This window comes from Xyrauchen texanus, chromosome 10, assembly GCF_025860055.1.
Source record: "Xyrauchen texanus isolate HMW12.3.18 chromosome 10, RBS_HiC_50CHRs, whole genome shotgun sequence".
Taxonomy (NCBI): Eukaryota; Metazoa; Chordata; class Actinopteri; order Cypriniformes; family Catostomidae; genus Xyrauchen; species Xyrauchen texanus.
In genome coordinates this window covers 32,221,469-32,365,647 of record NC_068285.1, presented here as the reverse complement: position 1 = coordinate 32,365,647, position 144,179 = coordinate 32,221,469, and the positions used below count along the sequence as shown (strand labels likewise).

At 41.2% G+C, this 144,179-nt stretch overlaps 1 protein-coding gene and 1 long non-coding RNA gene across 2 annotated transcripts; one reads left to right on the top strand and one right to left on the bottom strand.

The window, feature by feature from the left end:
- Positions 1–44,082: 44,082 nt before the first annotated feature.
- On the bottom strand, positions 44,083–73,943 carry LOC127651052 (uncharacterized). The gene is made up of 3 exons (XR_007971498.1): positions 73,850–73,943; positions 73,691–73,761; positions 44,083–44,267 (listed from the first exon to the last, which is right to left on the bottom strand). It is a non-coding gene; the product is annotated as an uncharacterized LOC127651052 (long non-coding RNA).
- Positions 73,944–82,001: 8,058 nt separating this feature from the next.
- Positions 82,002–126,303, top strand: triqk (triple QxxK/R motif containing). Its single transcript, XM_052136755.1, is given in 3 exon segments — positions 82,002–82,062; positions 94,103–94,188; positions 126,202–126,303. Coding segments are annotated over 3 exon segments (249 nt in total).
- Positions 126,304–144,179: the final 17,876 nt, after the last annotated feature.

The window sequence follows — 144,179 nt, the reverse complement described above, 5'->3', positions numbered from 1 at the left end:
CTGTTAATTAGATCCATTCAGTGAAATTTAAAAGGCATGGTATAATTTGGATAAAGAATGCATTTCATCAACAGCAGCCTATCTATTTATTTCTCTGTTTTATATGATTGTTTTTTGCATGAATCAGTTAACAGTGATTTCTTCCAAATGGTTTGAAAAAGATGTTTTCCAGTTTATATTTAATAACCATTTTTAGGGAGTAAATAACTAATAGTGACGATAACACAACGAAATTGTTCAGTCTCTCATTTGTAGAGATGGAAAGTCTGATTCACTCTAGTAAATCAGTTTGTTCAGACAGTGGAAATGAATAAAATAAAAAAAAATCTGGATTCGAGTCGATTTAGTCAGTATGCCATTATTAAGTTTAAAGCTGCCACCTAATTGAAATCTTTATTAATTGTTAAATCCCTCATTGTTTTTTGACAGAAAATGGAGCAATTCAATTATAGCTCTGGTAAAATTATCTGATTAGTTATACATTTTAAAAGATATTGCACCACTACTACTTTAACTACTTCACATTATGAGTAACTTGTATCTTGGCTAGAGTTTCAAAGTACTATAGCTTCCCCAAGGAAGCAGCCGGATATTCCCTCTCTCGCCCTCTCGCTTCCTATGTAAATTTCCCTCTGACACTATATGTGAGGTGCACTATATATTTAATGCTTTGCCTGTCAGCTTTTGATTTAAATGTGTTTTGTTCCATATCCTCTGTATCTTCCTTTTTTCATTATACATTTCACGGCTGGATTGCAGCATTCAGCAGGAGGGAGAGAGGTTAATAAGTGCAGTCACCCCTGATTTATTCAATTTGTAGAGTCTAGCCAAACAATGCGACAGGAGCTTTATTTGACCATCAGCTCAGTGTGGGTCTATTCATAGGTTCACCCATAACAAAATGATGGAGTTCACCAGCACAAAACCAACATGCTTGTTCTCTGGGGCTTTCAAAAAATCAGTCCTGCTTTGCTGCACATTGTGGAAGTGTATGAATTATGGGACCATTAGGCTTATAGCATGTCTGGACCTTTTTCAACTGGAATGCCAATGTGCCCTGTGTTATATAAATGAATGGGGTGCCAGCTATGATAATCAGATATGGTTGTTTGGTTGGCTATGAGTTATGCCATCTTATAGGCCCCTTGAAATGACATGACGAGCACACTGTACTTTGTTGGCGTATTTCCTATTGAAACAGGAAGTTTGGGTGGGACAAATCAAGGGACTTGCGAAGACTGACAAAGAAACGAGGGGAAACAAGGGCTTAAACACACAAGAGAATGAGGAACACCTAGGCGTTGAGCAGATCAGGCAGACAGCCAGGATATCAAGGAGACAAGAGCAGATCAGGCAGACAGCCAGGAGTCCACAGAGACAGAGTAGATCAGGTGGGCGTGCAGGAGACCAGAACAGATCAGGCTGACGCCCAGGAGACCAAGGAGACCAGAGCAGATCATGCGGACAGCCAGGAGACGAAGGAGACCACCTCTGGGTAGCGACTGGGTCAGGAGTCCTGGTAGGCGACCAGAGCACTGAGACAGGGTTAGGATGTCATAGAGGCAGCTGCAGGGCCGAGACAGGGTAAGGAGGCCTGGGTGGTGGCTGCAGGGCCAAAACAGGGTTAGGAGGACTTGGAGGCAGCCACAGGGCCAGGACTGGACCAGGAGGTGGCCACAGGGAAGGGACTGGGCCAGGCGGTGGAGGAGGAGTCCCTGGGGGTGAGGTAGGAGCCAATGGAGGAGGAGTCTCTGGGGGAGGTTGAGGAGCCGCTGGAGGAGGAGTCTCTAGGGGAGCTTGCGGAGCCGCTGGAGTCTCCGGGGGAGCGGGCGGAGCCATGGAAGACTCTGTGGGTGGAGCCGAGAGAGGCTCGACAAAGGCAGGCAGAGCCGGGACAGGCTTGCGGGGCGGAACCATGGAAGGCGGAGCAATGGGAGGCTCGAGGGGCAAAGCCATGTAAAATGGAGCAGTGGGAGACTCGAGGGGGGCGAAGCCATGGAAGGCGGAGCAATGGGAGGCTCGAGGGGTGAAGCCATGGATGGCTCGAGGGGCGAAGCCATGGAAGGCAAAGCCATGGGAGGCTTGGGGTTAAGAGTCCTGGATGACTGGGAAACGACCTCCATGATCGTGAGCACAGGCAGAGACTTGGGAACATCCTCTGTGGTAATGAACACTGGCAGAGACTTGGGAACGACCTCCATGGTTGTAAACATTGGCAGAGACTCGGGAACAACCTCTGTGGTCGTGAGCACGGGCAGAGACTGGGAAACAACCTCCATGGTCGTGAGCATGGGCATGGGCAGAGTGCTGACTTGTTTGCCGTTGCAAGTGTGGGCTCTGAGAATTTGTGAGGTAGGTTCTTCATTGCCCTTTCAACTTGGAAATTAAACTACAAAGAACTACAAAACTAACACAGGAAACAGGAATGGGGAACTAAACAAGAATTTCAACATAAAAGTGTAGAAAAAAAGACTGAATACATGACAGGTACATCACAGCCATTACCCATAATGTCCTTGCTGGTCAGTTGCAGGGGGAGGGACATTTGGATTCTAGAGAGCATTTGTTTGGAAAAAATCTGTGCATCATGAGTCATCATTAATTTTGGTTTGTTCCCCCCAACCTGAATTAAATATTTGAATGTATAATGGTATCTGCTAAAAGTTAGTTTAATGGGACACGATACCTAAAATCTAACAAAAGTATGCACAGAGGACCATCCTGCTGCCATATAAATGTCTTCCAAGGATGCACCTCTATCCAATGCCCATGACGATGCCATGCTCCTCATTGAATGGGCTTGAACACCCAGAGGCAAACCACGTGCCTCGTAAGCACTCGAGATTCCATCCACAATCCAATGAGACAGTCTCTGCTTGGACACCGAAACACCCCTGTTGCAGCCACCAAAGCACACAAACAACTGCTCTGACTTACGTCATTGGCTAGTACAGTCAACAAAACCTGCAGAGCCCATACTGGCCTTAGCGTATGTAGCCTTTTATGCTCCTCAGACTCAAATGGTTGATGACAAAAGGACAGAAAATTAATAATCTGCAAGCGAAAGGACCTAGAGATGACTTTAGGCAAATAGCCCAAACAAGGTCTCAGAACGACCTTAGATAACCCCGGCACAAAATCCATGCACAAGGGTTTGATCAATGTATAATGGTATCTGCTAAAAGTTAGTTTAGTCAAATTTTAGGAATATACTTACATATTCTGTAAATTGCCTCAGATAAAGTAGACATGGACTAAAAGCCACAAAAATTATAATTTCATTGGGTCTTTATGAGCAGTCACATCAAAACAAAGACAGTGACGATAAAATTCTTGTTTTGACAGTGCTGTCATTATTCTTTTGACCTTGTTGTTACTTCACACATGTAGGCTAAAGCAGAGGGTGTGTGTGAGTGAGTGTGAGGATGAAGTAAACAGGAGGACAAAGACAAACAGTGGGTGAGCGTAATATCTCAGGCTGTTGATTGGCAGCTCTGAAGGAGTTCCTGAGCACATGCTGCATCACCAACAGAGAATGTCTTTCCCCTGGCAGCACACAGCAAAGGGAGAGGAGGAGGAAGACATGGCATTGTTGTGTTCCCAAGTCCCGGGTTGTTAAATATAAAAAATTACCTAAGTCAATGAAAGTACAGCTGAGCTTTTGTCCACACACAATCTTTATGCTGAAATGCTGATGAATGATCTGCCTGTGTGTCAGCCATTTCACAAGCAGCAGCTTGAATTCTGTATAATGTTAAAGAACAAAAAGTGTCTGAGAAAGGAAATACACTTTTCTATTTGTCATATAAGTTGTCATTGTTCTGATTAAGGGCATTATTCATAAGTCTGTGATACAGAGACCAAATAAGTACATTGTTTTTAAAAGGTCCCTTTGGAAAATCTTGGGAATTTGCTTAAACACTGGTAACTAATGACTTGATGACTTTGCTGTTTTCTGATCCTTGGCAAAGCTCCGCAATTAACCAACATTCAACTCCTGCCAACAAGAACGATTTGGCTTAATCGGTCGAGCGTGTTACTGAGTCTGTGTCAAAATAACTTATAGTCCATCTGTGAGAAATATTTAAGTGATTATAATCAATTTATACAAACTTAGATGGATAGACATACAGATATAAAGACAGACAGACAGACAGAGAGGCAGATAAGAAACAGTGACGGACGGACGGACGGACAGACATATAGATAGATAGATAGATAGATGGATGGATGGATAGATGTCCCAATAGAACACCCACCCCCTTTTCATGATAATGCCAGTTCAAAACAGAACACAAAGAGTAAAACATCTCTGTCCCAACTCCCCTACATCTAGCCTCTGATTAAAAGTGTGCCTTACTCATTGTGATTCTTCATGTTTTAATTAGCTTAGGAATGCTTTTGCATATTGTATTTATTTAATTGCTTCATGTGCGAGAGGCAATCAAAGCACAATTTGGAAAATGAAAGGGCCAGCTTTTGCCAGCGTGTACACAAATGTTTTTGGGAATCACTGAGAATCAACTGGAATTCTAGCGAGCAAACATAATAATTCTGATGAGACAACAGCATCTCAGCATGCTCAGTCATGCCGCACACTGAGCTTTCTTTTAATCAGGATTGAATACCTGATGAGAGTCATTAACATAACAAAATATCACAATTAGATTATACAAGATATATGAAAATTATTGCTTTACTGAGTTTTAAACAGGCATTAAAGAGGTGTGAGAAGTCATAGAGAGGATCACCACTCACTTCTCTCAGTTACAAACATAATCTTGGTTCCCTGAGAGGGAACTAGACATTGCGTTATGACACAACTGGGACTACGTCAGTGGTCTCACATGGTCTGAAGCCTCTACACAATCATGCCAACTTATTGGCTGATGGCGCTTGAGCAATACCCTAAGGGAGCCACGTCACAGGCTCCATATAGGAGAGCGCTTGACTCCATCTCACCAGATTTTCTGTAAAAGGCACAAGCCTATGCAGCAACTAGAGTGTATAGCCAGCTACGCAATGTCTCATTCCCACTCAGGGAATGTTCGTAAGCAAGACGTTCCCATTCAAGTAAACATTGACGTTGCATATTGACGCAAATGGGACACAATACCATCACGCCACGCAAACAGTAGATGCCAACTCTCTAAGCCCATATGGCAAGCTTACAGCGGCGCATAAGCGAGCTAAAATAGAAACCTCTAAAAGTATATTCCTGATCCAACAGAGAGAATTCAGGAAGCAGGAGACAAACTCTCGTCCAAATTATAAAATCTAACAAAAGTATGCACAGAGGACCATCCTGCTGCCATATAAATGTCTTCCAAGGATGCACCTCTATCCAATGCCCATGACGATGCCATGCTCCTCATTGAATGGGCTTGAACACCCAGAGGCAAACCACGTGCCTCGTAAGCACTCTAGATTGCACAATCCAATGAGACAGTCTCTGCTTGGACACCGAAACACCCCTGTTGCAGCCACCAAAGCACACAAACAACTGCTCTGACTTATGCCATTGGCTAGTACAGTCAACATAACCCTGCAGAGCCCATACTGGCCTTAGTGTATGTAGCCTTTTATGCTCCTCAGACTCAAATGGTTGATGAGAAAAGGACAGAAAATGTATAATCTGCGAGCGAATGGACATAGAGATGACTTTAGGCAAATAGCCCAAACAATGTTTTAGAACGACCTTAGATAACCCTGGCACAAAATCCATGCACAAGGGTTTGATAGACAGGACATGCAAATAACCAAACCTCTTAAATTATGCCTATGCTAATAACAGGGCCATTTTTAAAGTCAGATACTGATGTTAAAGGCTCGAACAGAACAGCCGAGTGTGACACTAGCACCATAAATAAATCCCATAAAGAGATGTGGACGGGACAAAAAGGGCTTAGCCTATGTGCTCTGTGCATAATATGAGAAACAAGATATTTGATTATTTGAAGATCTTCAAATAGAAACTCCATTCACCAGCACATGCTCAGCCACTATAGCAGCCACATAAATTTTAAGCATTGCTGGGGCAAACTGGCCCCAAAATGCTCTAAATAAAATACTGAACCGACAGGGAAGTCGACTTGATCCACGCTGTGCACAAAGAGGCGAAAATACGTAATTGAAACATATATAACCTTCACAATGACGGAGTTCTAGCATTTAAGATAGAATCAAACACAGTGGGGGATAAACCATCATTGAAAAGAGGGCCCCGTTGTGAAGCTAAACCTACAAAATATATATACAGTATGTAGTATTATACATGCAGAAGAATTGCAGCCAAATGATTTTAATCTAGAATATACCCAATCTTAATCCTGGAATTCCACAACGTCATCAATTTAAAGACTTCGGTACCAGTGAGTCTCACATCTGGCCAATAAAACTACCAAAGAGACTTGTCTAGATCCCATATGACTTGAAAAATTCTCTGCAAAGAGGCCCTAAGTTCAAAGGTCAAAGCAATAAAAGACAGAACACACACTCTTGGAGTTCCCGAGAGACTCGAGACACACAAGATTCTGTCCTCTGATATAAACCAGTTTGCTACAATTACACTTACAGATCACGTGACATTGTGGTCATTGTTCAGCAAACAGCAACTTAAAAAGGACATTCCTTAATCCAGAAACATCTCACACAATGTCACAGTACTTTGCTGATTCAATCCTATAAAATATACAAGACCGCATGGACCCACATACAATACCTAGACTTGCTAGGTAATTCTGACAATTGCTTTGAACTGTGTTAAATTTTATAACTGACAAATTAATGATTATAGCCTGATATACATCTTTAAAATGTGTGTAATGTTTTATCCATGTTGTATAACCAAGGAATTAACCAGTATGATGTGTAAGCAGGGATTTTCATATTGGTACCTACATGTATAATATCCATGAAAGAATGTCATGTTTATTATGTAAACGTTCGCTGGCGTATGCAGAGAAACCTGATGATAACGAATGTCATGCTTCTTGTACTATTTGCAAGATATAAAGTTAATGATTAAACATGTACTATTTTGAGAGGGAATTTTGCAAAATCAACTGTCAGAAAACAGCCCAGTTGACCATGTGACTCTGAAAAGTAAATTCTGATTGCCGCAGGACACCTTCGGGGATGCGGACAATTTCAGTTCAAATGTTTCCAAACAGGAAGAACAGTCTCTTGTCGTCTTCCCTCTCTGCTTGTCTCTCCTGCTCTTCTGACTGCTCAGACTTCGCTCTGACTCTTCCCTCCTGGTCTTCTCTGGACCTCGTCGGAACCAGATCCATGCCATGTGAGGTCCAAGGAAGCTCGGGACTCGAAGTCCCGAGGAAGCTCGTCACTCTCTACGGTTCACACACCCATGAGAAAGCCTCGCTTCAAAGCCAACCTCATCATTCATACAGACAATAACTATCCGATCTTACAGAGGTCCAAAACATCGACAGAACAAAATTTCGACCAAGAGCAAAAAAACAAGGAACACAAAGAATGCAAGGAAACACCAAAGACACACAAGTACCTCCCCAATATTTTGCACAAAGTTCTGGTGTATTAATTAAATAATGTGGGTAATCCGATAGCAAATCGATGTAGACTCAAAGAAGGGTAAATGGTTCTTCAGGCATTGTCAACAGACACCATAAAAGTTCATTTTCACTGTATTGATCATTTATTTCACATTTTGTCACTCTTTTCAGCAACCTGTCTCATATATATATGTGTTAGATTAGATTTATGTTTAGAATATGAATAAAGTTTGTTTGTATCCAAAGATGATTTGAACTGTTGAATATTTTGATAAATAATCTCATCTGTGTTTCTAAAAGATTTCACTTCAAAGCTGTACCTAAATACGTGTGAAAATTATTTTCAATAAGCCATGAGAATAATATTACTCTAATAAGAGAATGAATCATAATTCACTTATTAAAGCTAATTCCTTACAGTAGAAATTGTGAGTGGATACAACGAGATGTTGTATTACGATTTCAATGGTGGAGAATAATCTAGTTATTTGTCATTAATCTAATTATAATGGTTGTAGAACATGACTGATTCCATTATACATTTCATTACCTAATAATGTGCAATAAGGACAGTTTAATTTAGTTCATAGCTCACATATTTCAAGACCCTAAATTCCCTTACATATATTGGTGTTAGAAGATTGGCACTTTAACGGTTCCCTTCTAAAAACATCAGTACCAAATATCTTATATATATATATATATATATATATATATATATATATATATATATATATATATATACACATATATACACATATATATGGCATATGTGTCGCATAGGGAGACAGTGTTCATGATTACATGATAAAGTTTAGTATTCAACTTAGTAGTTCACAATAGTGTGGAACATTAGTCTTTTTTTCCCCATCGGGCCAAACGGTTCTGAGCATGGTGAGAAATGGTTACAGTAGCTTTTCCAACTGGGCACGATTCAGCATGGCACGATTAGACATTTTTCTCAGCCCAGAATTCTCGGCATAGTTAGACAACCATGCTCAACTGTGCTGGTGGAATGCCAGTAGTGACATCGCGTCTCACGATTGGTCACTTTCAGTTGCCAAGGTCATTCTTTTTTTTTTTGTGTAACTGGCCAAGTGCACTATATGGGCAAAATAAACACACTTCTCACGCTGTCCTTAAACTTTTGTTTTACTAAGGTAACAATTGACGTATTTCTTGTGTACACTCGATGTCTGTTTTCAGCACCACAGAGGGAAAAAAATCTGTAACCGTGCCAGCTGGCCCAGGTCAACACAGAATAGAACGGTTTCGCAACAAGAATAGTTCGGCCGATGGTGGAAAAGAGACTTTTATTGAATGGGTTCCTTCTACGTCATTCTCCTGTGTTACGGTTTATTTGGGGCTGAGTTCTGAATAAACTTACTACATAATGTTGGCATTATTTTACAGATGAAAATAACTGGCATAATTAGCTTGAATGGCAGATTTATACAAAACCAAAACAAAAACTTGCAGATGCAGGAGACTTGATCTGGTTAAAAAAAAATAGGTCAGCACAAATTCACACAGCATTATCAGTTTGAGCTGTTAAGCGATGCTAATAGTAGTGAGTATCTTTATGTCCAAATGAGGTTCCTTTATTCAGTGTGAAATGGTCCACATTATCAAGCAATGTTAACAGAATGATTTCTTTGTGCCACAGAGCCATAGTGTTACACATTTCGGCAGATAGGAGAAATTTAAAATCAAAAAACGAATCTCTGTGAATAATCAAATTGGAGTAGAAAAACATGTAAAGAGAAAGAGAGAGAAAGTGAGAAAGTGATGTGTTCAGGTTAACAGAGACTGATGACACTCTCTGTAGAGCGTCAAATCATGAGCTTTGTCATGCAGCCGCATGAGTTTGCAAGGAACAGATGTCAAAAGGGACAAACATGGCTTATTTAATCTGCTTGTGTTTGCAAGGAAGTAATTGTGTTTTAACCTGGGGAGAAACAGAGTATTACAGCCTGGCATACAAATTACACTCACTTCACTAGTCTGCAGATGACTCCATTTGTCCAATCCACTGGTCTGAGTAAGCTTCATGTGAAAATAAAAAAAGGAAATGAAAGGAAAGAAAGAAAAGAAAAACCGGGATGTCGGTGTGTTTGTTAGTGTGTTTGTATTGCTGCTTTTGGTGATTTTTCTCATATTTTCTTTTGAATAAAATGCTGGATGTTTTTGGTAATACACAATGGTGGCTCTAACACCAAGTCCTTTGATTGTGTTTCTTGATGTTGAATGCATTTTACCCCAAAGAAATTGGTGTTGATTCTGCCTTTGCCCAGTCAAGTGAGAAAGCAAATCACAATGAGTTCTTCCTTTCTCCTAGACAATAGCACTCAATCTGACAAACAGAAGCATTCAATGGCACAAACACCATTATACACTAATGCATTTTCACTTCTCCATTGTGTTATATACTTTCACATGTGTCCTACTGCAAAATGCATCCGTAAACATTCTATAACATACAGGAGTGTCATGCACACCCAGTTTTTTATTTATTTGTTTATTTTTCAAAGGGCGCCAGTGGCAGTACTGGCTCATGTGGTGCCCACAGTGAAATAAGCAAAGTACTAATTCTAAAACTCGACCTTGAGGTTTAGAAATGTGCTCATATATATATATATATATATATATATATATATATATATATATATATATATGCTGTATATTTTTAATAAATGATATTCTGTATATTATAAATTATTATTTGGTGTTTATTTTTTATAATTATTATAACTATATATAATAAATGTACTCTTTATATAATAATGCTCCTCTTGATTTATAAAAACAAAAGAAAAAATATTTGTAACTGAAATTGACTGAGCAATGCATTTGCACTGTATGGAAAAGTTTGGCTTTTTGCATTTTGATAATAATGTATTTTGTTTTTGAACAAGAAATAGACAAAGAAGTTTCAAATAAAATGAGAGTTGGTAGATTAGTAGAGTATTTTCAATGTAAAGTAAATTATCTGTGAATGATGCTTAGACTTGTTTGGATTAACCAAAACCTAAAACCTGATTTGACCTGAAAATATCTTCCCTTAACATTTAGGATTGACACCTACAATAATTTACCAATACAATAATCATGCAATTTAATTATCAAAGATACAAAGTTTATATATATATATATATATATATATATATATATAAGGTATGGAATTTTAATTTTAAATCAACATCACAAGTATAAAATAATATATATAAAAAATGCATCATAACAAGAGTTTATAGCAAGTTTTATCTCGACTCCCCTCCTGACCTCTTTGAGTTACACAGCACAGAAGTCGAAGGGTCACAGTAAGAAGCACCCATCAATGGAAGGCAACAAACTGACAGAAAGGTATCTTCAGTGACAAATCTCTTTGTCATGCTGTACTGACTATCAGTTTAACTTTTGATTAGATTCAGAGTTGATGTCTGCTACAGACGACAGTTATGGAAATCAGCCTTGATCATTATTCCTCTTTTTCCATCTCTCGGGTGTCTGATTATCCTCAGTGTGTTGTGAAGTTAATTCGGTTCTACTCCGAGCTCTTCACGGATGACAGAGCTCCTCACCCTATCTCTAAGGGAGAAGCCCGCCACCCTTCTGAGGAAGCCCATTTCGGCCACTTGTACTCGTGACCTAGTTCTTTCGGTCATGACCCAGCCTTCATGACCATAGGTGAGGGTAGGAACAAAAATTGACCGGTAGATCGAGAGCTTTGCCTTCCGGCTCAGCTCTCTTTTCGTGACAACTGTGCGATATAGCGAGTGCAATACCGCCCCCGCTGCCCTGATTCTCCGGCCAACCTCCCGCTCCATTGTCCCCTTCACTCGTGAACAAGACCCCGAGGTACTTGAACTCCTTCACTTGGGGCAATACCTCCTTCCCTACCAGGAGTACGCACTCCATTGGTTTCCTGCTGAGAACCATGGCCTCAGATTTAGAGGTGCTAATCCTCATCCCAGCCGCTTCACACTCGACTGCCAAGCGATCCAGTGAGAGCTGAAGTTCACGGACCAATGATGACATGAAGACAACATCATCTGCAAAAAGCAGCGATGAGATCCCCAGCCCACCGAACCGCACACCTTCCCCACCCCGACTACGCCTCGATATCCTGTCCATGAATATCACAAACAGGATTGGTGACAAAGCGCAGCCTTGGCGGAGACCAACCCCCACATGGAATGAACTCGACTTCGTGCCAAGGACCCGGACACAGCTCTCGCTTTGGACGTACAGGGATTGGATCGCCCTAAGAAGGGACCCCCCCACCCCGTATTCCCGCAGCACCTCCCACAGTCTCTCCTGGGGAATCCGGTCATACGCCTTCTCCAGATCCACAAAACACATGTAGACCGGATGGGCATACTCCCAGGCCCCCTCCAGGACGGTTTTCCAGAAGCACTTTGGCTTCTCCAAACTTTTCCCACACCCACTGCTTTGCCTCCCTCACGGCCGAGGCCGCAGCCCTTCTGGCCTGTCGGTACCTTGCAACTGCCTCCGGAGACCTCCAGGACAACAAATCCCGGAAGGCCTCTTTCTTCAGTCGGACGGCTTCCCGTGACCACCAGTGTCCACCATGGTGTTCGAGGGTTGCCACCCCTTGCGGCACCTAAAACCTTGAGGCCGCAGCTCTCCACCGCGGCTTCGGCAATTGAAGCTTTGGACATTGCCCACTCCGGTTCAATGTCTCCAACCTCCGCAGGTATGCCTGAAAAGCTCCGCCGGAGGTGTGAGTTGAAAATCTCGCGGACAGGGACCTCCTCCAAACGTTCCCAGTTCACCCGCACTACTCACTTGGGCTTCCCAGGTCTGTCCAGAGTCTGTCCCCACCCCCTGACCCAACTCACCACCAGATGGTGATCGGTTGACAGCTCTGCCCCTCTCTTCACCCGAGTGTCCAAAACACATGGCCTCAGATCCGACGACACGATAACAAAATCGATCATCGACCTTTGGCCTAGGGTGCTCTGGTACCACGTACACTTATGAGCATCCTTATGTTCAAATATGGTGTTTGCTATAGATAATCCATGACTAGCACAGAAGTCTAATAACAAACATCCACTTGAGTTCAGATCGGGGAGGCCATTCCTCCCAATCATGCCTTTCCAGGTGTCCCTGTCAGTTCCCATGTGTGCGTTGAAGTCACCCAGCATCACTATGGAGTCCCCTACTGGGGCCCTATTCAGGACTCAATTCAGGGTCTCCAAGAAGGCCGAATACGCTGAACTGCTGTTCGGTGCATATGCAGAGACAACAGTCAGAGTTTTCCCCCCCAAAACCCATAGGCGTAGGGAGGTAACCCTCTCGTCCACCGGGGTAAACTCCAAAGTAGTGGTGCTCAGACGGGGGCTCGTGAAAATCCCCACACCCGCCCATCGCCTCACACCCTGGGAAACTCCAGAGAAGAATAGAGTCCATCCCCTATCCAGGAGTATGGATCCAGAGCCAAAACTGTGCGTCAATGTAAGCCCCACCAGATCGAACTGGTAACGCTCCATCTCCCTCACCAGTTCTGGCTCCTTCCCCCCCAGTGAGGTGACATTCCACGTCCCCAGAGCTAGCCTTTGCTGCCCGGGTCTGGTCCGTCGAGACCCACGGCCTTCACTGCCACCCATATGTTTAGAATGCATTGAGGACAAATATGATAGCACTGCTGTTGCTGTTTGTTTGGTTGTAGCTTGGAAGAAATGTAACCAACAGAAACAAACTCACAAATGCAAGACCTTCAAGCACTTCTCTCAGCATGGGAGCTCTGCATACATACCTGATCCTGTCTTTCAGACGTGCGGCGTATGTGCGTCAGATGTCTAAACGAAAAATAAAGGGCCTCAAGATAACGTAAATCTGCTTTCAGACAATTTGCAGAGCATTGAAGTTCTCCTCCCTTTAGGAATGAACATGCATTTTGGCAGTATGTATTTTCATAATATGCAACTGTAGCTTTGTAGAGGTTCTCTTATTTATTAGATGACAGCTTCAGTCTTTTTACAGATCCAATGTGGTACCAAAGGAGGTCTATAATAACTAGTAAAAGCTATATGTTAGGATTCCCATTCAACTCAATGGCAGTTGTTCATCTGGCACGTGACCTTCTGGAAATATTCAAACTGGGAAATTTCAGGGCACTGAACTTTCTGAAACAATCACCTGAGCAAAAAATCCATGTGATTAATCAGTCTTGATCTTCAAGAAAATGACATCATAAGAATGCTGATTTGTTGATGGCACCAGACACCTTCAGAAATCAGTCACTGACAAAAATCTACCATAAAATAATGAAACATTTGCAATTAACATATACATATAAACATATACTGTACATAGTTATGGCATCAGCAGGAGCTGACCGGACTATGGTTTCCATCTGTCCTGTATTTGCAGAGACAATACATCCTGCAAGGATGGGGGCACCCATACCATATTGAAGCACTCAAAATGCTCTAGAACCTCGTATGCCTGTACAGAAAAACCCCTGTAATTGCCAAGCATCCCATATTTGTGTGGTAAAAAGTTGCCAAACCTAAACTGGACCATGCTAACCAGCCACATTTAGAAACCCAAAGAAAAGGATGATATAGATTTGTTTACACTGATCTTGTGATTCATATAGTTCTTTGCTAACCACACAGTTTAAAGCCAACTACTAAATTTTCAACACCTTCTTTAATGCACAGTAAAGTGTAAATGGAAAATCAAATATGTTCATCCATATCTGTTCTTTCTCAGTGGTTCAGTCACATGTGACTCTGATAGAAGAAAGTGCAGCCACATCCTCAAAAAGACATGCTGTGATGGTCTAGTGGTTTTGATAATCTAAGGCAGAGAAAACTTTCATGCTGAAATGCATTTGTAGCCGTGTGTGAGTGTGTATGAGAAGATGTGAGGGTGTGTGTAGAAGTGAGAGTAAGTATAACTGTGATTGAGTGTAAGAGTCCATCTACCTCTTCCCAGCTGTAATGGTGCACAACAGTCAGCCTTCGGCACCTGGAGCGGTGACCCTACTGTCCATTCACCTTCCTGTCCCCCTCTCTAGGCTCTCTTTCACACTGCCCAGCCATCCGCAAACTGACACTTCAATGAGAGATGAAACCCATCCAATGGATGATGAATCACTAAAAAAGAGAGTACCTGTCAGGCAGCAGGAGGGAGAGGAGTGCTGAAAAGAGGAGTGGATTTGGAGAGCTTGGGAAACTGAAGATCATGATTGGCCCAGAGTTATTATATTTTTTAATTTTATAAAGTTTTTATTTTATTTTATTTCACAGGTATATCCTTTCACTTATTTGTTTTTATTTAAAATAACTATTCAGTGTCAAATGAGATAAAATGTTCCAAAATGTAAATTTAGATGCATGGTGGATTTGGTTTTCAGAGCGTCAAGTGCCCCCTGTAGGAATAAAACTTTGTGTCACAGTCAGTGGCTGACAACAATTTTGGTCCGTAGGTCTGTTCCCCACACAAACCTATCGTATGAATTTAGAAAATATGAAATGTCACATGAGTCATTTGTGGTGTCAGTGGAGATGTTATAATAAAGGAATCAATGGAAATGATCAGTATTTGTATTCTGGGTAAGGAAAGCAGACAGGCATGGTGTTTCAGATGAGCAGGTAAGAACTGTAATTTTCTGAAAGGGTTAATATTTCTGAATAAAAACTTTTTTTTTCTGAATGTTTGATATGATAAACTATGTATAAATATTTAGGAGTATGCTATGAAATTGATATTCTATTTATCAATGCATTACTGTAATTTTAGTTATTGTGCACTGTGTTATGTGTTGTAATGAATAATTTTTTGTAATAATCTTTTGATCATAAATGCTTGGGTACTCGTATGTAGTAAAAGTATGTACTGATGAATGACAGGTTATTGGCCTATTCTGTAGATGTTAATGATAAATAGCACAAGGATATGCATTATTTCCCATTGTTAGTACTAAATCAGACAGACAGACAGACAGACAGACAGACAAACAGACAAACAAGCAGGGGAAAATTTAGCAGTGGCATTTTAGATGTTACAAAAAAATAAAACATTCACATGGAAGCATGCCCAGGTAAGAACCGATCCACACAACCCATGTTCAAATCAAATGTACGCCACTGATGCAGCATCTATCAAACATAAAAGTTTTCAGTGACCAACGCCACTGTATAAATTAACTATTGACAGCCAAACTTAATGTAATCCATGAGTGAATGTGTCCAATAACTGGGCAGGGACTGAGATTAAAAGAGTAGAATTCCCCATGAGAGGACCCTCTCCATGAATATTTAAACAGAATTTATTAGGTCACTGATATGACTGGAGTTTTCATGTTATGTGAGTGGTCATGATTTTATACATATTTTCAAAATTACTATTCATTTCTTTGGTCCTAAAACTTTTTTAATGAGGATGAAATAAATACAAGTGCTTAAAGAGGCCCTATTTTGCTTTTTGGGGATTTTACATTTACTTTAATGTGTAATATAGCTGTTTGTGCATGTAAAGCTCTGCCAAAGTGATTTACTTTCTCCCACAGAAAACAATGGCCCCTAAACTGCCTTAAACACCTGTTTTCCAGTCCAGCCATTACTTCTTTGACATAGCTATGTCACTATGCAACACAATTTGCATAATGCCCGACTCAGAAATGCACTACTCAGGAAGCCTAGGGAGCTGAAACTCAGTTATGGTAAGGGGTGTTACATTTCCGACACGCGCTCTAAGTGGTTGACCAGTCACAACAGACTGGGCCAACTGACTAATTAGAGCAGACTGGGCTTTTCGGAAAGGAGGGCTTTAAAAAGACAAGAGCTACAACAGAGCATTTCTAACAGAGGGTGAAAATTGGTGCTGCAGTGTACAGTATGAGAAAAAGAATGTGCTTTTTGAACATTAAAGCATGTAAACCTACTCCAGTAGAACTCTAAAATAAATCTATTAACCTGTAAATGATAATAATATAGGCTCTTTAAAGTAAATGTTTTCATTTAATTTTCATTTTGGTCTTTGTTAATTATAATCACATTAATGAATTCATGGATTGGCCCTGTCTCTGCTTGACAACTGAGGTGTGAATGTGTTTGGTGGACTGCAGCCATCGAGGGTCCTCCTCAACGGGCCTTGAGGAGAGAGCAAAGGACATTTGTCAGACTGTCAGGAAGAAAGAAATACATGCCAGTGATTGCTGGATATCGCCAGAAAGAGGAAAGAATGGGGAAAGAAATTTAAAAAAAAGAAAAATGGAACAAGCGACAGAATTATAGAAATGAGAGGCACATAACATGGTGTAATGTGCTCTGAAATTGCAGTGCAGTGTATAGCAATTATTTGTCTCATGCTGAGCAAAGATAGAGAGGAGGGTAAGGGGGACAAAGGGGCGGAGGTTTTGGGTAGGTGGTCAGTGGCCACTCTAATTGCCATATAAGTCTGAGCTTTGCTCTACTGCCATTTTAGGATGTTAAGTGTCATCTTATAGCACTCCTAGCAAGAGTTATTCCTTCAGCTATGCACAAATATGTAAGTGTTACAGATGTATGTAAGAAATTTCCAAGAAGATGAACAAGAATTTATGTGACTGCTATCGCTTAATGTCTTAAGTCATAGGGTTAATCTCTCTGAAAATTCACAAAACCACTTTTGCGATCAGAAATACCAATTTCTGAAACAACCTGACACAAGTCAGGTTAAATACTATAAATACCTAAAATACTAGGCAGAATGTTATCTACTGACATTAGCCATTAGCCTCAGTCACGATTCAACAATGTTTTTGAATTTGTATTCCATTTAAATCAAAGGTGACTGAGGTTGTCATTCTGTCTAAGACCTCTTTTTTGTGTTCAAGTGAAGAAAGACATGTGGGTATAGAAAAACATCAGGGTGAGTATATGATGATAGAATTTTCATTTTTGTTTGAATAATTCCTTTAATAAACTAGCATGAATTTATATGCCCTGAATGGTGTACTGTGCTGGAAATATTCTTCATTAAAGTAAACAAGATTGTAGTGCTATTCTCCTACAAGGCTTCTCGTAACCAAATTAAAGCATCATTTGCATAACTCAGATTGATGAGTTAGAAAGAGAAAAAAATCAACCTATCAAAATAGGTGCTCTTGTGCTCTCCGTGGTGCAATTCCTAGATGAGACGTCGCACTCCATTAGAATGGCAATACTTCATAATTTTTTTCCATTGCACTTTGTGATAATAGCTTAGAGTCTTTTTTTCTCCCACATATAAATACATTTTCATTGCTTTTAAATTGTAAATATGATGGAAATGTTGTGGAGCACAGAATTTAACTGCCATCTTTTCCATATGCATTATTCTCTCTGTGAAGCGTAACAGAATAATACAATCTGTGAATATTGGTCTCCAAGGAGTAAAAATAATAAAGTATGAAAGATTGTCTTTTATTTATTTGGTGGCATCTTATATGTTTGATCAACAGCAATGTTTTGCCAAGAGCATAATGACTTGTAACTTGTTTTTGACTTTTTTCAATGACCTTACAAACTATTTATATACCACTTACCTACTCCCGTGAACAAAAATAGGATATTATGAATACCTTGAGAGCACTTGATATTCTGTCTCATTATTCACATGCAATTCTAGGAAATACTTGAAAAAGGAAAGTAAATAAATAAATAAACCACCTCCTCATTCCCTGATTCAGTAAACACTTTAAGTGCAGATCAATTATTGTGTGTGTGTGTGTGTGTGTGTGTGTGTGTGTGTGTGTGTGTGTGTCAGTCTGATGAAGCTCAGAGATCAGGAGATTGTGTGTTGTTCTGGATGGTGAAATTGCAGTCAAGACTGGCAACAGATTGTCTTTGCTGGGAGATTGAACTGAGGGTGGTTCTTCTCTTTCTGTCTGTTTAGCTGCCTGTGGAGGCCCATGCATTCACTTCCCTCCATTGTGCTTCACTAGTGCTTGATATGAAAAATCTATGGTCTCTATGCTTCTCTCAGAGATACAACAGAAAGACACAGAGGTGTGAAAGCACGCAGGCAAACACACACAGGCATTATATTAAGTATTGTTGAGTCACAACCCTTCCCACACAGCCTAAAGGCTTACTGTATAGGGTGAATTGGATTTACATTTTGACATTGATAGGCTGTCAAACTGTGGCCCAATTTACCTGAATTCACCCTATATATGTACACATACTGAGTCTTGAGATTTGAAAAAATAAAAATTAATAAAGAGCGTTTTGGGATTTTGAAACATTTAATAAGAAGTTAATACATTTAAGATTTTAACTTATGAATCAAATCGACATTCTTAACTACTTTGTACATAAGGTCCAATTTCTTTCAGTACACAAGATGCTTTTTGGAACATTCTTGGGATGACGTGGAGCATCACATTTTGCTTGTGGACAAACTTGTCCATTCCAGCTTAAGTGCATGCTGTCATTAAAGTGAAATGGGGACATACCAAATACTGAATCATTTTAAAATTCACGTTAATTTTTCATTGCACTCAAATTGTTAGGCTGATACTGTAATTTGTAATAAAAATTCAAAAATAGAAGTATTAGGAAATCACATACCAGTACATTCACAGTGTATTTACAGTATATATCAACATAAACCTTCATCATCCATGTTGTGCATGTGAGAGCTAACATTTGTGACAGTGATGCACATTTGTACAATATGTGATTATAATAATTTTTAGCACATTAAGACCATTCTTTTGTCGAATGCTTAAACAAAACTTGCATTTCTTCCAGTTAGTATCGCTCTGAAAAATGTCAGAACTAGAGTGATGCATACTGATTCTGATTTATGACTGATTTGATAACTGAATGTAATTAAAGCTACACTATGTAATTTTTTCTGTAAAAAAATTACATATTATTAATGAGAGAGTGCAACAAAAATCCATCTTCCAAACCATGTCTTAACTTTACCCAAATACACTTTGATAAACCAATTATTATGATTTATATTTTAGAGCTGTCGGGATGGATTTCACTGGAAATAGCGAAATACAATAATTATACTGTACTCGATGCAGAACTTTTCACTTGCTAGCACACATGTGTATTTTTCTTTATAACGTTAATAATTTATATAAATAAATCCTTTAATCCTAGCCTTGCCAAGGACATGTGAGTCTTGAAATGATGTTGACCACTGGTTGGTAACAATGACAATCTATAAATTAATAAAACTATGTGGACTGTTTGGACAGAATATCCTGCAGTTATAAAACCCTTATAACGTTTGACCTTATTAGACTAGTAATCGCTATGCCTAATGTTAACAAACGTTGCCTAACTTTTGTAACGTAATTTCTTTCAAAACATCAAGGTTTCCAATAAGTCAAAACCACAGCGTAAGATAAGGAATTTAGATGACATGTTTTCAGATATCCATCTTTGCCTTTCTTTCGTTATTTATTTGTCCATTCACTCTGATAAGATGTCCTGTATTCATGTGCACACTGGTGCCTCAAACCACATTCATCCACGCAAAGGAGAAGAGCCAAAGCACAACTTGCATTATTACCAAAACAACATTCTTCTGCAAGACGCATGCAGTTTTATTTTTTAACCACTAGAGGGCCAAAAGTTACATAGTGTAGCTTTAAATGTTGGCCGGACAAGCTTCAGTGCTTTGTTGACTGACAGATTTTATCAGGTTTGTTTTATTTTCTCAGAATCACAGGCAATGTTACTACATTACAGTGGCAGTCCCTGTATTGCACAGAATTACAGCATCTACATCTACATGCTGAGCAGCATCTACATTCACTCTTAGAGGTGTCATATGCATTTATTAAATATTTTTCCATGAGGTCCACTTACAATGTTAGTTAAGATCATAATTTAGTTCCACCATGTCTCTCATCCAGAGTTCAAATTGAGTCTGAGCCATGGCTGATACACCATGGAGTTACATTGTGTATTAAAAAGAGCTAAGATGTAGCTCATCTAAGTACAATACCAAATGTCTCACTGAATTGTTCTTATCTGTTATCACTACTGTTTATCAGCATGGATTGCTTATTTAAAGAGATGAGGGAGGGCTGCTCATCACGGGTACAGTGTAAGATATTTCTTCACAGAGAATAGATGTGATCAGTTTCTAACTGTTTGATCATGAGCTAACATGTAGTATTAGAAAAATACCGGCACAACATTCACATAATGTAGGTGTACCAAAAATAATATATCAAAGAAATATATTTTACCATTATTGATTGGTGAAAATGATGATTCACTCCACAAATTGTATTCAGAAAACAGTGCACTGAACACTCGTCTAGAATATTCTGAGCTCAAAAAATCTAATTTGGATTATTTATGAAAACTGGGAAAGAAAATGAACAATATTGCGTGGTCACCGCAAACATTAAAAAAAGCTAGATTTATGTTTGTAGTATTCTAATTTTGATGAAACAACAGGAGTAAACTCACTGTAAAAGTTTAAGGACAAGTTATTTTCTTTTAAATCAAAGAAGATCAAGGGAAATTTCTCATGATACGACATATTTAAATATATGGATATGCTGACGAGTGTGAAGTTTGCAGACAGAGTGCAGCAATGGACTGTGTGTGATACTTTCATTCTGAGTCATTGTCTTCCATGTGAAGATGTTACTTGAGAGAGGGAAATGTCAGACAGGAAAACTACAGATCTCCCTGGAGCCTCACCAGGCACTCCGCAGTCTTAAGGGAAAGCAGATGTGACCTAGGGCATGCAGGGAGATGACAGGTGTATCACTCTCTCACTGCGGCTGATGATGGAAATGAGTAAACATCTCGGCGTGAACATGCATGACCCAGCAGGAAGCACAGTTTTAGATTGTTGTTGAATTGGCACTAGTTCAACCTGAGAATGAGAGCATTTGGAATCTGGCAGCATCTCAAAATGCTGCTATAGATTTCTATAGAGAGTGGATCACATGGCAAAGCTTGAATGAAGATGAGTGATCTCAATGAGAGAAAACCCATCTCATGTATGGGTGGAATTCCATTCAATGATTTTATAAACTGGTTTGCACAAAGCTCATTTATGGTCTGGGTTGGGAGGATTACTTTTGAAATGTATTCCACTATAGATTACTTAATACATGCTGTAAAATGTAATTTGTAATACATTTCGTTAGATTACTCAAGGTTGGTAATGTATTCTTAATACTTTGGATTACTTCTTCAGCACTGGTAGATTTTTTTCACTTGTTTTGACTATTAAAACTCTGCTAGTACATTAAGACAAAATACACATGTTAAAAACAAATTCTCTGAAAAACCTAAATATCTTATGCAGTGTTGTTTTTAAATCAAGATAAATCAAACCGACTTAAAATATTAAGTATTTAAAATATTTAAAATATTTTTACAGGAATACAATACAAAAATGATCAAGAATATGATTTTTGCCCTAATATCAAATATTTTACTGGAAAAAGAAATTATGATCTAATGTGAATTTTCTTTATAAAAAATATGTGATTGTTTCTGGTAACATGTGCATGTAAAATGGCTAGAAATAGCATGTTTATTTCTATTTCTTCTGCTCCAAACTTACTTCAAACTTCTCTGTCTGCTCGTATGAACATCATAAGAAAGTGTTTCACCGCTGTTCAAATGCATTCTGAATCGCATCATTTATATGTATAAATGTTTTCCATCTGAAAAGACTAAATATTAAATTAAACAAATGACAATAAAATGCAAAGTAATCTCTTCAGTAATCAAAATACTTTTTGAATGTAACTGTATTCTAATTACCAATTATTTAAATTGTAACTGTCGTGGAATACAGTTACTTAAATTTTGTATTTTAAATATGTAATCCCGTTATATGTATTCCGTTACTCCCCAACCATGTTTATGGTTCTTGTCATACACTGTAAATTGCTTTGATAAAAGCATTTGCTAAACAACTACCTACATACTTACTACTTTTTTAAATTGTCAATACTCATCACATCAATTTACCAAACCATATTTTATGTAACAGATTAAGCAATATTACATAACCAAATCTATTTCACTCATTGGTCAACAACACAGGAAGTGTATATTATATTGTATTTTTAAGAAGCAATCAATGTTTTGTCAGACTCACTACACTTGGGTTAAAAATGAAGTTCAGAAGAGCACAGAATGAAGAGAGTGTATGATTAAGTGCTGAAAGGCTGTAGCTAAGCTCCCATTATAAAGAGAGAGAGAGAGTGAGAGATGAAGAGGAAAGAAATAAAGAGTAAGAATGAGAGGCCAAGAGAGGCCCTTATCAGAGTGCATGCAGGGCCTTACAGCTCATTTTGAACTCTTCAGGTCAATTCTGTGAGCAAGGAGGGCACAGGGATGAAACACAAACAAGCAGCCAGCAATAAAAGAAGAGGAGGTCAGAGGTGCCATTGCACAGAGTAAGACAGGCTTAAGTGCTCTCTCATTCGCTCTCTCTCTCTTTCGTTCATTGTCCTCATGTTGGCACAGTAGGTTACACTTCTATTCAAGCTGCAAGGACACCAGATTATTTTTCAGTTCCTCGACAGTCCCCACACTCTGGTTTCTTTCCTTATTGATCAGATTCACTAAGTCAATATCTTGTTTACTAACTTTCCTCAATAGAATGTTTTGGTCCATAAGTGCAATTTATAAGTGAAAACAGACAGTTGTTACCTTTATATGTAATTTAAACACTTTGGTTATATTAATGGTAAAGTGTGTAATTTCTGTGGCCACTATTATGACCAAATGGAATGGCATAAAGAATGTTCTCAAACTCTCACTTTGATTAAATGGACAAAAAGATAGCCCCGCCTCAAACTCACAGCATTGGTTGAGCCAATGTTGCTAATTTAGTTAATGGTAACACTTTTCTGATGAAAATTGCACTTTCTGTCAGAAGGATGAGACCAAAGATCCAAGTGCGGAGGAAAGGAACATATTTGATTTATAATTAAACACAGCAGAGCATGCGAAGCATGAGGGTAACCCAGCACCGACTGCAGCGTGGAGATGGAGTGTGTGTTCACAGGCTTGTGTGCATTGTGGTAGTGTAGAACGCAGATCCGTGAGGAATCCTCTGGAGGATAGTGTGTTCGTATGGTCTGTGTGCATCATGGTTGTGTGAAGAGCAGGCCCGTAAGGAATCCTCTGAAAGATATTGAGCTCATAGGTCTGTGTGTGTTGCATGAAGAGCTGATCCACCCCCAGTCGATCCAGCTGATTTGGGAATGGTTCGGCAAGGCACAGGTAGACCTGTTCGCCTCTTGAGAGACCTTCCACTGCCCGCTCTGGTACTCCTGAATGGAGGCTCCCCTTGGGACAGACGCGCTGGCACATAGCTGTTCTAGGGGGCTGCGCAAGTATGCATTTCCTCCAGTGAGCCTTCTTGCACAGGTGCTATGCAAGGTCAGGGAGGACGAGGAACAAGTCATTCTGGTGGCCCCTGCTGGCCCTCCCGGACTTGGTTCTCAGATCTCCTGCTCCTCGTGACAGCCCCTCCCTGGCGAGTTCCCCTGAGGAAGGTCCTTCTTTCTCAGGGACGGGGCACCCTCTGGCATCCGCGCCCAGACATCTGGAACTTCCACATCTGGCCCCAGGATGGGATGCAGAAGATCTAAGTGGCCTACCACCTACCACACGATCAACCAAGCCAGAGCTCCCTCTACCAGGCAACTTTACGCCCTGAAGTGGCGCTTGTTCGTGAATTGGTGTTTTCCCGGTCTGAAGACCAACAGAGGTGTGCAGTCGGGTCAGTGCTCTCATTCCTGCAGGAGAGGTTGGAGGTGAGGCTGTCGCCCTCCACCTTGAATGTGCATGTTGCCGCTATTACGGCCCACCACGACGCAGTAGACGGCAAGTCTTTGTGTAAGCACGACATCATCAGGTTCCTTAGAGGCGCCCGGAGGTTGAACCATCCCTGGCCAAGCCTGTTCCCCTCCTGGGATCTCTCAGTGGTCCTCTCGGACCTTCAGAGATTCCCCTTCGAGCCACTAGAATCAGTTGAGCTCAAGGCCCTCTCCCTGAAGACAGTCCTCCTGATCGTGCTCACTTCTATCAAGAGGGTCGGGGACCTGCAAGCGTTCTCTGTCAGCGACACTTGCCTGGAGTTTGGTGCGGCAGACACTCAAGACATCCTAAGACCGTGACTGGGCTACGTGCCCAAGGTTCCTACGACTCCCTTCAGGGACCAGGTAGTGAACCTGCAAGCGCTGCCCCGGGAAGAGGCAGACCCAGCCCTTTCGTTTCTGTGTCCAGTATGCTCCCTGTGCAATTATGTGGAACGCACGCAGAGCTTTAGACATTCTGAGCAGCTCTTTGTCTGCTTTGGTGGACAGCGGAAAGGGAACGCTGTCTCCAAACAGAGGCTTTCCCACTGGGTAATTGACACCATAGCATTGGCCTATCACACCCAGGCCGTGCCTGCCCGTTGGGGAAAGGGTATACGCAGTCTGACACGGCCTGTCGCTTTGGTACGCAACTGCCTGCCCACACCTGCATCAGCAGTGCACATACACGGTTCAGCGCATGGCATGATTAAAAATGGACCCATAGTGTCGCTTTTTCGACACAACGTCGAAGTGAGCGACAGACAGGGAACATCTAGGTTAGTATTGTCCTCCTGGCCACATTGCTGAACCAAGCCACTCTTATGGCCAAACCTCATTCTCGGCTCCTCAGGGCAAAATCCTGAATGGACAGACGCATTTCCCTCCCTTTATACCCGTATGTCCGGGGGCGGGACATGCAAATTCTGTCTGTCTATTTCTCGTTGGCCTTTTCTCAAGTTCAGAGATGCACGAGGCTCTCAAGAGAGACCCCTAGTGTCGCTTCTTCGACACAAAGTCTTGTTCCCTCCATCAGGGAACGGAGGTTACAATAGTAACCTAGACGATTTATATTGTTAAGCCGGTTCTCGCCTCCTCCTTTCCCTTATACCCCTTACAAGCAATTATGTAGTTAATAAATATAATTACCTTATTAGCATCGTACAGATGTTATGTCAGCTGATATATTGTTGATTAAGTCCCACAATCTCAAAGTCTTATCAGAAACTTTCATGTAATGCAGGAAAAAGTTTACACTAGTTATTTTTTTATATTTTTACTGCATTGCTGTCTCAATGCACTGATGGTTTTGAAAAAGAAAACAGTTAATAATAATAATAAAAAAATTTAGAGGATGCATTGCACAAAAAATATTTTTTCTGCTGCATGGATCTATGTAGAGCCACATTCAAATGTCCAGATAGACCCATGAAAGTGGACAGAATTCTTTGAATTGTCTGTTCGTTTGGCAGTCAGACATTTTGTCACTGTCTACCTCAATCCCTTTCATCTCACATACTTTTGTCACATCATCTATTGAGAGCCCAATTTAACATTTCTAAAAAAGACCTACATATACCTAGCTAATATCTCATTTTTTCTTCACAAGTGAATTGGCTATTCTCTCTCTTACTCTCTCATTTTTTCCATATCTCTATGTCCGTCACATTCTTACTGAGAAGTGATTTATAGTTTTCTGTTCCACAGAGCCAATTCTTCTTATGAAATGGTTCTGATTTAGTTTTTAGTTTGATGGTTTATCTAATCAGTGGCTTTTAAAATAGGTCAGGTTTTGATGAAGTCAGAGAAGTCAAAGGAGATCCATCAGTTCACATCAAATATTTTATTCAAAATAAACATAATGCATTTAAAAGAATAGTTCAAGAACTGTTCATAAATACTGTAATTTTGTATGGGAATAAATATGCAAATGGAAGTGAATGATGACTGAGGCGGTCAGTCCCTAACATTCTGACTAATATCTCATTTGGGTTCATATTAGTTTGCAGCATCGTGGAAGTGAATAAATAGACAGTACAAAACTAGGGTTGTTGATTTAACATGTTAATTCAGTGAAATCAATTATTTAAAAAATAACACCTTAAAAAATTTTACGAAATTAATCATGCTGCTTCACTTATACCTAAATTCCATAAAAAATTAAATAAAATGTCCTACCATCACAGAAATGTAAGCTTGAAGTGCAGGTAACATTGTGCTTTTCCTAGCCGTGTCAGTAGGGGATCGCTAGAGAGCCTCGACAATTCAAACAAGCAGCGCAGCTACAGACAGATCAAGAACCAGTCAAGCAGGATGCGTCGTTCTTGGATGAATCACTACAGAACGCAGAAATTGTGATGCATGATTTTCAAAGTTTCAACTACTTTTAACTTGATGCCGAATACTAGAGAGATGCTTTAAAAGCATCTGTCTGATGCATATGTAAATAAAACAACAATTAAAAATACCTCAGATAGAACACAACAATGCATCATGAGGGAACACAAATCAGGACAGATTGACCAACTCAATTGCAAAAGTGATTGCTGTCGACTATAGATGTTCAATGAAATGGGAATACAACAATATCTTGACCTCAAAAACCACTTTTTTATATAGCCTAGACAATGCTTTACAAATTTCCACAATAATGCAATCTATTTAATCTAAATTATAAATTATATAGGCCTATTATATTTTTTATTATTTTAATAATTTATTTTGAGGTATCTTTATTTGGTGGACTTTCTTAGCAAATATTCATATGTTATTAATATGCATTTAATCGATTAATTATATGGCATGTCATGTAATTAATTTTAATAAACATTTGAATCGATTGATAGCCCTATATACAGAACATTTTTTAAATGTTTTTGAAAATGAATGGTATAAGGAACCTCACCACCAAAAAAATCTTTTTTTTTTTCACTCACTCAGTTATTGAACTCCTCTTTCTCATACATTAGATATGTACTGCAAGATCAAATATAATACACATGCTGTTTATTCACTGTGTGCAAACAACCTGTAAAGAAAATAACCATGCCTCTCCTCCACTCAAACCTGTGATCTCAAAGAAATGTTTATTTTCTCATGCTGAGCAGGCCCTGGCTGATGCTTCAGTAAAATTGCTCTCGTTCTCGTGTTAAGTAATGGCTCAGAGACAGCTCTCCACACAGCTCATCTTCGCCTTTGAAAATGTAGCCCCCCAACCCGGACAGACTTCGCCACTGCCAAACCCTTTCATTCCTTTCATTGTTTGTACTGACTTTAATATTTCATGAAGCAGGTTTCTATATTTATGTACTTCCCATTTGAGCATGCCCCGCTCACTTGTATCATGCATTATAATGCGTTGAGTGATCTCACCCCCCCCTCTAGAGCAGGGGTTTTCTTCCCTCCCCTCTGCATACTCCCTTATTAACATCAGCCAAACACATCTCGCTCAACTTGTCTCTTCACACCACCTCCACATGAGATCTGAAGATCTTTAAAGGTATGAATAACATATCAGCAGTGTTCTTCGTGAAATGTTGCCTACACCTGACATACCCTCATTTTCCTTTTTATCATCAAAGATCTCTGTCATCATGCAACAAAAAAGTGTTTTTCTGAATGTTTCCAAACTGAAAAAGTTGAGGAAAATGAAAAACTTTCCAGAAAGGATGCATAACGGCTAGGGGTGTAACGATCCATCGATCTGGATCATTGCATCGATCCAATGACCAACGATCCAATGTTATCGATACAACGAGCAAATATCAATATAGACATGTTTTAAGATGTACTTTAAAGGTGCTAAATGTAATATCTTTACTGTACTAAATCATAAAATGACCATAATATGTCATTAGATAATTAGGAAACATACTAAGCTGAAATACTGGCTTTTCCGATAACAATGCTACAGCCAGTATATTCTACCTTTAAGTTTCCATTCTGGGCCGGAATTTCTGTTTATGTTTTGACCTGTGTGATCCCGCCCACAGCCCACTCACCAATAGTATTTCGACTCCGCCGGGTTGCGGAGATAACAGATTCCATCCATCTAAAAACCATCATGACCAGAGTCATAGTAAAACAAGGATAAATATTGGAGATGCCTTTGGAAGATGGAGACAGCTTAAAGCCCAGAAATGCTGATTTGCGTGTCAACATTCTGGCAACACGTATGAACTCCGAGTTTGGGGTGGGGCAGACAACTCCAATATTTTGACCCAGTTCAAATGCTTGTTGTCAATCTTATATTGCACCTTTAATACTCTCATGTCAGCCACTTCCGTACGCATGCGATGTCAGGCAATGAAGCAACATTATTACGTTAATTTCATTTTATGAGCACTAAATATGCTTTTCATGTGGGAGTCGGATATGCGGAGGTTTTTGAAGCAAAATTGAGCTCTGCTATCCTTGAGGCGTGTGTGGTCGTCAACCGGGCTTCCCGCGAAATGCGAGCTCCATTGACAGGATCAGTGCGAGCATGTCAACCGGGCACTCCAAAAAATGTGAGCTCTCGTGACAAAAACAGAGCGGCACACGTATCTTTGCGCATGGACTTATTTGAATTTTACATGAGACTTTGCTCAACGCTGACATTCTGAACAGCAGTAATGAGGGAAATAGAAACACCTGCTCAGCTCCAGCATCAGTAATAAGACTTTAAACATCTACACATTAACACTCTTACTAACATTTATCCCAGTTTACTGTAACAGAATTGTTTCATTACAACTGTTGAATTTGTAGCCAAGAAAACCATGGATAGCACAGATAGTTGGAAACAAGTCATGGGTATGTAAGTATTTTGAATTGGACTAAACTGAAAAATTAGCTGTCATCAAACGAGTGATGATCACTTACTCTGACAATATTTTTTTATATTATTTATCTGTATAATGTTTTTCAACATCTGAAGTTCCTTATTTTGTTGTGGATGTCCCAGTGTGGATACAGAGTATCCAAATAATACAGAGAAAAAATAGAATTATATTTTGGTTACATTTGAGGCAAATGTTTTTTAATTGATTATGTGAAATAGGCACATAATATCGGAATATTGATTGCAGGCCATTGAATTGAATCGTATCACGGCAGACTTTGAAGTATCTGCAAATATCGGATCGCAGGCCAAGAGATTCGATACAAGATCGTATCGTCCGATTTACACCTCTTATAACAGCTAAACTTTTTAAGAGCTTGGCCCAGTGAGTGGAAATAACAGTTTTTTAGTGATGTTTACAAGCATCATTATTACTACTCATATTTATGGTAAGGGGTTTTAAACTTTGGTGCGTAACTTGTCAAAAATATTTGTGCTATGGGCATAAATGATACAACAAATCATGGCAGCTTGTTGAGGTGAGGAGTGCTATTACTTTACTAATGATCAGATTTTGAGCAATAAAACAGGCAACATTATCCCATAGACTTACTGTACACTGAAGGAGGAACCTGAGCCATATTTTGGGGCCCAAAATATCATAGATATTTGGGGATGGGCTCTTTTGACTTGGGCCAGAAAGTAGCATCCTAGCAACCACTCAGGACACCCTAGCTTGAATGAATACTGTAGTTCAAGAAAATGAAATGTAGTTAAAAATTAAAATCCTGTCACAGTTTACTCAATCTCATGTGGTTCCAAACTCGCATGACTTTCTTTCTTATGTGGAACACAAATTTTTTTTTTTTATTTTTTTTTTAAATATCACGCTTCATCATGATGGCAGTACTTTGTGGCACTCGTTAAAGCCTTAAAACTGTGTCATGAAAATAGTTTGTGACTTGTATCATATTCCAAGACGTCTGAAGCCATAGGACAGGTTTTGAAGAGATAACCCACAGTATTTATTAAAATACCTCCTTTTGTGTGCCACCTAAGAAATTAAAATGGGTTTTGAAGAAAGTGAGGGTAAAATTATGACAGAAGTTTCATTATTGAACTGTGATTTAGTATGTTTTAAGATAAAAATGCATTACCAGTAAATCAACAGTGAAATAAAATTCATAATATTAAAAAATGTTAGAATTGAAAAGCTGAATCACATACAACCTGTTGTACTTATACTGCTATTTTTTACTCTTATTGCATTATTCTGGTGGCTCATAGATATGTGTAGGAAAAGAAAAAGTAAAATTCATGGTTTTATTTCCATGTCTTAATGAAACTGAAAATGTTATTTTAATGTCTTACAAGCAATACCTTTTGGCAATTTAGAAATTTATGGTTGTCACTTGAACTTTGAAAAGTTTCACATAAGAAACCCCTGGATTAATTCCATTCAAGCCTTGTATATGTTAATGATAGTCATAAAGTTAAGAATTAATCCTTTTATCTTGGCACACCAATGGCATATTTCATGATGAAACTTGCAACTTGTGCTGATGTTTGACAGGAACTTAATATGAAAGTGAAACGGTCAATGGGTCTAATTGTACATTTGCCCGGTCCCCCACTGCTGGAATCAAAGAGCTTTAGTACCTCTTGCCTCACACTTCCTAACTCTCTGCTAAATTGCCTTGAGCCATTTGTGAGAGCAGCGTATTATGACCTTGCCAACACTTTGAAATGGCTCTGTTAGGGGTAAAATGACATTGGAATATCTGATATGTGACCATGTGTCTGACCCTCTGAAACTACGGTCTTCTCTCTTCTGCTTTCTCTGTTTTGGAAATGACAGAGCCAAATGAGCAATGGGAGGGAGTTGTTGAGTAAAATTAGCCACAAGGTTTGGTCTCATGGATGCACTGAAAAATATAAAAGTCAAATTTTTGGCATTTAATTTGCATTACAAATAGAATTCAGCAGTCGTTAAATTTACATATTATGAATTAAGCCTTTAAAATAAATAATAAAAAAACTAGAGATCAATCACTGTTTCAGTTTATACCATTTGTGCTTACATTTCTAAACATTTAATACAGTTTATGTGGTAACATACAATAAGGTTGTATTTGATAACATTATTTGTTAACATTTTAAAAATACTAATACATGTTTAAAATGAAAGGTTATATATGTTAACATGAGATAATGCATTATGAACTAACAATTGTTTTTTCATAAATTATAATGAATGCTGTTATAAAGTATTGTTCATTGTTAGTTCATGATACCTAATGCATTAATGTTTACAAACAGAACCCTGTTCTGTTTCCATTTTTTTTTTTGGAAATTTTGTCTTTCATCTAGTATTTAAAAGTCAAAGAGGAGGTAGGGCCTATGTTATTAAAGTAAATATGATATACTTCATTAAACTGAAAGAGATGTATGAACTTTGAAAACTTGTAAACTTTAAGCATACTGTATGTTTTATGCAATTAATTTAAGCTATTGCCAGAAATTATTGTTTGAGTGTGCGTTGGGTAGCTCTTAGCCAATGCTTAAAAGAAGTTATTGTTTCAGATTCAGACTCTGGCTCAATTACAAGAGTACTGAACCTCTGCCAGAGATGAAGATCTATGATTTGCCCACCACTGGGACAGCAGAAGAGAGCAGAGAGAGAGAGAGAGAGAGAGAGAGAGAGAGAGAGAGAGAGAGAGAGAGAGAGAGAGAGAGACGGCATCAGAGTATTCCCATTCCCCCCTAATTCCCACCGAGTCAGTAATTAAGAACAGTTCAAACAGCACATGACTGATGGCCAAGACCTGGGACCCGGCTGCAAATCTGAACATTAATATTTCAATTTTTCCCATTAATTTAATCACATTTCATATGCTGATTTGAATTGGCCACGCTCTTCCACTCTGAGTTGACTTTAATCCCAATCTAATTACTAATTATACGGTTCGAGGTTGATTGAACCAATCCTTCCAGTGCAGGGCCAATTTGCTCTCTCTGATGTTGAGCACCTTTTATGTTTGTTCTCTCCCAGGTTTTGTGGACAAGGGGATTCAATCAAAGTGTCTCCGCTTTCAATGACAAACACACTAGGTCTGGACCTGATGCACAGTATATATCACATGCTATTGTGAAATACCAAAAACAGGAACTCCTGTCTTGAGGCAAAACTAGTATAAAAAAAAAAGATAAAAAATTGAAATGGCTTATCTTAGGCCATGATCAGACACCAAACAGAAGCTGAACCTCAGAAAGACAGTTTGGATTTAGATTTAACCACTTTAAGATAAGAAAATATACATTTTAACAGTTATTTAAGGTTGCAACTGAAAGTAAAATTCATTTTTATAATTGTATAAATCTGACAGAGTGTGAAAAAGAGGGAGACAGAGATGGTTGAAGATTTAGCAAGAGTTTGTATAAATATGTGAACCCTCGGATTTACCTGGATTTCAATTCTATAAATGTAACAAGCAAAAAAAATAAAAATAAAAAATTGCACAAATAATCACTGTTTACAAACAGACTCCAAAAAACGTTCCTCTGGCTTCCATTGGTTAAACAATCAGATGACCCCTCCCCAAACTCACACCAATGTTGCTCTGACGCTCGAACAAACAGAGGAATGATTTAATAGTGCCACATGGCCCTAGTCAGTAGCGGTTTTAACCAACAATTGGTTTGAGTGTAGGAAAGCTCCGCATAAAATGCATGAGGGTGACATGTTGTTCTGGGTACATGTGCGAATACACTGTTGTCAGCCCTCTTAGAGCGGTTCATATTAGAAGGTGCTAGGGGTGAGACAGGTGAGTTTTGTAGGGTTCTGGTTTGTAATTTATGAAAAATCTACATGCCATCTGAACTTGTTTCGCACACGTGCTCTCACTCACAGATACGTGAATGGATGAGTTAGGGGATGTTCACACCGAACATGTTTTTCCGGCATCTGCTCTTTTTTGCCATTGTTTGCCTGTGTAAACACGCTGGACAAATGTCCATACCTGTTGCACCGCATCTCGCTATTTCTTCAGTGTCTCACAGAGGACTGGCACATTTTTAGACACTGTGTCAAGTTAATAGGATCTTCAGGTTTCAAAAATGCATGCCGAGACACCTGCGTTTTGTATCAGTCTTTGAACTGTGTCTAGATTGTTGAATTGTTGAAACAAGTTCAGGTTGCAAAGAGGGGACTATTACAATGTTTAAACATTTTCCAGATTGTTCTGCAACAAGCAAAGTTTCAGCGCTTGATAAACGGCAATGTTTTTTTCCTTCTGCTCTAGTGTTCAGAGGGGCCGCCATGCTATGTACGTTAATTGTTTGTTACGAATGTTGCCTACGATGCTAACAAAAAATACAGTCTCAGCATCAGAATATAAGCTCCAGGTGAAAGTAAAGTAAATAAGACAGGAATATATTTTTTATGGTGTCTTTTTGTATCCTTCTGGTTAAGGATTTATTTTAGATCTGATTACAGTAACAGACTTAAGGTATCAATCATTACAGGCAAAATATCTTTAACCACATCTTTCATGGGCTATAAAGCCATAATGACAAAAACAAATAGAGCGATCCAGACTTTTCCATTCTGAATAGTACATCAGTCCATAGGTATTTAGGACTAGCTCAGACTTCAGTGGCAGAAAGAGACCTGATTTGATCATCATGTAGATGGATGATGGAGCTGCGGATGGCTGTCATGTTTTTTTGTCACTCTTCCCTGATCAGTTTCAGTAGGGATGAAATGCTGAATATTCTACAGAGCATACCTGATAATTTTTTTGCCGTTGTTTGATTATTTGGACGTTTTATTAGACATCTTATTTGCAGGTGCAGCAGTGTTCTACAAGTGCTTCAAGAGATGCAAGCGAGGGAACGTGGCTTTAGGACTCCGCTGCCAAATATTAATTTGGCAAATGTCTGATCCCTAGCCAACAAAACAGACGAACTGCTTCTGCTTACTCAAATAAGGAGATTTCGAATTTGCTGCTCTGTGTTTCAAGGAAACCTGTTCCATGTTGTGGAATCATCTTGGAATACGAGAGGTGGTGGAATATGCTTTTGCATCAACAAATGTTGGTGTAGAGATGTAACAGCAGTGGCGGCTTGTGTATTTTAATTCTAGGTCTTCAGTGCAATTCATGCAATTAAGAAAACTTAAGAAAACACTGTTTCACAATAAATAAGACACCCTATGGACATCATACATTACATCACATATAACTAATGACACCAACTGACATTAAAAAAAAAAAACGCCCACGCATGAAAGCCAAAACTTTAAATGTAACTGAATGCTTAAGTAAGCCTAATTTTAACTGCAGCATGATTATCTTGTGAATTGATCGTCTCCTGAACTGACATTCAAAAATCCTAATTTTTCATATGAATCCACCAAGATGGTCTATGATAGCTAAGATAAGCTATCTAATAATACTTGTGATTTAAGTGCCGCTTGCAGTACATTTTGCTTCATCAGGGTACATGTTTACTTTAAAAAAATTGAAATTAAACTGAATGCTCAAGCCAGCCTACTTTAAAGAGATGGGCCAATGAAGCAGAGCTGGAACTACAAGCCTGCTTTGACTTCACTGATTGGAGTGTTTTTGAAGCTGCAGCCACAGTCCTGGAAGAGCTCACAGATACTGTGATATCATCACTGTGATATCAGTTTCTGTGAGAATATGTGCATCCCTACTAGGACATTTTTATAATTCAATAATGATAAACCATGGTTTACAGGAAAACTCAGACAGCTTTGTCATGCCAAAGAGTATGCTTATAGAGGTGGGGATAAAGTATTGTACAACCAGGCCAGAAACACACTGACTAAGGAAATCAGAGTGGCTAAAAGAAGCTACTCTGAAAAACTGAAAAACTGTTTTCAGCCAACGATCCTGCATTTTTGTGGAAAGGCTTGAAAAGCATCACCAAATATAATACACCACCCTCTCGCTCTGTAGATAATCAACAAATGGCTGATGACCTGAACGTGTTTTACTGCAGGTTTGAAAAGTCCAATCTCATACCCCTCCCCCCACTTTGAACCTCAATTCACACACACCAACACCCCCTGGAACCCCCCTCCTCCCCCCTCCTGCTACTCAACCTGCAGTAATGGTCTGTGAGGAGAATGTGTGCCGGGTCTTTCGGAAACAAAAGACTCCAAAACTTCAGGCCCAGATGGTGTTTCACCTGCCTGTCTGAAAGCCTGCGCTGACCAACAGGCCCCCATCTTCACAGATCTTCAATAGATCACTGGAGCAGAGTGAAGTTTTCCAACAACATATGACACATGATAGAGTGAATGCTGGGGGTTTTTGTCTGCCACTGATCGCAGATTTTTTTACATAATTTTTGTTGGTTCATTGTTGATTTTATTATTATGATATTTATTTATTATTATTATTTTAACAATTTAAAACACTGCCATACTCACCGCTCACATCGGTGAGTTCCGGTGTTGGCTGATGAAGAATATGCTCTGCCTTCTATTATCCATATTGGCCAGCTGGAGTTTTGTTGTTATTCCTTGCCAGCTTCAACAGAGTGCATCCTGTGTATTTACGGGTTTATACTGTTACTCCGACGTGGTTCTACTCTATCTACCCTCAGATCTATGGCATTTGAAATTTTCAGTCCGTCTGTCAGCGGAAGTTTACAATCATTGTGCCACTCTGGGGATTGCACGCCCCCGGTATGTGCATCAAGGATCTCGACAAATTAGATCTCCGGCTGGCTCCCTAGACAACAACCATATTCAGATTTTTTGGTCTTCACGCCTCTGCCTCCTGATGTGCGCAAAAAAGGACAAGCGGACTATCAATCCCAACAATTTCAGTTTCTTGAGACATGAATCTATTTCCACAAACAAAACGGATATCTCGACTATTGGCTCTTACAAACGCTCGATCGATATCCAACAAGTCCTTCATTTTAAATGAGTTTATCATTTCGCAATCACTGGACTTCCTATTTATTACAGAGACCTGGTTAAACTCCAGCAAACTAATGGCACTGGGAGATTTAACACCGCCTGGCTGTGACATTTTAAATTCTCCACGGACTTCAGGACGAAGAGGAGGTGGAGTAGCTACTGTTTTTAGAGAATCTTTTTAATGTAGGACACTACCTGTGGACACATACTCTAGCTTCTAGATTCAGTTATTGTAGGTTGATGTCTTGAGTCTCATTTTCTGTGCTATTTCAACAAGGACTTCGTTCAACAATTTTCAGACTTTCTCTCTGGACTAGTGTCTCGTGGTGACATATTTCTGATTCTTGGGGACTTTAACATACATATATGCTGTCCATCAAAGCCCATGTTATGCAAACATTGAATCATAAAATTTTGTACAACAAATTACTGGTCCGACCCACATTAAAGGTCAAACATTAGATCTGGTTTTATTTCATGGCATTACTGTGTCTAACGTTGAGGTTGTGGTCACTGGTGTTTCTGACCATTATTCTATAGTGTTTGGTACTATATAGGATGGGGATAATGGCAGCTGCCTGCTGAGACTCGGCGCAACACTCTCCCAAAATGCTCAAATAAACCCTGGTGCGTGTGACAAGATTGTTATGTAAAGAAGGACAATTCCAGCTTAAACCTATATCTTGTCAATGCGAGAAACAAGACAGTCGTTTGCAGCCAAACAACACATGATGACTTAAGTAAATAAGCAGCTGGGTGAAAACAATGCGGCCCTGACTCAGGCCATTGATGATTTAATGGCCAAATATTTTAAAGAGGCTGACATGAAAGCCGCATCACGCATCAACAGGCTTGAGAAACGCATTGATAGTATGCATTCAACTTTATCCAAGCATATGGAGGAAATACGGATAATACGCTCAGATACAACCCAGTTAAAAGAGCGCGTGAGTGAGGCTGAACAAACTGTCTCACAGTGTGTGGAAACAATGCACAATTATCAAGCAAAACTCACAGAAATGGAGGATCGCGCACGGAGAGACAATCTGCTTATATTCAATCTAAAAGAAGGAGTTGAAGGTGCAAATGCTCTGGATTACCTGCGAGAACACCTTCCCAAGTGGTTCCCTGTTTTCGCTGACACCTGTCCAGAACTGATGCGATGTCACCGGCTTGGACGTCTGCCCGAGCCAGGCACCAGGAGTAAGCCGCGGAGACCACGGCCGCTGATCGTCAGATGTCTCCGGGACACCGACAGGGATCATATTCTCAAAGAATCCAGGAAAAATCTCCCAGAAGTGGCTAATATTCAACTTCAGTTTGCCGCGGATTACAGCGAGGCCACTTTAAAGCGTCGTAAATCATGCTACAAGGTGATGCATGAAGCCCGTACAAAGGGGTTTCAGGCTTTCCTTTTGTACCCCGCGACAATAAAGTTTACCAAGGGGATTGACAAGCATTTATTTCAAGATGCAAGTAAGGCTGAGCTTTTCATTTCAACTATAGAGGACTAAAGTAACTCCAGCGCAGTGATTTGGTGAGGCTGCTATGAGGCATTATTATTATTTTTTTGCAATTATAAACTTTTGATGATTTTTTTTCTTAGTTCGTTACAATGACTGTCACTTTGATTAAAATTCCCGGGAGAGTGGAACTATTATGAGCGCTGATTTATTTTATGAATGGGAGGTGGAATGGGTGGGAAGGGAATGTTCAATCACCAATATTTTGCTTTCTAACTGTCTTTTGAATACATCTGTGGATATATGGAGATTTTTAGTTATTATTATTTAAAACTAGATGTATAACACTGACAAGAGTTGATATTAGAGAGCAAAGCATGCATGATTTTGATAAGGACCTGGACCCTGATAGCCATGGGTTGAATGAAAAATGTGACACCTCTAAATATTATACTGATTATGAGTTTAATTTAAATGTTAATTCAAGGGACAGTCTGTCAGCTTGTTCATTTCAACATCAGAAGTCTTTATGCAAATTTCAATAAAATGAAGGATTATATTACTACATTTACAAGTCGTTTTAAAATAATATCACTCTCTGAAACATGGATTAGCAATGAAAAGGGTGTAGACTTTGAAATAGAAGGATACAAGCTATACTACATCAACAGACCAGAAAAAAGAGGAGGAGGTGTGGCGTTGTATGTTGATAGTCATCTGAAATGCAAACTTGTTGAAAAAATGTCTATTGCAATCGAGGGAATTTTTGAATGTGTACCTGTTGAAATCGACATGGGGAAAAACAGGAATGTGATTGCTGCTTGCATTTACAGAGCTCAAGGATCCAAAATAGATGTTTTTCAGGACAAATTTGAACAACTACTTGATAAGCAGAATAACTACAAAACATTTTTAATAAGTGGTGATTTCAATATTGATTTTCTCAATCAATCTAAATGTAAGTTTACTTCAGATTTCTTAGATGCACTGTATACAAGATCTCTTTTTCCTTTAATCACACAGCCTAGCAGAATCACTAGCTCGTGTGCCACATTAATTGACAATATTGTCACAAATGATGTCCAAAAAATTGTTCAAAGTGGATTACTGATAAATGACTTAAGCGATCACTTGCCTGTTTTTACCATATATGATATGCAACCTGAAATATATAAGAGTTCACATCAGCCTACATGCACATACTTTAGAGTGAGAACTGAGAAAACAATAAATGACTTTAGGAGTGAGCTTTTACAACAGAACTGGTCAGGTGTCTGTGTGACTGATGTGAATGCAGCATATGAAACCTTTTTAAACATTTATATATCTAGCTATGATAAATGCTGCCCACTAAAGTTGTCAAGGAAACCCCCTAAAAGTGTTAAACCTTGGATGACGTCAGGATTAATTAAAGCATGCAAAAAGAAAAATAGATTGTATAAAGACTTTGTAAAAAATAGGACACCCAATTGTGAGGCCAAATACAAAGCATACAAAAATAAATTGATGACAATTTTAAGAGAAACTAAATGGGATTATTATAATAAACAATTGAAAGATAATAAAGGAAATATGAAAACTACATGGAAAATATTAAATAATATAATTAAACCAAACTCACAACATATAAGGTTACCTGAATATTTTGTGTATAATGAAACTGTTATGAACAATAGTACAGATGTGGCCAATGAATTTAATTAATTTTTTATTAATATTGGGGAAAATATTGCCAAATCAATTGATAAATTTAACCATAGTCAAAATGCCACCTGTAGAATAATGCAGTCCATGTTCCTGGGTGAGGTTCAGGAAAAGGAAGTTTTGTCCATTGTTAGCAAATGTGAAAATAAAACATCTACTGATAGTGATGGACTTGACATGACCATTGTAAAAGGACTATTGACTGTATTATTAAACCAATGACTTTCATTTGTAATTTGTCTATACAGTCGGGTGTCTTTCCTGAGAAGATGAAGGTTGCTAAAGTCGTTCCACTTTTTAAAAATGGAGATGTACACCACTTTAACAATTATAGACCTGTGTCATTGCTTTCTCAGTTTTCTAAAATCCTTGAAAAATGGTTTGCTCAAAAATTAAATACTTTTAAAAAAAAATATAAATTAATTACTGAAAAACAATATGGATTTAGAGAAAAAAGATCAACAGCCTTGGCATTAATTGAACTCATAGAAAAAATTACATCTGCAACTGAGAATAAGCAATACACAGTGGGGGTCTTCATCGACATAAGCAAAGCATTCGATACCATAAATCATAGTTTGCTATTGTCAAAATCATTCAATTGTGGCATTAGGGGTCCAGCTCATCAATGGCTCAAAAGTTATCTTAGTAATCGACAGCAGTTTGTTCAAATTAATGGTCAAAAATCTGAGTTAAAAGACATAATATGTGGAGTTCCACAAGGGTCCGTTTTAGGTCCATTACTTTTTATTTTGTTTATTAATGACCTCTGTGAAGTGTCTAAGGTATTACAGTTTTTGATGTTTGCCGATGATACTAATATTTTTTTCTCTGGAAATAATCTGTCAGAAATTACAGAAAATCTACGTTCAGAAATGGTAAAAATTAAGGAATGGTTTGACAAATCAAATTATGTTTAAATGGGGAGAAAACAAAATACATGATCTTTGGTAATCGTAAAAAGAATGAAAATGTAAGAATAGTAATTGAAGGAACTGATATTGAAAGTGTTAATGAGATAAAATTCTTAGGTGTTATTTTGGATGATAAATTGAATTGGAAAGCTCACATAGTTTATATTAAGAGTAAAGTTTGTAAAAGTATTTGGGTCTTGTATAAAGTTAAGGAGGTTTTAGACTATTCTTCCTTGCATATGCTGTACAATTCCCTAATACTTCCATACTTTGGTTACTGCACAGAGGTCTGGGGTAATACACACCCTAGTAACACAAAACCTCTGTTTTTGTTACAGAAAAAAGCATTAAGGATAATCAACAAGACAGGCTACAGAGAACACACAAACAGTTTATTTGTAAATTCTGGACTTCGAAAATTCAAAGATTTGGTTGATTTGAAGATTTTGATTTGTATGTGGAAAGCAAAGCAGAGAGTTCTGCCTAGGGATTTACAAAATTTATTCGCTCTCGTATCAGAGGAAGATAGCCATAGAAGGCAATATCATTTTAAAACTCCTTTTGCACGTACTACACAAAAACAGATGTGTTTGTCTATTTACGGAGTTAAACTGTGGAACACCTTGGACTATGAACTGAAGTGTTGCAAAAGTGTGTGTAAATTTAAGAATTTGTACAAGAAAAAAATACAGGAATGTTACAAGGAAAATGATGATAATTAAGTGTATAGATAGGTATTACTGAAAACGTTTGGTGATTGAGGTGAGGATTGGGGTTGATCCATTCATAAAGTAGCTTTTATTTTTTTTTTCTTTCTGTTTCTTTTACTGTGCACAAATAGGGACAGGTATTACAAGATTTTTTCTTCCTCCTGTTCCTTTTTTTTTCGTTCATGGAAATAAAACAATATGTTGTAAAATGGCATGAACTAATAAATAAATAAATAAATACTGCCTGTCCCTGCCCTCTTCATATTCTCTCTCAGCCCTAACGCTGTTCAAGGTCCATACATTTGTCCACTGCCAATCTTTTCTCTGAATTTTAACACCAAAATTGTATAGATGAAGCTCCAGCTGAGGGCGACACTGAGTCTCTAGTGGATGTTTTCAATGAATCCTGCACTTTCACCCCTTATATTGTCGCTCCGCTCAAGTTAAAGAAAGTTAAGTGTGTCGCTCAGCCATGGTTAAATTATGTCACCCGAGCTCTTAGACAGGATTGTAGGAAAGCGAAGCGAAAGTGGAAAGGAGATAAACTGCAACTTTCATTTTACACTTTAAGGGAGCGCTTAATGTGTTATCAAAGTACAGTAAAGGAAGCGAAAGCTAAAATAATTTCTGAAAATGCAAATCGACAAAAAGTTCTGTTTAAGACAATTGATTCTGTTTTAAATCCATCAAGGATTGCTTTTCAGAATGCCACACAAGATACCTGTGAGAATTTGTTTTTACAATTCTTTATTCACAAACTGGAGCATATTAAAGGTGCAATTACACCTTCACATGTTCATCATCCACAAATATTTAGGCTGTCCAGTCCATTGAATCACTTGGAACCAGTCTCAACTATGCAGGTACCTGATATAGGTCTGAAGATGTAGTGTTCCAGTTGCAAGCTGGATGTTTTCCCCACGTCTTTTTAAAGATGTTTTTACAACAATTGGTTCCAGAGTTACAGCAATAATAAACAATTCATTAGCAAGTGGTGTTGTTACAAGCAGTCTTAAACATGCTATTGTACATCCTCTAGTAAAAAAAGCCTTTATTCCTACATAAATAAGTTCAACATCTCAGATAAATTTCAATCAGGCTTCAAATATCTACACAGTACCGAATCTGCAATGTTGAAGTAACTAATGATATTTTCCTTTCCTTGGATTCAGGCTCACATGTGGTTTTAGTTTTATTGGATCTCATTGCCGCGTTTGACACTATTGATCATGATATTCTTTTAGATCGTCTGCAGTGTATGGTCGGCATTCAGGGCATGGCCCTTCAGTGGTTTGCCTCTTATTTGAAAGGAAGAATGTTTTCTATTAACTTAGAAATATTCTCCTCTACATCAGCTACTATATTATGTGGGGTCCCTCAAGGTTTGATTCTAGGACCCTCACTATTCTCCGTGTACATGCGCTCACTGGCCTAAATTTTTCAGAGATATGGCTTGTCTTATCATTGCTATGCTGACGACACTCAATTTTATTTTCCAGCATGCTTGGACAAAAAAATCATCAATAGAGAATGCCCTAAATTGCTTTGCTGATATTAAGTGCTGGCTGGCAGACAATTTCTTACAGTTAAATGAGAGCAAAACTGAAGTCCTGATTCTCAGCCCCTCCAAGTCCTCTTTACCTGGACTGGTCAATCAGCTAGGTCCGCTGTCGTTATATATGCAAGATCAACTCCTTACAGGGTCTAGAAAGTTTTACCACATTTTACCACGATACTAGTATTAGCATCTACACTGACTCGAGGATAGATAAAAAAATTCTGCTCTATGTATATAAAGCTCTATCTGGTCTAGCACCTCAATATCACTGTGACCTTCTTGTCCCTTATTCTCCTACTAGAGCACTTAGGTCAGCTGACCAACTTCTGTTGAAAGTTCCTCGGTGTCGCTACAAGTTGAAGGGCAATTACTGCATTTGAAATTGTAGGCCCCAAACTCTGGAACAAGCTTCCGCTTCATACCAGGACAGCTCCAACGCTCTGCCTTTTCAAATCTGCTTTAACCTGTTGATACACACACCCTTTTTGAGCACAAAACATGAAAATGACATACCTGAACTTAAATGGTTGTATTTACTGGACCCTTTTATGCATATTATGTTGTGACTGAAATGTGTATTGTAAAGCACTTTGGATCAACTCCTGTTGTTATAAATGTGCTCTATAAATAAAGGTTAAGTTGAAGTTCCCTGCTGCTTCAAATGCTCCACCATCATTCTAGTCCCCAAAAATCACAGGACTTGATGAATACAAGTCAATTCAATTCAAGTCATTTGTATTTGTATAGTGCCTTTCACAACACACATTGTTTCAAAGCAGCTTTACAGAAAATTATGCATTAATATAAAATGAAACTGTAATATCTTTAATGTCTTAAAAGTCATCATTATGTAGTTTGATAAAATACAATTATGAATTGTGCTTAAAAATAAGTAATTTAATAATAATTGTATTTAGAACACAAAACTCCATAAAATGTTGGTTAATGGAGAAACATAACCTTGGGAGAAATCAGGCTTACTGTGGGGACCAGTTCCCTTCTGGCTAATATCATGAATATAATGCCAATATTACTTGTGTATAGTGCAGGTCATGGTTTAAAATGATTAAACTAAGTAAGTGTTAAGGGTCAGTTTTTAAACAAAGATTTAAGATTTAAGACTACAGACCTGTTGCTCAAGTCTGTGGTCATGAAGTCATTCGAGAGACTGGTTTCACTTTCACATTCACTGAAGGACATCACTTGACCCCTGCTAGACCCACTTCAGTTTGCTTACCGAGCAAACAGGTCTGTGGATGATAATGTCAATATGGGACCGAATTATATCCTGCAACACTTCAACAGACCTGGGACTTATGCAAGGATCCTATTTGTGGACTTCAGTACAGCCTTCAATACCATAATGCCTGATCTTCTCTCCCCACTTTCCGTGCCGACCCCAATCTGTAGATGGATCACCAGCTTTCTGACAGGCAGCAGCTAGTGAGACTGGGAAAACTCACATACGGGACCCTCACTATTATCACTGGTGCTCCTCAGGGATGCGTTCTCTCTCCACAGCACTTCTACCTGTACATGAATGACTGCAATGCAAAGGACTCTGTCAAGCTTCTGAAGTTTGAAGATGACACCACGGTCATTGCCCTCATCCGCAATGTTGATGAGTCTGCATACAGATGGGAGGTTGAACAGCTGGCTGTATGGTGCAGTCACGACAACCTTGAGCTGAACACGCTCAAAACAGTGGAGATGATAGTGCACTTCAGGAAAAATCCCCCAGCACTGTGGCAGCAGTGTAGTCATTCAAGTTCCTGGGTTCTACCATCTCTCAGGACCTTAAGTGGGACACCCACATATATTCCAATGTAATCTCATGTACATATGTAAATTCACATATTTAATTCAATAACTGTACATACCCCTACCTTGCACATACATTACCACTTGCACCTGTACATATGCCATTCTATGTTATATGTCCCATTATTTATACTCTTGTTTAATATTATGTGTCTCGGTGTGCACTTTCTCCTATCCCCCAAAAAATCCTTGTGTATGTGAAAACACTTGGCAAAAAAAGCTAATTCTGATTTTGATTCTGATTCTGATCAGAATACAGCTTAGCACATTCTCCAGTTGTTGTTTTTTTTTTTTTTTACAGTAATCTGCTGTAAGGCTGAACAGAGAAACGTCTCGGGTTACATGTGTAACCCTTGTTCCCTGAAAAAGGCGGAACGAGATGTTGCGCTGCTAAGCGCTACGGGGAACAATCTTGCATTGTGAGCAGCTGTGAATTTGTGTGAAACACGTCAATGAACATTGACCTGAATTTATAGCCTCAGCTGGTGAAGATCATTAGATGCACCTGTGGCCAGGCTATAAAACAGCGTAACCCGAGACGTTCCCTTTACAAAAGGCTTCACTACGATGTTGCGCTGCTAAGCGCTATGGGGAACGCAATACCCACGCCGCCGCACTTGGGGCTGTCCGGACCCCTATGGTTGTGCAGTGTACTCACAAAAACGCGAGAGGTCTCAGACATGAGCTTGAGATGTCGACTCAAGGGCATAAGAGCCCGGAGTAGCATAAACATATAAACCATAAAATTTTGATGAATGTGTGCGGAGAGGACCAGCCTGCCGCATCACAAACTTGTTCAGGCATGAGCTGAGATGTCGACTCAAGGACATAAGTGTCCGGAGTAGCAAAGCATCTAACCCATAAAGTTCAATGAATGTGTGCGAAGAGAACCCTATCGCAACACAAACTTGTCATAAAACTGATGAATGTGAGCGGAGAGGACCAGCCTGCCGCATCACAAACATGTTCAGGCATGAGCTGAGATGTCGACTCAAGGGCATAGGAGCTCGGAGTAGCATGAACATCCAAACTATAAAATCTGATGAATGTGTGCGGAGAGGACCAGCCTGCCGCATCACAAACTTGTTCAGGCATGAGCCTGTCATAAAAACTGAAGAATGTGCGCGGAGAGGACCAGCCTGCCGCGTCACAAACTTGTTCAGGCATGAGTTTGGGATGTCGACTCAAGGACGCAAGAATCCAGAGTAGCAGAAACATCTAACCCATGAAGATTGATGAACGTGTGCGGAAAGGACCAGCCTGCCGCATCATGAACGTGTTCAGGCACGAGCCTGCCATAAAAAACTGAAGAATGTGCGCGGAGAGGACCAGCCTGCCGTGTCACAAACCCGTTCAGGCATGAGCTTGGGATGTCGACTCAAGGACGTAAGAGCCCGGAGTAGCATGAACATCCAAACTATAAAATCAGATGAATGTGTGCGGAGAGGGCCAGCCTGCCGCATCACAAACCTGCTGCAGAGGGACCCCTCTAGCCAAGGCTATAGAGGCGGCGACCCCTCTGGCGGAGTGAGCCCTGACACCTACTGGCGAAGCTTGACCGCGCGCCTCATAGGCCAGGGCAATAGCATCCCTCACCCAATGTGACATAGTCTGCTTGGTAGCGGCTGCCCCGTTGCGGCCCTCAAAGCAGACAAACAATTGCCCAGACTTACACCACTGGCTAGTGCGGTGGACATAAGTTTGAAGGGCACGGACTGGGCAGAGTCCGTGAAGACTTTCCTACTCCAGCGTTAAAAACGGCGGGGAGCAGAAGGCTTCCAGAGTGACAGGGTGTAGTGTCGAAAAAGGCACCTTAGGAAGGTAGTCAGGATGAGGATGCAGGATAGCTTTGGCCATAACTGGGGCAAACTCTAAACAGGCCGGCAAAACAGACAGAGCCTGTAGATCCCCGATTCTCTTAAGAGAGGTAATCGCCACAAGAATAACCAGCTTGAGAGTCATAAGTCTATCAGATGCTGACTCTAGATGTTCAAAGGGGGTTTCGGCCAGACCCTCCAGGACTATTGCTAAGTCCCATGAGGGAGTTCTGGTCCTAACAGGAGGCCTCAGTCGCCTGGCTCCACGAAAGAAGCGAGCGAGTAGAGGGTGCCTCCCCAAAGGCGCCCCGTCCATCAAGGCGTGGCAAGCCGAAATGGTGGCCACATAAACCCTGAGAGTAGCGGGGCATATGCCTGCTGACAGTTTTTCCTGCAGAAAGTCCAGAACTGAAACAATTTGGCAGTTAACTGGATCTGCACCATGTAAACTGCACCACCTTTCGAAGAAACCCCATTTATTGGTGTAGATTCTTCTGGTAGAGGGAGCCCCTAGCACTAAGAATGGTCTCGATAACTTCAGGCGACAGCCCTGTGTTCCTCAGTTGGTACCCTTCAGGGGCCAAACATGAAGTTTCCACAATTCGGGCCGGGGATGAAATATCGTCCCCTGTGCCTGAGACAGAAGGTCCCTCCTGTCCGGAATCACCCAAGGCGAGCCGTCGAGGAGAGATATAATTTCTGAGAACCAAATCCTGTTCGGCCAGTGAAGCGCTATCAGTAAGAGGCAAGACCCTTGCTGGCTGAACTCTGGCTAAGACTCCGGGAGCAGAGAAACTGGGGAAAAGCATACAGACACATTCTGGGCCATGTATGCGCTAACGCGTCCAGACCCAGGGGGCTGGGTGACTCAGAGAGAATTAGAGGGACATTACGCAGTCTCTTGAGAGGCTGAAGAGGTCCACTTCTGCTCTGTAAAATCTCTCCCAAATTTGTTGTACTACCTTGGGGTGGAGTTTCCACTTGCCCCTCGGTATGTTTTGTCTGGACAGCAAATCTGCTCCCACATTTAGGCGTCCAAGGATGTAAATTGCCCTGAGTGACAGGAGCTTGCCCTGGGCCCAAAGGAGAATCCGACGTGCCAGCAAATTCAGGTGGCGAGAGCGTAGACCTCCTTGACGGTTTATGTAGGAGACTGCTGCTGTGTTGTCCACCCGCACAAGGACATGGCAGCCTCTCAGATGTCGGAGGAAGTATTTCAGGGCCAGAAATACCGCCATCAGCTCGAGGCAGTTGATGTGCCAATCGAGCTGATGACCCTCCCATTCCCTTGGGCTGGACGACCACTTAAGATCGCACTCCAACCCGTCAGGGAGGCATCTGTCGTTAGCATCCTGCGACGACATGACGCATCGAGAGTGGGACCCAAGGTAAGGAACCGGGTCTGAGCCACATAGAAAGGGAACGAAGCGCTCGGCGCGTAAACCTTATTTGCCTTAGGGGACGGGCCCTTGGATGAAATCCCCTGGCTTTTAGCCACAGCTGAAACGGTCTCATATGGAGAAGGCCCAAAGGAATCACTGTGGACGCAGACGCCATGAGACCTAGTATTCGTTGATACTGATGAACAGTGCAACTTTGACCTAGCCTGAGATTGCTCAGGTAGTTCTGGATGGAGCTGACATGAACGGGAGACAACTGTGCCCGCATCGTGAACGAGTTCCATATAATCCCTAGATAGGTAATTTCCTGGGTTGGAGCAAGAACGCTCTTCTAGACGTTGAGTCTCAGACCCAGAGAACCTAGATGAGCCAAGACGATATCCCTGTGCTGAACTGCCAGTTCTTGAGATTGTGCTAGTATCAGCCAGTCATCTAAATAATTCAGAATGCGGATGCCCTGGAGTCGCAAAGGAGCCAGTGCTGCATCCATGCATTTCGGTGAATGTCGTGGGGTGATAGGGCTAGGCCGAATGGAAGAACCCGATACTGGAAGGCTTCGGTCCCGAAGCGAACCTCAGGAACTTCCTGTGCTGTGGCAGAATTCCAATATGGAAATATGCGTCCATGAGATCGATCGTGACCAGCCAATCGTGATGTTGGATCTGAGACACGACCGACTTGACAGTTAGCATCTTGAACTTGATCACCCTGACCGAGCGGTTCAAGCGAAGATCTAGAATCGGACGCAACCCCCCACATTTCTCGGGAACCAGGAAGTATCTGCTGTAATAGCCTGACTCTTTCTCTGGAAGGGGAACATGTTCTATGGCCCCTTTTGCCAAGAGATTTTGCAGTTCTTTCCACAGTAGACATGCCTGCTCCGGTCTTACTTTGAAACGCGGAGGGCGGCGAGCGAATTGAATTCTGTCTTTAGAACCCACATAGAAATACCTGGCAGAAGTTTTCACGCTGCCAGGTTCTCTGAGATGGGTACTAATTTCAACACTTCCTGTTGAGGGGGTGTTGAGTGTTCCGTGTCCTGGACTAAGGCAGGAAGCAACGGTACACCCAACTCTTTGTTGGAAGCCTCTATCACCCGAAACACCAAAGGCGGCGGAGTGAAGAGGTTTCAGTGAGGGTATCGGGAGGGCGAAGTGGATGATACACGCCCGTCCCGAGGGATCTACCCTCACAAAGTTGGGTACAAGAACGTCAGGGCTTCTTTCTTTTAGAGATCACAGCCCTGAGGTACTTCTTGGGCTGGCTGCTGAGGGCTGACGAGCCTGTCCCCAGTCCCTACGAGGGGAGCACGACTCGCCACGCTCCGTTTTTGAGCCTCTCTCCTAGCAGAGGCGGGCGAGACTGGGTGGCCGACGGCCCGCCCCTGAGTGCTGGCGAAGAAGAAACTGCCCAAAGGCTTCCTCATGGCTTTTCACCTCCTGGAATCTGGAGATAACCAGTATTCATGGCGTCTCGAAGAGACCAGAAGGCGAAACCGGGGCATCTATTAAGAAAACTCTGTCCCTATCTCAGATGCCTGACAGGTTAAGCCATAAATGCCTCTCCGTACTGACTAAAGCGGACATAGACCGGCCAATGGCACGGGCTGACTGCTTGGTCGCGCGGAGAGACAAATCCGTAGCTCGACGAAGCTCTGAAAAGGCCTCTTTGTCGAGAGTTTTACCCGCACTCAGATCTTTTAGCAGGTCAGCCTGGTACACCTGTAACACAGCCATGGTGTGCAGCGCAGCACCAGCCTGACCTGCCGCTTGATAAGCCCTCCCCACTAGCATGGAGGTAGTCCTGCATGGCTTAGAGGGAGAGCAGGTTTTTCAAGGACGATGCCGAACCCGGCAGAGATAACCCGCAAGTGTCTCTTCGACCGGCGGCATCCTCGAATACCCTCAGCCTCAGCACCCACGATAGTCGAATATAACGACGTCGAGGGCACGTGAACGCTGAGGTATAAGGGTTCCTCCACGAACGAGCAAGCTCATCGTGGAGGTCATCGAAGAAGGAAGGGACTGATGAGGTGTTCCCTTCCCTTGGCCATCAGACAGAAATCTATCCTCTAATTTGGAGCGTTTGGGGTTTCTTGGTCACGTGGCCAGTCTAATTGAAGTCTGGCCACAGCACGAGTCACCACATCGAGTAACTCCTCAGAGGATTTTGCATCATTTTTTGAGTGCTCTGATGTGGGTAACTCGAAATCTATAGACCCAAGGGAATCGAGGTCCCCCTCCTGAACTGAAGAGGCGCGGGCGTGCTTCAAGAACACGAGAAGGACCAGCCGGATCTGGGGAGAGAGCGAGCGAAAGGGACACACCCGTCTCTCGCTCCTCAGCCAGATCCATACGAGAGCCCCACAAATGAAGTGCGGGTGCTGGCTCTCGGAAGTGAGACGAGCGCGAAGCATCCCTACCGAAAGAAGGTCACAATGCGCGCACCCGCCCCGCCCCAACGCGAGAGCTGCGTGCTCTTCCCCCAAACAAACAAAGCAAAACTCATCATGAGACGTTGACAAGGAAACACGAATCGTTTGCTCTGTTTCTCCGTCATTCTCTCTTTTTTCTTTTTTATATATAAATATATATATACTCTTTCAGAGCAGAGAGAGAAAGTAAGAAAGTTCTGCGCACTGCCACACAATTTCTAACTCATAACAAAGAGGGAAGAAAGTTTTCTAGCAGGTTGTGAGACACACAGCATAGTATGCTCTGAATGAAAAATATCTGTCGACACGCTGGTGACGCCTCTATTTTATAGCCTGGCCACAGGTGCATCTAATGATCTTCACCAGCCGAGGCTATAAATTCAGGTCAATGTTCATTGACGTGTTTCACACAAATTCACAGCTGCTCACAATGCAAGATTGTTCCCCGTAGCGCTTAGCAGCACAACATCGTAGTGAAGCCTTTTTTAAAGGGAACATCAAATCTCTACATTTCCAATGGTTGTTCTTGGAATTGACAATTGACCACAGTGCACACGGGAAGTCTGACATAACTCTCCACTGGAATATGTGATGCCAACACCAGTGCCTCTGTCATTCTCTGTCTGGGTCATCTATGAAGGGAGAGAGTGTATTTGAAAATGTCAGCATAATTAGTATCTGAGCTGAAATTGTTAGGTCTATGACACTGGAATAATAAATTATATCACAGTGTTAAGCAGATCAATGGAAAGGAGGAGGCGAGAACCGGCCTGGCGATATAAACAATATTTTAATGAATAACTTAAATAAAAGACAAACACACATGATGGACATGTCCGTAAACGATCTTTCTCTGCCGCACCACTGTCCACAATCAGCCTTTATCCCTCTCGGAGGCTTAATTAGCCTGATAAGGGACCGGGTGTGTATGATCACGACTCGGCCCCGCCCTCCACCATGTCACACACAGGTAGACAGGAGACCGCCTTGGGAACCACTGAGTGAAAAGGGCTCGTTTTATAATGTCAGTTGGCATATTGGTATGTGTGTGATTATTAAAGCTTACAAAAAGTAGTGATTGCTTTCTAGAGTCAGCACAACATGTGTTAGTCATTTTCCGGCCAATGTGAATTTCAGCTGTTGCGTCTACTATGGCTGTACGCTTAAAGCTAAGTGTTTAGGTCATGTCAACCTGGCTGGGATGGCACACCGTGGGATAATACTCATGCGGATGATGATATGAGATGATCCACCTATGGAAGAACTAACTTCCAAGGTGAGGCCACAACATAGATTGAGGAGCTGCAACTAACTGTACTGTGGAGACCACTTTCACTCTGATGTGTTTTCAAACTAATTATACATTCTTAAAACATTTAATGCCTCATGTGTGCAGTATGAAGGCCAGTTTCAAGATGTATGCATCTCACATTGTATTTGGGCTCATTTTAATAGGAAGCATCTGCTATTTTTATATACTGCTTATATTTCATGAAGTTACCAGCGAAAACGTGACAAAAGTCCACATCTATTTACAAAATGAACTGTGCTTTCATAGCTTTTACTCAACATATATTTGGTTTGTGAGTGAAACAATATGCTTGTTGTATTCTACTCGAAACCTTTCTGAATTGTATAATGTTCCAACCATTTAAATAAATGTATGGTGTACAGTAAGCAATTTATTTCCTAAGTGAGGAAAACAAAGCACTCATGACTTCCCAGTAAATTAAAAACATCTGTTAGGAGTTGGTCACAGTGCCCATATGCATTGTAAATTTCAGCCTCTAAGTGTTAAAACAACCCCAACTTGTGTTGGTAAACCACAAGTAGTAACATGGAGAATCAAAGTCCATAAATTTTTTTTATGATATATTACATCTATTAGTATTTAAGTGACTCAAGAGCAAGCATAAAGTATATGCATGATTTATTTGATCTCTGCATGGCAGGCTTCATGTATAATATACAATATGTCTAAATCTCAACAAAACTACATTGCTTTTGTTTATTTATATAATGTACAATTTTTTTCAGAGACAAAGGCATTTTCCCTTAATACATTAACATTTTGGCTGTGTACTTGCAGAATGATGCAGACACACCAACACAGAACTAAAGATGCAAACAACCTATCAGGTTCGATGCAGAAGTTGTTTTTTGGATTTTATGGTATATGTTTTTGTTGCCTTCTCCTGTACATAGCATTGTAATGAATGACCTAGATTACTGCGATTTCTCTAAGGAAAATAAAAAGAAGAACTACTCTTTTCCGTAATTAATAAAGGTATACTGAGACCCTACAAATACATATTTTAAGTACCGCTAATTTCAAATACTAAACATGCAGCACATCATCTTGAATATTAACCATGGCTATGCAAGGCAAATATAGCTAATGGCTCATTGTTCACAGTTTTGCCATTATACATTCCCCCAAAGGCTAGATTTATATAGCATTTAAATGGCTTTAGAATAATCTCTTCATCTGAGGTAAAAAAAAGTACAGCTAGCACAGCACCAAACCAAGGACCTGCTAATGGAGGACTGCATGAAAACAATTAAAGTGCCATCTAATTAAACTGTCTAATATGTATATTGCAGCCATTACAGAGGCTGATTTGAAGACAGAATGTGTGCATTAAGACACATTAAACTGTAATTGAAGTGGTTTCATTAGACAATGACTGGAGTGAAAAAGTAAACAAATAAATCATGGTTTTCTGTTCTGTATTCGTGCCTCCGCTTGCGGAACAGAAGCTAATAGAAAAAAAAAAGTGAACATTGGTCCTTGATGAAGTTGGTATTTGGCATTTGCAACATATTTTCATGCTACTTTCCCTTTGATAAATCCACTGTGTTTGCAGCTTGCCCACACTAATAAATAACGCAAGATAAAATATTGTGAACATCAAATCAGTTCTCAGGATAGTCTGATGAAACTGGAGGTTTTCCAAAATGCTTCTCTTTGTTCAGACCATAAATTGGTCCTTTAAAAAGAAAATCTGAAAAACAAAAAACAAAGCAAGAGACGAAGAGAGACAAGAGGTCAGAGTTTGGCTGGTTTAGCTCCTGCTGGCAGTCATAGATGTTGTAACCACACCATTATGTGGCCAAAAAACATCTTTCTCCATTGACAGATGCAGTGTATTTTGACAATATTGCATTTGTTTTTGCAAGCAATATAGAAATGTCAAATAATTCATTATATTCTTGTACCTTTGTCATCACAGCTTCTGTATCTGGAGGGTAGTTGCCAGTGAAGGGCTTGCAGTGCCATGTTCTTGTAGTGACAATCAGTGTTTTCAGGATGTCAGCTATTAGTCACATGGCATTTCTGGCTCAGGTGATTGGCTCAAAAAAAAAAAATTCCCCCTGGAACTAAGTTCCTATAGACCATTTCAAGGATGTAAACAATAACAAAGGAATTACAACTCTTCTGTGCATGTCTTAACCTGAAGCATTTCAAGTAGCTGCATTTTTATAACCCAGAACTGTCAAAATAAAACGATTAGCACTGTAGTGCATACTTTTAGAGTCTAACTACAACAGAACAAACAAGATATGTGCAAAAATGGAAAATAAACATTGAGATGACATTACTGCATCGTTTAAATATGACTCGGTCAACAACTTCTCAAAGAACATCAAACGTTTACCTCAAGTGACTTAACCAGACGTGTTGTTGATACTGAGCGAGTGTACGTGAGAGATATGAAATTGTATTGTAGTTTAGATGTTCACAATTATTTCCTCAGCAGCAAGTTCAGGAATTTTGGATCGCTCCTATAATAATCAATGAAGCAGTGAACGCTGTAAGTGTGTGATATTTAATTATATAAAACATTCCTTGTGACTCTTTCTTCTGTACTAGCTTATAAACTACTCCACCTACTCTGCGAACTTGGCAGTGCAATACTGCAGTGTTGACTTTTGTGTGACAAAATGCATTATTTTGTAAGCTGCTTTGAATAAAAACGTCTAATGACTAAATGTAAATGACTTGCACAGCTTCATTCGTTATAATAGGTATGATCTTTAGACACTTTTAGAGTCTGTATAGAAGTACTCTTACTTAACTAGCTAGCTAAACTCTACCTTTCAAACTTACTATTAGTTTGCATACATTTTGTTCAACTAAAAGAGATGAGACATATTCTACAGTTAGTTTTGTATGTATCCAGTTGTCTGGCTTCATTGCAGCGCTTCATGCATCCATTTGTGGTAGTATTTATTTATTTTGACAATATAAACACTTTAATTTCTGTTAGTTCCATGCATCCATAGAGCATCTAGCACTGAACAACATGGTCCACATTTTAAAAATGACATATTTAAAAATCACCAGATATTATAAACATATTTGAAAGAAACAGAAATAGAGGGAGGAATAGAAAGAGACCAAGAGCAACAGAAAGAGAAAAGAAATAAAGGGAGAGAGAGAGAGAGAGAGAGAGAAGAGAGAGACCATAGAAAGTAAATGAATCTGGCCAAGTACACAGATGACAAAGCAATTGTTTACTAGACCTTTTAAAAATATAATGAAATGCTTTAATTTAACTCGTTAGAATCCGAAGCCTCGAATGGTAGCCCATTTGTGTGTGTAGACTAAAAGTATGATATTTTACTCATGTCTTTATCACAAAATCACTGATGCCTGATTGTCAAGTCAACTTCATCAAATGGACATTTGAATCCGAGACTGAACTCTCAGCATGGCTCTGGTCTCCTGCAGTCAGTCTCAAGAGAATAACGAGGACTCCACACAATGGGTCTGATTTCAGTCCTTAATCAAACAAATCGACAGTAAATGCCCTCCTGATTTAATGGCACTCTCAAATAATTGCAGTGGTGATTTTTGCTGAAGGGGACTTTACATGTACTTGATGCAAATGGAAAAATACCTATGAACACTCATATTGATGTGAGAGTGGGTTTGATTGAGCTGATGTCTTGTTACTTCCGATTAAAAGTTTCAAAACCAAATATGTTCTGTCAAACATTTTCTATCAAGTCATAGACCATCTTTGCAATGCTCTTGGGAGACTACAGTATTCGTCATTTTTATATACATTAATATATATATATATATATATATATATATATATATACACACATATACACATAACTATACACACACACACACACACACACATATATATACATACACTACCGGTCAAATGTTTTGAAACACTTACTCATTCTTTATTATAATTTGTTTTTATCCACATTTTAGAATAATAATAAAGTCATCAAAACTATGGAACTATGGGAATTATGTTGTGACTAAACAAAATCCAAAATAAATCAAAACTGTGTTATATTTTAGCATCTTCCAAGTAATCACCCTTTGCCTAGAATTTGCAGACATGTACTCTTGACATTTTCTCAACCAACTTCTTGAGGTATCCCACTGGGATGCTTTTTAAACAGTATTGAAGGAGTTCCCATCCATGTTGGGCACTTATTGGCTGCTTCTCTTTATTATTTATAAAGATATATTTATATAACCTTTTGACCGGTAGTGTAGGTGTATATATATAAATGAACATACTCATGTCATTTTTATTTATATTGCACTTTTCACAACACACATAGTTTCAAAGCAGCTTTACAGAAAAGCATGCTTTAACAGAACATGAAACTATATTATCTATAAAGTCTTAGTCATCATTGTGTAATTGGAAATTGTATATAAAAATATATAATTAAATGGTTAAACAATAATTGTACTTAGAACCCCAGTGAGCAAGCCGACGTGACTGTGGCAAGGAACACAAAACTCGATAAGATTTTGGTTAATGGAGAAAAATTACCTTGGGAGAAACCAGGATCACTAAGGGAGCCAGTTCCCCTTTTGCTAAACAGCATAAATAAAATTCCAATATTACTTATTGTCACAACTTGTGGTTGAGATGATGGAGAGGCATTGGATCTAATTGCAGGTTTTAATAAAGAAGACGAAGCGATATAACAACGTGGCATGCCATAAACAGACTCAACAAACTATCATAAGCTTTACACTGACAAGAACTGACAAACAATGAATAAAACTGGAGGGTATATATACACAAGAACTAATGAGGGGATTGAAGACAGGTGAGGATGATGTGGCGGAGTCCAGGGGAAAACTTCAAAATAAGAGTCCATGGCAAACATGAGGGAGACAGAACATGATACTTATATATAGTGCAGGTCATGGGTTAAAATGTGTAATCTAAGTACGTGTTAAAGGCCAGTGTTTAAACAAAGATTTTGTTTGAACTGTAAGATTAATGACTAATGTCTTTGAAGTCCATCCTGGATTCACTGCAGATATTCACATATATATGATGCATTGTCCTTTTTTTAGTTGGCTGATGAAGGCTTTTGTTGGCAATTCATTGATAGGCTATGTATTCCTTGAGTGTAGATCATCAATAAAAAAAGGTGGTGCAGGCAGAGATCACTGAGGTGCATCGCAGTTCAAACGGCAGGCCATTCCGGTGAGGTTCGGTGGGGTCCATCCTAAATCCAAGGTTCAGGCAGTTGCATATGACGTATCTGATGTCTTACAGTTGGAGTCGTCATGAGTTCATCCTCTGAAGTCCATCGTAAAAGACTGAAGTGATGTCTGGCTAGCACTGGCTGTAGTTTGTCATCATCCTTTTAGCAACATGTAGCAGTGGAGTCCCACACCAAGCAGGTACGGAGCTGGATCTGGCCGGCTCTGGTAATCTCGGGATATGAATCCAGGTTGAGATAGAGAAAAGAATAGAATAATTTTAGCGTAGATGCCATTAAATTTATTGCAGAGTTATTATGAGAAATTTTTTGAGAAATATTTCTGGTTCTGGCAGACCTAACTAAAGCAGCCTAATTGTGAGTAGATGGATAAATTAGGTGTATGCCTGTCTAAATAGATGAGTCTTTAGTCTAGACTTAAACTGTTTGAGTGTATATATAACATATATTGTGTAACATATTCATATATATCTATATTTAGTTATTTATTATTTTTTTTTTTTATGATGAGGAGGAGGGCATGGCCGGGCCATGAGGATGCACCCCCGGCACTGAGATGCCTAATGAAATGCCTAAGATGCCGCCGAAACCCGGGAAAGGAGGAAGAGCATGCTGTCCGAGAGAACTCGCCGCTGTCGTCCGCCAGGAGATGGAGGAGCCTGCTGCCATTTGCCAGGAGATGGAGGAGCCACTGCTGTCTACCAGGAGGCAGAGGAGCCCACCAGGTGGTGGAGGAACCGCTGCCATCTGCCAGGGGACAGAGGAGCCGCTGCCAGCCGCTTGGAGGCACAGGAGCCCGCTGCCATGCGCCAGGGGGAGGAGCAGCAGCTGAGGACTGCAGAATAAGAGTGTTTTCTTTTCTCTCTCTCTCTCTCTGGCTCTCTCACTCACTTTCTCTCTCCCCTTTCCCTCCCCTCATCCTACTCAGGTTCCTAGGAGGTGGGAAAACCAGCTGATGGCGGAATGGTCTGAGGGGGCTACTCTTCCCCTCCAGGAAAGGAGGAAGGGAGGAAGGGAGTAAGTCAGGCCGGAAGTTTCCCCGGCCTGAATCAGGCATTGGGGGTTTATGATGAGGAGGAGGGCGTGGCTGGGCCGTGAGGATGCCGATAAAGGAGGCTTCCCGCTTCCTCCTTTTCAAGATGAACAGAGATCCTTAATTAAATATATATATATATATATATTGTGGCAGGGTGAATAAGGGACAGACACAGTGGGTGTGGCGTCAAGCAGGCAGGGTAGTCCATAGGAAGGCCCAGGCATGATCTGGTCAATCATCCGCTCACACTCCCCTCTAAGGTCCACGGCATGAGGGGCGGCAGCATCACTGGTGGCCAGGTTTTCCAGGCCCGCAGCAAGCATGAGGGGAAGGTGGCACGGCATCTAGCCCATCGACAGCAACGTGAGCGGTGACTCTTCAACTCGTCCGAGGGTCCGAAGAACGGGTCCGGCAGCAGACCATCTCATCAGCTCCGAACACTCCCAGCTCTGGTCCGGGGCTTGGCCGGCTCCCCGAGAAGAGGTGCGTACTGCGTTTTAAAAACAGCGGTGATGAAGCATTATTCCCATTAGGTGTGCGTCATCCACCGCTGACAAAACGAGGCTTATTAAATTCGCACCTCTTCTCTCTCTACCAACTAACTCCCTGGAGCCTGGATGAAGGGCGGACCTAAGAGGTGGGGCTATGATGATGAGCTGAAGGGGTGGCTCAATATATATATTTTCAGTTTTTGCACATATATAAAAAGATATATGCTTGTGAAACAAAAATTTTTTTTGAAATACAAATCATTGTTTTGGTCTACAGAACCATTACAGAAATGTGTATAAACATGTAAGACATGCTTGGTGCAGAACATTATCACTTGATGACCATACGCTACACGGATGGGTTTAGCCATTGTGCACCCTCTCCGTGTTTACATCAGCGTCTCCTGCGTGTTTATATACGCGACCTCCCGAGAATGATGACGGGTGAGAATGCCGAGATTGGGCACACCGCTGGGAGTTCGGGCTCCACTGTAGCCATGGGCCCAGGGCTTAAGCCCCAGTATACGACCCTAAATTAACTATTGCCTTAATGAATGCTAGTGTGGTTTTATTTTGTACTTTTGTTCTACAAACAGCCACTAAAAATAATAGTAATTGTGGAATTTTTATGTGTAGGATAAAAAAATAAAAAAAACATAAATATCTAGCCTTGGTCTCCCCTACATGCAGCAAATTCATGCGGTAAACTGTAAATCAGCTTTGATTAACAAAATTTGTGCGAATTTGTACAAATATTCTGTTGAGAGATTTTGGGGTTTAATTCACAGCAATAGTGTCAAAATCTGTACTTTAGGACAAATGGATCAAGCTGCGTTGTCTACACACATGGAAGAGTGAAATACTGTATGATATGTGCCATCCAAGACAGTACTGAGACAAATCTGTTACAGTACACAGTGTGGGAATCTGCATGTGTGGATGATGTCTATTATGGAGCCTCTCCAAATGTCTCTCAACAGTCATTGGTCGCGCAGTGAATCGAATGTGCCAAAGTCATTTTGACATTTTAAATTGCACTGAGATGAAACAATATCACAGTTTCAGATTTCAATTTGAGGCCCTAGGGGGATATTGTTTCAAACCATTACTCCTCATCATGCCTGAAATTGCTCTCCTCATTGTGTGCCATGCCACCATCAGAGCCCATGCGTTGGAGAGCTTTGAGACAGACCAGTCCGCCGCTGCACTAAATGCACTGGCATTAAGCAGTCACTAAATACAGCGGCGCAGCCTTCTGACACTTGAGTAATCCTCCCCACTGACTTTGTTGAATACTCTCTACAGTAACCCCAGTGTACTGATGAGCCTGGTGCACCAATTTATCTATCCAGAGTCAGACAGTGTGGAACTTTTTGAATTAGAGAACTGGCGGAATCATGCGGCTTTAATCGGCTCTCGCAGCACTAGTGTGCACAGGGAGTCACGCGTGTTTCCGTAGGAGGCAAATGATCTTGCATGTGTCCCCCGCTAACCTCAATACTCTTTCCCTGGGACGGGCGATGATCTATCTGTACTTATTATTCCTCCACCCTCCGGTGGCACGAGATGAATCAAACCTGTCTATCGTGTCTCATGTGGGGGCGACTGTGTTTGTTTATATCGATCAGCGGCATATGTGACAGCTGTTGATGTGGCCTGGAGCCTGCCGCTTTCACTCCTGCTTGCCTTGGCAACTTTACAGTTGGCAGGGACAGCCGTGAACGCACACATGGCAAATCAATATAAACAAATGCTCAAGCAGATCGAGAGTAATGCATTTTGCCTATGTTGCCTGTTGGGAGAATAAAACAAAGAACAAATTCATTTTAATAATGTAAGGGCCCCTCTACCCCTAACAACAGCACAGTCAGAGTGGTCTTGAATTTTCCTGCAATTTAGAGATTTATGACATCTGAAACCTGAGCATAGTGCAGAAGCCCACTGAGCAGCCTGCTGGTTAATGGTGAGAACAAAACGAAGCATCTGGCCATAGGTGGTAACCATTTATGGGTGTTAATTTGTGTTACCACTGTTTATAAAGTTCAAGGATAATTAGCACAGGGGTCAAGTCACAACAGAAATTAGTGAGTCAAGGGATTTCTCTGATCTCACAAATTTGTCTGGAATCTTCCACCCATAGAGAGTCATGGGTGTCAGGTGATTAGGGAAATGCTTCAACATTTCTGATGCAGATGTTGGGTATGCCCATGTGCATGTGCAGAATTTATAAACTACCATGTTGTATAATTTTGATTTGTTTGTTCGTTTCAGAACCAACATTTTATACTCTACATCAAATTCCTACCAAAATCACACATCAAAAGGATTAATCCTACCATAGCCCCAACAATATGCAACATTACATGACTAACCATTTCAAAAGTGCATGAACAACAACTGTAGTGTGCTTTTCCAGTCTAATGCATGGAACACTTATAATGCCAAATATTAAATTAGTAGTGTCCTAGCCATATTACTAAGTGCCAAAATACTGTAAAGTTTGATTGGATGCATGACCTTTGACCTCAACAACAAAAGTCATGGGAAGCAATTTGTCCTTAATTTTAAATGTTTATAAGCCTAACAAGGCATGGGTATATAATTAATTGCATTTTATTGTTTGCATTTAGCATTGTTTTTCCTTGCAGTCTGTGTGTGACCTATAAGTACAGACCTGCTATCCAATTTTGGGTCACGACCCACCAGTTGAGAAGCAGACATATGTAAAGCAATGCTTTAGGCTAAATCACTGCCTGAGAATGGCTTTGCTTTGGAGTTGGACTTGCCAGTATAAACAGTACGACTGATCTGTTCAGTGTGTTGATGAGGGACGCCAGCAGCTGCACCTGTGTAAACAGAACACTCTCTCCCCAAGGAGCTGAGCTGCACAGCTGCAGGACAGCCGCCCATCAGTGCCAGAGGAGACTGTGGAAAAGTCTCAACTCTGACCGTACATATACAGATACCAAACTAACTACTACCCAATCTAGGTTAAAGTGTCAAACATTCCTAATGAGAACTGTCTTAAGTTCAGCAAGTCGTTTAGAAGTATGGTAATATGAAGCACCTGGTGCATGGCCAGAGCAAAGCCAGTTTCACAGTGACTGATGAGATTCAAGTGATTAAGTGTTTGCTGAAGCATATTAGACACAGAAACAAATGTACTTTAAACACTGTTAATTCAATAAGTCAGTTTCACAGGTCACAGAACATTCTCTGAATTTCTCAGGAAAAAAATAGTTCACAGACTCTGATTTCATCCAAAGTGTCTTGATCTTTCTCAGAGTCTGGAGTCTATGTCAAGGTCGGGTCATTGACTAATCCCCAAATTTAGATAAGACAGTCAACACTCTGGGATTTCTAGAAAATAGGAATTAGCATTCTGTTATGTAAGATTTATTTCATAAGAGCTCTCTCTCATATTTTGACATTTTAAAAATAATAGGGATTGGTGGATTGATCTCGAAATTTTTTTATTTCTGATACAAATGTTATATCACAAGGAGCAATCATAACAAACATATCAACACTAAGTTTGTTTAAAATAGTGATATTTTAATTTATTACAGTGTGAAAATTAATGCATATCAACATCTTTGGTCAGAAAAGAAGCATCATTTGGAATTATTTCACTCTACTAATTAAAGATAAAGCTATACAATATGTGGCATTTATTATACTAGCTTTTGTGGCATTTCTAATAACTTTGTTTTAAAATTAAAAGTTGCTAAATGATTTGTCATGTTATGTAAATGTTATTAATAAATTGTAAAAACAGAGGTCTGACAAAAAGGGTCTGTCACAAAAATGGAAAAAAACATTCCATTGAAAATTGTATATCACTATTGAAATCTATATCAATAGACCTTGGTATCGGATAAAGAAGGAAATACATTTTTCTGGTCATTCCTACCAAATTAATTGAAAGAAATGTGACAAGTTTAACCCAGCTACTTCATGTTTTTGATTAAGTTTATCTGAGAACTGCTTCAGTGTAGCAGGGCTTAGTGCAGAGATAAGGACAAACTTCAGTGTAAGATATGCAGTTATCAGTGCATAAGGCATTTATGAGTCTGTGCATGCCATAAGCCCAAATTCATTTAGTGGCTATCAGTGCTGAACACTACTTGCCAAGAAGGAGCTTCTGTATAACAGTGATAAGCAAAGAAATACACCATAGACTTCAGGCATGGAATAAGAGGAGAGATAAATAAATATCAATTAGTGTGTGTGTGTGTCTGTGGGCAGGTTTAAGTGGTTTACAAGGACTTTTTTTTAGGTTAAAAACTGGTAATTACAAGGGTGTTATGCTATAAATGTGGTTTATGAGGACATTTCTAGTGTCCCCATAATTAAAATAGCTTAAAAAACATACTAAACGATATTTTATTGAAAATGTAAAAATGCAGAAAGTTTTTTATGAGGGTTATGTTTAGGGGTAGGTTAGGGGATAAATATCAATTTATAGTTCGTACAGTATAAAAACCATTATGTCTATGGAGAGTTCTTATAATGATAGCTGTACCAATATGTGTGTGTGTTTGGGGAATGGGCAAGTTAACTGCACTGATTTATCTAATACCTGCATGTAATAGTAGCTCAATTAATGTCAGTATGTTTTTTATTTTGCTTAAATTTGTTCCAGAGACTACTTTGAAAAGAATCTTAATGAATAAGTCAGGCATTTTCAACATACAATTAGTTATTCTATATGAAACCTTTCAACAACAGTGCTTTCATTCTTTCCTCTTGCTTTTTTTTTTATAAAAAAAAATAAAAAATAGGAAATGAACAAATGTGAACAAATTCATTGAACAAACTTGGATACTCATTCTATATTTATTAGTGCAATACAAATAACTGATGTATGTCAGAAAAGAAATATCACACAAGCAAGTGCTGTATAGTATGGCCCTTATCAGCACGGCTGTAATTCATCCGCAGGGAACCACAGCGAGATTGTGAGTGTGGTATTGCTTTACTAAAACAGTTCAATGAACAAGTAAATAAATAAATTAGGAAGAACAAAGAACTGTCACACAAAAACACACTTGTGCATGCAACTACTTTCCTCCACCATGGATCAGGATCTGCATTGCTAGTTCAAAAGATGCACACAAGCCTCCATTACTAAATCGAAAATGTCTATTTGGACAAGCAATGATGGCTTGGGCTTTTCTTTGGAGAAACAGGGATGTGTGTGTGAGCTATAGTTGTTTAACTCTATTCTTCAAGTGTAGTGTTACTCAGCTTGCTGAAGATAATGGAATTTTTATTCAATAAATCCTATATTCTCTGTGTAAAAATATCCATCCGAGTGGGGTCCTTGTGGGGAAACGTCTAGGTTACAGATGTAACCTCCGTTCCCTGATGGAGGGAACGAGACACTGTGTCGAAGAAGCGGCACTAGGGTCTCTAGGGAACCGAATATACCTCTATAAAAGGCCAATGAGAAGTTGGCAGACAGAATTTGCATGTCCCGCCCCCGGACATATGGGTTTAAAGGCGGGGAAATGCGTCTGTTTCATTCAGGATTTTTCTGGTCTCAACATCTCGTTCCCTCCATCAGGGAACGGAGGTTACATCCGTAACCTAGACATTCCCCGTCTGTTGCTCACTTCAACGTTGTGTCGAAGAAGCGACACTAGGGGTCCAATTTAAATCACGACATGCGCTGAGCCGTGTACGTGTACTGCTGACACAGGAGCGGGCAGGTACTTGATGTGCCAAAACGACCAGCTGTATCAGGTTGCACGTACCCTTCCCCCATTGCCCCATAAAGTCATCAGAATCCTTATAGTTACCCTAGACAGGGGAACAAGTCGACGCTTGCCAACCTGGGAACGGGCCCGCAAGGTGGGGGGGGCACGGCCTGGGTGCGATAGGCCAATGAAATGGTGTCCACCACCCAGTGGGAGATAATCTGTTTGGAGACAGCGTTCCCTTTCCGCTGTCCACCAAAGCAGACAAAGAGCTGCTCAGAACGTCTAAAGCTCTGGGTGCGGTCCAAATAGGTACGCAAAGCACGTACCAGACACAGCAACGAAGGGGCTGGATCTGCCTCCTCCCGGGGCAGCGCTTGCAGGTTCATTACCTGGTCTCTGAAGGGCATGGTAGGAAACTTGGGCACGTAGCCCTGCCGTGGTCTTAGGATCACATGTGTGTTTTCCGGACCGAACTCCAGGCAAGTCTCGCTGACAGAGAACGCTTGCAGGTCCCCGACCCTCTTGATGGAGACAAGCGCGATCAGCAGGGCCGTCTTTAGGGAGAATCCACGCAGGACTTTAAAAGCTATGAAATAGCTTAAGTAGGCATTAATAAAGCATGATCTTGCTTTGGTTTATATTTCAGCATTATATATAATGTCCTTGTGGGACATTTTCATGTTTCCACTTCAAAAATTTAAATTCTCATTATTTACTAATTATCGTGTATGACTTTCTTTCATCTGCTGAACTCAAATGAAGATTTTTTTGAAGAATTTCTCAGCTCTGTAGGTCCCTACAATGCAAGTGAATGGGTGGCAACATTTTAAAGCTAAACAAAATCACATAAATCAGAATAAAAGTAATCCATAAGACTCCAGTGGTTAAATCAATATCTTCAGAAGCGATGTGATAGGTGTGGATGAGAAACAGATCTCTTTAACATTCTACTTCTTTTGTTTTTGGCGATTCACATTCTTCTCTGCATATTGCCCACTGCTGGGCAGATATGGAAATAACTACTGGAGTCTAATGGCTTAATTTTATGCTGCATTTATGTGCTTTTTGGAGCATAAAAATGTTGGCCTACAGAGCAAACTATTCTTCTACAAATCTTAATTTGTGTTCTGCAGAAGAAAGGAAGTCATACACATCTGGGATGGCGTGAGGGTGAATAAATGATGAGAGAATTTCCATTTTTGGGTGAACTATACCTTTAAAGTGATAGCTCAGCCATACTTTAATATTCGGTCATATTTTCCCAACACTCATGTTGTTCCAAACACTTGTTACCTTCTGTATTATGTGGAACACAAAAGATGTTAGACAGAATGGTAGAGACTGACAGTCTCCGTCACCATTCACTTTCAAAATATGGAGAAAAAAAACATTCACTGAATGTAAATAGTGACTCAGGCAAATGATACCAAACATGGGTATTGGAAAGATGGCGCCGATTGACATGGCATGCCGTCAGCTCCTCTGCTATTTTCGTTTGTTTCTTGGTTTGTTTGTGTTTATACATTTTGCGTCTTTAATAAGTTAAAATGAGGCCACATCGTTAATATACGATCGCCAAATGCTGCTTAATAGATCTACTATACCGCTTTACTCCACCAAGGATACGACTGGTCCGAGTTTCAGCCTACCACCTCCACCCCTCTTGATGAACATACCTCTATGGTTGCGCCGGGTGCCGTGTGCGTTTTCCTGGAGGAAGCGGCGTAGGAGGAGAGGAAAGCGTGGGGGCATTGCTGTTAGGCTAAGATTTTGCCTGGCCTCCTCTCGATTGGTCTGTCAACCTCGTCTGGATGCTGTGTGGCCGGAGTTGGATCGCGGCCTCTACATCTCAAGGCGCTCTCTGGAAATTCCTTATCAATGGATTGTACATTTGTCAGCGGTTTCGTCAGTGCCGTCTCGCCGTCGCCGCTCACCGCGTCTTCGGCGCGGTGGGGTGGATTATCATCATCTTCGTCCACTCTACCGGGCACCGCACATCGTCTCGCAACAGGTCTGTGACTCATCTTCGATTAAAATGGCTTTAGTAAATTCAAGGTCGCTGGGAAACAAGACGTTTATTTTTAACGACTTTATAAACTCTGGCGACTTAGATTTTTTATTTGTGACTGAGACCTGGCTGTCTGTTGGAGATAATAGTCCTTTCTCTGAACTTACCCCTCCTAATTATAATTTTTTTAATTCACCCCGTTTGTCTGGCCAGGGTGGAGGACTGGAATCAGTTTTTATTGCCGAATCATAGAAACTGACATTTTCACAAGTTTTGAAGTTCAAATTTTTGCATTGGACTCGATGAACTCGTTGGTGGTGGCAGTGGTTTATCGCCCACCAAAAACAAATAAAAACTTTATCACCGAGTTCTCAGAATTTCTAGGGGATATTACCCCTAAATTTGATAGAATTTTAATTGTTGGTGATTTTAATATTCATGTTTGTTGTGACTCCACAGTGTTAGTGAAAGAGTTTCTTAGTCTCATAGAGGCGTGTGATTTTGTCCAGTGGGTGAAAGAACCAACACATGCACAGGGTCAAATTTTAGACCTGGTGTTGACACATGGCCTTTCTATTTCAGATGTGCATATAGGTGATTTGAGTTTTTCGGATCACAAGCCTATAATGTTTACTGCTGATATTTGTCACACTACTGAAATTTTTAGACCTGAAAAATGGTCATGTGTTGATTTGCTTTCCTCAGATTATCTTGTAAATGCGTTAAATGTGGACGAGCTTCTTAATACGTTTAATTATTTATGCACTAGTGTTCTAGATATTATTGTGCCTATGAAACTAAGAAAACATAAAAACAAAGCAGAATCATGGCTAAACAGCAATACCCGTAGAGTCCTCAACTTTGTGTGAAAACTTTGATTTTAAGGATAAAATAGATACAATTAGACAGTCCATCATTCCTTGTACTGATGACCCTGTTGATTTTTTAATTCCCACTAAGCTTTTAAACTCATTTGAGCCGATCACATTGCTGGGTTTAATGGATTCAGTTGCTAAGCTGAAGCCTACCACCTCTGCATGTGATATTGTTCCGACACAATTTTTTAAATTGGTACTTGATTGTGTTGGGGATTGGATTCTAACAATTATAAATAGGAGCATTCTTTCTGGGTGTTACGAATGAGGCAGCGAGGAGAGAGGATCTAAATGCAGGACTTCTTTATTAAATGAACAAACAAATAAACAAAGGAAAAACCCTCAATGGGGAAATAAACACAGAGAACTAGGGCAAGGAACACAGACCAGGCTTGAACTACATTCAACGAACGACAAGGAGTGAACAAAATGCAGAGCTTAAATAACCAGGGAGTGATGACTGAATTAGACACAGGTGAGAACAATGGACAAAATGGCAGTGGTGATGGCAAGTGGATTCTGGGAAGTGTAGTACATTTAACAATGACAAGTGAAACCCAGGCAGACAACAAGGGAATGGTGACGTAGCCCCCCCTCAAAGGAGCGGCTTCCAGACGCTCCTCAGAGAAAAAATAAATGAAAAAAAATATATAAAATAAATAAAATATCGTCCAAGGAGTGAGGGGGAAGCAAACAGACAGACCAGAGGAGCACAAGGGGCAAACAGACAGACCAAGGGATTACAAGGGGAAAACAGGCAGTCCAAGGGGCACAAACGGCAGAGAGGCAGTCCAAGGAGGCACAGGGAGCAGACAGGCAGTCCAAGGAGGCACAAAGGGCAAGGACAGGTTCAGGTGGTCTGGGAGCTGGCCACCGGGCAAGGATAGGTTCAGGAGGCCTGGGAGCTGGCCACAGGGCAAGGACAGGTTTGGGGGACCTGGGAGGAGGCCACTGGACAGGGACCGGGTCAGGAGGCCTGGGAAGAGGCCACAGGACAGGGACCGGGTCAGGAGGCCTGGGAAGAGGCCACAGGGCAAGGACAGGTTCAGGAGGCCTGGGAAGAGGCCACAGGGCAAGGACAGGTTCAGGAGGCCGAACCAAGGGAGGTGGAGCCGTTGCAGGCGGAGGCGTGGAAGTAGGCGCCATAGGAGGCTCTAGAGGCGAAGACCTGGAAGGCTCTGGAAGCAGAGCCGATGGAGGTGGCACCGTAGGAGGCTCTGGAAGCGGAGCCGATGGAGGTGGCACCGTAGGAGGCTCTGGAAGCGGAGGTCTGGAAGGTTCTGGAGGTGGAGCCGAGGGAGGTGGCACCGTAGGACGCTCCAGAAGCGAAGCCCTGGAAGGCTCGAGAGGCGGAGCCCTGGAAGGCTCGAGAGGCGGAGCCCTGGAAGGCTCGAGAGGCGGAGCCCTGGAAGGCTCGGGGGGTACTGGCTCGTGGACGGTCGAGGCTACAGGCGCTGGCTCAGGGACGGTCGAGGCCACAGGCACTGGCTCAGGGACATCGGAGGCTACAGGCGCTGGCTCAGGGACATCGGAGGCTACAGGCGCTGGCTCAGGGACATCGGAGGCTACAGGCGCTGGCTCAGGGACATCGGAGGCTACAGGCGCTGGCTCAGGGACATCGGAGGCTACAGGCATTGGCTGGTTGGCCGTGGTTAGCGGAGGCTGGAGAACAGAGGCCTTTCTTCTCCTCCTCCTCCGGGCGGATGAAGTTAGCAGCGCTGGTTCATTGACCACGGCAGGCGTGGGGGTTGGCTCACTCACCGTGGCTGGCGAGGAAAGCCCAGAGGCGGGAGCTGGGATCTGGAGAGGTGGTTCCCCGGCAGCGAACTCCTCCAAGATGAGTCCCACGTACTCCCGCCAGGTGCAGTCTCCGGGAGTTCCCACCACAGGTGTTTGGGAACACCGAACCGGTACGCCACCTTCAGAGTGTGGTCATCCCGGCTGGTGCAACTGGCCAAATTAACAAATTTACCTTTCATTGCAAAAATCTTAGAGAATGCTGTATCTGTGCAATTGCAGAGCTTTCTGGAAACAAACAATATTGCAGAAAAATTTCAATCTGGTTTTAGGAAAAAACATAGTACTGAGTCAGCAATTCTAAGAGTTTTAAATGATATTTTATTTTTCGTTGACTCTGGGAACTCAGCAATTTTGGTGCTATTAGATTTGAGTGCGGCATTTGATACAGTTGATCATGACATTCTTTTATTGCGTCTTGAAAAGTGTGTGGGCATTCAAGGAACTGCCCTTAGCTGGTTCCGATCTTACCTTAGTAATAGAACCTTTTCAGTGGGTATTGGTCGTGCTGTATCATCTGTAGCACAAGTTAACCATGGTGTTCCTCAAGGGTCTATTCTGGCTCCCATTTTATTTTCACTATACATGCTACCACTAGGCTCAATTTTTAGGAAGCATGGAGTGTCTTTTCATTTTTATGCAGATGACACCCAAATCTATCTCCCTTTGAAACGAAATGACAAGCAAGGCCTAGAAACTTTGCTTGCCTGTTTAACTGATGTACGATCTTGGATGTCCTTGAATTTCTTGCACTTAAATGAGAGTAAGACTGATGCAATTGTTTTTGGCCCCTCTGTGGGTAAAGCAAACCTGACTACTGACTACGATTATTTAAACTCTTATATCAAACCCACTGTGAAAAATTTGGGAGTTCTTTTTGTTTAATCTCTCAAGTTTGACCAACAAATAAATTCTGTAGTGAAGTCTTGTTTTTTCCATCTTAAACTTCTGTCCAAAGTTAAAACTTTTCTATCTTTTAATGATCTTAAAACTGTCACACATGCTTTTGTTTTATCTCGTTTGGACTACTGTAATTCACTATATATTGGATTACCCCAATCCTCCATGTCACGGCTTCAGATGGTCCAAAATGCCGCAGCCAGGTTTTTAACTGGGGTTCAGTAGACGAGAACACATTACTCCGATATTATTGTCTTTAAATTGGTTGCCAGTGTGTTATAGAGTTGAATTTAAAATTTTGCTGCTAGTTTTTAAGGCTTTGACTGGTCTGGCACCATCCTATCTGTCAGATCTTGTAAATGTAAAAAAGTCAACAAGAGGCTTGCGATCCTCAGACAGCATTATACTGTCATATCCCAGATCGAGATTGAAGTTGCGAGGTGATCGTGCGTTTTCAGTGGCCGGTCCTAGGATATGGAACAGTCTTCCTTTATCTGTGAGGTCTGCAACGTCTGTACATGATTTTAAATCTAAGCTACAGGCTTATCTTTTATCTCTTGCATTTCATTCATAACTTTGGTTTCGCTAAACCCTAACCTAGTGTTTTATTGTCTGTTACTGTATTGTGTGTGGTTTGTTTTATACTTCTTCATTTGTACAGCACAGTGGTCAACTTCTGTTGTGTTTATTTGTGCTTTATAAATAAATAAATGAATAAATGAAACATTCTGTCTAAAATCTCCTTATTGTGTTGCATTAAAGAAAGAAAGTCATACATGTTGGGAATAACATGATGGTGAATGATGACACAATTTCCATTAATACTAATAATTAATTCTGTAATACATGTTCAATGTGTATTATGTAATGGAATATAGGGGAGTTAATGTCCATTATATAATTTGTGAAATGCTCACTACTTGAGTTCTCTTTTAATTGGATAATTCTTTATGTTAGTACTTTTACTTGTACTTGAGTAATTATTTTTTGAAAAATTTTAATTGTACTTTTACTTGAGTTGACTTGTCATGCTACCGGGTTGAAAATAAGTAATGGATTCAGTCTACACCTCAGGGTAGCCACAGTGTTTCTGTACCTGGACTGGTAATGGATGCACTATATAGCAACAGCAAGGTCATTGGGAACCAATGAACACACAAACTAAAAAAATTAAGTTGCTTTGAATTAATTTGTTTACAAAATGTATAAATCTGAATGTAAGGCACTGTGGCCTATAGTGTCATGGAATTAAAAAAAATTAAATAAAAATTATGCTTGACTAAATTTCGCTCATCTCACATAACGTTGCATACTAGCGGATTGTGGAAGCTGTCCAAGTCATTTCTCCTCTGCCTGCACTCTTTGTAATATTGCAATTAAGGACCACTGTCGGGAGGAAGACAGAGAGAGAGCGAGATAGTCCTGATGAGTTCTCTAGAGAAACTGTGTGCCTGTCATTAGCAAAGCATTCTCCCTGTGGGTTTTTAGTGATTTACCATGACTAATGGTTGGTGGGGGGGAAATCACTTTAAATTAAAACTAGGATTGGTAATAAATGCAAATTCAAATAATGCTCTGCACTCAGTGAAGATAAAATATGTGAAATGTGCATGTTTCTCTTGTACTTGCTCGACCAATTGTCTAGTGTTTCCCTTATGCAGCCTAAAATCAGCTAAGATGCACAGCCAAAGGTGCGAACAGCCCTCCGGTTGCATTTTGTTTTAAATTTCTTGTACGATTAAAGAATATAAAATTGATTTTGCTAAATCTTTGCTGAGAAATCTCTAATCAATTCTAAATAAAGACCTGTCTTTTGTCCTGATTTGTCTTCCATGTCTGGTTATTTTCTGAGGGCAAACTGTTCCACATTTCATATAAGGTCTACACCTAAGGTGGCTCAGTGGTTGAGGCTCAGGGTTACTGACCAGAAGGTCGGGGATTCAAGCCCCAGCACCACCAAGATGCCACTGTTGGGCCCTTGAGCAAGGCACTTAACTCCAGGTTGCTCTGGGGGGGATTGTCCCTGTAATAAGTGCACTGTAAGTCGCTTTGGATAAAAGCGTCTGCCAAATGCATAAATGTAAATAAGGATGGATTCAGTGCTGCAGAATCGTGTGGATTTTATTAGATACTTCTGTTAAAATATGGATTCTATGGACTAAACTTGTCTTGTTTGACATAATGTAAATATCTCTGTTTAAACACAATCGGTTTGCCAGAGAAAACCAGACAGTTTATACAGCAGTAATGCCCAAAGATACAAGTAAATCATTGATTTTCCATTCCAAAGAATGTACTGTATTAGAGCTTAACCTCTCTGAATTAATCACCACAGATTGGGTGCTGCATGCAAATGAAAAAATTTATTATGCAAAACACATGCTAAATAAGCATTCTAAAGTCTCTCCCTCAGTGAAGATGACAAGCTTTTTTAAATATTTGAGAAGAAAAACTTTCCCCCAGAGTTTCCCCAGAGTCTGTGTGCTATGCGGAAAGCTATATGTTGTATATGGTAGATTAATATATGTTGTATATTGTAGATTAATTTTCAAATAACTCTTTGACTACTGAATCAGTAGTTACAGCACACAGGGACAAAAACATTTCTGCTCCACTCTCTTGATGTCATAAACTTGTCAACATTAAAATTAAGGACAATCATGTTACATTGCACCAGGCATGTACAAAAGGCCATTACAGGTCATTACATTTTCATCTGCAAATTTCAAAAGTGGTGTTAAATTTGCTCTGTATCAGTGTTCTTTACTGAGTAAATATTGTGTTAAACAAGCTCATTATAAGCAGATTAGATCTATTAGTTACCGCTGTGCTGCTCTCAAATCAGCTGCCCATAGGAGAGCTGAAAATCATTTTAAACTTCAATAAGTTACAAGCAGTGGCAAGCCTCTCCATAATCCACGCTGCCCCAGGCAGCAATAAGACTGGATGCAATTATGCAGGCAAAATACAGCACAAACAAAAGAAATGGAAATTACTTTTAAATAAAACAAAAAAGGGGAGAGAGGAGTGGAAGAAACAAGATGGTCTCTTGCTGTCTTTGTCTTTCATTGCAAAATTTCACATTGTGAATTTCAAAACATTGTGTAAAGATTGTGCGGCCCAAACACCTGGGATTGTTAAGGCAAATTAGCCTTCTCCTCGAGATGCTGTAAGCGTCCCTGTAACATCAGTTATATTCACAAAAACTGAATAGAACAAAAAAAAAAAAAACATCATAAACTTTATATTAACCATCTGAAATTGTAAAAATCTGCTTTTTACTTTATAAGGTATCGTTAATCACAGTAATAATGACAGAAGATACATGAATTTCAACAATAGTGACTATTTCAGTAGCAATGACCAATAAACATGTAGAGAGACAGTAATTTGTACAACATTTTATTGTAAAAACTACAGTATTGTCTTTTAAAAACTCTGACTTTATAATTTATAGTTAATACTTGTTGATCAATTATTTATTTATTTTCAGTTTTTTACCATTACAGACATTTTTTAAAGTGTAGGAAGAAAATTAGAAAAGTGGATATTGGATTAGTTTTCAATTTTAACAGACATGCAAGCAGACTCCTCATTGAATGTTTCCATGATCCAGGTTGTTTAAGTTGAAAACATTATTTCTTTAATTATTGATTTATTGATAACACACACACACACACAATTTGCTCATCATACAAAACACTGCTCTTAAATCTAAACTGCAATGTTAAGGTCATACATTATTGCATAGAATAATGGGGGATAGAAAACTGTTGCATTCAACTGATCACAAATTATAGTCAGGAGATTACTGATGTAAAAAAACAGCACCATTAATATTTGAAAAAAAAATTTTTTTTTGATCAAATCTAGACATGTTCCATTTTCAGCAGCCATCACCTTATCCTTGAGTAATCATGCTAAATTGATAATTTTGTTGCCAGTTAACGAAGTAAATATATTGACACTGAACCACGTTTTAGATAGGCTTTATTATTTTCTATTAATTCAGTCAATTGTTTAAATTTCCTTTAAGACCTTCAATGCTCTGAACTGAATGGTTAAACAAATAACAGTTGATAATTTAGTATCACTCAACCTCAAATACTAGATTACACTATTCAGTGCAAGAACTCAACTGAATAGTTAACAAGACAATATCTTTACAGAAATACCAGTAAAGGCTTATAAAGTGTCAATTTCTTGAATTACAAATTATTACACATGTTAGGGCACACTTTCGGGGTGAAACAATACACTTTGAAAGCAGACAAACACGGTAATGGCACCCTACACAAACACAAAACCACATGTCAGCATTTTCATCATGGGCATTCAAGCTCCATTTCACGAAAATCTAAGATAACATACACATGATAATGCTCCTCATCCACATTTGTTTAGAACATACACACTACATCAACAACTTACCAAACTCTTTTATAAAGACTTCGTAATGCTGGTCACGTGCATCGATCAAATATATCCGGTCATCTCGAACTCTAACCACAAAATACACATTATTCACACAGGATAAAACGAACACATCCTATTACACCAGATCAAATGATGATTATTATCTTTACTCACCTAGAACATCGATTAAATCAAGGATGATAATCACTCGACACACAACTGAACCAGTCTCTCATACACTGCTTTAGCTGTCTTTCTCTGTATCGCGCTATTAACACGTCATCAACAGGGACCGCTTTTCTAAAAGGGGAAGTACTCGCTTTCTGTCTTATAAGTTCAAATACCACCCGGCTACAATTTGATACTAGAAAATCACTTGTCATTATATCAAACACAGTTGAAAGCTATTTGGTTCATTAAATGAAGCTTAATATTGTCTTTGTGGGTGTTTCTGAGTTGTCACAGTATGTAATAGACTAGCATGTCTTAATGTCAATATCAGGTCAAAAATGGCAAAAAAGAAACAGCTTTCTCTAGAAACTCATCAGTCAATCATTGTTTTGTGGAATGAAGGCTATACAATGCTCAAAATTGCCCCAAAAAATGGAACATTTCATACAAAGGTGTACACTACAGCCTTCAAAGACAAAGGACAAATGGCTCTAACAAGGGCAGAAAGAGATGTGGAATGCCAGATGTAAAACTAAACAAAAGGATAAGTACATCAGAGTCTCTAGTTTGAAAAATAGATGCTTCACATGAACTGACAGCTTCATTGAATTCTACTCACTCAACACCAGTTTCATGTACAACAGTAAAGAGAAGACTCAGGGGTGCAGGCCTTCTGGGGAGAATTGCAAACCTATGGGAATTCGGCGCCGCCAAACCAGCACGCCCCGCCTGCTCGCCAAGGGCATCCCCCTGCAGCTCTCAGCCACAGCGTGGAGCACTTCGCAGGCGGCATACGCCCCCCGTCTCCAGGACCCCTTCCAGGACCAGGAAAGCTCAGAAGCGCTCCTGAGACGGGCAACCCAGGCAGTCAGACGTTCGCTCCGGAGCTGGTACCAAGACCACTCCGTCCCCGGTGGAGGGCCGGAAGGAGAATCCTGCCGGGTGCGCAGAGCAAGGTAAGTGCTTTGAGTCTTTTCTCAGCACCCAAGCCTAGGGATGCTTTTCTGCCTCCCGACGCGCTATTACCTGCTCCCCCCACCGCGAAGCCCCGCCCGGTACATCAAAAGTGATCGTCCCGTTAGTGCCCCTCGTGCGGAGTTTGGATGCGCGGCTTTTGCTGCCCAACCTGCCCAACCCGTCGCACTGGTTGGCCAGGACCATCCGACTCGGCTACGCGACTCATTTCGCCCGGCTCCTGCCTCATTTAGACGGTATTCGCTCCACTTCTGTATGCAGTGAAAAAGCCAGCGCTATATCAAAACAGAGATCACAACCCTGATTCTCAAAGACCCAGTAGAGCCCGTCCCTCCAGCTGAGATGAAGAATGGTCTCTACCGCCCTTACTTCATCGTACCCAAAAAGATGGCGAGTTGCGACCAATCTTGGACCTGCGAGTTCTCAACCGGGCTTTGCACAGACTCCCGTCCTCTTGCCTCGACACGGCCCTCCCTATGGTTCGCGTTCGACGGCCAGGCATATCAGTACAAGGTCCTCCCCTGCGACTTGTCCCTGCCCCCTCTCATCTTCACAAAGGTCGCAGAGGCAGCACTTGCCCCGCTAAGGGAAGTGGGCATCCGCATACTCAACTACCTCGATGACTGGCTCATCCTGGCTCACTCTTGAGAGTTACTATGCACTCGCAGGGACCAGGTGCTCAGGCACCTCAGCCGTCTAGGGCTTCAGGTCAACTGGGAAAAGAGCAAGCTCACCCCGGTTCAGAGCAGCTCTCTTCAAGCCCGGCAGAGAGGTTCCTCTAAAACAATTCCAGAGGCTCCTGGGGCATATGGCATCCTCAGCCGCGGCCGCGCCGCTCGGGTTGATGTATATGAGACCGCTTCAGCACTGGCTACAGACTCGAGTCCCGAGATGGGCATGGCGCCACGGCACATACCGTGTGACAATCACCCCTTCTTGCCATCAGACTTTCAACCCTTGGACAGACCTTTGCAGCAGGTGTCCAGACATGTCGTGGTCACTACAGACTCCTCTCAACAGGGTTGGGACACCATGTGCAATGGGCACGCTGACGCTGGCCCCTGTGCAGGACCCTGGCTGCATTGGCACATCAACTGCCTAGAGTTACTGGCTGTATCTCTTGCCCTATGGAGGTCTCTCCCACTAATCCAGGGCAAGCACGTCTTGATCCATTCAGACAGCACCATGATGGTAGTGTACATAAATCACCAAGGCGGCGTGTACTCTCATCATATGTCACAACTCGCCTGCCATCTCCTCCTTTGGAGTCAGCCAAGACTCAGGTTTCTGCGCCCCTCTCATATCCCTGGCAGCCGCAACACGATGGCGGACGCGCTGTCGTGGCAGTTTACGCCCAGCAGAGAGTGGAGGCTCCACCCCCAGGTGGTCCAGCTGATCTGGGACTGATTCGGCATGGCACAGATAGATCTCTTTGCCTCCCAAGACAACTCCCACTGCCCGCTCTGGTACTCGCTGACAGGAGCTCCTCTCGGGACAGACGCGCTGGCACACAGCTGGCCCCGGGGGCTGCGTGAGTATGCATTTCCCCCAGTGAGCCTTCTTGCACTAGTGCTGTGCAAGATCAGGGAGGACGAGGAACAGGTCATCCTGGTGGCCCCTTACTGGCCCAACCGGACCTGGTTCTTGGATCTTACACTCCTCGCAAGAGCACCTACCTGGAAAATTCCCCTGAGGAAGAACCTCTTTCTCAGGGACAGGGCACCCTCTGGCACCCGCACCCAGAACTCTGGAACCTCCATGCCTGGCCCCTGGACAGGATGCGGAAGATCTAGTGGATCTACCACCTGCATTCATAGACACGATTAACCAAGCTGGAGCTCCCTCCACCAGGCAACTTTATGCCCTACAGTGCCGCTTGTTCGCGAATTGGTGTGCATTTCGGTCAGTACTTTCATTCCTGCAGGAGAGGCTGGAGGGGAGGCTGTCCCCCTCCACCTTGAAGGTGTAGGTAGCTGCTATCGCAGCCCACCACGACGCAGTAGATGGCAAGTCCCTAGGTAAGCACGACTTGATAATCAGGATCCTGAAAGGTGCCCGGAGACTGAACACTCCTCGGCCTAGCCTGTTCCCCTCCTGGGATCTCTCAGTTGTCATCTCGGGCCTTCAGAGACCCCCTTCGAGCCGCCTGATTCAGTTGAGCTCAAGGCCCTCTTCCTGAAGATGGCCCTCCTAATTGCGTTAGCCTCCATCAAGAGGGTTGGGGACCTGAAAGCATTCTCTGTCAGCAACACCTGCTTGGAGTTTGGTTCGGCACATTCTCACGTTATCCTGAGGCCACGACCGGGCTATATGCCCAAGGTTCCGATGACCCCCTTCAGGGACCCAGTTGTGAACCTACAAGCATGCTGCCAAGGGAGGAGGCAGACCCAGCCTTCTCGTTGCTGTGTCCGGTAAGTGATTTGCATATCTATTTGGACCACACACAGAGCTCAAGATGTTCTGAGCAGCTCTTTGTCTGCTTCGGCGGACGGCGGAAAGGGAACGCCGTCTTCAAATAGCGGTTAACTCACTGGGCCATATATGTCATCTCTCTGTCCAACCAAACCCAGGCCGTGCCTGCCCCCTTGCAGGTTCGAGCCCACTCAACGAGAAGTGTAGCATCCTCGTGGGCACTGGCCAACAGCACCTCCCTAGCAGATATCTGCAGAGCAGCGGGCTGAGCAACACCCAATACCTTTGCCAGATTGTACAATCTCAGGCTTTAGTCGGTCTCGTCCCGTGTTTTGTCAGGTCTGAGCCGGTAGAACTCGGTAACGCGGCACAACCGACTGGGTGTTCCGCTTGCACACAGCACCCTTCACCAAGCTGATCCAGTGCGCCTTCTGTCCCAGGTTAGCCACTAAGCGTCACTACCTGGGTGTTCTCCTCCCTAGCCTTCTGGCCTGTGATTTCAGTGGAGCAATTATGGTCCAGACCCACAACGAGTCACAGGTGCTCTGTACTGGGGTCGGGCTCCACGGGCTTAGTTCCCTTCTCAGGCAAACTCCCCATGATCCTCTCACGTCCTATGTGAGAGACATAGTGAGAGAAAAGGCTGCGGCTGCCGGGCTTGCTCCCATGATAGTCATCTAGCACCTATTCCCCCCCTCAGGGGTGCGGGGAACCTAAGATGTATGTGACATCTCTTGGGGGTGTTGGGGAGGGCTACGTACAGCCGACTCAGTTGTCTCTAGCATGCAGTAGCATGCTTGCACCTGTCTCGACAGTTTACGTAACACGGTCAGTGCATGGTGTTTTTAGATGGGACCCCTTGTGGTACTTCATTCGACACAACGTCGGGTGAGTGACAGAACGGGAATGTCATGGTTACTGTTGTAACCTCCGTTCCCCGAGGGAGGGAACGAGACATTGTGTCCCTCCTGCCACAGCACTAGACCTACCACTATAAATAGCCGTACCTTATTTTCTGCTCCTCAGTGCAAAATCTTGACTGACACTCACTGTCCGGGGCGGGGCATGCAAATTCTGTCTGCCAACTTGACATTGGCCTTTTCTCAAGTTCAGAGGTTGTTCGGCAACCCAGGAAGACCCCTTGTGTAATTTCATTCGACACAACATCTCGTTCCCTCCCTCGGGGATCGGAGGTTACAACAGTAACCATGACGATCTGTTTCTCACCCACACCGATCATATCGCTTCTGGAGACATTGATTTCACCACTGTCATATGGATTACTCTTATGCTGACTTTTTGGGGAAATGTTTTATATATTTAGGCACCCATTCACTTGCATTGTATGGACACTTAGCTGAGAACTCAAGGTGATTACCTCTTACCGGAGTTTCCACATTGGATACATACTGTTCAAAATGGCAGAGGACATTGCAGTTTCTATAGGGATCGACTCTTGCGCACCGGCTACTGCAAAATAGAGAGGAATACCCCCTCTTGTATGGCTATTTTATCACTGAGAAAGCTGACCATCAGAAAGCTGACAGCATCTCTGCTTGGGTGTGGCAACAGGTGATAGCACATGCCCCGTCACACACACACACACACACACACACACACACAGACACACATCCATCCTTGTTTTCAAATAACTTGTTAGAAACAGCAAAAGCCATTATACTATTTCTGAAGTGACATTTCTGAATTACTAACGGAGGCTTACACGCATCATTTGTTTTGAACCAACAATGGCAGATTCTGATCTGCCGCATAAGAAAGTAGTTCAACGCATAAATGCGTTTTTATGACCATACTCAATTTTTCCAAATGTACTCGTTCATTGAAAGGTTCTATATAAGCAATATCACACTCACATTCATGCTATTTGGCCCGAAATCAACACTGTGCTGATGTGTGCTGATGTGGGCAGTTGCTTGTGTGATATTGCTTATATATATATACAGGTATATATATATATATATATATATATTTATATTTGTGTAATTTCTTATATCATATTTACATTTTCATCAGTTCTATATTTATTAGGTTGAACTTGCATCTCATAAATTTCTGATTATTTATTTATATATTTTCATTATGAGGCTGAATTCTGTCATAATTTAGCTCCTGTCTGAAATCATGATAACCTTCACAGTTTGTTTTGAATACTTACTAAAACGCGTAGTGTTTTTTTTTTTTTCATTCATCCATTTAAAAAGAAATGCCTGAGGTGCACATTTTAATTTTAAATCTCTTTCAGACTGAAACCTTTGTAGTTTGTCTCCTGAAATAGGATTCTGGTCTCAATTTGAGTCTTCAAAGTGCTGGTACAAATAGCCCTCGGCTACCTCCCTCTATTTGTGCATGGACCGCAAGATTTTACAAGTATTAGAATGTGTAATTGGTGTCTATTATTAATTTTACAAGATGTTATGTAAAAAATATATTATATATAACTGTGTATCTTTTGTGCATGATCAAGTGCTGTCTTATTAGGTGAAGGATTTTACATGGTAATGTATTGTGGTCAGATTCTGTGATCCTGCTACTTCCCTGCCCCTGATTGATTCATCACAGATTTCAACGCCTGAGGGTATATGGGCAGAAACAGGACAGTGGTGTCTAGAAGATGGGCATGTTTGCCACTTAGCAGCCCATGTCAACTTACTTCAGTGTTCTCACTCATTACAAAGGGAGTGATTGGTCATTGCAGGTCATGCCCCGGGCTGGACTCAAACCATGTTGTGCAAACACAATAATAGCCTTCTTCCTCCGGTATCTTTGGGAAAGTAATTAATTATTTTCTCCTACTTTGTTGTTGCAAGTGGAACCCTTGTAATTACATCAACTTAAAGTAAAGATTAAAGGCATAAAAATGGGATGCAGAGGTGACCCTTGAACTCATTTTACATACCATAGGGGAGCTTTCAGCTCACACTGTCATGCCGCAAGTAAAGGATGAAAACAGCCTCGTAATTCTCTTTTTTCGTGCTGTTCTGCATTTCCTGTGGCTCTTCGCTGTTTTCTATGCTGATCAGTGTAACTGGGCTCTGCTCACCTTTCCTCAGGAGATCACTGCGGCTTATGAGCAAAACGGATCGGGTCAAAGGTCTGTGGCTTGATTTCTCATGAAGGAAGTAGGTCAAAAAGGTTTAAACATCATCAGAAACATGGACGTGCCCTTTGGCTCATGCACCGTTTTTCCCCAGTCTTTAATGAAATAATCAGTATTGATAGCAAGTAGTATTGTGAGGAGCATAGAATCTTGATAAAGGGCTAGCTGACAATAAAAACAACTTGTGAGGCTATAAGTATGGCTAATGCCTTAATGCACTTAACCCATTACCAATTTCAAATTTCCTTTCCCTCCAAACTAATCATTATAGCAGACATCATAAGATTTCCCTCCAGTCTTTTTCACCTCAGTTGCTATGGAAATCTATCTGAATCTGGAAAAGGCAGAGTAGAGTAAAATGAGATGGAGTGTATGCTCCTTTAGTGTAAATGGGAAGTATGTCAGTAATAAAATCACTTTAAAATTGCATTGAATGATCAGACGGCTTCAAATATTGTGGCAAATAAATATTTTTTTTTTAATTCTGTTTATTCTGTGACATCTTGTAGAAAGTTTCAATCAGATATATAAATCATTTTCTAGACAATAAGGTGAACTAATGAACATTTTCTGCAAATTTTGGTTTAATACATGGAATAATTCAAAACATACACACTCTTGACCAGAGGAATTCAGCATGGAGCAATTCAATACAAAATCACCAAGTGTAGGAGGCTTGCAGGCGTGGGGAGACTTTCAAATAGACCTTCGCATGATTGATTTCCTTGAAGTCCCTTGCCTCCTCTGGGGATGTGCCTCACATCAAATTCCTCTTTCTATTTTCAAGATGCTTTCCCTCTTGCACAATCACCCATGGCTCAGTTTGAGATGTGATGCTGAATTCTGACAGTGTAATTTTTTCTTTTAAGGCCCATCATTGGTGATTTTTAGATGCTTTTAGGTCAACATTGTATGCCCATTCATGGCCTTGTAAACCAAAAGTATTACTGCCCTTCATGTTTCAGCATTTTCCCTTTGTTCCCAAATATTTTCCATGTTTTACTTGAGGTCTGAAGTATTGTTTTGCATTTGATATCGTTTTTAAAAGAATAGTTCACCCAAAAATGTAAACTGTTATTTATTTACCATTGTGTCTTTGCAAGCCAGTATTCTGTAATATTGTCTATGGAAATGTCTATCATTTTCCACTTAGTTGAAGTTCTGAAATCTCATTCAGGTCTGCATTCAAAATGATGTTCTTTATTAGTTTTGCAGTCATTGCCAAATTGGTTCTTGCACGTGTTTTAACTGAATGTGGTGTGTTAGTCTGAATATGCAGAATTGAGACAAAGTAGAGTGGAAGATTATTAGTGAATAACGACTTTAATTTTGATCAATCAAAGCTATGTTTTGGATTCAGACATGAAAAAAGCACACATCATATGGACTACTATTATGGCACTTTAATTTAGTTTTTTGTAGCTTGACAGATATGTCATAATGAACTGTCATTATCTTAAAGATCTGTGTGAATAGTCTTCACAAATGTTGCTTTTTTGCTCAGCAAAAAATAACAGCATGACATGAGGTTAAGTAAATTACAGAATTTTCATTCTTGGGTGAACTATTCCTTTAAGCTTTTACTGTTCACCGCTCTTCTCTCATACTCATGTATTTTTCATTCTTTGTGTTTCTTAGGTGAACGAAAGGATGGGAAAAAAGGATGCAAGTGCTGTCAAGCAGCCGGTCGATCAGTATCCTAAACAGATCGGTATGAATCCCTGCCCTATCCCATTGGCTTTATCTATAAATATGGATGTTTGTAACCTTTATTCAAATATTCATCCAGTGTTTTATTAAAGAGATCTTGAAATGTTGCTTTTTCTTCATTTTGAGCACAAGGTTTTATACTACTTATTAATGTAACCCATGAAAACACACATCTGGAAATTGATATGAAAAGAGCCTGAAATAAACAACCCCATATAAAGTACATGGGTCTTGTTAGCTGTAGCTGGATATGTATATTCTTGTTTTTGACGGGATGAACAGCCAGTTGCTCTCACATGGACTCTCTTTTATAATTTCTCAATAAAGTTCAAGGGCTAAAGTTTCCCCAATGCAACACCTCATTAGTTTGGCTTCCTCAAACTCACAGTTTCTTATCCAAGGCACTATACAACCTATCAATCATGTGTACTACCTGTTAGCATGCCAGCTGTGGTGGTGAGATGAACATGGGTTTTGTTTCCTTAGATCAAGTCAGTATCGTTGCTAGGAGCTGCACAAGGGAATACAGTGCTGCAAATAACTAGCAAAGCTGTAATATATATTTATTTTGCTCAAAGTAGAGTATGGAACACACATACTGACAAAATGTATACCTTGAATTCACTGTAAGTTACTTTGAATGAAAGTGCCTGCCAGATCCATAAATGTAATTTAAATGTAAACATATCAAATTGCAAATCTAGTTTAGCACACAGAAACAGAGCTCTTATTGTGGTTTACATACATTGCATAAAGTGAATGCTCAGTGAAGCCAATTTATTTTTTTACATTTTTCTAAGTATATGACAATTGAAAAAAAAACTTTGATTAAATAATGATGAAACAACATAAGTTGTGTTAAAAGATGTGCTAAAATATGTTTTGATTAAACTCAACTGGAGAGGTGCCGTTACATACACTTTTAAAAATGTTATTTCAGTCAGACTTAAATAATATTTATAAATTCATGTAAATGCTTTAATCAAACTAAAATTGTACTATCCGATTTGTGCAAAGTCACACATTCAGAGCTAGATAATGCAATTGTTGCTCGGCTTCATCCAGCATGAATAAAGTTAATCGGACCACAATTAACCTTGTGTTGTGCGATTAATCCAAAAGACTCAACACTAAGAAGATAGAGGTACTGTATATTATTTAATTCAAAATTGTGTCATGTATACTTGGACAGACAGATGAACACTGATGCCAGCTATGCAAAAATCTGCTGTAGTTTGAATATATCATACTAAGTGTTTTCAGAGGGCTTTAAGTCGCAGTTTGTAGGTGACTTTTACCCCAACACTTATTCCACAGTTATTAAAAAACATTTGGTTACGTATGTAACCTCCGTTCCCCGAGGGAGGGAACGACACGTTGTGTCGGAGAAGCGACACTAGGGGTCTCTCTTGAGCGCTGATATTCACCTCTGATCTATTGAAAAGGGCCAATGGGAGTTGGCAGTCAGTATTTGCATACCCCGCCCCCGGACATACGGGTATTTAAGCAGGGCAAATACGGGAGTTCATTCAGGATTTTTCTGAGGAGCCTGAAATGGTCCGGCCACAACAGTGGCTCGGTTCAGCGACATGGCGGAGGAAAGACACAACGTGTCGTTCCCTTCCTCGGGGAACGGAGGTTACATACGTAACCAAACGTTCCCCTTCTGTCGCTCTCTCCACGTTGTGTCGGAGAAGCGACACTAGGGGACCCATTCCAATCTTGCCATGCGCTGAACCGTGTACGTGAACCGCCGATACAGAGGCGGGCAGGGATTTCATCCAGTGCCGCGCATCGTCTGTACCTGGCTGCACGTACCCTTCCCCAATGCCCCATAAGAACATCGGAATCCTTCTAGTTACCCTGGGAGGGGAACAAGGCGATGTTTGCCAACATGGGAACGGGCCAGCCTGGCTGGGCCTCTTTTCTCTCTATGTTTCTCGCATAGAGCAATCACGGCCGGGGCCCTTACACGCATATAGGGAAGGGGGTCTTACCCAGACCCTGTGGAGACCACACCTGCCCTTTTTCTTGGGGAGGAAAAGTGGTAGACATGTCATACGGCCGTCTTAGGGCTCGTGTGGAAAGTATGGTGCGGTGGTAGATCCAGCCTCGAAAGGGGGAGTTGCTACAGCACGGCGACCGAGGCAGCGGTAACTGCCTAAGGGAGACACGGGGGTCCGCTCGTAAGGGGACAGAACCGTGGAATTACACACAGGGGGAGTCCGAACCGGAGGCCTTCTTATTTTACCTGTGGAGCCCCTATACCAGTACGGGGTGGCCATCAGGGTACCCGCAGTGGCTTGGGTCGGCGAGTTCCTCCGCTGAACCGCGGACCCGGAGGGCTGGGGAGGAATCGACCAGGGTCCCAACTCGGAGTGGGGCACCCTGGGAAGAAGGCGCACTACTTTACCTTGACGTCAGGAAAAGGGCGCTGGGCGCAAGCGATCCACCCGGCCGGTCGGTCTACGTGTTACCGAAGTTCTCACGGGCTCGGACCTGATAAAACACGAGACGCAACCGACTCAACGCGGAGGTTGTAAAACCTCGCGAAGGTGTTGGGTGTTGCCCAACCCGCGGCTCTACAGATGTCTGCTAGGGAGGTGCCCTTGCCAGTGCCCACGAAGACGCAACACCCCTTGTTGAGCGAGCTCGGACCCGCAAGGGTAGGGGCAAGGCCTGGGTGTGATAAGCCAGTGTGATGGCGTCGACAACCCAGTGGGCGAGCCTCTGTTTGGAGACGGCATTCCCTTTTTGCCGTCCCCCAAAGCAGACAAAGAGCTGCTCAGAGCGTCTGGTGCTCTGTGTGCGGTCCAGGTAAATGCGCAGGGCGCGCACTGGACACAGCAACGAAAGGGCTGGGTCTGCCTCCTCCTGGGGCAGCGCTTGCAAGTTCACTACCTGATCTTGGAATGGTGTGGTAGGAACCTTGGGCACATAGCCCGGTCGCGGTCTTAGGATCACAGACGTATCTGCCGGACGTGGGGGGGCGGCTGAAGCGGCTCTCTCTCACTACAAGAGAAAGCCTACGACCGCAATGCTGTCATGGCTATGTTTTTATACTGAAAACATAGACCATTCATAAAAAACGCTGCCTGCGTGTTTCGCAACCCAGGTACGCCAGGCGGTTTTTATGAAATCACCGCCTCCAAAAACTACACAGGGGCGGAAAGGCATCTTCAGAAAGACGTGTCCTGAAAAGGACGTTCAACGCCGCTGTGTTTGCTCTTTTAGAGAAATTTACTCTTTTAAGGAAAATAACTCTTTTAATATACACAGTGTGTATGTGTGTCTGCGCTGTCGAAGCGCTCAGGGGCAACAATGCACGCCGTGCAAAGTGAAGGAGAAAGCCGCTGTTGTGCGCCGTCAAGATCCAACAGCATGCAGGAAACAGGAACGTTTTATAGTGGTGTGTAAACTCGCAGCAACTGCAGACAGACCATCGGCTCCGAAGAAATTTTTCTGAATGAACTCCCGTATTTGCGCCGCTTAAATACCCGTATGTCTGGGGGCGGGGTATGCAAATACTGACTGCCAACTCCCATTGGCCCTTTTCAATAGATCAGAGGTGAATATCGGCGCTCAAGAGAGACCCCTAGTGTCGCTTCTCCGACACAACGTGGAGAGAGCGACAGAAGGGGAACTATTGATTTAATCATCTTAACAAAACTGAAAATCATATGAAAGTCTTTCATCTCAACTCTCAAAATATACAATTTGTGATACTTTTAGTCTCATTTTACCCTTCAGTTTGCTTATGGAAGTTCATCATTTTCATCACTGTATGTGGATGTGATTCTTACTGACTTCCCAAGAGCTGGCTGACTTCGAGTAGCTTTGTGATGGCACTAAAGTTACCTTTTTACTGGCATAAATTCCTTCTTGAATCTATTTGCAACACTGTGCATGCCAATATCATCTCCCCGCTGAAAGAACCTGTCTCATATGCATGATTTTATGTGATTTCATATTGCACCCCTTAGCAGGACTATTAAACCTGCGTTGCTCCGTCACCTTGCCTTATTATGCCAGTGCTGCATGACTGTGCCGAAACATAACAAGCCGAACTCCCGCTGGAGCCTGCGAATCTCAGACATATCCCATTTTGTTTTCTTTCTTTTGCGTCTCATCAATTCAAAGACATAACAGCAGGTTGTGGACAATTGAGTTCCCCCCTCCCGTCCTCCCTCAGTTTACTTTGAAAAGAAGTCTATATCAGCCTATTTCTGAGAATCACTGTTTAACAAAAAAGCACCCCAAAGTAGCGTAAAGCAGCACAAAGGAAGAATACACATCGTAATTTTAGATCGTAATGGGAAGGTAATTTTTATCCTGACAGGTCTTGCTTTCTTTTTTTTTCTTAAGAAAAAAAAGCTTTTGTGATGTCAAGTACCTTGTAGGGCTGCTGTAGACACAGTGACTTTAAATACTGTTATTAAGTGCCATAATGGACTACAGAGAGCTGTCAACCATCAAAAGGGTTCCTCAAGTCTGTGTGGTCATCCCCCTTGAGTCAAGATCATTCACACCGTCCGTTCTGCCTTTGTCCAACAATTATTCACATGAGCAAACACTCAGACACATCCCTACCAATTAACTCTCCCTGCTTGTGAGGATCATTGTGTGTGAATGTACACTCAGTAGATCTGTGTATCTGTGAATGTTTTTGATATCTCTGCAGTGGTTCGAGGCTTCTGATGTGATGCGATTGTGAGTTCCAAATCCATTTCTTGTGTTTGAGTCTGAACGTTTTGCTGCATGCTGATATTACAGATCTTCTGCACTCTTTTTTTTTAAAAGAAAAAATCGGTATTAGTGTTGTTTTGTTTATGAAGAATAAGTTCCTCCATCCACTCCCAGTTAGTGTATAATCGGTAAGAGCTGGATTAAAATTGAGCACAACTGCTCAGAAAGGCCTGTTCATGCAATTTTTATGTGACTAAATGACATTATGTAAGTTAAACAATGTGTTTTTTGTTTTTGCACCAAAACTAGTCACATCAAGTTAAAGCTACACTATGTAACTTTTGGCCCTTTATCTGTTGAAGCATAAAATTGCAAGTTACTTTTGGAAGAACACTTTATGTGAGTTGTGATTCAGCACTGCTGTTCTGGCAGATTAATCTCATGATTTGAGGTTACCTACTTAGCCTTGTGATCACAGAGATTTTCACCAGCAGAGCTGGAGTCATGACGTGCTATTTTTCATGTTATTCATTCATGTTGATATGTAAAACCAAGATGTTACTTGCTTTGAGAACGGTAAACACTCTTAATTACATATATGTTAATATAATTATTCCACTAAACAGTACACATTAATGTTTGTATTGTTCTACACGTCTCAATTTAAGAGGTAAAACTTGAGATATGTCTCATATGAGTTCAATTGAAGACACTACAATTTTATATTACAATCTACAGTTTCAGTGAACAATGCAATTGAACTGTAATACTACAATAGTAGGTCTATGCACTTAAACAATAAGTCTGTCATATACAAATTCTAAATGAGGATTCAATAATGATTGGGGAGGAAAAATTATTTATTAAACATAAAAATAAAATTCAGAAATCTGCAATATAATAATCACAACAAACAGTTATTTAATAAATTCTTTGGAAGTAAAGCTATAATAGAGAGATGGTTACACGCTAAACAAATTAATGTTACATTACTGTGCTATGAAATCGGTAAACAACTAGAGATGAGCATACATTCATGGAAAACTTTGTACCTTCAGTATAGTGGCTTTAGATGACATTTTAAATGGTTTGCTCTGTTTAATTGGACTATTTGGTAAATGGACAATGACAGCAACTTGTGCATTCCTGCGACTGGGGTAAAACACATGAGAAAACAGTGGCACGCACACTTAGAGACACACTTATACAGTCTTAAAACGGCAGCAATGCTATAAAATACAAGACAGAATTTTGAAAATTAGTAAATATGTTACAGTAATTTCACTGGAAAAAACAAAGCAAATACATTGCGATCGGTAAAAATATGAGTTATGTTCAGTTTATTAAAGCACCAATATAAGCTTCATCAACACTACCAGAAAACCTATCAAAGCAGCAGGTAAACAACTTTGCTATACAGTTGAGATAGTTAAACATCTTTTAGTAAAATGATGTCATGGCACTGCTGCCATAGCTTTTCCACAGCCGACACTCACACGGCACCCTGATCTTCTTTCTGAGATTATGGATATGATGTAAACACGCTAGGATGAATGAAGTTAGCCTGCAATTTGGTGACAATCTGACAGCTCTAAATAAAAATCATCATTGTAGGCTTACCATAGTGAATCGGGGTAAGACAAGGACAGGGTTTTAAATGTGGATTTTTTATGTACTCACACAACAATGATTGTATGTATTGCAGCTTTATTCTGAGGTTTTGTCCAAACCAGCCATGATCACAATCACTCAATTGATTCTATTTCTGCAGCTTCCTGCTGGGTAACCATGGCTGCTGTGAACTCTTATTGGTCAAATATCGGCCTTCTCATAGCAGTACATTAAACATCAAATATGTTCTGGTTGGCTGTGCTTGTTCCAAGGCACAGTAGTTTCATGTTCATCAGACAGACTGCTTGTAACAGGATTGTGATTCCGAATTGTTGTCATTTTGTGATGTACCTCAAAGAATTGTTCAGCGTCCGATAGGGGTGTGCATTTCTGTCATTTTGATCACTCAACAGAGACTTTGACTAAAGACAGTTCTCTCAACAGTTCTCTCTGGTTGTAGTTGTGTTGGTCTATTTACTTTAGATATGCATCAGAAAAATATTTGGTCGTTGCATTGCAGTCATAATTTACTCCATATGAGTGTCTTTCTTAAGGGGTGTTCACACAGGGTTTGCACGCAGATTTTTTGCTTCCGGACAATGCAACCGGCCAGGATGTAATGTTATGCGGCAGGGCTTCTGCTTTCAGTATATAATATATGAAAAATTATATTTTTATTCAAAATGTTACATTTCATTGTCTAATCACTTTCCTGCAAAAATAAAACAAGAGGCTTAAAATATGTATTCTTTGTATTTAAGATAGACTGATATCTCGGTTTAGATTTTACCTGATAATGATAGGCCTAGTTCCAAAAAGCAATGGGGCTAAATCTCCATAATTTCAAAATAAGATTCCCTGGTGTGTTTCGTTTTTGTTCATAGTTAAATGTACTGCGTTTTACACACAATCTCCATTCTTTTTGGTTATTATTGGGATTTTGGTTTAATATTAAACTGCATGTGGCATTTTTATTCATTTTGGATGTTTTTATCTTTTATTGCTAACATCTTTTCATCATCTGGAGGTCATCTAACTTGAACTTTTCATGCGGAATGCAATATTTCTTCGCATGTGTTTGCTTTTGCATTCTCCTGTGTACTCACAAAGAGTAGTGTGACTGGGGCTTTATGCCAAACAAAAACAATTTACATCACAGCCCCTGTTTTTAAGACACTGACAGTGGATTATGTCTTACTTCAAATCAGGTCCCAAAAGTATCACAAAAGTAGTCATGTGACTCCTGTGTCATATTCCAAGTCCACTCGAAACCAAACAATTTGGCATGAAAAAACCCAGAATGAAAGTATTTTTCATTGAAAATCTTGATGTCCACTGTACGTTTACAGAAGAATATTGTTCTGTGTGTGTACATCCTCAAACACTCTCCTTACAGTGTTCAGCACAGTTGCTTCCCCAGAAAGAACGGCACCCTGTAGAGTCCTGACACAGGTTGCCACCCCCCTCTAACCAGTCTGTCCACCAGTCATGCAGTTAATGTGTTGTCATGATTCATCATTGCTGTCACTTCGAAGCACATGAATACTTCTAGTATATTTGTGCACATCCTTAGAATCTGAACAATTAGGAAATTAACAATCTTTTGAGTGAAATAATGATAAACATGGTGTGAACAAGAGTTCTTTGACATGCATTGCTTCATGTTAAATTTGGCTTTGAATATTGGTAGGTTTGATTACTGTAATAATAGGAGTAAAATGATTAATTGTAGAAAGCTTCCCACCAATCTTAGAAGAGCTTGCTTTCTCCTGTAATGAAATGCAATTTGAGGATTAGCTAGATCGCTGTAGAAAAGGGCTTGGCTGAAGTAAATGGAACTGGAATCTGTTTATTGATGAAGAGTCATGGCTTTTGATGTGAAATCAGCAGTGCCAGATTTTGAAAGGGACCCCTGGCCCCATGGGTTAATTCTTGTCACTTTCCTGTCAGAATCTGACAGCACAATGTGTATTGGTGGGTCATACCGCTTGAGTCCACAGGAAACAGTGACACATTATATTAAAGAAGCTCCGCTCCACTGTTGGTAAGCAGTGAAGGTTTCATTCTGTGGCAATGCTGTTGAATGGTGATTAATGAGTGAAGGTACGATCAAAGCCCTGCTCTGTATTGCTGGCCAATTTGAGTGCAATCATGGTGAGACAGCAAAGCCAAGAAGGCCAGTGAGAAACGCCTCATTGAGCTTGATGATTGAATGATGCAGCATACTGGCAGGGCCACAAAGTCTCGCTATATAAACTATTTATTTCGAACTCTGATATGATTACAATTAACTATTCATTTGGAACAGATGGTTGAGTCTGTTGGTTGTGGGTATTTACACCACAACAGGACGTTTCAAGAAAAATAAGACACACAACTAATCTGTCCCAGTTGGCTTGGAACAAAATGAGATTTGCTTTCCACACCATGTTAAATCTCTGCCGGTGCAGGTGCGAATGCTGTAGCTAGAGAGTGAAAGAGAGAGAGATGGAAATACAATAGCTGGGTTTCCACCCAATTATTTTGATGCACATTTTGAAAATATGCATGAGAAATCCTGAATGGAAATGCTTGATATGCAAATAAACTTAGAAAATTGATGCGCTAAGAGGAGGTTGATTTTCTAGAGTTTTGCATTACCGGTAGTTACAATGTGCATTAAGGTGATGGAAACAGTTTATTCGCACAATGATGACGTGTTTTGACCATTTGTGCATATAGTGCAATGGCATTATGCTCTTCGGTTGGTATGGGAGTGGAGCGGATGTGACTGGCCCAACAAAATGTAAACATGTTTCCTACATAGCCCTGGACATTCGACAACTAAGATGTTGCTGGTGTTATAATGCATTATACTTTAAGGGATAACTATAAATAGGTAAGTATTATAATGTATTATAATTGTGGTTACAATTGTTTATGAAAGGTTATAACATATTATAAGGTGTATTATGAGACATTACTAATGCATTACATGACTAATTAATGATTTTACAATGCATTATAAATACGGGCTTCATAGAAAGAGTGTTACCAAGTGGTACCAATAAAAAAACATGGATACTACAATATTAGTAAAACAGTGATGCAATCTACACACAAGCAATGACGAGCCACGGGAACGAGTGCGATCGACAGACCCTCCAGTTCAAACCCTTCTCAGCACTTATCGACTTACACCGTGATCAAATCACTGCACTGAATTCAACATTTATATTTGTATCTATTATTTTAAGTAGTATTAAAGGAATATTAAGAGTGGAAACAGGAAATAAAATGGGAAAAATAGTGGAACAAAATGAGGATTCGATCCTTGGTTGATAAGACAACGGTACACATTCACACTGTCTTTACACCCCACAACACTTATTGTTTAGTCTGTCGTATATTTCTGTGGTTCCACCAGACTTCTGGGGTGCAAACTGCTGTACAGTGTAGCAGATGCTATTTACACCGGGGTGCGTACCGTTATTCTTAGTTTTATTGTTTTTATTTTAAAAAAATTGTTCACGTTGCATAGATGTACTGTGTAGCAGATGATATTTACACCGGGGTGCACTCCGTTATTATTGTGTTTTTTTGTTTGATACTATTTAATCTGTCCTCCAGTTCATCTGCTGTGAGGCAGAACTCATTAGTTTAGTCAGTACAGGAGAAACTGTACTGTTAATGGTTTTTGGTGTTGAGGAGACTTCAAGAATCCTGCCTTTGCCAGTTTTTTTCTAATTTGACTTACTTCTACCAAGTGATGCATTTGCGGAAAATACCTAGAGTTTGATTGGATACATGGCCTTTGACAACAATGGCAAAAGATTTGGGAAGCATTTTGCTCTCCGAATCAGGCATGATTTTGTGTTTGTTGAATTGATCATTTGTATTACCTTTTCTGTGGGAAAATATGTTCTCATACTCAAGTTTAAAATGCATAGACAACTATAAGCTTGTCATTCATAGGTTAATTTTCTCAAAAACTGTAAAACTGAAAATTCCTGTTTGTTTTGAATGACTTGTCTTTTGGGCGAACCAATGGCACGAGTTGGGGGCAGAACTATCTCTTTGTTTTGACCAATGTCAGAAGGGGGGCATATTCAGAATGCTGTTTTAAAAACAAAGAGTATTATCAATTCAATTTGATGGCGCTAGTGGCACAGAAATTACATACTTCAGCTTTAAGCATGGCTTTTTCCCTGCTGTCTGCTATCCTATCAGAACAGTCCTTTTTTTGGATCACATCCCAGAGTTGAGAACCATTTTTTTTTTAAACAATACTTTTCTGTTAAACAGAAAAGATGGAATTCACCTTAGTGTTTTGGTCTTAGTATTTAGATTGGCTTTAATGCCCTGAAGTCCCATCCCACAGAGACCAAGCTAAGTACTCCAAAATCCTGCCAACAAGCATTGTGTTCATGATTTAACAACCCAGACTGGAACAGAATATACATAATGGCCTCTTGCAGTCCTGCTTCGCGCCCACAGAAGGTGCACCATAATGAAGGAGAGACCTTTGTGTCCCTAGGGAGGGGTCAGTGTCTAGCTTCAGCATCTGAGAGTACTCAGTACTGCAGCCTATGGGTAAAGATGGGTAAGGACACTCTTTCTTTCCTCTGCTCCATGTAAATAATTCATAATGAGGCAGGAATTGCACTTTAAACACCCACTGTGTGTCAACAGCTCTTGCGGAGACCTTGTGTCTATGGTTATGGTTATGGCTATGTCCGCCAAGCACAACCTCCTCCTTTTCCCACCAAGCTGTTGCCTTCCCACTTCTCTCTTTTCCCTTTTTTCTTCCTTCGTCTGTTTGTTTCTAATTACAAACACTGCATTCCTCACACACACATGCACTCCAGGTGGCTGGTTTGCCCGGTGTGTTGAGTGAGACAAGCTCTCTGTAACTGCATCTCGGGTGAACGAGTGTGGTCTAGATTTTGGATCTGCGTTAACATTGACGACTGGCTGTGTTCAAAATGGAATACTAGCATACTGATTAAGGCATAAAACGCAGTATACAGTGTATAATACCTACTTTTTTGAGAAAAAAGGATGTGAAACAGTACACATTATGCAATGATGTTTCAGAAAGTAGTATGCCACAGTCTTGTTACATCATCATCTCAGAAATAACTATGTTTATTTGGGATTTTAAATAAAAATTTTAGTAAAAAAAAAAGTTGTTTGATCAAAATATCAATGAATCAAGAAAGATATGATAAAAATTATTATTTAGTCACACAAGTTGAGTAAAGTATTCTACGCAGTTCACTACCTGTTATGCTGCACATTTTGGTCTTCTGGGTATTCCATACTGTCCATGAAAATGTGTTTACTGTTTACAATATACTGTACATAGTGAATACTGCAGAAATAGAATGAGTAGCATGCTCTTCTGAATGTAGACAATATAAGTGGGACTATGAATATTTGAGAGTTTGTGAGTTGGTAATAATTAATCTTTGTATATTTTAGAAAAGCTCAGACTAAAAAGGTATGTGTAAATTCAAGGTACAACAAGGTACAAAGGATTTTTAAAAGACTCAAATTAAGTGGTTAAAACAGGCAAATACATTAAGGCCAACAAAGAATGTTTCAGCAAAATACATTAATTTAATGACTCCTAATACCACACTTTTCAAATGTCAAATGCATTTGTTCAATTAAAACATTATTAGGCTCTTAAATAAACTCAAAATGCAAATTTTACAGAAAATGTGATGCAGAAATGACCCATGTGCCCCATTCTCTCTCAGGAAAACAGGATTACAAGAAAACCAAGCCGCCACTGTGAGCCACTTGACTGAAGGCGGAGGCGAAGAGGAGCGCTCCGGGAATCAGGGTGAGATGGCTGTCTTTCATTCTCTTTACCTCCCTCTCAATCCCAACTGATCCCTCTCTCCCTCAACTGCCAAACCACACTCACACATTATTCATCACACCTCTCCAACCTGAGAGCAACTCAAGCAGTCTCCATATTGATGTGGCAGAGAAGTGCTGGTAGATTCTCAGAGGAGTAGCTCTCTTTATCCCTCTCCATCTCTGCTTGGTTCTCCATATTTTTCTCTTTCTCTCAGCTGTCACTCTAGAATAATAATCAATAATTTGAGTATATAGGAAAACATTCCCTTTTTCGCCATCTTTGTATGATTTCTTCAGCACAAAAAAACTAAATGCATGAATGTTTTTGGTGACAAAGACGTATTTGTTACAATCATTATATCACAGAAAATGATATAATGATAGAGTTGTATAAGTCATTAGAAACTCAAGACTGCCATGAAATAAACTACCGGTCAAATGTTTCGAAACACTTGATTGAAATCTTTTGATCTGAAGGTGTATGCTTAAATGTTTTAAATTATTTTTCTGGACAAAAATTGTGCCACCATATTAATTTATTTCTTTATAAAACTAAAAACTAAAATAAAAATAAAAGTTTTTAAAATTGATGACTTGCATCAAATAATAAAGAAGAGCATCCGATAAGTGCCCAACATTGATGGGAACTCCTTCAAAACTGTTTAAAAAGAATCCCAGGGTGATACCTCAAGAAGTTGGTTGTGAAAATTTCAATACTTCAGTACATGTCTGCAAATTCTAGGCAAAGGGTGACAACTTTGTAGATGCTAAAATATACACACTTTTTATTTATTTTGTATTTGTTTAGTCAAAACATAATTTCCATAGTTCCAGTTACGCTATTCCATAGTCCGATGATAATATATATGTGTGTGTGTGTGTGTGTGTGTGTGTGTGTGTGATTGTGTACAGTATACAAAAAGCCCCCATATATTAAAAATAAATGCCCCCAAAAACCAAAGTTAATTTCTGACACTGGTAAGAACCACCTAGCAACTACCCAGAACACCATTTCAATCACAGAGCAATGCTCTTATAAACACTCAGAACCCTGTTGTAATCGCAAAAAATCAACACACTGGCATCCACACACAACACCCTAGCATCATAACAGCGATTTTTGCACGAGCAAGCACCACTTTAATTTTCATCAGAAAATATAACATTTATATATCAATGTGCTTTTCTTGTTTTGTAGATGGTATTTATTATTTTTTAATAATTAGATCTTGAAAGTTTAGCAGGCAGTTTAAGATGTTTTACGGCTTTAGGGCATTTAAAGATTCTCTATTCAGTCCTATCAGATCTGTAAATATTGTGAATAAAATGCTGAATATTTATAGAGTGGCCATGAGGTTATTGTTAAATTGAGTTTTGGGGGTTTTCGCATGATAATGCATTGTGCTACAGGTATATGATTTTTTTCTCTCTTTTCATAAAGTCCAAAACTCACATAATGTGCTCACTTCAACTAGAAGCAGTACTAACTCTTCACCCTGACAACAACTATGATCTAACAAATGTATACTTCAGGAATTGCAATATTTTCACAGTCAAGTGGACAGTGTACAAACACTGGGGATAGTTGCACAGCTGAATACAACTGTCCTAAAATTTTGTATGTGTTTGCATTTGGCTAAGTTTGGTATAAGGAAATTAAATGTGAAGGCTGAAGGTTAACTAGTCTTAACAACTGTTTTTGTATAGAAAGCCAAGACCTCATAACAAATCTTCTAACTCTCATTAGCCTTTTATCCAATTACTGGAGCTTAATTTGGAGAAAATTATTTACAGAATGGTGGTACATTATTTCCATGTACATGTTTTGAAAGCCGTTTTGTCCTTTAAATGATTTTAAATGTTAATTTGGGACCAAATACATTTCTTTCCACAGGTATGTGTGAAGACTATGAGCTCATAGGTTGAAATATTTGTTTATTGCTTAAATCAATGTCCTCTCATTCTGTTAGCAATTTATTTTATTGCATACTGATGAAGATTTGGTCATTGGCTTGGCAAGTTTCTGAGGAAAATGGGCCATGATTTGTTTGTTCTGGTTTGAGGTGTGAGTGAATGGACCCCAGAGCTCCAGACTTGAGTTTTGTTCTGGGTGCTTTGTTGTCATCTTCTCTGTGGTGTGTCTCCTTGGCTTTGTATTTTTTGTGGAGTTGATCAGTAGATGAGTAGATCGATCTATCGATCTATCTCGATCTATCGATCTATCTATCTCTACATTTAGTCTATGTAATGGGGTTTAAGTGGGGGGGGTGTCCATAAAATGGCGTGTGTTACTTTAAGATGATTACTGTGTGGGAGATTTTGAGTTAATTTCAATAAGAGTGATGGCCCTTCAAGACTCCAATCTGAACTTTATGACCATATTAACTGGAAAAATCAAGCGGTAGTGATCTGTTGGTTTGAGTTTAATCACGAACATGTGCGGCCAAACAAACAGCGCAGGCTGATACAGCGTGGTGGTCATAACTAATAGATTTATTAATCTGCTGTATTTATATGCTCTATTTATCCTTGAGCTTGCTGGGTTCATATTACAATGGGGTTATCAGGATGGTCTGGGGATACTAAGTTTGTAATTTTAGTTGGTTTTGAATTGCTGTGATTTGGCACCTGGTATTTTGAGTTTGATTTATTTTGTTTATTTTGTGAGGTTTGGTTTATTTGAGTACCCCAGTCCATGTGTGATTTTTAAAGTAGAATGACCTGTCTGTGAAGCTTAAGATTTAAATGACATTTTTAACCACTTTGATAGAGAAATATTAAAAGAGCCCGATTTGTTATTTGCAGTAGTGTGTGCCCTTCATTTCTACATGCACCACAGCATTATATATACTGTATACACACACACATATACATATATATATATATGTGTGTGTGTGTGTATGGGGTGGCTGTGGCTCAGGTGGTGGAACAGGTTTTCCACTAAGCACATGGTTGGCTGACATTTCACCCCACACTTCCTGTAGCACTTGCCATAGATGTGGCTGTCTTGCCGGGCACTTCTCACGCACCTTACAGTCTAGCTGATCCCACAATAGCTCAATGGGTTTAAGATCCATAACACCATATTCCAATTATCTGTTGTCCAATGTCTACGATTCTTTGCCCACACTAACCATTTCTTTTTTTCTGTTTCAAAAGTGGCTTTTACTTTGCAATTCTTCTGATAAGGCCTGCGCCCCTGAGTCTTCTCTTTACTGTTGTACATGAAACTGGTGTTGAGTGGGTAGAATTCAATGAAGCTGTCAGCTGAGGGATGTGAGGCATCTATTTCTCAAACTAGAGACTCTGATGTACTTATCCTTTTGTTTAGTTGTACATCTGGCCTGCCACATCTCTTTCTGTTTTTGTTAGAGCCAGTTGTCCTTTTGTCTTTGAAGACAGTAGTGTACACTTTGTATGAATTTTTTATTTTGGCAGTTTCAAGCATTGTATAGCCTTCATTCCTCAAAAACATTATTGACTGACGAGTTTCTAGAGTTTTCTTTTTTGACCTAATATTTACCGTGTTTGATATGACACGCCACTCTGTTGCATTCTGTGGCAACTAAAAACAAACACAAAGACAATATTAAGCTTCATTTAATGAACCAAATAGCTTTCAGCTGTGTTTGATATAATGGCAAGTGATTTGCTAGTATCATATTAGCAATTTATGCATGATTACTCAAGGATAAGGTGTTGGAGTGATGGCGGCTGGAAATGTAACCTGTCTAGATTTGATAAAAATGACTTTTTAGTGATGGTGCTTTTTTTTTTTTTTTTTTTTCATCAGTAATGTCCTGACTATACTTTGATCAGTTGAATGCCACTTTGGTGAAATAAAGTACAAATTTCCTTCCAAAACCGCAAAATCTGTACTTTATCTTATATATATGGTGGATATAAAAAGTCTACACACCCCTGTTAAAATGCCAGGTTTTTGTGATGTAAAAGAATGAGACCAAGATAAATCAAGTCAGAACTTTTTCCACTTTTAATGTGAACCATTCAGTTGGAAAACAAACTGAAATCTTCATGGGGGAAAATTAAAAAACTTAAAATAACCTGGTTGCATAAGTTTGCACACCCTCTTATAACTGGGGATGTGGCTGTGTTCAGAATTAACCATTCACATTCAACCTCAAGTTAAATAGAAGTCATTACACACCTGCCATCATTTAAAGTGACTCTGATTAATCACAAATAAAGTTCAGCTGTTCTAATAGGATTTTCCTGACATTTGATTAGTTGCATCTCAGAGCAAAAGCCATGGTCTGCAGAAAAGTTCCAAAGCATCAGAAGGATCTCAATGTTGAAAGATATCAGTCAGGAGAAGGGTACAAAATAATTTCCAAAGCATTTGATATACCATGGAACACCATCATCACCAAGTGGAGAAAATATGGCACAACAGCGACATTACCAAGAACTGGACGTCCTCCAAAATTGATGAAAAGATGAGGAGAAAACCGGTCAGGGAAGCTTCCAAGAGGCCTACAGCAACATTAAAGGAACTGCAGGAATTGTGTGTGCTACATGTGAAAACAATCTTCATATGAATGGACTATGGAGAGCATCCTGAGCAGCTGCATCACTGCCTGGTTTGGGACTTGCACCGTTTCGGACCGCAAAGCCCTGCAGAGGATAGTGAGGATAGCTGAGAAGATCATTGGGGTCTCTCTTCCCTCCACCGAAGACATTTACAAAAAACACTGCCTCCGGAAAGCAACCAGCATTGTGGACGACCCCTCACACAAACTCTTCACCCTCCAGCTGTCAGGCAAGAGGTACCGAAGCATTCGGGCCCTCACGGCCAGACTGTGTAACAGCTTCTTCCCCCAAGCCATCAGACTCAGACACACACACACACACACACACACACACACACACACACACACACACACACACACACACACACACACACACACACACACGTCCTGTGTTGCACTTTAATTTTGTCTCTTTTATAACTGGCTGCTACCTCAATAACTGCTATGTGCATAGAACACTATCTCATAGTATGTTATGTTTACATTTGGCATTTTTGGAAACCGTCATCTTTTTGCACTACTGTGTACTGGTTGGTGCTGCACTGTCCCTTACTGTGTCTATTGTCCTTTCATTGTTGGTAATTTATTTCACTGTCCCGTACTTTTTGCACATGTTTGCACGTGCACTTTATATAGGTATGTTATTTAGTCTGTGTAGTCTCATGTGGTTCTGTGTTTGTCCTTGTCCTATGTTGTTTTATGTAGCAGCATGGTCCTGGAGGAACGTTGTCTCGTTTCGCTGTGTACTGTACTAACTGTATATGGTTGAAACAACAACAAAATCCACTTGACTTGACTATGGGGTAGGGTGGCAAGACGGAAGCCTTTTCTTACAAAGAAAAACATCCAAGCCTGGCGGGTGAGTTGTGACATGCGAGGGGAGTGTAAGCTGCCTTGGTGGTTGGTGTAGGCCACTGCCGGCATGTTGTCTGTTTGAATCAACACGTGCTTGCCCTTGATAAACGGCTGGAGCCTCCGCAGGACGAGCAGTGTTGCCAACAACTCGAGTCAGTTAATGTTCCAACGTAGCCATGTGCCCGTCCAGGGGCCAGTGGCAGCGTGCCCGTTGCATATAGCACCCCAGCCTGTCTTGGAGGTGTCGGTTGTGACCACGACGTGCCTGTATACCTGTTCTAGGGGAACCCCTGCCCATAGAAATGCAAGATTGTTCCAAGGGCTGAAGAGGCGGTGACAGATCTGCATGATAGCCATGCGATGTGTGCCGCGCCGTGCCGCCATGCCCATCTCGGGACTCGAGTCTGGATCATATGCATCAAACTGTCTCATATGCATCAAACCGAGCGGTGTGGCCACCACCATGGATACAATATGCCCCAGGAGCCTCTGAAATAGTTTCAGTCGGACCATGGTCTTCTGTCTGAATGCCTAGAGACAGGTCAGCACCTACTGGGTGCACTCATTCGTGAGGTGCACCATCATCGAGACGGTCCAACTCCAGAACAAGAAAAGAGATGCTCTGAATTGGGAGGAGCTTGCACTTTTCCCAGATGACCCGAAGCCCTAGCCGGCTGGGGGGTGTGAGCACTTGGTCCCTGTGAGCACACAACACGTCCCAAGAGCAAGCTAGGATTAGCCTGTCATCGAGGTAGTTGAGAATGCGGATGCCCACTTCCTTTAACGGGGCCAGGGCAGCCTCTGCGACCTTCATGAAGATGCGAGGGAACAAGGACTGGCTGAAAGGGAGGACTTTGTACTGGTACATCTGACCCTCGAATGGTCTGTGTCAAGGTAGAATCGAGACGTGGAAGTAAGTGTCCTTCAGGTCAACCGCCGGGAACCACTCTTGATCCTGGATGCTCTCTAGAATGCACCTTAACATCAACATCTTGAACGGGAGTCTGTGTAAGGCTCTGTTCAGAACTCGTAAGTCCAAGATTGGCTGCAACCCACTTTCTTTTTTCGATACCATGAAATAGATAATTTTATTGTCCTCAGAGTAAATTTGTTTCCACCATCGGTGCATAGAAAAACAAACACAACAACACCATGCATATTAACCATCAAAACAATCACAAACATAGAGAGACAAAAAAAAAAATTTGGGTAAGAATACCAATAATTTTTCTTGTTGGCACCAGGGAGTGGTGGTGGTGTAGTGGTCTAAGCACATAACTGGTAATCTGGTAATCAGAAGGACACTGGTTCGAACCCCACAGCCACCACCACTTAACTCCAGGTTGCTCCGTGGGGATTGTCCCTGTAATAAGTGCTCTGTAATTCGCTTTGGATAAAAGCGTCTGCCAAATGCATAAATGTAAATGTAAAATGCACCATACATAAGAACTGACTCGATAATACTTTGATGCAGAAGACTAGGCTGAACTGACAGGTGTTTAAGTTTACGAATAACTGCCAGTCTCTGACAGCACTTGTAAATACCTAGAGTGTGCTGATTGAAGCTGAGCTGTTTATCTAATGTAATGCCAAGATACCTGAAATGTTACATCTTTTCCACCATCTCTCCATTAATGATTGTCACGATTCCCTTGTTGGACTGCCTTGTTGTCTGCCCTGTGTTTCACTAGTCTTTGTCTCAAACTCCTATTCCCTTTGTAAAAACTACACTTCCCATTATTCCCGGCCCTCATCACTGCCAGCCATGTGTCTCCTTGGACTGCCTGTCTGCCCCCGGTGGCTCCTTGGACTGCCTCTCTGCTCTCTGTGCCTCCTTGGACTGCCCGTCTGCTCTCTGTGCCCCCTTGGACTGCCTGTCTTGTGCCCCTTTTGTCTGTTTGCCCCTTGTGCTCCCTTGGTCTGTCTGTTTGCTCCCCCCTCTGTTACGGATAAGATGAAGGCAGACGTGGAGTGAGGATCTATTTGCAGGTTTGATTGAACAAACGTGAAAACAGACAAAACAGGAACAAAGGAAATACCCGCAATGGGGAAATGAAACAAAAACACGGAAAACATAGAAAGGTTGCACTGGCAGGATAAACATAGAACGAGCACGGAAACAGGCGTCCACAAACATCAACAATCGACAGGGGAATGGAGAAACAGCAGGGTTTAAATGCACAGGAGACATGATGATGACAAACGACGATCAGGTGAGCACAACAACACAGGGCTGGCAGTGATGAGGGCCGGGAATCATGGGAAGTGTAGTTTTTACAAAGGGAATAGGAGTTTGAGGCAAAGACTAGTGAAACACAGGGCAGAAAACAAAGGAATCGTGAAAATGATCAACTGGAAAGGATGGATCAGTGTTTTGGAAGAGCTAAAAACCAGTTCCTTAGTCTTTGAAATATTAAGGTAAAGAAAGTTATCATCACACCATGTACTAAAAAATGCTATGGAGCGTTGATTGTCCAAAAAAGAATAGTCCTTATTAAGCAGTGCAAGAATGGCAGTATAATCTGCATATTTAAAGTAATGAGTTGTAGTAACTGGACTCTGACAATCATTTATATATAGAATATAAAGAAATGGGCTAAGTACACACCCCTGATGGGCGCCAGTGTTGAAAACAATAGTAGGCGATAATGCATTGTCCACCTTTACCACTTGTGGTCGATTCGAAAGGAAATTCTTAATCTAATGAACTAGTGGTGATGGAACTTGCAGACACTAGTTTCTTGATTAACTGATGACGCTGAATTTAATTAAAGGCAGAACTAAAGTCAATCAAATTAAGTCTGGCATAATTAAGTAAACAGTTCAAGAGACACGCCACTGCATCCTCTGTACCTTTCTTCCACTTATATGCAAATTGGAGACTATGCAAAAATGGTGAAACATAATGTTTTTAACTTTTCTCAAAGCATTTAATTTTGATAGAGGTTAAAGAGACCGGCCTGTAGTGATTCAGCTCTGTTGGATATGTTTTTTTGGAACTGGAATAACTTTTTTTTTTTTTTTTATTCCATATGACTGGTATTGTTGAAGTACAAAGAGATCGAATGAAGAATAGGGGTTAATTCCTGGGTGCAGTTTTTCAAGACCAAGAACTGGTAGAACTGTAGAGCTGGTAGAACCCACTGTTAATTTTGGATGGAGGGTCAGGCTTTATCACATGCTTCCGTAGAAGGGTGGTGATTTCCACGTGCATGGTGGCGGTGTTCTCGCCCTTCACTGTGGTGAAGTGAGACAGGTGGCGTCTGCTTCCTGCGGGGGGCTCGACGGCAGGGCCGGGGTGGAGCTGGTGCAGCCACCACAGGTCGTTGTCCTTGGCAATGTTTTGTCACTCTCTGAATACCAAGCTGGAATGCCTCATTTGTCAACTTTTGACAAAGGAACAGAAATGGGAGGACTTGGGGAACCTTGAAAGTGAGGACAACCTCATATTGAAAACTTGGAATGAACTTTACCACACTGCAACGCGTCAATACGGCTGTGTTGACCATGTTTGGCTCCACGTACTCATGTGAGCAGTTTTTCTCACATATGAACAAGTCCAACCAGCGCTCAAGGTTGACAGAGGAGAGTCTGAATGCCTGCATGAAACTGAAGTTTACCACCTATGACTACAAAGCTATTAGCAAAACTATGCAAAGCCAGAAGTCATGTGCAATAAAGTATTATTTTATGGAGGCCTGATGTGAGCCTGTTGGTAGTTCGTAAGCAATTGGAGTTATTTTTTGGAAGCACTGTGCTTTGTTCCTCATGCACGCACACATGCGCGTACGCACTCACTCACACGTTGGGTTTTCATGTTTTATGGGGAATTTCCATAGACATAATGGAACATTTTATACTGTTCAAACAAACTTTATTTTTTATCCCCTAACCATACCCCTAAACCTAACCCTCACAGAAAACGTTCTGTATTTTTACATTTTCAAAAAACATAATTTTGTATGTTTTTATAAGCTGTTTTCCTCTTGAGGACCGACAAATTGTCCCCACAACGTCAAAGATTTCAGGTTTTACTATCCTTATGGTGACATTTGGTCCCCACAAAGTGATAAATACACACACACACACACCCAAACACTGAGAACACTGAAGAGGTTTTATGCTGCTCAGATGTGAACTCAACCTCAAAGTGAGAGCCCTGCACACAACACAGACACACACCGTTAATATTACAACATGTTACTTATTGTCTCTTGCATATTTGTTTGATTTTGATTTGTCTGTGGACCTTATAAAGGTTTAATGTTATTGAAAAAATTTGTTTTTTATAATGGTTAAATATAATTTTTTGCAAAGGCTCTTCAGAAAAAATGCATTAACAAAAAACGAAAAAAATGTCTGTTTAGTGAAAAAAGGTTCCTGACCCCTGCCCTAGAGCAACATTAACACTTCACAGGATGTGTACTAATCTTGGTCTTACAGATATCTGGAGACTTTTAAACCCATCTGGGAGGGAATATAATTTTTTTTACATCAGACGATAAGATTTGTTCTAGAATAGATTCTTTTTTAAAGTCCCTCATTTCATCTGTTGTTGATTGCTCAATTGGAAATATCTTGGTCTCAGATCATGCTCTGGTGAGTTTTGAGGTGTTGCCACATATAGAGATAAGGAAATCATATAGTTGGTACTTGAATGTATCCCTTTTGCAAAACCTTATGTCCAACAAGTGTTAAAGGCTGAAATCAATGTTTATATGAAGAACAACTGGTCCTCAGTATCCTTTGTGAGCGTGGCTTGGGAGGGACTTAAGGTAGTTCTTATGGGTCGGATCATACAGTATGCCTTATTCATAAAAAAATCCAAAGCACAATAACTCGTGTAGATTGAAAGGAATATTAAAAGTGCAGAGGCAGAGCTGAAGTGGTGAATGTTGTCTGATGGCCTCAATTTGACCTGATTGATATATACATTTGAGTTGAGGGACAAAGCAGGGAATCTTTTGGCTAGAGATACAGTGCATCCGGAAAATATTCACAGCACTTCACTTTTTCCACATTTTGTTATGTTACAGCCTTATTACAAAATGTATTAAATTAATTATTTTCCTCAAAATTCTACAAACAATACCCCATTATAAAAAACATAAAAGGCAAAAAAAAAAAAAAAAAAAATCACATGTACACAAGTATTCACAGCCTTTGCTCAATACTTTGTTGAAGCACCAATTACAGCCTCAAGTCTTTTTGTGTATGATGCTACAAGCTTGGCACACCTTATTTTTGGGGGCAGTTTCTCTCATTCTTCTTTGCAGGACCTCTCAAGCTCCATCAGATTGGATGGGGAGCATTGGTACAAAGTCATTTTCAGATCTTTCCAGAGATGTTCAAGTCTGGGCTCTGGCTGGGCTACTCAAGGGCATTCGCAGAGCTGTCCCGTAGCCACTCCTTTGTTATCTTCGCTGTGTGCTTTGGGTCATTGTCCTGTTGGAAGATGAACCTTCGCCTCAGTCTGAGGTTCAGACAGCTCTGGAGCAGGTTTTCATCAAGGATTTCCCTGTACATTTCTGCATTTATCTTTCCCTTTATCCTGACTAGTCTCCCAGTTCCTGCTGCTGAGAAACATCCCCAGAGCATGATGCTGCCACCATCATGCTTCACTGTAGGGATGGTATTGGCCAAGTGATGAGCAGTGGCTTGGTTCCTCCAGACATGACGCTTTCCATTCAGGCGAAACAGTTCAATCTTTGTTTCATCAGACCAGAGAATTTTGTTTCTCATGGTCTGAGTCCTTCAGGTGCCTTTTGGCAAACTCCAAACGGGTTGTCATGTGCCTTTTATTGAGGAGTGGCTTCCGTCTGGCCACTCTACCATACAAGTCTGATTCGTGGAGTGTTGCAGAGATGGTTGTTCTTCTGGAAGGTTCTCCTCTCTCCACAGAGAAACACTGGAGCTCTGTCAGAGTGATCATCAGGTTCTTGGTCACCTCCATGACTAAGGCCCTTCTCCCCCGATCGCTCAGTTTGGCCAGCTGGCCAGCTCTAGGAAGAGTACTGGTGGTTCCAATCTCCTTCCATTTATGGATGATGGAGGCCACTGTGCTCATTGGGACCTTCAATGCTGCGGAAATGTTTCTGTACCCTTCCCCAGATCTGTGCCTCGACACAATCCTGTCTCTGAGGTCTACAGACAATTCCTTGGACTTCATGGCTTGTTTAACTGTGGGACCTTATATAGACAGGTGTGTGCCATTCCAAATCGTGTCCAATCAACTGAATTTACCACAGGTGGACTCCAAGTTGTAGAAACATCACAAGAATGATCAGTGGAAAGAGGATGCACCTGAGCTCAATTTTGAGTGTCCTGGTAAAGTCTGTGAATACTTGCTTACATTTTTTTTTTTTTGCAAAGATTTCAAACAAACTTCTTTCACGTTGTCATTATGGGGTATTGTTTGTATAATTGAGAAAAATAATGAATTTAATAAATTTTGGAAAAAGGCTGTAACATAACAAAATGTGGAAAAAGTGAAGTGCTGTGAATACTTTCCGGATACACTGTATACAGCAGACAGAGTCTTTTTCTACCATTCCCACAGTGAAATCTGCTGGTGGTGAAATTTTTAACTGCCTATGATATTAATATTGCTTTTAAAGAATTCTTACTCGATAGTTCCATGTTTTCGTCTACTGATGAAGATATTAGAAACTTTTTGGAACCATTAGAACTCCCTAAACTGACAATGGAGCAAAAACAAATCTCTTGATTCTCAGATAAACTTGGGGGAGCTTAGCGAGGTAATTAAGGCCTTGTCTACAGGCAAAGCTCCGGGGCCGGATGGCTTTTCCGCCAAGTTTTTTGATTTTATGCTTCAGAAATATGGAGGACAAAACCTGCAAAAATAATAAATAAATGTAATAAGAAAATAAATAAATGTAATAATAAGAGAATAAAGGAATAAATGTCTTGATAAATAATAATTCCTTTTTAATGAGTTATTCGTGAATTTATTTTTGTAGCCTTTTTTTTCCCTTCTCTTTTTATTTGTATTCTTTAAAAAGTTTTTTTTTTTTATTCTTTAATTTAATTTTTTTTATTTATGCATTAATTTATATTTATTTATTCCCACTTATATTTATTTTAATATTCCCACATGTATTTATCCTTACATGTTTGTCTCTTGTATGATAATTATGTGGGCTGGTCCTGCTTACCATTGGTTTATTGTAGATTGAAGCGTGTGCTCTATTACTTTTGACTTGTTTTGATGTGACATTAGGTCATTGCCATATGGTGTAAACTATAGCTATTTGTGGGGCTAAAAACACAAGAGCTTAAGTCAATATAAGATTTATTGTTTATACTACTATCACAAAATAAATGAGCTGTTTCTACAACAAAACCACAAAATGAGCAAATTTCATAAATTATATGATTTAACCTTATGCTTTTTTTTTTTTTTGGTGTGTGTATATAAATTCATATTTTGATATCCACAAATCCATAATATTGTTTTCTGTTGTTATGATCGTTCATTGTAAACGATACAACCACGCTTCATTTCCTTGATCGTGTGTTTGTGTGTGTGTGTGTGTGTGTGTGTGTGTGTGTGTGTGTGTGTGTGTGTGTGTGTATAACTTCTGCAATATAAAAAAAAATCTATAGCTGACGCTTCACATATATCTAGAGAGTTGCGCAACTTAGCGAATTAAGTCGATAACCACACATCAAATGACTGTATCATTTAGAGTAGAGGTGCTTATTGATGGTTTAGGAGAGCTGTAGGCTGTAGAATGTCGACAATGTGGATTGTTAGACTCTCTGCAAGATGTTTCCCTGCATTTTCTAAATCTGTGCGAGTCAGGGGGTGCTAAGGTGGGACGTCCATCTGCTGCTGATAAGTACTATTGAGCTCTCAACCAATGATGCACTGGAGCTACGCAAGGACCGCCTCCCTCATTTCCATGTTGCACACAGAAAAGTAAAAATAAATACATGTATAAATATACGTATATGGGAATGTATAAATATGGAAATAAATATATGTGAGAATAAATAAATGAAATACATAAAAAACAATGCAAAAAAATTAATACATTACAAAATAAAAGTTACAAAAATATATGTATTTGAGATGCACCGATTGCAATTTTCTTGTGACCTGCCGATACAGATTTTTTTCCGATTCAGATTTTCTTTCTAAGAACTATTAAAGTCCCCATGAATTCAAAATTGACCATTCTTACTTTGTTTGCCTAAATTGATCGTTTTGTGGTGAACAATTCATCCATGCAAGTCAATCCACACACAAAAAAAATTTGGCTTCCTAATCTTTAATCAAAATCTGAAAATTCCCCGCCCCTCTGCATTGGAGGACCTTGCCTGATGACGTAGGTTTGATCGGTTTAGGTGTCTCCTTAACATCCGTAACCACGCCCTCCAACTGACAGTAGACAGGCTGCCTGTGTGTTTGCGAGCATTGACAGCGTGTGAAAGGAGAGATGGCGAGGAGGTGCATTTTTGGTTGTGACACTCACGGAACACTTTTACCATTCGAACCCTCCGCATGTAACGGCTCAAACATGTAAGGTCTGATTCCCCGTGATCTAAATTATCCTCCGTGGTGTTCCTGTTCTTCTTCATCTTCCTCCTGCTGCAGGAAGGGGACTGCTGGCGTGTTTCAGGCGGCGAGTAATCCTCAACAACCGATTGTAAACTTGCGTTAAGATCTGCCTCCATTTCTGAATGAAACACCTACTTTTTTAGATCCAATCAGGTGCTAGTTGGAAAAAAAGCCACGCCCACTATTTTGCCTCATTTAGTATTCCGCTTTCTCTCGAAATACGCCACAACAATGGAGAAAAGTCGTTTGCAACTTCCGGTTCACGGGGACTTTAATGTCCGCATATACAAACAAAATCTACCTTTCTTCAATGGAACATTTTATTTTCATAATAAAATAAATTATTAAACATTACAATTTCCCCCAAACTTACAGGATCTTCTCTCACTTAAACAACTCTCAAAATAAAGTGCTCTGTGACTGGAAAGAGGTAGAAATAACAATTAACTGCAAATGAGTTGCTTTATATAACAGATGTCATTTTCCACCATTTTTACAAATTGACCTTTTTCTCTTTATTACTCGTCTAACAAAACAGTTCCAAAGATCTGAAAAACTGAAGTGTCCAATACGCTCAACTTACGTTAGATGTCCAAATATCAGTTGTAAAACTGAGCACTGCTTCGGGAACGGCTTGTAACCATATCTGTCAACACTGCCGTTTTCAAAAAAACTCTCGTAATTTGTATGGCCCAAACCACGTTATATGAATAATCACATCAATATATTATTCCAAGGTGGTCCAGTTGCCAGATCTTGAATGAAACGCATCCTACTCACACAATCGACACATCATACAAATTACAAATCATTTGTGACCTCAGCCTGGCAACCAACAACCCATTTGCTCTGTTGATATCTGCACAGGCAGTAGATGCGAGATGTTAAATCAAGCATCACTGGTAGATGGGAGGAGAAGACTCAGCTGGAACTCCGGTGAAAAAAAAACAAAATATACATGTACATTTAACAACAGCTGGATGGAAGAATTTAATTTCATATCCCGAAGCCGTATCGACAATGCCCACACCTTTTGCAATGTGTGTCGCACTGATTTTAATATCATTCACGGTGGGAAAAATTACGTTACTCAGCACATTAAATCACAACGGCACAATTTGTATAGTATTTAGCCTGCCTCTGCCATCCAGTACCCCACTTCCCCTCTCCCGGATTTGTGTACCAAAATGTTGACAGATAACAGGCTGCGTGTGTGACATGACACAAGATTAAACAACTCGAGCAACGCGACGTCGGAAAGCACCTCCTACTCTGTATCGAGGAAATGTATCTGATTTCTGAACCCTCTGTCCTCAACTATGGAGAACAGCTGGTCATCCAGGGCCATGAATTCCATAATTTTCCTCGTAATTGCTTTGGTCTTTTCGCTGCTCATTCCAAGGAATGATAGGAGAGGCTGCTGACTTGTGACTGGCTCTGAGCTCTGGCTAGCTTTAGCCGCTTTCCCTTTTTAGCTTCTTTTTTAAAATGGGCATTTTCAGCTGGGTGATGGTGTTTTCAATTTCTAATTATGTTTGTTGTTCCGAAAGTTATTGTTGTGGTTCCCTCATGGTTTACTTTGGCCTTATAATTATTACACATTTCAAACTTTATGTATTCTTCACTCACAGTGAAGATTTTCCACGGCAATGACATGTTTATGTGCGGCTTTGACGTTATTGCCTGTGCCGCTGGCAACCAAACGGACCGGCTTGGAATCGGAAAGACGTGAGGCTGACCTGCCGGTCACCGGTCCAGCCGAGAATGCGGAAAATCGGCTAATTCCGGTCCCTGGCCGGTCGATCGGTGCATCTCTAATATACACTCACCTGAAGGATTATTAGGAACACCATACTAATACTGTGTTTGACCCCCTTTTGCCTTCAGAACTGCCTTAATTCTATGTGGCATTGATTCAACAAGGTGCTTAAAGCATTCTTTAGAAATGTTGGCCCATATTGATAGGATAGCATCTTGCAGTTGATGGAGATTTGTGGGATGCACATCCAGGGCACGAAGCTCCCGTTCCACCACATCCCAAAGATGCTCTATTGGGTTGAGATCTGGTGACTGTGGGGGCCATTTTAGTACAGTGAACTCATTGTCATGTTCAAGAAACCAATTTGAAATGATTCGAGCTTTGTGACATGGTGCATTATCCTGCTGGAAGTAGCCATCAGAGGATGGGTACATGGTGGCCATAAAGGGATGGACGTGGTCAGAAACAACGCTCAGGTAGGCCGTGGCATTTAAATGATGCCCAATTGGCACTAAGGGGCCTAAAGTGTGCCAAGAAAACATCCCCCACACCATTACACCACCACCACCAGCCTGCACAGTGGTAACAAGGCATGATGGATACATGTTCTCATTCTGTTTACGCCAAATTCTGACTCTACCATCTGAATGTCTCAACAGAAATCGAGACTCATCAGACCAGGCAACATTTTTCCAGTCTTCAACTGTCCAATTTTGGTGAGCTCTTGCAAATTGTAGCCTCTTTTTCCTATTTGTAGTGGAGATGAGTGGTACCCGGTGGGGTCTTCTGCTGTTGTAGCCCATCCGCCTCAAGGTTGTGCGTGTTGTGGCTTCACAAATGCTTTGCTGCATACCTCGGTTGTAACGAGTGGTTATTTCAGGCAAAGTTGCTCTTCTATCAGCTTGAATCAGTCGGCCCATTCTCCTCTGACCTCTAGCATCAACAAGGCATTTTTAGCCCATAGGACTGCCGCATACTGGATGTTTTTCCCTTTTCACACCATTCTTTGTAAACCCTAGAAATGGTTGTGCGTGTAAATCCCAGTAACTGAGCAGATTGTGAAATACTCAGACCGGCCCGTCTGGCACCAACAACCATGCCACGCTCAAAATTGCTTAAATCACCTTTCTTTCCCATTCTGACATTCAGTTTGGAGTTCAGGAGATTGTCTTGACCAGGACCACACCCCTAAATGCATTGAAGCAACTGCCATGTGATTGGTTGATTAGATAATTGCATTAATGAGAAATTGAACAGGTGTTCCTAATAATCCTTTAGGTGAGTGTATATATAATATATATAATATATATATTTCTATATATACTTCTGACACCATTAGGTGTCTCATCAATCTCATGTGGTCAGTGGTGAATGATCATACTCTGGTCGTGCCCTTCACACTTGATGCTGAAAAGGAGTTTGAACTCTGTAGGCTGTTTCATCAATGTCAGTGATCAGACCTACCACCGTCGTATCGTCAGCAAACTTGATGGCATTGGAGCTATGTGTTGCCACACAGTCGTGTGTGTGTGTGTGTGTGTGTGTGTGTGTGTCTAGGGAATACAGGAGTGGGCTGAGAACACAGCCCTGTGGGGCTTCAGTGTTGAGGGTCAGTGATGACGAGGTGTTGCTGCCCATTCTAACCACCTGACGTCTGCCTGACAGGAAATCCAAGATCCAGCTGCACAGTGAGCTGTTTAAGCCCAGAGCCCGGAGTTTCTCATCAAGCTTGGAGGTCAATATGGTGTTGAATGCTGAGCTGTAGTCTACAAACGGCATTCTCACATGTGTTCCTTTTTTCCAGGTGGGAGAGAGCAGTGTGTATTGTAGATGCAATGGCATCATCAGTGGAGCGGTTTTTGCGGTAGGCAAACTGCAATGGGTCCAAAGAGGTGGGCAGAACAGAGCAGATGTAATCTCTGATTAACCTCTCAAAGAATTTGCTAATGATGGGGGTCAGAGCAATAGGATGCCAGTCATTTAAGCAAGTGATTTTGGCTTGCTTGGTTACAGGCACAATGGTTGATGTTTTAAAGCATGTGGGGACTACAGACAGGGAGAGGGACAGGTTGAAAATGTCCATTAAAAACACCAGCCAGTTGGTTCGCGCACGTTCTGATGACGAGGCCCGGAATGCCGTCTGGGTCCGCGGCTTTACAGATGTTCACCCGTCGGAAGAAATGGGTTACATCCGCAACAGAGACTGAGAGTGAACCATCCTCCGTAGCGTCGGCTGCGAGTGCTCTCTCCGCGAGGGCGGTGTTATTGTCCTCAAAACGAGCATAAAATGTATTCAGCTCGTCCTGGGGAGAGAGGCAGCGGTGTTCATGGCAGAGTTTTTATTCTGTTTATAGTCCGTGATGATGTTTATTCCCTGCCACATACTTCTAGAGTTTGTGGTGTTAAATTATTGAAATAATATTTCAATAATTTTCATAGGCCGATTGACAAAGGTGGGCTTGGCCTACCTAAGATTTTGGTTTATTATTATGCATTAGGTCTCTGACATTTAGATAATTGGTCACTTCCACCTGAGAGAGCCACTCCCTGGTTTTGTACTGAATAGGAATTCCATATTTCGCCATTGCAAAGCCCTTTTATAAAACTAATTGGAGAAGTTAAGTTACACCTCGTTATCTCACACGCACTCGGGATGGACAAGTGTCGAGTGTTTCATTCGGACATTTATTTAAATCTTGCCTTGACCATAAGGCTGAACCCTAAATTATGTTTTAATTAGTCCCCTTTCTGCTGGTCATAGTGGATTATCGGGGGCTATATGAGATTGGTATATTGAGATCTTTTGAAAATTTGGTTTATCATTTTGGGATTCGTAGATCTCAGTTTTATTGGTATTTATAGCTGTGCCACCTGTTCTGCACCGTTTTTGGTGAGGTGATTACTGCTTTTAGAAAAGGTCATGAGGCATCAGTGTATTACTTTCTGCTAATTCGGAGTCTGGGGAATGGAGCTTTAACTTCTCATGAGATTATGGGAGAAAGATTTAAACTTAGTATTGAGGGAGTGTGGCCTAGGATTTAAAAAAAAAATTCAAGTCTGTCTAGAGATGCTACTTATGCACTTTAAGATTTTACCTAGATTTTATTGGACCCCCTCTAAATTGTATAGGCTTGGTCTTAAAGACACACCCACCTACATCAGAAGATGGATACACAACCCATGTTTTTTGGGGGTGTATTAAGATCCAATAATTTTGGTTGAAGGTACAGAGTTTTATGTGATGTGTTGAGCACTTAAATTTCATTCTGCCCCAGACTATTTTTGGAAATGGGGGATTGTAATAGTGGGGATTTAATGTTCAATGTGATTGATTCATTATATACATGTTGTGTTTTTTTTTTCTTTGTGTTAAGTTTATGAATCAATAAAAATATTAATTGGAAAGTATATACATTTTCACACAATATTTCTCACAGCCTAAGTTTTATACTGCAAAATAAATGGACATTCAGATTAAATCACACTCCATTCATTTTGCCCTGATTCAAGAAATCTCTTGCTTTATCTGCTTTCTGCAAATATTTTTTTCCGTTATCTGGTTAGCAACATCAGGAGTGCACAGCTTTGAGAAGAGATTGCACACAACCCTCTGATTGTACGTTGTTTCAGGCCACTTTCTGCTTTGGTACCCAGCTGTGAGTGTTGTGTTTGGTAGAAGCCTCGGAGAGCAGGTTGTGGCTGAGGTTCAGGCTGTCCTGGGACCAGTGCAGCAGGCCCGGTCGAGTTGGCAGCCTGTGCAGTCTGCTGTTCTCCTTGCGGTGTCCAGTTGTTTGGCTGGGATGTTGCCTGCCAGCTTGGGTAGGCATCGGGCGCCTGGCCACCTGCTGGGGGCACTGCTTGGCTCCTTGGTCCCTAGCTGAACGGATGGCATCATCTGGCATAAAGTGAAGGGCCGGTGGCCTCAGCTGTGTGGGGCGGTTGGCCTGAAAAAAATCGGTGCCAACTCGCAACCCCTGAAGCAGAATATTGACAGCCCACGGGCCAACTTGAACCATTTCACTCTTCATTACATTCCATTGCCTAAAATCATTTCCATTGATTTTTATCTAAGGTTCTACTCTTCCAAAATTGTATCATGGTGTGTTCCCTTTACAAAAAGCTTCACTATGATGCTGCGCTGCTAAGCGCTACGGGGAACAACCCTAATTGTGACCGAGCTGCAATAGTGTGTGTAACACTCAATGAACATTGACCGGAATTTATAGCCTCGGCTGATGTAATCATTAGATGCACCTGCGGCCAGGCTATAAATGGATACGTCACCAGGTGTCATCTGAAACTCTTTTTTCAGAGCGATTCTGTTTGTGTGTGCTTTACAAACCCTGTCAAAACTTTCTTTCCTCTGTTAGGAGTTAGAATTGGTTAGACAGTGTGCAGTGAATATTTTCCTCTTTTCTCTTCTGTTTAGAAATAATATTATATATATATATATATATATATATATATATATAACCTATATATCTATAAAAAAGAAAAAAAGAAAAAAAGAGGGAATGACTGAAAGCCGCAAACACTGCATAAGTTTTTGCTGTTTGTTTGGGGGTAAGAGCACGCTGCTCTCGCGTTGCAGCAGGGCGTGTGCGAGCACTGCGATTTGCTTTAACAGGCAAAGTGCTTCGTGCTCGCCTCGCTTGCTTCCGGGAGTCAGCACTCACGAAAAAATAAAAGGTCGTTCGTGGGGCTCTTGCATGGATTTGGCTGAGGAGCAAGAGACGGGTTAATCACTTTCTCTCATTCTCTCCCCAAATCCCAGCTGGTCCTTCACAAGGTCTCGAAGCGCGTTGCACACTATGCTGTTTTACATGCTTACCAGGCTGACCTCCTGGACGACCTGAGTGTGGGTTCTGCGCTTGACGAGCAAGCCTCAGACCCTCCTCGGTCCTGACTGAAGGGAGGCTCAAAAGCAAAGCGTGGCGAGTCATGCTCCTCCTCCCAGGGATTGGGGACAGTCTCGCCGCCCTGGCCAGCCCCCGAAGCAAGACCTCAGGACTATAAATTCTTGTAAGAGAAAACCCTGACAGTCTTGCGCCTAGATTAGGGGGTAGCTCCCTCGGGACGGGGCGCGTGCTTCACTTCACCCCTCCCGGTACCCCCTCGAAGCCCCTCCATTCCCGCCACCTCTTGGTGTTTCGGGTTGCAGAGGCTTCCATCAAAATTGGGTGTTGTTCCTGCATTTTATCAAGGACGCGAAACACTCAACAACCCCTCAACAGGAAGTGTTAAAATCTAATACCCATCTCAGAGATCCTGGCAGCGTGGAAACTTCTGCCAGATATATTCTTTTCTGTGGGTCTTATAAGGGCATCAGGATTTAATTCACTCTCCGCTTTTCTGTGTTTCAACGGCGTGTTCTCACTACCGTAAACCGGATTTCTTTTTATGTAAAAACAAAAAACTCAATCTCCTGGTTAAAGGGGCCATGGTATGTGTTCCCCTTCCAGAGAGAGAGAGTTAGGTTATTACACTAAATACTTCCCGTTTCCCATGGAGGGTGAGGGGTGGCGTCTGGCTTAGATCTTAAAGCTTGAACAACCCGTTGGTGTTCAAGTCCAAGATGATACCTGTCAAGACGGTCGTGTCTCAAGCCCTACAACTCGTTTGGCTGGTCACCATCGATCTTATGACGCACTTCTATACTTCATTTAGAAGTTCTGCCACAACATGGCAAGTTCCTGAGGTTCACTTCCGGGGGCGAAGTCTTCCAGGGTCAGGTTCTTTCACTCAGCCTAGCCCTTTGTACCCGCACATTCACAATGCATGATGTAGCGCTGGCTCCTTGCGACTCCGGGGCATCTGCATTCTGAATTATGTAGACGACTGGCTGATCCTAGCGCAGTTCTATGTGGTTCAGATCCCGTTTTTCTGCCTTGGGTCCCACTCTAAGTGCGTCTTGTTGTCGCAGGCTGCTAACAACAGACGCCTCCCTGACGGGCGGGGTAGCGGCCTTAAGTGGTCGTCCAGCTTAAGGGGATAGGAGGGTCGTCAGCTCGGTTGTCACAGTCACTGTCTCGGGTTGATGGCTGTATTTCTGGCCCTGAAATACCTCCTCCTGAGGCTGCCATGTCTTGGTGCGGGTGGAAAATACAGCGGTAGCCTCTTACATAAATCTTCAAGGAGACCCACGTTCTTGTCAGCTGTATTTCTGACATGTCGGGTTCTCCTTAGGGCCCAGGGCAAGCTCCTGTCATTCAGGTATCCTGGATGCCCGTATATGGGAGCAGATTTACGGTCCAGACAGAAAATACCAACGGAGGAGTTAAGAACTCCACCCTAAGGTAGTAGTTGCCCAGAGTTCGCCAGCAAGGGTTTTTGCCTCTTACTGATAACACCGCGCTGGCCGAACAGGGCTTGGTTCTCGGAGCTAATCTCTTCCCTCGACGGCTCGCCTTGGGCGGTTCCGAACAGGAAGGATCTTCTATCTCAGGCACAGGGCATTATTTCATCCCTGCCCCAAATTGTGGAATCTTTCATGTTTGGCCCCTAAGGGTACCAACTGAGGGACACAAGGCTTATCGAGACCTTTTTAAATGCCGGGCTTTTTCCACTTGGAACAAGTTTGGGTGAGATCTTAGGGCAGAAGAGGACCTCTTTGCCTCTATGAATAGCGCAATGTCTCCTCTACTTCTCCCTGAAATCACCCAGCCCCCTTGGGTCTGGACGTTAAGACACATACATGACCCAGAATGTGTCTGTATGCGTTTCATTCCCCGGTTTCTCTGCTCCCGGGAGTCTTGGCAATGTTCACCAGCAAGGGTCTTGCCTCCTATTAATGGTGCTGCGCTGGCCGAACAGGAAATGTTTCTCGGAGTTAATTCCTCTCCTCGACGGCTCGCCTTTGGCGATTCCGAACAGGGAGGACCTTCTAATCCTTGGCCCGAATTGTGAAACCTTTCATGTCTGGCCCCTAAGGGTACCAAATGAGGTTCACAGGGTTTTCTCTTGAGGTTATCGAGACCATTTCAAGTGCTAGGGCTCCCTCCACTTGGAACTGATCTGGGTAGATTTTACAGGGCAGAAGAGGACCACTTCGCCTCTGTTGATAGCGTAATGTCTCCTCTACTGTCTAATGTCTCGCAAACCCCCCCCACACCCGGGAGGGGCTGATCGTAGTAACACATTCATAGCACAAATGCACCTGCATGCGTTTCCTTCTACTAAAGTTCTTATTACAGAACCAGCTAACTGCCAGTTTGCTTCAGTTCTGGATTTTCTGTAGAAAGAACTGTCAGCGGGCGCTTGCCTCGCCACTGCCAGGTTCTATGTGGCCACTGCGGTTTGCCACGGCTTGGTGGGCGGGGTGCCCTCAAAGAGGCATTCTCATTATTGCCCGGGCCTACGAGGTGCGAGGTGCACGGTCAAGCTTTGCCAGTAGGTTTTAGGGCACACTCTACCAGAGGGCTCTCCTCCTCTAAAACCTTGGCTAGAGGTCTCCCTCTGCAGCAAGTTTGTGATGCGGCAGGTTGTCCTCTCCGCACACATTCATTCGATTTTTATAGTTTGGATGTTCTGCCACTCCGGACTCTTATGTCCTTGAGTCGACATTTCAGCCCATGCCTAAACATGTTTGTGATGCGGCAGGTTGTCCTCTCCGCACACATTCATTGGACTTTTCTAGTTTGGATGTTCTGCACTCCGGGTTCTTATGCCCTTGAGTCGACTTCTCAGCTCATCCCTGAACAAGTTTGTGATGCGGCAGGCTGGTCCTCTCCGCTCACATTCATCAGTTTTTATGACAAGTTTGTGTTGCGATCGGGTTCTCTTCGCACACATTCATCAAACTTTATGGGTTAGATGCTTTGCTACTCCGGGCTCTTATGCCCTTGAGTCGACATCTCAGCCCATGCCTAAACAAGTTTGTGATGCGGCAGGCTGGTCCTCTCCGCACACTTTCATCAAAATGTAACGGTTTAGATGTTTATGCTACTCCGGGCTCTTATGCCCTTGAGTCGACATCTCAAGCTCATGTCTGAGACCTCTCACGTTTTTGTGAGTACACTGCACAACCATAGGGGTCCGGACAGCCCCAAGTGCGGCTGTGTGGGTATTGCGTTCCCCGTAGCGCTTAGCATTGCAGCATCATAGTGAAGCTTTTTGCAAAGGGAATGTCTCGGGTTACATGTGTAACCCTTGTTCCCTGAAAAAAGCGGAATGAGATGCTGCGCTGCTTTGCCGCACTGGGACGTCCCAGGACTGCTCTTCAAAAAGAAGTATCTGACGACACCTGGTGATGTATCCATTTATAGCCTGGCCGCAGGTGCATCTAATGATTACATCAGCCGAGGCTATAAATTCTGGTCAATGTTCATTGACGTGTTACACACACTATTTCAGCTCGGTCACAATTAAGGTTGTTCCCCGTAGCGCTTAGCAGCGCAGCATCTCGTTCCATGAATGCGTTCAACGCATGCACACTACAACTTCTTTGTTATACCAATGAAACGCTAATACGTGGACTGTCCAATGTGTCTAGAAATAGTAGGCTGTTTGCGGACACTCTTCACGTACTGTGTTGATGACAAAATTTGGTGTCATGTGCACCGTGTGTACCATGATATTGCCATAACATTCTTTGATGTGTTGACCCATTCAAATACAGTACCATGGTACATAAATGTAGTAATCATTCAGTACCATGGTATATATCAAAGTACTATGGTATTACCATATGATACAACCACTGTATCTTGCAAAGAACCATCGCAAAACATTATTTTAGGATATATGACAAATATTTATTACTAAACACTCTGTATGTGAACAGGGTTGGGAGGGTTACTTTTAATTGTAATTTCTAAAGTATTCCATAAGACTACTCAAGGTTCTTATTCTAAATACTTTGGATTACTACAGCACTGGTAGATTTTTTTTTTTTCACTAGTTTTGACAATAAAAACCAGTACAGTAAGACAAAATACATATGTTAAAAATACATTCTCTGAAAAACCTAAATATCTTATGCAGTGTTGTTTCTAAAACAAGATCAATCAAATTGAAAACAATACAAAAATGTTCAAGAATAAGATTTTTTTTTTTTTTTGCCCTAATATCAAAGGTCTTACTAGAAAAAAAGAAATTATGATCCAACGTGAATTTTCTCGCTAAAAAAATTTGATAGTGTCTGGTAACGTGCATTTAAAATGGCTTGAAATCGCATTTTAGCTTGGTGTACAGCTGACAATTTACACAAGGTTTATTTCTGCAGCTCCAAACTTACTTCAAACTTCTCTGTCTGCTCGTATGAATGTAACACATCATAAGTGTTTCACCGCTGTTCAAATGCACTTTGGATAACATCATTTATATAAATGTTTTCCATCTGAAAGGACTAAATATTAAATGAAACAAATGACAATAAAATGCAATGAATGTAACCGTATTCTAATTACCATTAATTTAAATTGTACTCATATTTTGTATTTTAAATACGTAATCCCGTTACATGTATTCAGTTACTCCCAAACCCTGTTTGTGAACTGTGTTTATCGGTCCCATTCACACCTGTGAGTGAAACTTAATATTTATTACACACACACACACACACACACACACACACACACTTGTTGTGTTTCCATGTTTTATGGGGACTTTCCATAGACATAATGGTTTTTATACTGTACAAACTTTATATTCTATCCCCTAAACCTAAACCTACCCCTAAACCTAACCCTCACAGAAAACTTTCTGCATTTTTACATTTTCAAAAAACAAAATTTAGGATGATTTATAAGCTGTTTTCCTCATGGGGACCGACAAAATGTCCCCACAAGGTCAAAAATTTCGGGTTTTACTATCCTTATGGGGACATTTGGTCCCCACAAAGTGATAAATACACGCTCACACACACACACACACACACACACACACACACACACACACACACACACACACACACACACACACACACACACACACACAGACACACACTAGTGTTTCCATGTTTTATGGGGACTTTCCATAGACATAATGGTTTTTATACTGTACAAACTTTATATTCTATCCCCTAAACCTAACCCTACCCCTAAACCTAAACCTCACAGAAAACTTTCTGCATTTTTACATTTTCAAAAAACATAATTTAATATGATTTATAAGCTGTTTTCCTCATGGGGACCGACAAAATGTCCCCACAAGGTAAAAAGTTTCGGGTTTTACTATCCTTATGGGGACATTTGGTCCCCACAAAGTGATAAATACACGCTCACACACACACACACACACACTTTCTCTCTACAAAGACACCACTGCAGACCAGCCGGCAGAGGGGTGAGGTATTTCAGCACACCTGGGTCGGCCAGAGATAACTACACAACAACATACACACACATCCAGGAAAAAAATCACTCTTTAGCTGTTTTTGTTGGAAAGTGATTTTGGTGATCTGTACCACACCTGACCAGGTCCAGTGAGGGCCAACGTTATGAATGCAGAGTTGAATGAGAAAATACCATAGATTTCTGTGAAACTATAAGACCGTGAGAATTCATACAAGCGATGTCGTTGTGTGTGTGAGAGAGAGAGATACAGTGGCCTGTTGCCAGATGAATGGGAACTCACTTCCAAAATGCCTCAGCTGCTGCCGAGAGCCACATGATGCTGTTGGGAATATTCCAGCATTTTTCATCAGAATGTGGGAGACTGAAGCGTAGGCCGCTGAATTATTAGCTTCCTCAAGACAACAAGGTCCCCTCTCTTTGCTCTCTCTCTCTCTCACACACTCATCTGACAATTTAATTTTCAGACAGCCTCCTCTGGACTTACTATGTCTTTTTCTCATAAAGGAAAGTGAGACCACATTTGTGAGACAACATATGAATTGATTTTTACTCACTGTATCGGAAGACCATATTGTAAAACTGTTAATTTTTACCACATTTTTACTCACTGGCTGCCACTGCTGAAACAACTCATTTAAACCAGTTTAAAGGAATAGATTACTCAAAAATGAAAATACTATCATAATTTACTCACCCTTATGCCGTTCCAAACCCATATGACAAGCTTCTCTCTTAGAGGCTGAATGGTTATTAAAAAAAAAGAATAATTCCTTTTGTTATTTTAATTGTGATTTCATTATGATTTGTTAAATTTACATAAGAATACTTATTTTGTATTGTTTTACAAGTGGAGAACTGTGTTCCTGAATTACTTTATTTCTGCTTTGAACATGAGTAAATAGACTACTTATCTAAATGGTCAACTTCACATAAGCCCTCTTAGAAGCATAAAAAACAAAACTGTTATCAAAAATTGTGATCAATTGTACTAAGAAAAACAAGCAAAGGACTAAAAAAACATTAAAGGGGTCATGACATGAGAAACCAAATTTGCCTTGATCTTTTGGTATATAAGAGGTCTTTGTATCATTAAAACGTCCTGCAAGTTTAATATTTTAAGACGTCCTCCCCATTCTAAACGAATCATTTATTTAATCAAGCTCAAAATACAGCTCGTTCTGGATTCATGGTTAGAAGTGACGTGTCGGTTAGAAGTGACGTAACAGCGTTTGCATATGACCGCCTCCAGCACAACATAACTACGCTATAAGCGCAAGACAACTACGCTCATTTCGTATCGCCGTGCGCCTCACAAGTGTTCAGTCGATGGACAGCGAGCTCTGACAGAGACTACTTGTGCACAGGAAAATTACGATGCCACACAGATGTGCTGTTCCTGGCTGTGGTCAAACAAAACCTCTGAATAAGCTGCCGAAAGATCCAGACGTCAGGGAAAAATGGATGCAGTTTATTTTTTGCGGACTGACCCAGTCACGGCAGTGTTAACTTAAGCGTTTGTTCTGTACATTTTAAGGATGACTGTTTTGAGAACAAATCTCAATATGATGCTGGCTTTGCCAGAAAAGAAAACTGTTGCTCAAAGATAAGTCCGTGCCGACTATTCTGGGAACAACGACGACGCAAACTGTAAGTAATCTATTTTAAACTTTAAACTACTTTTTAAAGCGCAATTTCATTCATTATGAATAATCACAGTGTTTTTACTTAGTTTACTTGCATATTGTTCTGGCTGGGGGCGTCAATAATTGATACATAGGCACTGACGTTAGCCAATCATAACAGTGGGCGTTAACACTGAAGTCTTAAATGGAAAACGCCCCCAAAACAGACTGTTTGAATCAGAGGATGAGAAACAGGGTGGGAAAAGGTCATAAATCACTAGATTTTAAAAGTTTTTCTTAAAAAAAAATATATTAATACTATAATTGCACCTAAGGGAACATAATAATACAATAAAAAAAACCATGTCATGACCCCTTTAAGGTAAGTGTGGCATGGGGGGCGTGGTCGTGTGTCGGTCTGCGGGCGAGAGAGAGAGCGGTAAGGCTTGTCACCTGGAGTTTAATTACCTCTAACACCTGTGTCTTGTTATAGTGATACGGAGAGAGACATTTAAGGAACGCCAAATGTCGAGAGGGAGAGAGAGTGAACGCGTGAAACACGAAAGCCAGAGAGTGGAGACCTGTGCCCTGTTGTGTACAAGCGTAACGACGGTTACCGTCATATCTGTAAAAATACTGGGAATAAAAACACTAACCTTGAACCTGCCTCATTGTCTCCTGACTCTTCCAAACCCCCAACCAAACCAGTCTACTGTATGGGCGCCGGCCACGGGGCGTGCTTGATGTCATACGGGAAGCTTGGGAGGAGGGACCTTCGGATAGCAAAAACCAAATTCAATACGTTCTTGACCTTCGAGCAAAACTCCACACTTTGGGAGGGCGGGGCCGGGTCGTGATCCTACACACCCGGTCCCGTATTAGGCTAATTATGCCTCCGTGAGGTTTAAAGGTCGACTGCAGAGGGCTGTGCGGGAGAGAGAGATCGTTAGCGGACATGTCCGTCGTGTGTTTGTGTTGTCTTTTAAGTTTTCCATTAAACTATGATTTATATCGTCAAGCCGGTTCTCGCCTCCTCCTTTCCCATCCTTTAACTATTTTACAGTAAGGTAACACTTTATTTAACAGTATCCTTGTTAACACATATTACATGTAGGGCTGGGCCATACAACAAATATCCATATAATCTAATCTATAGATAATTTGGCTGACAATATAAAATTCAACAATATTGTGATTATTGCAATGATTTTAATCAGTCTTTTACTTGGCCATTAAGTTTCATAGAGTGCATCAGTAGACTAATTTCATGATCCTTCAGGGCTGTATAATTAATCAAAACAACATCAAAATGGTGATATGTCCATATGTGATTATCTGCCAAAGGCTGCAATTAAAGACAGAAACTGATGGTCTGTGTGCTCTTCAGAATGAACTGGCGACGTGCTGATCTGTGTGCACGCTTGTGGGGCTCTTGGGCTAGTGTTTTAGAGCAGTTCACCTGATTATTTAGCAGAGATGGGCCACTTCTGTTAAAAAGAATGAGAGAAATTGGCCTTACAGTTAAAGTAGTACGTACCTTGTAGTACGTGCATGTACATTAGCTATACAAGCTGGAAAAATTGTGTGTGGGGGGGGGGGTCATGATCTGAAGTAAAGAAGCACAAATTATGATACCAGTATTGTCTGGTTTTATTGCTGATTTGAAATCTGTTCTTTGATCATAATCTTTCTCCATTCAAGTAGATAAGGACTTCACTGGCATGACTGGAAATAGCCTCCCGAGAGCATTCCAAAGATGGCCAATAGTGGACTGACTTGCTAGGAAGACTTTGGAAGTACTGCAGGTTCAAGCATTCATGCAATTCCAAACATTAGTAACCGCTATAAAGTTATTATACAAATGTACACATGCGGAACAGTAAAGGATAGTTTGACAGCGGTCCACAAAATGCAAAACTCATATCTGTCAAGCAAACATTGCACTTTCCATTTCATAACAAGAGCTCCTGGTATAGGTGAAATAAACACGACTGCAGTTGCAGGGTCAAAATAAAAACCCCAGGTTAGGGTGAAGTAAAATATATTTTTTATTCCATTTAACTTTAACAAATCTTATATTGAAATTAATAATAATTCTGTATTATATTATAATAATAAACTTGACTGGGTTCCACAGTAATAATTTAGTACTATGCAATATTTATCAGTGCAAAGGATGTCAAGATTTTCACTGAACAACTATTTCAATTTTAGGTTGTTTCTCACCAACACCTATCGTTTGGCTTTAGAAGACTTGGAATATGACACATGAGTCACATGGACTACTTTTATGGACTACTTTTTTTTTTTTTTTTTTTTTGTGAGTTACTATCAACTGCCTTTTCATTCAAGTCAATTTTAGTTGTATAGCGCCTTTCACAACACACATCATTTCAAACAGCTTTACAGAAGATCAGGCATGAGCAGACGATAAAACTGTAATGTCTATAATGTTGATGAATCATCATTGTGTAATTAGATAAAATACAATTGTTAATCGTGTTTAAAAATAAGTAAAATAATAATTGTATTAATGCAATTATTGAAAAGACAGACCAGGATATTAATTAAAAAATTCTCCTTTTTTGTGCACATTTCAACTGGACGGGCTGGGAGACCAGTTAAAAACTAGCTTGGCCAGGCTGAAAGACCAGCTTAAACCTAAGACCACCAATCCTTAGGCTGGTCTTTTTTTTTTTTTTTCTCTCTCAGCAATTAATATGCTTCCTTTGGATAAAGTGACACTTAGGCTTCAACACAAAGCAGTTGAATACAGAAATGAATCAACATGAGCCTCTGGTAATATATGAAACTAAAGTGCAGGAAATGTAAAAGTTTTCCAATTAAGGGAGGCTTAAGCTATTTGCGGTCTGGCTGGAACAAGATAAATGCAGCGGGCAGCGAGTGCTAATGAGGACATACACACTGATGACTGCCGCCGCTGCTTGTACACAGATAGTCATGGCTGTCGTGACGGCTGTTAATAGCCTCTTACAATTTATCTGCTTGAATTAATATTAGCCTTCTGTTTGCTGGTTGGCTTATCTCTGCCTGCTTTTGGTGGATTTGCATGCTGCATGTGTTTGTGTGTGAATGAACATGGGAGGGGGAATGGAGGGATGTGAGATTTTCATTTTGTTCAACAAATTGAAGTATTACGGTCTTGCTTAAAAGATTTAAGCTCTGTTTTATCACAGATCCTGCCTCGTATCATTTCCAATTATACAATTTACTTGGCAAATATGCAAAGAAATTAATAAATAAAATAAATAAATAAAAAATGAGGCATAAACAAAAAAAAATCTCAAAAGAGATTTTTTTTTTTTAAAGCCTCAACTTTCACTATACACTTGGAATTTTCTCATTTTAAATTATGCCCAGAAAAAATAAAAAAATAAATTATGAATATTACGTTGAGGCTAAAAAGTCCCACAACACGCAAGTTTTGATTAGGAAGTTTGATAAGGAGCTGTCAAGATGAAGAACATTTGCTTTTGTTAAATACACAAGTGCTCTTAATGAAACAGGGGTTAATGAGGATTGTAATTTAGTACAAAAGGTAATAAATTACTGTTTTAAATCAAATTCATGGTTGAATACCACTCCTTCAGCCATTATCAATTTAGTTTGGGTATTAAGCTCCCAACAACTCTTAATTAGAACAAAGGCATTTCTGGGAGATTAGCATTCTCTCAGCCCTCTGTGTCTGCCAAACTCTATTTGTGTCACAGCAAGGAACTGCCCAAAATATATTGATATACATGTGCTGAATATTTGTGGTGTTCATTATATCTGTCTATGGTCAGTCTAGCTTGTAATTAATAGAAGAGTGTTTCATTTTCAGATGTTTAAGCAACGGCATTGTAACTTTTTGCATTAGGTCTTTTAAAGTGGTATATGAGCCGTATTTACCTTCTTAATGCACATTATTTCTATAGTGTGATATGTAACTCTCACTGTAATCAATTAGCAATAGATTAAATGAATGCATGCACCTTTTTTCATGTCAAATATCTTGTTTCACTCTAAAATGTGTCCGCTGACAGAAGTAAAATTGGTTGCAATTGGCTTTTTATATTGACCTTTTATATGTATTTTTAAAATGCTGCGTAAATGTATGCCAAAAGTCATAAGTAATTGTTTTGAAGCATGTAGCTCAATCTAGCTACAGTTTTAAAATGTAATTCGGAGTGTTTAAAATGTAATTGTGAATTTGATGATTTTGCTTCCCATTGTCTCTTATTGATAGTTATTCACTTGAGTTACTCATTTTAGTTCCTGTTGGATCAGTCTGAAAAAGTAAACAAGTGTTTTTCTTTCTGTGTTAGGACATCATATTGGTTGTTGTGGCTGTTCTGGTCTTCCTCCTGGGTGTCTATGAATTCTTCTACCTTAATTTGAGCACCGAACTGCACCTGGACATGGACTAAAGTACATTTTGTTTCTCCCTCAGCCCAGATGATTCTGGGAGCCTGGATTCATAGTCACACACATGTCCACCAGCAGTATCATAGTTTTACATGCAGTATCTCATTCCTACTTGCTTGTGCTCTTATACGCCTCATATAACTACACTACTTGACTGTGTGCAAAGAAAAATTATGAGTCTTAAAGTGCATAGAAGCACAAAGAGAGTTTGAAAACCAAGATTTTATGTGTATTTATTGAAAAATATCATAAAACCATGTTGCATTATTAATAAAGTTTCACATACCCCACAGCTTTTACATTTAAAGAGCCCCCCATGGCTACTCAGCCTGCACTTAAGTTCTGGGAAGAGGAGGTGTGCTGGGTCTTTCAGAAACAAAAGGCAAGGAAAGCACAGGGCCCAGACGATGTTTCACCCACTTGTCTAAAATCCTGTGCTGACCAGCTGGCCCCCATCTTTACACAGATCTTCAACAGATCACTGTAGCAGTGTGAAGTACCCTTCTACTTTAAACGCTCCACTATCATCCCTGTCCCTAAAGAAACCCAATATCAAAGGACTAAAGGACTACAGACCTGTCGCAAACTCTGTGGATGATGCAGCCAATATGATTGCATCATATCCTGCAACATCTCGACAGACCAGGGACATATGCAAGGATCCATTTTGTGGACTTCAGTTCGGCTTTCAACACCATCATCCCAGCTCTGTTCCCATGCCTATCTGCCAGTGGATCACCAGCTTTCTGACGGACAGACAGCAGCTAGTGAGACTGGGGAAATTCACTTCCTGCACATGTACAATCAGCACTGGTGCCCCCCAGGGATGTGTGCTCTCCCCACTACTCTTCTCCCTGTATACCAACGACTGCACCGCCATGGACCCCTCTGTCACGCTCCTGAAGATGCAGACGATGCTACTGTCATCGACCTCATCCAAGATGACGACGAGTCTGCATACAGAAGGGAGGTTGAACGGCTGGCTCACTGGTGTAGTCAAAACAACCTGGAGCTCAACACGCTCAAAACAGTGGAGATGAGTGTGGACTTTAGGGGGAAAACCCCAACATTGACCCCCAACATTATTTGTATAGCACTTTTCACAACACATAGTTTCAAAGCAGCTTTACAAGAAATCAGTAGAACATTCCATACCACAATCATCTAGGCTTCTCAATGCTGGAGATTAGAGCCAATAATCCACCTCTGATCATGTTTGTGTGTGCATTACTGAGATTCTCATTGGGCACTCTGTCACAGCATAACTAATTTGCATATCACATACCATAAACTTTGCTTACTGAATGCTAAAGAGCAACCATGAAAATCACTGAACATTGCCACCAGACCTTTGTGTTCTCTGCTTTTGTATTTATGTGTGACCTCCAGAGAGACATAGAAATTGTCAATCAGTGTGAGGTGCTTTTAGCTGGTGTGTATCTTTTGAAGTATTTCAAGAGGAGAAAAAACACTGCCCAGCCTTGACAGTCAGTGCTTCATTCACAAACTGCTGTTTATGCTTGTGTGTGTTTGTGGGGGCAAGATTGAAAGTTAATAAATGCAAGACTGAGGCTGATTACATTCAAGGTTAATTGACATTCTCTTTGTATAGCGTATTGGATCTCGTACAAACACACAGCAATGACTTATTTCATTCCAGACCGTGAGACTTGTTTTATCTTTCCCTGCATGAGGTATATGTCTCTATCTCAGGACAACCGCTGCTCAAACCTTATTTTCCTGGGATGTCTCACTGTTATGATTAATTCAAGGATTGATGCCCTATTGAACAAAACATTTTTGTAGTCTGTCTTTGATTTAAACTCAAGAGCTTTCCAAGTTCTTTCATTGTGAGACCGAACTAAAGCAAAATAAAAATCCTTGACTTATGTTTTTCCTCTTCTCTTGTTTCTTTCATACTTGAGATAACACAATAAACTTTGTTAAAACACGCTGATGCTAATATTAGTTTATTGTATTCATTTTTAAAATCATATAATGATGTCAAGCTTATAAGTAGTATCTGTTTTAGTGCCTTATGGTGTTTAACTTTTTAAAGGGTTAGTGTGCCCAAAAACAATTGTCATTTATTCACCATCATGTTTTCCAGACCAGAATGACTATTTGTTCTGTGGAACACAAATGATGTTAGACTGAATGTTAGGAACTTAAAGCCACTAAAAGTCATATGGGTTTAGAATAACATGAGGGTGAGTAAATAACAGAATTTTCATTTTTGGGTCAACTATTTCTTTAATGTCAAGAGCACACAAGACAGAAGGTCTGTTCGTTATGGGTGCATTCTCTTAATATTTGGGGTCAAGTTTCACCCCAAACAATAAATGTGTAATTTTGTACTGTAATCATGTGTTTTTTTTTTTATTTATTTTTTTAACAAATGTAATAACACTAATAAAAATAAATAAATACAAAGTTGAGCAGTTTTTTTTTTTTTAATTTACTTATATATTTACATCTAAATGACTAAACTACTCCCTTTAATTTTCATATAAAATATGAACATTTTATGTTACATTCACAAATACAATTATCACCAGTAGATTGCTGCAGAGGTCCACTCATTTGCATGGTTGTATTAAAGTGATTTTTATTTATTTATAATGTTGTATGCATTTGGATATATATTTAGACATTATTAAAGACATTAAAGAAGTGTCAATTTTGCAATTATGGCACATTGTGATTACCATGGTGTCACAAAAAGAAGACTTAGTGTAAGATATTTGTTTCCTATTTCAAACTGAAATAACTCAAGTAAATTAATACAAAAAATGCCAATAAAACCAATAGCAATAAACAGAAATGAGCAGTGATAATTCATTTTCTGTACAAACATAAGACTTGTACAGACAAACAATAAACAAAAGCATAAACTTTCTCACAGTGGAAAAGGTCAACTGTCTTAAACTCAGCCTCTGATCTTGTGTGTGTGCACAAGCATTTGTGTGAGCATGCGTGTTGTGTGCTAAGTATTATTGTCTCACCCTTTCATTTCTCTCACTGTTGTGTGTGTGAGTGTGAGCAAAGTGTTTCACACTTTCATTTCTTTTTGTGTGTGTTCTCCATTGTGGATCTGTTATGGTCTCACACCTTTATTTGTGGCTGATTTATTGATTTTATACGAGAAATGTAAAAAAAAAAATAAAAATAAATAAATAAATAAATAAATAAATATATATATATATATATATATATATATATATATATATATATATATATATATATATATATATATATATATAGGTATATCCTCTGTTTTATCATCTCATCCATTCATTTCCAATGTGGGGTCAAATGTGACCCCAAACACAAAGAATTTGTGTATTTTTGTCACACCACCACAATTCAGCCCAATTTTTTTTTTGGTGTGTCTCTGTATAGATAGCAAATGTAAGAAAAGTCACCAAACCTCATGCCACTGAGATGGATGATACCATGTTTTTTAAAGAAGCAAAGTTCAAAAGGGGTCATTTTTGACCCCAACACTAAATGAGGGTTAAAGACTAATTTTCCTGTTTAAAGGTCGTGTTGGTGTATTGCAAGCCCTTTTGACATTAAATAATTAGCAGGATATGAATTATACATATCTATAATGACATATTCACTAGTTAAAATTCTATTTCTTAAGATCAACAGTGGAATTGACATTTTAAATAATTACATTGTTTATAGAACAAATATTAATTCCTGATACTGAATTACAACTAGAATTTTTTTTTAATTATTTGCAACTTATTTAGGGAGTCCCCTCATGCCCTGAGCTCATATGCGATTGTGCCTTGTTAACCTCCCGAGCTTGTTTTTTTTTGTGTATGTGGGCGTGTGCAGGCAATGTTTGTGTAAGTTAGTAGGTAAGGCTCAGCTGTTGCCATGGTTGCCCTGGCTGTAGCAGACCTCCTGAGGGCCACATGTTCTCGGGTTAGTGGTGTGAGCGCCCCTCTGCCTCGGTCATTAAGTCAGTGGCAGCTAAACTGTGGGAGCCCGGCCTAACCATGCCCAGTGCCACCGATGTCAATTATATCCAGTATGAGTGTGTTAGCTCATGAACCCTTTGGTACAGCTGGGAGCTGTTCACATTCACACCCCACTACACTCATTAGCAGCAACAGGTGGCCAGTAGTGGGCAAACAGTGGAAGCTGAATCTAGCTCGCGAAAATGGCATTGCACGGTTAATTATCTCTGTGTTGCTGCCGCATGAATTTATGAATGCACTGCTGCTATCATCTGAGCTTCGTCTGAGCACTGTTTACTGTGGTATCAAGATTGAATCTTGAATATTAAACATGTATCAGCTTAATGAGTGCTCTGGTAATCATTGAGAAAATTCATACCTGCCCTGTACAAACTATAGCCCCATATATTAATGGGTCCACCCTCGATTCACAAGATTACTTAAAATTGATGAAAATAAGTTATATAGATATAACTGATATAAGTTATATCTAACTTAATTAAAATACCACAAAAAAATAAATAATGTATATATATATATATGTGGCAGCGGGGGCGTGGTCAAGCGCCCATCCGGGAGAGAAAGCGGTGAGGGCGCTTGCACCTGAGCTAAATTATGTCTAACACCTGTCTCTAATTTCAGAAGCATGGGGGGGTTGGGGGTTGGGGGTAGCTGAGTGCGGATGTCGAGATCGGGGCTGGGTTTTTCGCCTGACCAAGGAGGCTCTGGATTGCGTTGCGGTCCTCTGCCTGAGCCCGCAGAACTTCAAAAATCGCCGGTCCTGGTCTTTGCTTAGCTCCACCATGGACTGTTGGAGGGCCTGGTGCATCCCAGCAAGGGACTGGAGGACATCGGCCAACTGGAGGACATCGACCAACTTTTTTGTCCCGGGTTTTGGCACCAGTGTAACAAACTTAAGGCCAGGAGGGTAAGGAGAACACAGGAAACTGGTTCCTTCGTTTCACAGGTACAGCCTTTAATTAATGATCTCCAGTACTTTACAGCTTCACAATAACATAATAGTTTTATATGAACAGACTCTCTCATATCATGCCAACACTAGACTGGCGCATGTTTCTCCTTTTCTCTAACTGGAGGTTCTGTGGCCAACTTATGCCACTCTCCCCATGCTCACTGAAATTAGAGACAGGTGTTAGACATAATTTAGCTCAGGTGCAAGCGCCCTTACCACTTTCTCTCCCGACGGCGCTTGACCGCGCCCCCGCTGCCACAATATAATGTATAAAACATGTAAACTGATAAGATATTTCTCCTTTTCATTTTGACCTCTAAACAACTGTTGTTTTAGTAGACAGCTCATGAAACTTTTTTAAAATTAATCATAATTAGTTATTTTATTATGTTACTTATAATATATTTATTAGTATTATTTATTTTAACTCTTAGTTTCTGCAGCTACAAACAGCTTTGTTAATGTTACAGCAGACAAAATCAAGATCATTTTAATGAAATGTTGTAATGTTTAACTAAATTAAATGAATGAAACGCAAAATATAAGTTTTTTTATATATTTTTGAGATATTAATAAATTCAATTTGATGGATTTTTTTTTTTTTTTTTTATTATGAAATTGAAATGTAAAAATCTTTAAATATCTTTTTTTAATGTGTTGTCTTGGACAATAGGGGGGCCTTGGAGTCAGAAAAGCTGAAAACCAATGATTTACGAGAACCAATGGAGTACCACTTCACTGATGTCAAACTTGGCCAGACATGTCTTGATGTGGGGACTGGAGGACTTCAGAACTACGGTGCATATTTTCAGTGAATAAGGACTCATTTCAGTCTGTTCCTCGTGTCAAGCTAACGTATTGCTCTAGAATATTTTGAAATAGCATATATGTTGTTTGACTGCTTTTAAGACATTTATGTATTGTTTCACTGTCATATTTTTGAATTACATTATCCTTTACCTGAATTTATTCAACCTTCCAAACTCTCGCACTTTCATAGTTACATTTTAATTTTTTTTCCTCAGTGATCTATGGTACATTTCCTGCAACATTCCAACCGGTTTATGACACCCTGCCCATTATAAAACCTTAAGAACTCCTTACATGGTGTGCTGTAATTAATGTGCTCCACAAAAGGTCCTCCAACCTTGGCTGCCTCGTTGGCCCAGAGATCTTGGCTAATTGGAAATGATCAATTGATTTTTATTTCAATGCCTTTACATGAGAATTAATCAGGTGCTACTGTGGTGATGTTTAGCTTGACCTCAGCAATGCTGCGAGAAGTTTGCGTTCTGTGGCGCCTTGGCTTTGGGTGACAAATGAACCGATTGTGGCCTGAGATTGTCTCATTAGTCATGTGAAGTATGTCAGCTGGATTACTTCAGCTCAGGTCCACCTACCAGCTGAAAGGGCTTCCCACACACGTACACACACACCCCTCGGACAAAAAAATGCTGTTGGTTTTGTGATTAATCATATACATGGGCCAGAAGTGTTGTGAAATTGAAGTGTTCAGTGTAGCCAGGCCTGCAACCAGTCTATCGTCTACCTCCTCTGGCGTTTTGAAATAACATTTCTGATTTTTATTTTCTTCTATCATTCCAATTCTAAGTTTGAAGAGTTGAGTTTCTGAAACTGGCTGCTCAGACTTGTGCAATCTTGCACTATTGACGATTTATGTAAGCGTTTGTGCTGCGAGGGTATAGACCATACGTGGAAGGTGAACGAACTGCAGGGTAAAGCCTGGTTTATCCTTTGGAAGAAGCCAAACTTTTTTCCTCCTGGATGAACAAAAGCACCCTAGGTGAACGAAGCCGCTGTTTATACTGCAACGTTGCTTTAAAATGAGAAGTTCGTTTAACATGCTGTTTCAGCCACAAATAAAGGCAATAAAGAAGGTTTTTCTTTCTGTTGATTGTTGCTTTTAGCGCTGTGACGCTGTTGCTATATTAAACTTGTTATGGCCCCATTCGCTAAAAACTAAACTAAAATTTCTCTCCACTCATTTGTCGTAGTTGCGCTGTCTTTGTAGATTTTGTTGCAAATAGGGTTGCCATTTAAAGATATCATCCTGTATTTAAAGATAAAATGATGCGTCCATATCGAATCTATATAGGACATGATGGCGTCACGTTGAAATCGTTCCAGATAGCTAACTGAACATTGATATAAGTTGGAAAATTTGCCTACGGTGGGGACCATCTGAAAAGTCCACACATTGTGATGAAACATGCTAATACTGAGGAGGGTGTGTTTTTATCTATATAAATGTTCAAACAATGTATGAATACAATCACTGAGTCATAAAGACAAGTAAAGGTAAAGGAAAAAAATTTAAATAATACAATAAAATAAAACATTTATTAAATAAGATAAAGTTTAAATAAATAAGATAATGAAGACAAATGATCGAAAGTATACAAATATTTTAAACTTATAAAAGATGTATTTTTTCATGGGTCAGGAAAGTTCAAATTTTAGCGTATAAGAAAGAATATACAATTTGATTAATAATCCATATTAACTCAATGCATTTATTGCTAAAATTGTGGAGGATGTGGAATTTAAGTTCCCCTTCTGTCACTCACTCAACGTTGTGTCGATGTAGTGACAAGTCACTAGCTCTTGAGAGCCCCGGACACATCACATTCTTTGAAGAAAAGGCCAATGAGAATTTTCAAGTGGAATTTGCATGCCACTCCCCCGGACATATTGGTATAAAAGGAGCTGGATTGTGATTCCATTCAGATTTTTTCTTCGGAGCCGAGCAGTTGTACTATCAGCGAGCTGAATACTACTGCTGTTCCATTCACCTCTTAAGAAGCATATGCTGTTGGATATACAGTGCATTTACAGCTGCTTTCTCTCCATCTGCACGTCGAATGCAGATTTCGCCCCTGGATGCTTCGACAGCATTAAAAGAGTGTATATTCCTGCTAAAGAGTATATTTTCTCTATTAGAGCACACATATTGACGTCAAACGTCTTTTTAAAGATGCGTCTTTATAAAGATGCCATTCCATCTTTGTGTGATTCCTGGATGCGGTTGTTATCTCTACGCTTCTGAAGGCCGTGGGCGCTGCCTCACGTGTCTGTCCAGCGTTTGTGGATGGTTCAAGTTCTCATTGCGAGAATATGACCATGGCAACGTTGCGGTCGCGGCTTTCCTTCTTCAGCGGAAAAGCCATTCTAGCCACCCCCCGTGCTGCAACTTCTACCCACGGATGAGGCTTCGATCGCTGCATCGGAGACCGCACTGGCGATGTCGGAGGCAGATGACTCGACTGGGCTGCCACCTTCAGGTCTGCCCACCCAGTCTGAGGCTGACGCAGTACTGACCGCCATGCTTGCCCGGGCCAATATGATTTTCGGATTGGACTGGAACCCTCCACCTTCCCCTGAGCACTCACGGCTTGATGATTGGCTCCTCGGTTCAGCCGCATCCACTTCACTCCCACCCTGTGTGCAGAGATCGCAACACTTCTTCGCAAGGGCACGTTAGAGCCTGTCCCTCCAGCTGAGATGGGGAAAGGGTTCTGCTGCCCTTATTTCATAGTACCAAAGAAAGACGGTGTGTTGCGGCCAATCTTGTACCTGCGAGTTCTGAACCAGGCCTTACACAAACTCCCCTTCAAGATGTTGATGCAGAAACACATTTTGATGTGCGTCCGGTAAGATTGGTTCGTGGTGGTAGACCTGAAGGACGCGTACATTCATGTCTCGGTTCTACCTCGACACAGACCCTTCCTTGGGTTTGCCTTCGACCGGGCATATTAGTACAAGGTCCTCACCTTCGGATGGTCCCTGTACCTTCACGTGTTCACGAAAGTAATAGAGGCAGTTCTTTCCCCGTTAAGGGAAGTGGGCATCCACATACTCAACTACCTCGATGACTGTCTGATTCAAGCACACTCTAGGGAGTTGGGGGATTCACAGGGATTTGGTGCTCAGTCACCTCAGCCTTCTAGGGCTTCAGGTCAACTGGGAAAAGAGCAAGTTTTCCACGGTTCAGAGCATCTCTTTTCTCGGCATGGAGTTAGACTCTGTCTCATTGATAGCACGCTTCACAAGTAAAATCAGTGCTGAACTGCCTGAAGTCATTCAGGCGGAAGACAGCGGTTCCACTGAAACACTTTCAGTGGCTCCTGGGGCATATGGCTTCCACAGCGGCAGTCACGCCACTCGGAATGAGGCATATGAGACTGCTTTAGCACTGGCTTCAGACTCGAGTCCCGAGATGGGTATGGTGCCGCGGTACACTTCGCGGAGCTATCACGCTGCTCTGCCACCACTTATTCAGACCTTGTGTTTCTTTCGGCAGGAGTTCCCCTGTTTAGACGTTTCTTGGTCACTTGCAGATGCCTCCAAACTGGGCTGGGGTGCCATGTGCAACAGGCACGCAGCTGCCGGATCCTGGTCAGGACCACAACTGGGTTGGCACATTAAGGTCTGAGGTCGCTGCGCACCACTCATATCCCGGGCAGCCTCAACGCCACAGCGGCCACGCTGTCGCGGCAGGCAATGCTCAGTGGAGACCCCCCCCGGTTGGTCCAGCTGATTTGGAGTCGAATCGGCAAAGCACATGTAGACCTGTTCGCTTCCCGGAAATCCTCCCACTGCTCGCTCTGGTACTCCCTGATGGGAGCCACCCTCAGGACAGACACACTGGCATGCAGCTGGCAGGACGAGGTCAGGGAGTCAGGGAGGATGAGGAACAAGTCAGCCTGGTGGCCCCATACTGGCCCACCCAGACTTGGTTCTCAGACCTCACACTCCTCACGACAGCACCTCCCTGGCAGATTCTTCTTAGAAAGGACCTTCTTTCTCAGGGACGGGTCACAATCTGGCATGCTTGGACAGAATGCGGAAGATATAAGTGGCCTACCACCAGCATTCGTAGAAATGATCACTCAAGCCAGAGCTCCCTCTGCCAGGCAGCTTTATGCCCTGAAGTGGCGTTTGTTCACAAACTGGTGTTCTTCCTGAGCCAAAGACCCCCAGAGATGCACAGTCGGTTCAGTGGTTTCCTTCATGTAGGAGAGGCTGGAGGGGCAGCTGTCCCCCTCCATCTTGAACGTATACGTAGCCACTATAGCCACACACCACGACGCAGTGGATGGTAATGACCTGATTATCAGGTTCCTCAGAGGTGCCCAGAGGCTGAATCCAACCAGGCCATGCCTCTTCCCCTCATGGGATCTCTCCGTGGTCCTCTTGGGCCTTCGGAGAGCCCCATTTGAGCCGCTAGAGTCAGTCTAGCTGAAAGCCCTCTTCTTAAATATGGCCCTCCTGATTGCGCTCACATCCATCAAGAGTGTGGGGGACCTGCAAGCGTTCTCTGTCAGCGACTCTTGCTGGAGTTCAGTCTGGCAGATTCTCACGTAATCCTGAGACCCCGACCGGGTTATGTGCCCAAGGTTCCCACAACCCCCTTCAGGGATCAGGTGGTGAACCTGCAAGTACTGCCCCTGGAGGAGGCAGACCCAGTCCTGTCATTGCTGTGTCTGGTGCGTGCTTTGCGCACCTACTTGGATTGCACGCAGAGCTTTAGATGTTCTGAGCAGCTCTTTTTCTGGTTTGGTGGACAGTGGAAAGGGAACGTTGTCTCTAAGCACAGGCTTGCCCACTGGATCGTGGACGTCATTGCATTGGCCTACCATACCTAGGCCATGCCTGCCCCTGTTCGAGCACACTCTACAAGGAGGTTACTGTCCAATGGCACCGCTCTAGCAGACATCTGCAGAGCAGCGGGCTGGGGAACACCCAATAACTTCTAGATTTTACAATCTCCGGGTTGAGCCGGTTTTGTCCCGTGTTCTTTCAGGTACAAACAGGTAGAGTTCGGTAAAACGGAACAGCTGGCTGGGTGTATCACTTGCGTATATCACCTTTCCCCTCCCCTGAGGTGAAAACGTGAGCTTTTACCCCCAGTGGATGTCCTTTCTCCCTAGCCCTATGGTTCTCGAACTCAGTGGAGGAGTTTGCAGCCAGCCCCACTATTGGGTCTAATATCCCCTGTACTGGGATAGGTTCCCTACAGGTGCAGATTACTTCGGAATCCACTGTGATGTATATTGTGCGGTACGGTCTCCCTGTCAACAGACCCTTTCGTGGCGGGACCTACCACAGCGCCTCTTACATGTGCAGCTACTGAGCCCATGTGTCGTGTTGACCTCCCCTTTTGGGCAGGATGTTGTCTCCGTGGGGTCTTTTCCCCCTGAAAGAATAGGAAAGGAAAAGAATACCTTCCTGATAACATTAGATGGCCCCAGCCTAATCCAATATTCTGTGGAGAGAAAACATAGAGAGAAAAGGCTGTGGCTGGCACGGCCTGCTCCCATGCTAATTATGTCACCCACCACCCTCAGGGATGTGGGGAACTACATGACATCTTTTGGGGCGTTGGGGGAGGTTACTTACAGTCGGATGCACCTGCTATTACGCACGCAGCAGCCTGCTTGCACCTGCATCAGCAGTTCACATAACACTGTTCAGCTGTTGAAGTGTTTTTCTGTAGGGACCCCTGGTGTCAATACATCGACACATCATCGAGTGAGTGACAGAAGGGGAACGTAACCTCCGTTCCCTGATGGAGGGAACGAGACGTTGTGTCCCTCTTGCCACAACACTGTACTAGCCGCTGAAATGGCCGGACCTTGTCTCTACTCCTCAGCACAAAACCTGAACGGAATCACATTCGAGCTCTTTTTATACCCATATGTCGAGGGGAGTGGCATGTAAAGTCCACTCACCAATTCTCATTGTCCTTTCTCAAGAATAGGAGGTGTTCGGGTCTCTCAAGAATGACCTCTAGTGTCACTACATCGACACACTGTCTTGTTCCCTCCATCAGGGAATGGAGGTTACGACAGTAAACAAGACGTTTCCCTTATTTAAAAATGTAAAAAGTGGCAACCCTAGAGCCATATATTCAGTTCAGGATTAAATTGGGTTGCAACGGTCCGGCACCTCTGCTTGTTTGTCAATCTATTATATTTCTTTTATGCTGCAGCATGGTATTTATTTTACACATTTCAAACTTTCTGGCTCCATTTCACAAGTATACTTGTTCACACCTCTCAAGTACATTTTGCTTCTGCATTCTGGTAGAGGCAGCTATTCAGCTATTCTCTATTGTTCTTTGTTCCGATCTCTCATTCATAGAAATCACGAAATACATTATGGAATAATCTGTTCACACATTTGTGAGATCAATATGCAGTAGCAATTTTGCTTAGTTTATTTCAGAGCTGTATACCCCTTAAGAATGTGCATTTACTTTTAAATTGTAAAACAATTGTATAGTTTAGCATGTTCAAAGGTGAGATGACACCTTACCTCGAGCAAGTAGAAGAACTTGTCCCAGCTGTCATCTGACTTTTATAAAATGCATAAAATACATCTGATATCATTACTACAATTTTTGGAATTTACAATACTGAATAAAATAACTATTTTCACCATTAAGTTTAATAATGACAGTGATCAAAAAATAATGAAATTATAGGATTATAACAGAATCCCAGTCAAAGAGATTCATCTGAGAGAAATTCCATGAAATAAGCATATGCCTATGAATATACTATATACATACTCAGACACCCATATTTTTAATTGAATGTAGGTTCACATGAAGGTTCCCCACCTTAGGTAGTAAGCACTCTTTGCTAATGCAGCAAAATTGTTTCGAGTTTGATTTTGATGCTACAACACAGCGACCGGAGGGCAGCCGGGGACTGCCTAAGGAAAACGCGGGTCCACTTTTGTAAGGGGACCGTACCGCGGATAATACACACGGGGAGTCCGCGTAGGAGTCTTTAACCTGTGGAGCACCTATTCCGGTACAGGGTAGATTAAGTACCTGCAGTGGATTGTGTCGGCAAGTTCCTCCGCTGATCTGCGGACCCACAAGGGCTAGGGAGGAATCATCCAGGGATCCGAGGAGTGGGATCTCCTGGGAGAAAAAGCACTCAATTTGACCTCAACCGAGGGAAAGGGCGCTATATGCAAGCGATTCACCCGGCCAGCCCATCAGCGTGTTACCGAGTTCTACTGGCTCGGACCTGAGAAAACACGGGATGATACTGACTCAACCCTGAGACTGTAAAATCTCGCAAAGGTATTGGGTGTTGCCCAACCCACTGCTCTACATATGTCTGCCAGGGAGGTCCTCCTGGCCAGTGCCCATGAGGACGCAACACTCCTTGTTGAGTGAGCTCGGACCCGCATGGCCTAGGTGTGATAGACCAATGAAATGGTGTCCACTACCCAGTGGGAAAGCCTCTGTTTGGAGACAGCGTTCCCTTTCCACTGTCCCCCAAAGCAGACAAAGAGCTGCTCAGAACATCTAAAGCTCTGTGTGCGGTCCAGGTAGGTATGTAAAGCATGTACCGGGCACAGCAACGAAGGGGCTGGGTCTGCCTCCTCCCAGGGCAGAGCTTGTAGGTTCACTACCTGGTCTCTAAAGGGCGTGGTAGGAAACTTGGGCACGTAGCCCGGTCACGGTCTTAGGATCACGTTTGTGTCTCCCAGACCGAACTCCAGGCAAGTGTTGCTGACAGAGAACGCTTGCAGGTCCCCGACCCTCTTGATGGAGGTGAGCGTGATCAGCAGGGCAGTCTTAAGTGAGAGGGCCCTGAGTCCAACTGATTCTAGCGGCTCAAAGGGAGGTCTCTGGAGGCCCGCAAGGACTACTGAGAGGTCCCAGGAGGGGAACAGGCTTGGCCAGGAGGGATTTAACCTCCAGGCGCCTCTTAGGAACCTGATAAATAAGTCGTGCTTGCCGTCTACTGCGTCGTGATGGGACGCAATAGTAGCGACATACACCTTTAGGGTGGAAGGGGACAGCCTCTCTTGCAGGAATAAGAGCACTGACCTAACTGCGCACCTCTGCAGGTCTTCGGCCCGGAAAGAACACCAATTTGCGAACAAGCGCCACTTCATGGCGTAGAGATGCCTGGTAGAAGGGGCTCTGGATTGGTTGATCCTGTCTACGACGGTATGTGTTAGACCAGCTAGATCTTCTGCGTCCCATCCAGGGGCCAGACGTTGAGGTTCCAAAGGACTGGGTGTGGATGCCAGAGCGTGCCCTGCCCCTGAGAAAGAAGGTCCTTCCTCAGGGGAATTTGCCAGGGAGGGGCTGTCGCGAGGAGTGGACCAATAGGGAGCCAATAGTGTGACTTGTTCCTCGTCCTCCCTGACCAGCACCTGTGCAAGAAGGCTCACTGGGAGAAATGCGTACTTGCGCAGCCCTGCAGGCCAGCTGTGTGCCAGTGCGTTTGCCCCGAGGTAAGCCTCTTTTTCGGGCATACCAGTGTGGGCAGTGGGAGGTCTCTCGGGAGGCAAACAGATCTACCTGGGCCTTGCCAAATCGTTCCCAAATCAGCTGGACCGACTGGGAGTGAAGCCTCCACTCTCCGCTGGGCAAGCGTTGTCATGACAGTGGACGCGCTATCACATTGCGTTTGCCGGGGATGTGAGTGGCACGCAGCGACCCGAGTCCAAAGGAGGAGACGGCGAACGAGTCGCGTCATGCGGCGGGAGCGTACGCCGCCTTGACGATTTATGTATGCTGCCACGGTGGTGCTGTCTGACCTGACTAGGACATGTTTGTCCCGAACTAACGGGAGGAACTTCCGCAGGGCAAAGAAAACTGTCAGCAACTCAAGGCAATTGATATTCCAGCACAGTGGGGCCCCTCTCCAACGGCCCGCAGCTGCGTGTCCGTTGCACACGGCACCTCAACCTAGTCTGGAGGCGTCGGTCGTGACCAGGACGTGTCGGGACACCTGCTGCAAGGGTACTCCTGCCTGTAGAAAGCAGAGGTCTGTCCAGGGTTTGAATGTCTGTCGGCAGGTGGGGGTGATCATCACACGGTGCGTGCCGCGGTGCCATGCTCGTCTTGGAACTCGACGAGGACATTCTTTCTATTGAAAGCGAGCCACGACCGCAACATTGCCATGGTCATGCCCTCGCAGTGAGAGCATGAACCATCCACAAATGCAGCCACAGTGTGATCGCTGCCCAGACATACAAAATAACGCCTGTGGCCGTCTGAAGCGGAGAGCACTCTACCGCATCCAGGAACTACACGGGGGCGGAAAGGCATCTTTAGAAAGACGCGTCCTGAAAAGGACGTTCAACGCCGCTGTGTATTGCTCTTTTAGTGAAAATATACTCTTTTAGAGAAAATCACTCTTTTAAATAACTCTGAGTTTTGTTTTTTGCATTGTCGAAGCGCCCAGGGGCAACTGCACTGCCGTGCAAGGAAGGAGAAAGCTGTTGTAATGCGTTGTCAATCCAACAGCGTGCAGAGCGTCAGAGGAATACAGGAACAGGTGTGACTCATTGCAAACAGCATGCACAACCATCGGCTCCAAAGAAAATTTCTGAATGAACTCATATTATTTCCTCGCCTTTTGTATGGGGTATGCAAATACTATCTGTCAACTTCTCATTGGCCTTTTTTTCATAGATCAGAGGCATATTCGGCACTCGAGAGACCCATAGTGTCACTTCTCCGACACAACGTCGAGAGAGCGACAGACGGGGAACCACAATTCAAACAGGTTTCCTTAACACTCCTTCCTTTTGCCATTGGTCAGCAAAAAAGAGAGTCCCACACCATTGGTTGAGGCGATTTTGCTAGGCTACTTGGGCTGCTCATATAAATAGAAGGATATTTTCAAAGTGACAAACAACCGATTTTCTGGGAAATTGACCCATGAATGACTGACTTAATATAGTTGTCTCTGCATAGTAATATGGATAGGAGAAAGTATTTAACATCAAACAAATGTTAAATAGTCTTAAGTTGTTTCACAGCATATGTTCTCCCCCATTCATCTTTCCTTCCAACTTGTACTTGGCTAAGATGGTTTGATGGTCTTAGCTGGTGCTCAGCTGGTTAACCTGGTCAACCAGCTGGTCCCCAAAGAACTGGCAAGTGCTCCAAACCCCTCTAAAACCAGCAACAGACCAGCTTGGCCTGGGCTGCATTTCCCAAAGCATTGCAAGCCTAAGTGCCTCTAAGACCAGCAAACCAAACAAATAAGGGATACATGTGACAAAATGTCATGATGTCATGACACAAAAACAAATGAGGTTTGATGTTATTGATGTGTCACCATATTTGATTTGGGCTCTGTATACATAAATTGGTCAATAATTTGATTCGTGACATTCTTTAAAATATATATTTTGTGTTCGGTAAAAGATAGAAATAAGTTGCAAGTGAGGGTGAAAAAATAATGAACAAATTTAAATTTTTGTGTGGACTATTCCTTTAAATGACTCAGCAAATAAGCAACATCTGTTTGGTGCATTGCTGTGGAGAATAAGAAGATAAAATTAAATGAAGATAAAAGTCCAATAAAGTGCCATTCGATAACATTTAGTGCAATAAAATATAGATTTCTTAGCACTGAATGCAGGGCTAGTTTTATATTTCCAACTTGCTCTCAATGTTCCATTCCTTTTGAGAATGTGTGTGTTTTCAGTATTCCGAGCACTCTCTGGTCTAGCTGCATGCTCCAGTGGAGCACGCGCTCTTTCTCACTGACTGTGCAGACACCTGAAGCACTGACAGACATGCGCGAGACAAGAGGAGGGTCACTCTCTCTCTCTCTCTCTCTCTCTCTCACTCTCTCTTCCTTGTATTGTTTTTCCTTCCTCTTACTATTACCCTCATCCTATCCATCTTCCTCCTCACCTCCCTTTATATTCCTATGTGAAAGGCAGGCCTGGCAGCCCTTATAGCACAAGCCTCAATATGTATCAGTAACAGTACACCACCCAATCATTACGGGCACATGAGCAGCACCAAAGTTCATGATCCACATCACACGCGACTGCTAATACCATGCATGGAACACCTATTTTCAGCATCCAACCCCCCTCCTTCTCTCTCGCTATATTCTTATCCCATCTCTATTTTCCCCTCCTTTTTCTCATTATTTTCTCTTTCTTCTCATACACGTGCATTCTTTTCCCCCCAAGCAGGGGCGGACTGGCCGTCGGGAGCAACAAGCATTTTCCCGGTGGGCCGCTGGGTAATTTGAGCCAGCTCATTTCTGCGCAAGTACCAGCCCATCCTACGATGGCGATATAGGCGGCTGCCCTGGCTCCAATATGCCCCAATTACAAGTGAATATTTAAACATATTAAAGGCCAATGGACCTTTTTCACACTCTGGAACACCGAAGTAAACGTTAGCAGGGTAAACTTCGACAGCGGTGAATGGGAGACCACAGCAAATATTATTGTAACTTACACATTTGCAACCAGAGCAAAATAAAAAAACAATATTACGTTTGAATGAACTGTAAAAAAATAATTACTGTAACTCTCTAGGCAGCTGTAATTGAAATCCCCTCGCATCTGTGTTACTACATTTTTTTAAACTAATTCCAGGATAATATAACACAAAGCATAATGTTATAAATGTACACTCAATATAAAAAAAAAAAAATAATTATAATATAAAAAATATTGCGACATTTACGCTGCTAAATAGGGCGGAAACGCATAATCACAGTTTGAGATAAAGGTCTATACAATGGCTTTTATTTTGAAATGCTGAATTGACTTTTATCTTGAAAATTACTTACTCATTGTAGCACATTTTAGTTTGAGCAAATTAACTTTGTACCTCATGTGAATATAATTATTTGACATAAACATCACAGTAATGGTGACAACCAAAGACAATATATTTAGTATTAGAGGAGCTTTGAATAATCACACAATGTCTGCAGATTACACAAATAACTGCAGATTACAGCAATAACAGCAGCATACATAAAATCTGCAAACAGTAAAGCTATGAGCAGTGCATAGTAATTTGCATAATTTATTCATACTGCAAAGCATTAATGGGAGCTGAAGTGCGACTTGCTGAATAATACTTACACCTGATAAAAATACAGAAAAT